Source organism: Muscardinus avellanarius (genome assembly GCF_963383645.1).
Source record: "Muscardinus avellanarius genome assembly, chromosome: 3".
NCBI classification, from domain to species: domain Eukaryota; kingdom Metazoa; phylum Chordata; class Mammalia; order Rodentia; family Gliridae; genus Muscardinus; species Muscardinus avellanarius.
In genome coordinates, this window is record NC_137788.1 from 44438152 (window position 1) to 44582330 (window position 144179).

Sequence of the window (144179 nt, forward strand, 5' to 3'; positions counted from 1 at the left end):
CTCTAAAAGCACACTGGCTGGGTGTGGTAGCCTTCCATATTACCTTATTAGCCAGCCCAGTCATCAGTGAAATTTGACTTTCAGAAATACATCATTTTGGAGAGTTTTTATTTTTTGTTGTTGTTGTTGGTGGTACTAGAGATTAAATTCAGTGGCATGCGTGTGTATACCCTCCCCCTTTTTTATTTTTTTGTTTTGAAACAGGTCTCACTAAGCTGCTCAGAGGCTCACTAAATTGCTTGAGCCTGTGATCCTCCTGTCTCAGCCTCCCAAGTACTGGAATTACAAGAGTGCACCACCATTCCTGGCTAAATTTTTTTTTTTTTTTGGAGGGTATGAAGATGGAACACAGGGGCATTTGACCTCCAAGCTACACTACCTGCCCTATTTTTTATTCTTTATTTTGAAACAGGGTCTCACTAAGTTGCAGAGGGCCTCACTAAGTAGCTGAGGCTGTCTGCGAACCGTGATCCTCCAGTCTCAGCCCCCCGAATGCTGGGATTACAAGCATGCGCCACCACGCCCGGTTCTAAATTTTTTTTTATTACCGTTTTTTTTTTGCAGTACTGGGGACTTGCACATGCTAGGCAAGCGGTCCCTTATTAAGCTACATCCCCATCCCTGGATAAGTGGTTTTACATGAAATGTATTGAGGTGTAAATTATGCATGATAAAATGTTCACCTTTAGCGTATAGCTGATGAGTCTGGACCCTGTGTCTGCTTGTGCAACCATTACAGTCAACATCTTTTCAGCATCACAGAACGTTTCCTCCTGTGCCTTTGCAGGAGCTTCCTCTTCCTGCCCACTTCACTCCCAGAGCGGGAAAACCACCCATCTGCTTTCTCACTCTGTATATAAATTTTGACTGTTCTAAAATTTCATATAAATGTATGTTTGTTTGTTTGTTTATTGCTTGCCTTTTCATTTTTGTGGTTCCAGGAATCAAACCCAGGGTCTCACTCATGCTAGGCAACCACTTTACCACTGTGCTATACCCTCAGCCCTTTGCTTGACTTTTTCTTAATTTTTTTTATTGGTGCATTGTAATCATACTTTTTTTTTTTTTTGCAGTACTGGGGATGGAACCCAGGGACATTGTGCCTCCAAGCTACAATGATTGATTCTTTATTTTGATTCTTTATTTTGAAACAGGGTCTCGCTGAGTTGCAAAGCGCCTCACTAAGTACCTGAGGCCGTCTAAGAACCATTATCCTCTGGTCTCCACCTCCCGAATGCTGGGATTACAGGCGTGCACCACCATGCCCAGCTCTCCGATATTTAATATCATACATTTTCATGTGCCTATTGGCCAGTCATATATCCTCTTTGGGAAAGTATTTATTCACCTTCTTCTTCTTCTTCTTTTTTTTTTTTTTTTTGTACTAAGGATTGAGCCCAGAGACATACTGAGCTATACTCCTATTCCTACTTAGAATTTTTTGTGAGTGTGTGGTACTGAGGATAGAACCCAGGGGCTTTTCTTCCTTCAGAATATACTCCCAGACCTATTTTATACTTTATTTAGGAACAGGGTCTCACTAAGTTGCTGAGAGCTCATTAAGTAGCTGAGGCTGGCTTCGAACCTGTGCGATCCTCCTGTCTCAGCCTTCCAAGCGCTGGGATTACAAGCGTGCGCCACCACGCCCGGCTAACTGCCCCATTTTTAATATCAGGTTTTGCTCTTTACAGAACTATGTGTAGTATGAGACTCTGTATGAGACAAAAAGCCTCTCATCAAGGAAGCTTACCAGTATACTTCAGTTTCCCTTTGGTATCGTAGTAGGGTGAGAGCAATGTCTTTGGTTTCTTGTCTTTTTGTTAAGTGTGAAAAGGTGAACAGTGACAAGGAGACGAGAATGAACTATCTTGGCATTTTCTGGGCTATCATCTTTTTAACTGTGGTAAAACATACATAACAGTTACCATTGTAACCATTTTTAAGAGTACAGTTCAATGGCATTAAATGCACTCATGCTGTCTTACAACCATCACCATCTCCAGAGCTGTGTGTGTGTGTGTGTGTGTGTGTGTATGTGTGTGTGTACTGATGGCAAGTGTACTCTACTGCTGAGTGTGTGTATGTGTGTGTGTGTGTATTGATGGCAAGTGTACTCTACTGCTGAGCGTGGGTGTGTACTGATGGCAAGTGTACTCTACTGCTGAGTGTGTGTGTGTGTACTGATGGCAAGTGTACACTACTGCTGAGCGTGTGTGTGTGTGTGTGTGTGTGTGTGTGTGTGTGTATTGATGGCAAGTGTACTCTACTGCTGAGCTACATCTCCAGTCCTTTTTTATCTTGAGACAGGGTCTATTTTACAGAGACCAGCTTTGAACTTACCATTCTCTGCCTCAGCCTCTCAAGTAGCTGGGGTTACAAGCATACACCACTGTGCCCCCCTCACCAAATTTCATTCATTCATTCATTTTAAATCTTCCCAGTCTCTGCACCTACTAAACTAAGTCCCCATTCCCCAGCCCCTGGCGAGCACCATTCTACTTTCCATCTCTAGGAGTTTGTCTATTTTAGGTACCTATGTAGGAAGAATCATACGGTATGTATCCTTTTGACTCTTGTTTCGCTTTGCATAGTTTTCAGCTACGGTCTCACTACATATTACAACATATTACAATAAACAGGATCTCACTAAGTTGCGGAGGGCCTAAGTAGCTGAGACTGTCCGCAAACTGCGATACTCCAGTCTTAGCCTCCCAAATGCTAGGATTACAAGCGTGTGCCACCACACCTGGCTCTGTGAAATTACTTTTAAGGTCCAGAAATCAAAGCCAGGCATGATGGCACACGCTTGTAATCCCAGCATTTGGGAGGCTGAGAGAGGGGAATCGGAGTTCTAGGATAGCCTCAGCTACTTAGTGAGCCCTCTGCAACTCAGTGAGACCCTGTTTCAAAATAAAAAATAAAATAAATAGGGCTAGGGGTGTAGCTCAAAAGTAAAATGCCCCTGGGTTCCATCCTTAGTACTGCAAAATGAATGAATGGCCGGAATGAATGAATGGCCAGGTGTGGTGGCGCATGCTTGTAATCCCAGCAATTGGGAGGTGGAGACGATTGTGGTTCTCAGCTACTTACTGAGGCCCTCCGCAACTTAGTGAGACCCTGTTTCAAAAAATATAAAGAATAGCCGGGTGTGGTGGTGCACGCTTGTAATCCCCGCGCTTGGGAGGCGGAGACGGGAGAATGAGCAGGTTCGAAGCTGGCTTAAGAGATCCTGTTTCCAAATAAAAATATAAAAATGCCGCAGGTTCTATCCCCAGTACTGCAAAAATAATAAATAAAAAATAACTAAATAAATAAAATATAGGGCTGGGGGTGCAGCTCAGAGGTAGAATGCCCCTAGGTTCCATCTCCAGTACCTAAAAAAAAAAAAAAATAAAAGGATCTGGAAATCAACTCATTAAAGTTTGTGTGTCCATGTATCCCTTACAAAGCCCTTTGGTGCCCCATGCTCAAAACTCCTGTTCCAATGAGTCACGCCTCAGAATGTAAAGAAAGGAAAGTAGTGGAAAAGGCATGAGTTTGGAGTCAGATAGAGTGGTTAGAATATAGCACTTATCACTTCCTTCTCTGAAGTTTCCTTTTCTATAAAATGAGGCTAACACCTATCCCACAGGACCACTGATGGTATTTAAAGAAAATGGATAAAAAGAACCTACCATCGAATTTGGCAAATCATTTGAAAACAGTGTTTTGAGCCGGGCGTGGTGGCGCACGCTTGTAATCCCCGCGCTTGGGAGGCTGAGACAGGAGGATCGCACGGGTTCGAAGCCAGCCTCAGCTACTTAGTGAGGCTCTCAGCAACTTAGTGAGACCCTGTTTCCAAAATAAAATATAAAAAATAGGTCTGGGAGTATAGCCCGGAGGTAGAAAACCTCTGGGTTCCACCCCCAGTACCACCAAAAAAAAAAAAAGACTGGCCCAGAATTTGTGATCCTTCTTTCTAGGCCTCCCAAGTGTGGGGTTTATAGGCACACACCACCACACCCAGCTTCAGCCTTGGCATTTGGATGTGGTGGTAAAAGAGCAGGAATCCTAGGTGAAGACTCCTAGAACAAGCCTTGAAGGTCAGTTTTCTTCCTAAAGTGATCTCACTTCCATTTTCCAGTAACAAAGAGGACACCACAGCACATTTCTTTTTAAAGTTTTATTAAAGTTTAATGGAACAATTAGTATTTTATCTTTTTTTTTTTAACCCCAGTACAAAAATACAGTTGATGACTTGACAAAAATGGCTCCACCTAGGGCTGGAAGGTTTGAGTTTCTCCAACAGTAACAAGGGAAAGCATGCTTCCAGCTGGGGCTCAGTCCACGCACACAGCCAGTCCCACACACACATGCGTGCAAACAGGGCAGCTGGAGCAGGAGAGGAAGGAGGTTGCAGAGATTCAGGAAGAAGCCCAAGATCATCCCCAGGAGGAAAAGAGAAAAAGCAGGCTGGTCTCCTTAAGAGGGGGTAGAAATACTGATTTACATATAGGATTTATTGTTTTCTTTTAAAAAAAATTGCTATTCCAGCAATTTTAACACTGTAGAAAAGATGCTGTTGGTCTCCTTTCACCAACTAGGGGAGAGAAAATGGAAAAAGACCCATGAATTGGGAGGAGTAACCCTCCGAGTGGCTCAAGTTTTGTTTCAAAAGGTTCATTCATTGCATTCAAAGACAAATGGACATTTAGGTGACAGGGAGAAGGAAGCCTGCCACTGCTGCATCCGCAGGCGTGCAGAGCAGCTTCTGTGAGCAGGTCTGCTCGGTGAGAGAGCGCCTCCAGTGCAGGTAGAAGCAGGGCTTCCTGGTCAGTTTCGCTGTCTGGGCGATTCCTCAGTATTCCCTCCCCTGCGGTTTTTCTTCCAGAAAATTAGCGTTGATGGAGGAAGGGGAACATTCCTGTTACAACTCGTCCTCCAGGTGTTTCTCTCTGAAGGCATCACCCGTCAGCCTTTCCTGAGCCTCCTTCATCCCCTGAACAACTGTGGAAGAAAGGAAAGGGGAAAAGTGAGAAACACATCTGCAACAGTGACATCCGACAACAAACGGAGGTTTTTAAATGTCCCATGAGAAATGTAAGAAAAGCACAAGATTGGGAATCAAGATCTAGTTCTGGATTTTAGCCGTGGAACTTCATTGATTCTTTGAATTTGTTTCCTTGTCTATAAAATGAGATCATGTAGCCGTGCATGGTGGCGCACGCTTGTAATTCCAGCATTCAGGAGGTGGAGACTGGTGGATCGCGATTCGTGGACAGCCTCAGCTACTTAGCAAGGCCCTTGGCAACTCAGTGAGAGCCTGTTTCAAAAATAAAAAGACTAAAAAATAGGGCTGGAGGTGTAGCTTGGAGGTGCAATGCCCCTGGGTTCTACCTCCAGTACTGAAACAAACAAACAAAAAAATAAGATCATGTGAAATTTTCAGAGGATTAAAAACTTAAGCTGAATATAGTGGCACACCTTACAACCCCAGTTCTTGGGAGGCTGAGACAGGAGGATCACATGTTCAAGGACATGCGATCAAATAGCAAATAGTGAGACTCTCGTCAACCTAGCAAGACCTTGTTTCAAAATAAAAATGAAATAGGGCTGAGGGTATAGGTAGAATGCCCCTGGGTCAATTATGAGTACCAAAAGAACCAAAAAAACAACAACAAAAACTTAAATGAGAGAATAGACAATAGAAGTTTCACAAACTAGGAAGTCCTACAAAATATTACTAGTTACTTTGGCTTACCCTCTAAGATTAGAGCTGATACCATCCCACACTGTAGGTGTTCATTTGATACTGAGGGAAGAAAGAATACCTTCCTACCACCCCTACTATGTCTTTTGGGTAACTCTTGCATTTATTTCACTTCCTGTAGAGGTTACAGGTTACATTAATGATGACAATGATGATATTGTGTGTATTTTTGTGTGTAAGTGCAGTCTGAGAGGAAATGGTCTCTACTGAAAGACCTAGTCATGTCCACTACCTACACATGGTAGAAGCCAAGTTTTCAGGCAAGAAAGAGAGGGAAAGAGAGAGAAAGGAAGGAAGGAAAGGAAGGAAGGGAAAGAAAAGAAAAAAAGAAAAAGAAAAAAGAGAAACCTAGAAGGCAGGTAGACAGGAGATGACATTTCTTCAGTGTCTCAAGGCACCCCCTCTTGGATCTGCACTTCAGAAAGGGCAGCTGTTTTGGTCCAGGCCCACAGGTGCTGGTTCCACAACAGCAGCCTTGTAAAATGGCAGGCAGGGAGTTGGGTTGAACTAGAGCTTGTAAAACTTGGAAAGCAAATCCGCAAGTTTCTAATATCATGTTATTTGTCTTTTGTCTTGCCTACACCTTTAGTAAAGCCAGATTTGTTTTCTTTTTCTTTTCTTTTCTTTTCTTCTCTCTTTTTTTTTTTTTTTTTGTTATACTGATGATTGAACCCAGGAGCATTCTACCTCCAAGCTACACCCCCGGCCTTAATTTTTATTCTTTATTTTGAAACAGGGTCTTACTGAGTTGCAAAGGGCCTCACTAAGTACCTGAGGCTGGCGGCAAACCTGTGTTCCTCCTGTCTCAGCCTCCCAAGTACTGAGATTACAAGCGTGCGCCACCACGCTCAGCAGTAAAGCAGATTTGAATGTTCCAGTCTCCTGTCAGCTGGGCCAGAGGTAAGTGCAGGAAGAGTCCTGTGTTCACATTTGGATTACGCCAGGGTGAAGATGGTAGTGGTAACCTTCTAAAGGGAAGGTGAATCTTGAGGGCCACGAATTGGGCACCTAAAGCCCAGCTGCCCCTCTCTGTGGGGAAAATCTCCCAATGCCAATCTCTGGGGATCTGCATTTAGTTATAAAAGATGCCATTCTCCTTACCCAGAAGGAGAATTCTTACCCAAGAATAAGAGTCCGAGGCCTCAAAACATAACGTTCTGGCGGCTTGATAATAGGGACATACGGCAACTTAGCAAACAACTTCCTTTTACAGCCCAGGGGACAAAGGGAGGAAGCAGTGACAATGCAGACATGGACTCCACCGTGCCTCTAGATGATCCAGAATCAGAGACCAAAACCGCCGACTGCACAATCTCAGCCTCCCTTCCCCTGCCCATGCTGACGCTGTTCCCTGCCTGAACTTGCTCCTCCCATTCTCCAGCTGAGTAGGTTTCGTTCTCTGGGACTCAGCCCCTCACAGTTTCCTCCAGCAAGCCTTACAGACGCTACATGTCGGGCTGTGACCCCACCCCATCTCCCACTTCCATAGACATACACTCCTCATGCCTGTCCAGAGACAAATTCTTGCATTTTTAGGTCCAGTGAAAGTTCCTCTGGATTCTTACAGAAAAAACAGTATTTGAGCAAAGGAAAAAAAAACCCCTAAATTCTAATTCTAATCCCAACTCTGTGACTTCTTAGCTGTGAGACCACGAGCAAGTGACCACCTCCATGAGTCTCAGCTCTTCGGCTTCCCATGGGTCAAGTCTTCACTGGACTCTTAAGTAGCTAGGGAAGGGCTTGGTTTTATCTTTCTCTGGATCCTGTACAAGATCCAGTCAGAAGCTGGTCACACAGGAGATCCTTAGGGCACAAGCTGCTGTCACAGACCCTGCCTGTGGTTCATCCCAGGCAACCTCCCTCCTTTCTCTCAGCAGAACTGTACCTTGCTCGGCACTGACGTAGAAATACTTGTAGCTGGGGTTCCCATTCTCATTGATGATTTCAGGACGCACCTTGCCACTGGGATCTATTGTAGAGGAAAGGTCATGGGGGTTGCAGGAATTACACCAGTTAGGTATTGTAAGCACCATATAATACACTAAGCCCCTGGGAATAAGACCTACCCATCCCCGCACCCCATTACCCTCCAGTGTTCCACATGTCATCTTGATGAGTTCCATACCATTCCCTGAACACAGCCCCTCCCAAGCCACCCCACGTTTCTGCACTTGCTGTTCCCTCTTTCTGGCATGTTCTTTATCTGTTTGATGATGATGGGGTCATACATTTTTATTTATATCTCCCATAGAATCCAGCTGAATGCTGAACAAAGATTAGCTGGTCATAACTACCTCTTATATAACTGTTCGCGAACTGACATAGGAAAAGTTTTCCTATAGACCTGCAGCCCTGGTACCACAATTCCCCTACTCTCCTGCCCCTGGTTTTTGCTTGCTTTGGACATCCCACTATAGTTTCACTACATAGAGTCAATGTCACACTATGAATCTCCAGATTAATATCTTTCACCTTACCCAGGAAAAGAATTCGTGGAATATAACCTCCATCAGGGCTGAAATCTTCATCCTTGGGTTCCTCTTCATCCTAGTAAGATTAAATGTAAGCCTTACATCAGATTACATCCTCCCTTTCCTCAAAGCCTACCAGTGGATTCTCCTCTTGCTCAGGCCTCTAAGGCCCTACAAGCAGGACACGTCTCCAACTTCATGTTCTACCTTTTCAGTCCTATGTAGCCACATTAACCTGCTCATAGTTGTATTCAATAAACCACATGTGATTTTTTAATTTTTTGTGGTACTGAGGGTGGAACCCAAGGGCTTTTCTACCTCCGGGCTATACTCCCAGACCTATTTTATGCTTTATTTGGAAACAGGCCGAGACATGCTCTTAATCCAGGAATTCAGATTTGTCCTTTCTCTCTACTTGGACACACTTCCCTGTCATCCACAGGGCTTACTTTCTTTATTTTTATTTTTTTCAAACGTTGCCTTTTCAGCCAGGTGTGGTAGCGCATGCCTGTAATCCCAGCATTCGGGAGGCTGAGATCAGAGGATCACAGTTCACAGACAGCCTTAACTACTTAGCAAGGCCCTTCGCAACTCAGTCCCCAATACTACAAAAATAAATAAATAAATAAATAAATGGAAATTGAACCCAGAGACGTTGTACCTAAAAGCTACACACCCAGTCTTTTTTTTTATAACCTCCCAAGTACTGGGATTATAGGCACTTGCTACTGCACTTGGCTTGTTGCCTTTTCTAACCACTTATTTAAAACTGTAAGCCACACTGGGCATGGTGGCACATGCTTGTAATCCCAGCATTCGGGAGGCTGAGACCGGAGGATCACGGTTTGCGGACAGCTTTAGCTACTTAGTGAGGCCCTCTGCAACTCAGTGAGACCCGGTTTCAAAATAAAGAATAAAAAATAGGGCAGGGGCTGTAGCTCGGAGGTAAAATGCCCCTGGGTTCCATCCCCAGACCCACAAAATAAATAAATAAATATACAAATAAATAAATAAAACTGCAAGCATCTATCCCCATTCACCCTTTATTATTATTATTATTATTATTATTATTATTATTATTATTATTTCTCTCTCCTTTGAACGTGGACTGTAATTTACCAGAGGAGTTAACAGGCATGAAAAATCAACAGTAATCTTACAATTTATGGTGCAGTTCTCATTTTAGGTATTAAGTAAGGTTATTTCTTCAAACTGTAATATAACTGCCTTAATGAGCTAATTAACTATTCACTACCTATATAAGCCACCCCATTGCTGCCCCAGTGCTGTTAGTGCCTTAAGAAGATTCACAGCCATATGTTTAAGTAAACATTATTTTTACAGAAATTTACAGCTAGAAGTATCATCACAAACATCCAAGTAACGCCATACTTGAAAAGCATAGTCTAAAAGGGAGGTCACATACCTATTCTTATCACCTACTAGGCCCTATGATTTTGACTAAATCACATACTTTCTTCAGGCCTAAAATATTCTTTCTATAAAATGGGAATAATACCAATAGCCTACAACTCCCATACCTGAGCTCTGATATTTCATGACTCAGGATTTCAAGACCTGAGAAGTGTCTATGAAGCACATAAAGGTGACTCAGGACGAAACGGAGAGGTTGTATATATAAGCTCAGCAGATATTCAGCTGAATAACATTTGCAAGGAACTGTAGTCTCCACATATAGATTATATCTTTAGTAGCTATAAAAAGATGTAAAACATGTCATAATAAAAAACTAAGGATGAAGCCAGGCGTGGTGGCGCACACTTGTAATCCAGCATTCGGGAGGCTGAGACCGAAGGACTGCAGTTCGCGGACAGCCTCAGCTACTTAGTGAGGCCCTCTGCAACGCAGTGAGACCCTGTTTCAAAATAAAGAATAAAAATAGGGCAGGGGGTGTAGCTCGGAGGTAGAATGCCCCTGGGTTCCATCCCCAGACCCGCAAAACAAAACAAAACAAAACAAAACAAAAAACCTAAGGATGAAAGGACCTTAACATTTAGTCATTTTATTTATTTATTGAACCCAGAGGCATTCTACCTCCAATCTACACCCTCAGTTCTATTTTATTTTTTATTTTGAAACAGGGTTTTGCTAAGTTGCTGAGTGAAGTTGCTAAGTTATTGAGGCTTTTTTTTCTTTTCTTTTTTTTTTTTTTTTTTTTGCGGTACTGGGGCCTGGAACTGAGGGGCATTCTACCCCCAGCCCTATTTTATATTCTTTATTTTGAAACAGGGTCCACTGAGTTGGCAAAGAGCCTCACTAAGTAGCTGAGGCTGTCTGCGAACCATGATCCTCAGCCTCCCGAATGCTCGGATTACAAGTGTGCACCACCATGTCCGGCTAGAGGCTGGTCTTGACCCTGCAGTCCTCCTATCTCAGCCTCCCAAGTACTGGGATTACAGGCATGCGCCACCACATCTGGCAATATTTAGACATATTAGTCAAGTTCTCTCCTACTTTCTCCCCAGAGCACATGCTGGGTAGCTTTCTAACATCTTGGATGCAAGCCTTAGTACTGTTGGTCAAGAGGAAAACAAAAGTGAACAGCTCTACTCTGTGTGACTTTTGGCATTACTGATATTAAATTGAAAGCAGGGGAAAAAAATCTTGCAACTATAACAAAAAAAAAAAAAAAAAAAAAAAGAAAGAAAAGAAAAGAAAAACTCTTGAAGTCTTACCTCAAGATTTACCATAACAAAATTATGGGAAAGTTCTGAAATTTCTGTAGATTCTGCAAATTTGGGTTTTAAAGCTGAGAGAGAAAAGAAAATATTTTGGAATGGAAGAAATATCATCATAATACTCAAACCCTAACAAGCACGAGTAGCACTGACTCTCCTTGGTAGTTCTGGCATTTGCTACACTGATTCATAGAACTGAGACTTTTAATTATAAAAAACTAGAATTGGGACACCTAGAATCTGGTCCTGTTTCTGCCACTTATTTGCATAGCTATGTGACCTGGAGTGACTTACTTCATTTCTCTTAAGTTTTTATCTCATTTATAAAGTAAGAGTAATAGGGTGGGGGAAGTATCACTATTTGCTTATAGTTACAGCTCAATAATTTCTACTGAAAAAGAAACAGAGTAACAAAACTCTGACACTAATGTGCATGAATACACATTACACCAATCATTTACATGATTTTTACATGCCTTTCCAACTAGGGTTTTATTAAATGTAGCATACCAAATGAAAGATAAATGTAACTGGGAAAGTGACAAGGTAGTGTAGCAGGAAGAATACATGCCACAAAGCCAAATATCTGGGTTCTGAGTTGGTTCCCGTCTCTTCCAAGAGGACTTTCCTTACCTCTCTGTACATGATTTTAACTTCTTCTAATATTTACTGTCCATATGCCATCTTTTAGCACTTAATCTCATACTCTACACAGCTGTTTTTTAATCACCTCACTCTCTCTAAAGTATTCTGCAAATGTAATTGCAAACTTCATGAAGGAAGGGAACTATGTCGTGTCGTTTTTCAGTATTCCTTAAGTCAATCAGAAGTGCTGTGGCCGAATCAGTGCTAACATTTATTGTGTTAACCTTTGACAACACATTTCAAGTCTGGGTTTTAGATAAGAACTTGTACTTACCTTTGCAAGCTCCACACCAAGACTTATGAATAATCACCATCAGGGGCAATCCACTTAAAAATAAAAGAAAGAAATTATAACCTCATAATTATACTTCTTCAAAGCTATTAAATGACTAGTTGGTAAGACAAAGATTAATATACGAAGATGTTCCTGTGGGCTAGAGATGTAGCTCAGTGACAGAGCATTTGCACTGGGCACTGAGTTCAGTCTCCAGCACCAGAAAATAAACAAAATAAATAAAAACAAACAAAAAAAAATGTTCCTGTGGTACGATTTCAATTGAGAAAATTGCAAAACAATCTAAATACTCAGTAGTAATAGATTCCCACAGTAAAATTACTGGTAAATTCTGACTTCTGTAGATTCTGCAGATTTGTACTTTAAAGCCAGGGCGAGCGGGGCACAATGTTGTACACCTGCAGTCCCAGTACTTGAGAGACTAAGACAGGAAGATTGAAGGTTTTTGGCCCCTTTGTCAAAAATCAATTGGCTGAAAGTGTTCCGTGGACTTGTTTCTGGGTCTTCTATTCTGCTCCATTGGTCTATATATCTGTTCTTTTGCCAGAATCATGCTGTTTTTATTACAATGGCTTTGTAGTATAGTTTAAAGTCAGGTATTGTGATTCCTCCTACGTGGTTTTTGTTGCTGAGAACTACCTTGGCTATTCTGGGCTTTTTGTTATTCCAGATAAATTTAAGGACTGATTTTTCTATGTCTGTGAGGAATGATCTTGGTAGTTTAATGGGCATTGCGTTAAATCTGTAGATCACTTTTGGGAGAATGGCCATTTTAATTCTATTTATTCTGCCAATCCATGAACATGGAAGATCTTTCCATCTTCTAAGATCTTCTTCAATTTCTTTTTTCAGTGTTTTATAATTTTCTTTGTAGAGATCTTTTTACCTCCTTGGTCAAGTTTATTCCTAGGTATTTTGCCAAGACATCCTGCTGCCTCGGCATCTATGTGTTGAGACCCCACTCCACATAGTTATTCGGCAAAAAAGCCCCAAGAAGGAGGTATCGTCTCTGGCCAAAGTACCCCCCACTTTTAGATATCCTTCACTATTATTCCTTTTAACTTTCTACACGAATTGCTCCAGTGATGTGAGATCAGGACTATGAAATCGAGTCCGTGGAAATAAAACTCTCTAATAATTTGTTTAAACGTCCTTGGCTCTGCTCAACAATAATGAGAAACTGGCCAGAATTCAGGTACTGTGATAAGCACCCCAGCTGCAGCAATCACAAATGGCCTCTGACCTAAGTAGCTCAGTTCAAAATAATTATTTACCCTTGAAATCCTGCCTAGAGACAGAGAGAAACCTTGTGTGTAACCTTAAAGAAACAACTTAGCTGCCCAAATACAATAGACCCAAAGAAAAAGACTGTTAACTTTTACCTCAGTGTGAGCATTCCAGGAGATAGAAAAACTGGCCGCATAATTAGAAATAAATATTACAAAATAAAGGACAGACATTTTAAATATATATGTATGAAGGAAAAGAAATACCGTAAGAGTAAGAAAAGCATTTTTGCATGAAAAAGAGCTTATCATAAGAAAGTCCCAACTGGGAAAGAAAGAAATTAGAAAGTTAAAAGCAGACTGCAGAGAGTTTGTGACAGGGAAGTGGATTATTAAAGATAAGTAGACTTTTAATAGGCTTGTTGTCTAAAGAAGAGTGCTCAGCAATTAAGAAAATACATCTGACAATTAGAACTAAGAACCTTGTGGTGTTATTTACGGTATTTTGTCTACCAAACTGTGTTGTGAGTATGCTTAAGCTTTCAGACTTAGAAGATAAGGTACCAACACCTGAAGAAACTCCATCACATCCACCTGAATCACCACATCTCCCCACACTTGCTATATGAACTGAGCCCAAAAGATGGAAAAGTTCCAGGAAAAGTTAAAGAAGATTCCCCGAGAAGCTCCCAAGCCTTGACTATTCTGGGAGGCTGCCACCTGGAACTGCTTATTTACAAGACCTTGGGACCTTGGAGAGGAACAGGAGTTAATTCTTCGAGGGCCAACAGCCAGCTGAAAGACCTCCCCCCTTTTCTCTTAACTTTACTGGGGAAGGGTATAAATTTCTTGGGGTTTTTGTAATAAAGTGTCATTAGCTCAAGAAGCCTTTGTCCACCTCAGGTTCTTTTCCAAAGCGTCGTAACTAAAAACTTAAGGAATTCATAGAGGGGAAAGAACCGCTGCAGATAAGAATCTGCAGAACGCCGCCTGCCTTTTGTCCCATCTTTCTGAGGATTTGACCGGGAACGGACAATAACGACCCGACTGAGATTAGTCTGTGACAGTATTTTATTTTATTTTTTGTGGGAGATCCTGAGTGGAAGTGTTTTCTGAATTTCTTTTTCAGTGGATTTATGGTTGGTATACAGGAAAGCTTCTGATTTTTTAAGATTGATTTTGTATCCAGATACTTTGCTGAATTTGTTGATCAGTTCTATAAGCCTTTTGGTTGAGTCAAAAACATACACTGGAAAAAAGATAGCCTCTTCAACAAATGGTGTTGGCAAAACTGGTTAACCATATGCAGAAAATTGGAAATTAATCCCACTTTTTCACCCTGTACAAAAGTCAACTCACGATGGATCAAAGACTTGGAAATTAAACCAGAGACCTTGAAGCTCCTTGAAGAGGGCATAGGTCCAACACTACAACACATAGGCACAGATAAACATTTCCTCAACAAGACTCCAAAAGCACAACAAATTAAAAGGAGAATCAATACATGGGATTGCATGAAACTGAAGAGCTTCTGTTCAGCAAAGGAAACTATCAAGAACCTCAATCGAGAGCCAACAGAATGGGAGAAGATTTTTGCCACCTATACCACTGATAGAGGACTAATATCTAGAATATACAGAGAACTCAAGAAACTCAACACTAAGAAAACAAAGCATCCAATCCAATAACAAAATGGGCAAGTGAACTAAATAGACACTTCATAAAAGAAGAAATTCAAATGGCCAATAAATGCATGAAAAAATGCTCAACATGTCTGGCAATCAGAGAGATGCAAATCAAAACTACCCTGAGATTTCACCTTACTCCAACTAGAATGGCAATCATTCAAAACACAAACAAAAACAGATACTGGCGAGGATGTGGAGAAGTGGGAACTCTAAGACATTGTTGGTGGGATTGCAAATTAGTGCAACCACTTTGGAAAACAGTATGGAGAATCCTCAGAAGAATGGGAACAAATCTACCATTTGATCCAGCAATACCACTTCTGGGTATCTACCCAAAAGATAGGAAGCCAAACTACCAAACTAATGCATGTGTATCTATGTTCATAGCTGCACAATTCACCATAGCCAAACTATGGAACCAGCCAAGATGTCCATCAACAGATGAATGGATTACTAACTGTGGGATATGTACACAATGGAATTTTACTCAGCCATCAAAAAAACCTCAATTACATCATTTTCAGGGAAATGGATGGAACTGGATGGACATTATGCTAAGTGAGATTAGTCAGTCACAAAAAATAAGAAATCAGATGCTTTCCCTAATATGTGAGAGTTAGGGAGAAATGGGTCATAGGAGGAACTCTTGAAAGAGGAAATCCTATAGAGGAGCAAACAAGACAACCTAAAGGAGGAGAATGGAGGGGGGAAGAGGAAAATCTCTAAAACACACAATGTACTTAAACATATCGAAGTCAATCACTAAGCCAAGCAAGGGAGGGAGGGACGGGGAGGGAATGGGATGGGAATTGGGTAGGGGTTAAATCAGTGATGAGTACATGTTTGTACACACAAGTTTTTTAGCCCAATATGATGTTTGAATATAATGTACCAAAAAAAAATTTTTAAAGGAAAAAAAAAGATTGAAGGTTTGAGGCCAGTCTCAGCAAATTATCAAGACCCTGTTTCAAAATAAAAAGGGATGGGGGAGGGTATAACTCAGAGGTAGAATGAATGCTCCTGAATTTGATCCCCAGTATAAAAAAAAAAAAAAAAAAAAAAGACGGCTAGGGAGAAGAAAGATTGTGAAATAAAAAATATATTTTAAGTGTTATAGTACTTCTAAGTAACTATCATTATATAATAACAAAAATGTAAATAAAAATTTTTGTTGGTGTAATGTTAAATAAAAAACCTCAGATATGAGCTGGGTATGGTGACACAACGCTTATAATTCCAGCATTTGGGAGGCTGAAACAGGAAGATCTGGGTTTGTGGACAGCCTCAGTTACTTAGTGAGGCCCTTTGCAATTCAGTGAGACCCTGTTTCAAAATATAGAATAAAAAATAGAGCTGGGGTGTAGCTCAGAGATAGAATGCCCCTGGTATTTTATCCCCAGTACCACACACACAAAAAAAAAAACCTCAGATATAAAATTACCTACAAACTGAACAAATAAATACAGGGAGAGCCTAAAAGGAAATGTATCATAGCATCAGCATCTAAACATGATGAAGCTATGGATTCTCCCCTATACTTCTATAGCTTCCAGTTTTCCTCCAATATAATTTTTTACCAATATAATTTGTATAACCAGGGAGGGAAAAGTTGTTTGTTTAAAATGAGCAATATGTGGCATGCTTGTAATCCCCGCGCTTGGGAGGCTGAGATAGGAGGATCCACAGGTTCAAAGCCAGCCACCGCTGGCTTAAGAGACCCTGTTTCCAAATAAAATATAAAATAGGTCTGGGAGTGTAGAAGACCCCTGGGTTCCATCCCCAGTACCACCAAAAATAAATAAATAAATAAATAAATAAATAAATAAATAAATAAATAAAATGAGCAATATGAGGCCAGGCATGATGGTGCATGCTTGTAATCCCAGCACTTGGGGGGCTAAGACAGGAGGATTGTGCAGGTTCGAAGCCAGCCTCAGCTACTTAGTGAGGCTCTTGGCAACTTAGTGAGACCCTGTTTCCAAATAAAATATAAAATAGGTCTGGGGGTATAACCCAGAGGTAGAAAGCCTCTGGGTTCCATCCCAGTACCACAAGAATACCTACCTACCTACATACATACATACATACATACATACATACATACATAATAAAATGAGCAATATGCTCTGAGTTTAAAAAATTCATTATATGCCGGGCATGGTGGCTCACGCTTGTAATCCTAGCTTTCGGGAGGCTGAGACCTGAGGATCGTGGTTCGCGGACAGCCTCAGCTACTTAGTGAGGCCCTCTGCAACTCAGTGAGACCCGGTTTCAAAATAAAGAATAAAAATAGGGCAGGGGGTGTAGCTTGGAGGTCAAATGCCACTGGGTTCCATCCCCAGACCCGCAAAAAAAAAAATCATTATAAATAGAGGCACCCCAGTTAAATAATGAACAATGTACCCACCTGAACCAGATCAGTAAAACAGAGCTCTGAAGGCTCAAATGTCAATTAGAAGGGACATGTATAGATAGCCTCTGGCCTTCTCCATCACACAGTCCCCCAAATACCAACACTGTGCCCTGGCTAAGTTATAAGTGCACCTGCCATAGTTAACTCTACCTATGATTTATTCATCTCCTTTTATTATACTTGTCCCTACACCCCCAATATCTGGCATATACAATATTAATAGCAAACACAACATTTACTATATTTAAGCGCACACACACACACACACACACACACACACACAATCTTGACTCCAAAACTAATCTTTTCTCTTTTTTTTTGGGGGGGGGCAGGGTCTCACTAGGTTGCTGAGTCTTGCTACTTGCTGAAGCTGTCCTAACCTGTGATGCTCCTGTCGCAACCTTTCCAAGTACTAGGGTTACAGGTGTATGCACCATGCCCACTTACAAAGGGCATTTCTACCTGAGTTCCACCTCATTCTTTTTTTTTTTTTTTTTTTTTTTGGTGGTACTGGGGTTCCTGGAAGCCCTTCTACCTCCGGGTTACACTCTCAGAGCTATTTTTACATTTTTATTTGGAAACAGGGTCTCCTAAGCCAGCGCGTGCAGCTGGCTTCGAACCTGCGCGATCCTCCTGTCTCTGCCTCCCAAGCATGGGGATTACAAGCATGCACCACCACGCCTGGCCCTTTTAATTATTTTTATTTTGATATACAGTCTTACTGCTCAGTCTTACTAAGTTGCTGAGCATGACCTCAAACGTGTGATCCTCCTGTCTCGGCCTCCCGAGTACTGGGATGATAGGCATGCATCATTGTACCAGGCCCAAACCAATCTTTCTTACCATTACAATCTACTTCAATTAAGAATGGCAATCCATGCCGGGCATGGTGGTGCATGCTTGTAATCCCCACGCTTGGGAGGCAGAGACAGGAGGATTGTGCAGGTTAGAGTCAGTGTTGAGTCAGATGTCTGACTCAAGCCAGGCGTGGTGGTAGCACACGCTTATAACCCCAGCATTTGAGAGGCTGAGATGGGAAGATCACAGTTCACACACAGCCCCAGGTACCTGTTTCAAATAAAATATATAAAAAATATATTTATTTGAGACCCTGTTTCAAATTAAAAAATAGGTCTGGGAGTGTAGCCCGGAAAAAAAAAAAAAAAAGAATGGCAATACAAGCTGGGGATGGTGGTGCACACTTGTAATTCCAGCATTCAGGAGGCTGAGACTGGAGGATCGTAGTCCGCAGACAGCCTCAGCTACTTAATGAGTCCCTCCGCAACTTAGTGAGACCCTGTTTCAAAAATAAAGAATAAAAAATAGGGCTGGGGGTGTAGCTCAGAGGCAGAATCCCCCTGGGTTCTAACCTCAGTACAGCAAAAAAAAGAATGGCAATCCAGAATCCATGGATTTAAACCTAATTCAATCAATAATCAATTAGCTTAAAACTTAATATAAATAAATAAAGGCTGGAAAAGACCTCTGTGATAGCCTAGTTCAAAAATCCATTTCAGCTGGGTGTGGTGAACACTTGTAATCCCCGTGCTTGGGAGGCAGAGACAGGAGGATCGCGCAGGTTCAAAGCCAGCCACGCTGGCATAAGAGACCCTGTTTCCAAAAATAAAATAGGTCTGGGAGTGTAGCCCGGAGGTAGAAGGGCTTCCAGGAAACCCAGTACCACCAAAAAAAAAAAAAAAAAAAAAAAAAAAAATCCATTTCATGTAAGAATCCTCTTAGTGTATTAAAAACAAGAGGTGAGCCAGGCATGGTGGCACCTGCTTGTAATTCCAGTACTTGAGGAGGGTGAGACAGGAGGCTGAGACAAGGAGGATCACAGGTTCGTGGCCAGCTTCAGCAACTTAGTGAGGCCTTTGGCAACTCAGGACCGTTTCAAAATAATGAATAAAAAACAGGGCTGGAGTGTAGCTTGCAGGTAGAATGCTCCTGGGTTCAATCCCCAGTTCTACAAAAAAAAAAAAAAAAAAAAAAAGTGCTCTAAATTACCTAACAAACAAGGAATACACCATCAACAAGGGAAGCCCACCTACTCCTCCTAATAGCTCCATGCCCTTTCAGAGCATGAACATTTTGGAATGTCTGATTCTCTCTTTTCTCCTGGCAAATTTCTATTCCCAGTTCTAGAACAGGAGTTAGTAAACCAAACTAGTCTGCAAGACAAATCCAGCCCATTGCCTGCTTCTATAGGGCCAATGATTTACAAACTTTGTAAAATTCTTTCAATGGTTTAAAAGGAAATCTAAAGGAAAATAAATAGCTTGTGCTATAAAATTTAAATGTAATCCACATTTCAATGTCGAGTTCCAGTATAACTTTTTTTTTTTAGTGGTACTGGGGGTGGAACCCAGAGGCTTTCTACCTCCGGGCTATACTCCCAGACCCATTTTTTATATTTTATTTGGAAACAGGGTCTCACTGAGAGCCTAAGTAGCTGAGGCTGGCTTTGAACCTGTGCGATCCTGTCTCAGCCTCCCAAGCGCGGGGATTACAAGGGTGCGCCACCATGCCCGGCTCCAGTATAACTTTCATGCTCATTTGTCTACAAGTAGCAAGAGATCCCAAGGCCCACAAAGCCTAGAGTATTTATGATTTATAGCATTTACTAGTTTTCTCTTTGTTGGCCATTGTTCTAAAGTGATGGTTCAAATGTTAACTCCTTTGTAAAGCCTTTCCCAAACCTTCTTCCAGCAGCTAGTTAGTGCTCCACTTTGAGTTTCCAAAGCATTTTGTCACATCCTCTGACCAGTCTTTTTCATTCTATCATCTATTATGGTTTTATGTATTTCTCACAAGCAACTTAAGGGCAATGACTATCCAATTAGTCTTTGGAAAATCACAGGCACTGTAAAATAGGTATACTACTTACCATTTGATCAATGAAAACTAACAAAAGAAAAGTTTACATGATATTTGCTTTGAAATATAGAATGATGCACAATAGTTATGGAAGCTATCATAATATAATTATGTCTTTCACTGAGCACTATCAAAATAGTATTTCAGCCAAAGGAATAACTATGCATGTGTACATAAAACAGTTACATTAAGTTAAATGGAGAACATTTAGATTGAGATTCCAGCAATCTTTCAAAAGATTTTATTATATTAAATACTGTCTTCCACAAAATTAAAAGCTTCCCAAGGATAAAAAAAAAAAAAAAAAAAAAACGGATTTATCTGTGAACCCAAGCCCAGAATAGAAACTAGCAAAAAGAAACTCTCAAAAAGAGTTTGTGGTTTCAAAGAAAGGCCGGTGCAGATACAGAATCCTGTCATCTTCGGTTAATGTTCACAGTTGTTTTAAAACAGTTCTCATCCATCCAATCTGCTCACCCACAATTCAGATGGGGAAAATCAATGTTGAGTGATTTCCCGAGTAGAATCCGATCTAAGCAACTTCTGTTCACTTGAACTCTCTCCTCTTATAAATTTTGCCAGCATCCTCCCAGCTAGTTTCTTGTTCTCCCTAGTTTCTGCAAAGAGGCAGTCGGGAAGTTTGAGTGAATCAGTCAAACCCAGCAGCTCTAGTACTATATCAATATGCTTTGCACACTAGACAATTCTTCCCAGAGAATTAAACTGCAGTGGAAGTTACAAAGGGAACCATGGCTTCTCCCACTCCTCTTACTAGTGCAAGCTCTGGCTCAGATACTGAAGAAACATATTGGCCAGTTGAGGCAGGTTCTCATTGTTGGGATGCATTTTAGTATAAGAAATAAACTGGCGACGGAGCCGACTCAGTTCTGCCAAGGTCAAGGGCCTGGTAAACCGAAGGTGCTCTGTGGTGCCAGGAAGTGTTAGCAAATCCCCAGGGACAGCACTCTTCTGGGCTTCCATCAGTCCCGCCAATACTTGGCTTGTAACCTGGTCCAACTGGTGCAGAAAACTGCCTGAGGCTATGGGCTGGGATTGTGTAGACTGATGGGGTGGAGGAGCTCGGTTCTCAAACAAAGCTGCACGAATCTCCGCCAGAGGTAATGCCTCCTCTAAGCCCACGACGGTGAAGAGAGGCCGATCCCAGCGGTTCCTAGAGTCAGGAGCCTCAAAGCGCAGCGATAGGGCCTCCAGAAGTTCGGGAGGGTAAAAGGCACTGCACACACGCTCCGCAGATGTCTCGGATTCTGGAGTCACTCTATCTGATGCCCCGTGTTCCTCTGGCTCCCGTTCCCTAGGTTCTTCGGCCTGGTCTCTCCCATTTACTACAGACCCCGCGGCAGGAGGTCCCCTGAGGTCGCTGGTGCTCGCCACCTCAGGGTCTCCGCCCTCCTCAGCGCGCGGCCTCCAACTCGCACTGACGTTGCGGCTCCGGTTCTCCGCCGCGCCTGGCACCTGCGGTCCTGGGCTCGCACCGCTGGGCCTTACACAGTACACCAGACAGAGCGTCGTGCGCGCCGCCCGCGCTAAGCAGTAGAGCTCGTAGCGGAAGCCCTTGATGTAGTTAAGGGAGTCCAGGATGACCACGTCCTGGCGACGCAGGCGCCGCTCCACAGAGGCTCGCAAGGCTCCCCGCAGCGCCTTCTCCCGGGCAGAGTCGCCGTACACCGCCGGGTCCTCCGCGCCCAGCACCGAAGCGTCATCCACCACGTACACCGCCCGGCCCTCCGCCGCCAGCGCCCCGCGCAGCTCCTCCGCACGCCGGCTCTTGCCGCTGTACGGCAGTCCGCAAAACACCACGAGCGGCATCCTCCCTGGGAGCGGCCATGTGCCGCCGCGCTCCGCCAACTTCCGGGTTGCCAGCGTCTACGGCCTAAACCGGAAGTGCAAGCTGCACTTCCTGCTAGCGCAGACTCTCACATGACCTTATGTTCCCATGGCAACAGCTCTACATCAACTTGGCCCAGGTTTCACAGAAAGAAGCAGACACTAGAATGGCTTAGTTATTTATGATAAATGCTATAGTCGTCAAGAGAATGTGGTCCCTCTGTGATCAAAGACTATGATCATCTTTTTTTTTTTTTTTTTTTTTTGCGGGTCTGGGGTTGGAACCCAGGGACACTCAACCTCCGAGCTACACTCCCTGTCCTATTTTTTATTCTTTATTTTGTTTGTTTTTTTTGGTGGTACTGGGATTCCTGGAAGCCCTTCTACCTCCGGGCTACACTCCCAGACCTATTTTTTTACATTTTATTTGGAAACAGGGTCTCCTAAACCAGTGTGCGCGGCTGGTTTCGAACCTGCGCGATACTCCTGTCTCTGCCTCCCAAGCGCGGGGATTACAAGCGTGCGCCACCACGCCCGGCGTTTATTCTTTATTTTGAAACAGGGTCTCACTGAGTTGCAGAGGGCCTCACTAAGTAGCTGAGGCTGTCCGCGAACCACGATCCTCCGGTCTCAGCCTCCCAAATGCTGGGATTACAAGCGTGCGCCACCACGCCCTGCTACCTCATCTATTTATTAATTAGAATTTAGTGAGCATTAAATACTGCAAATCTATCAGCACCATATTTTAGCATAGAGAAAGCAATTGACATTTGTTTTCTTCACACCTAGTCTAACGCCTGGTGATGATCAGCAAATACTCAGTAACCATTTCAATCACTCAACATCTCCATGGTTGGAGATTCAGAAGTAACATAAAACAGTTCCTCCACAGGAAATCAAGAGTCTAAATGGGAAGAATCAAGTACCTACACTTAAAGTAATACATGCTATAATGGGTAGATATACGTTAGGTTATAAACGAAGAGAAAAAATGGCCAGAGAAATCATTGAAGACTATAGATATACTTTTTTTTTTTTTTTTTTTTTTTTTTTTTGCGCGTCAGGGGATGGAACCCAGAGGCATTTGACCTCCTAGCTACACCCCCTGCCCTATTTTTTTTTATTTTTTATTTTGAAACAGGGTCTCACTAAGTTGCGGAGGGTCTCACTAAGTAGCTGAGGCTGTCCGCCAACTGCGATCCTCCCGTCTCAGCCTCCTGAATACTGGGATTACAAGCGTGTGCTACCATGCCCAGCTCTCATCACTTGATTTTGAACTTGAAAGACTAATAGGAATTTTTCTCTTAGGTTGGGTTACCAGATAAAATACAAGATGCTCAACTAAATTGGAATTTCAGATACATAACGAGAATTTTTTTATTTTTGGTACTGAAGGTTGAACCCAGAAGCATTCTACCTCTGAACTACACCCCTAACCTTATTTTATTTTATTTTAAAACAAGTTCTCACAAAGTTGCAGAGGTCCTTTTTGCCGAGGCTGGCTTGGAACCTGCGACCCTCCCATCTCAATCTCCCAAGTACTGGGACTATAGGCATATATCATCATAACTGGCAAACAAAATAACTTTTTTTTTATAATGGGAATTGAACCTAGAGGCATTCTACCTCCAAGGTATGCACCCCCCTCTGATTTTATTTCTTTATTTGGAAACAGGTCTCATTAGGTTTCTGAGAACCTCCTTACATTGCCAAGGCTGACTTTGAATCTGGGATCCTCCTGTCTCAGCCTCCCAAGTACTGGGATTACAAGCATGGGCCACCATGCCCCACTAAGAAACTTAAGGTTGCATGAGTATGTCCCCAAATTACAAACATATTAAATATTATTTGTTGTTTATCTAAAATTTACTAAGCATCCTTTATTTTTATTTGCTAAATCTGGCGATTCTACTACAAAGAGTTTGAGACCCAGAGCCATGAAAGGTAGGATCTGTTCTAGAAACAGCAAGCACCATAGTTTGATAGATATAGAAGTGCAGGTATGTGTGTGTATAACATAGGAACACATATATGGGAATGGAGTAGCTTGTATCTCTCCAGTATGGTATAGTAGAGAAAATACAAGTCTTGACTGTGCCAGTTACTAGTGGTTTACTGGCAAGTTATTTTATTTTCTGTGTTTTGATTTTCTTTTCTTTAAAATGATAAGTTATGCCGGGCGTGGTGGCGCATGCTTGTAATCCCCGCGCTTGGGAGGCGGAGACAGGAGGATCTCACGGGTTCGAAGCCAGCCTCAGCTACTTAGTGAGGATCTCAGAAATTTAGTGAGACCCTGTTTCCAAATAAAGTATAAAATAGGTCTGGGAGTATAGCCTGGAGGTAGAAGGCCCCTGGGTTCCACCCCCAAGTACCACCAAAAAATAAAATAAAATAAAATAATAAGTTATTTCATAGGTATAGTAAATAAATCAATGCCTGCCCTGCCTTTTCCTCTTCCTTATACCCTAAGTTGTCTATGCATAAAATAAACCTACTTGGGACATGAGACTGTTTGCATGGTAGACAGTATGGTACACTGGTCAAGAGTCAGGCTCTGAAGCCTGGCTCTGTTACTTACTAGCTGTGTGATTTTAGACAAATTACTTAATAGCTCTGTGCCTTCATTTTCTTATCTCTAAAAAGAAGGTAACAATAGCACCCCTCATATAGAGTCTATATAGGGTGTGAGAATTAAATGAGTTAATTCATAGATTTTAGTACCTTGTACACAGTACGTAAGTAGGAAATGTTAGCTAGCATTAGTGTTGTTATCATGCATAGCCCTGCACCTGATATTAATGCTAAGTTGATGGCTAGAAGGAGTTTTACCACCATAAATGACCTAAAACCATGTTCTGTACCTGGCAGCTGCTTCTTTCTTCCCATCTTCCAGTGTCCTCCAGTGAATATGATCCCCAAAACCTGGAAAGAAAAAAATCTTATGAACATTCACACAACAAAGGACACAAACACAAGAAAAAATGTGGCATGCTCATAAAATACGCCCCCCAAAAGTTTTTTCTTTGTTAAGACCCAGGTCTACTAGTTTCTAGGCACATGGAACCATGGACAGTCCCATACCATAAGGGACCATAAGTCCCATAAGGCTTAATTTCCATACCTGTAATATGGAGATAATAACACCTGATTCATAGCTTTTTTTTTCCCCCCCAGTACTGGGGATGGAACCCAGGGTCATTGTACCTCTGAGCTACACCCCCAGCCCTAGTTTTTAGTCTTTTTTCTTTTTCTTTTTCTTTCTTTCTTTCTTTCTTTCTTTCTTTCTTTCTTTTTTTTTTTTTTTTTTTGTACTGAGGATGGAAACCAGGGGAATTCTACCTCCGAGCTATACCTGCAGCCCTATTTCTTATTCTTTATTTTGAAACAGGGTCTCACTAAGTTGTGTAGGGCCTTGCTAAGTAGCTGAGGCTGTTCATAAACCTCAATTCTCCGGTCTCTGACTCCCAAATGCTGGGATTACAAATGTATGCCACCATGCCCGGGTCTGATTCATAGCTTTTAAAGAAATTGAATTAAATAACAAAGTGAAATGTTCTGAAAACTATCATAGAATGTGCCAATAACACTATAAGAAGAAATGCATTTTCCACACAATAAACATAAGTCAGGCCATAATAAATCATACTAGTTGAAATGCAGCTTCAGAGTCAGAAAGACGTGGGACTCAACTCCCCATTGTGTGAATTTTGTGAGTGAAATTAGCTCTCCAAATCCCATTCTCGACATCTGTAAAATCATACCTATCTCTGAGTGTTAGTGTAAGGATTAAATGAGATAATATATTTTAAATTATTATTCTTATTCCCATAATTCACCCAAAGTCTATCTTTCTGCCAGGGATTGAACCTTGGAACATTCTATCCAAGCAAGACCCTGTTTCAAAACAAAAAAAATAAAACGGGCTGGCGGTATACCTCAGAGGTAGAATGCCCCTGGGTTCAATCCCAGTACCAGAGAGAGAGAGAGAGAGAGAGAGAGAGAGAGAGAGAGAGAGAAAGAGAGAAAGAGAATATGACACCTCCCCTTCTCCCCCCAGCCACTCTTTCCCCACTTTTTCTAAAACTGCACACAAGGAGGTGGGTATGCCGAGAGAGCACGCACTCTCCTGGCCAGGTGCTCATAAGCACACTACTTCTGCCTTTCCTCCCCACCCTGGCCTCCATCAGTCTACAGGTCTAAACCTAGAGAGTGTTTCTTTTGATAGATAAATCTTCCCTGACTCCAAAACCAGCCTATTCTTTCCCCACTGCTGCACCTCCAAGGCTGAACTGTCACTCCCAGGGTCAGCCCCTAAGTGCTGGGACTGGATCTGTCCCATTCCTGTTTCCCTGGCCCCTGACATTGAGTGGCTCACACGGCTATAGTTAAGTGCTCTCTAGAATCGCTACTGTGAAAATGTGTCTTATGTAAAGGCTAAATCACATAAAATAATTGATTTTATACCTAGAATGTGCTGGCAATGATAATAATGCTAGCTGCTGTTCATTTATTTTTATTGTTTTTTTTTTTTTTTTTTTTTTTTTGCAGGACTGGGTTTGAACCCAGGGGCATTTTACCTCTGAGGTACACCCCCAGCTCTAGTTTTTATTCTTAATTTGGAAACAGGGTCTAACTAAGTTGCAGAGACCTCACTAAGTAGCTGAGGCTGGTGGTGAACCAGCGATCCTCCTGTCTCTACCTCCCAAGTACTGGGATTATAAGCATGTGCCACCACACCCGGCTGTTCATTTATTTTATTTTATTTTTGCAGGTCTGGGGATGGAACCCAGGGGCATTCGACCTCCGAGCTACTACTCCAGCCCTATTTTTTATTCTTTATTTTGAAATAGGGTCTTACTAAATTGAGGAGGCCTCACTAAGTAGCTGAGGCTGTTTGCGAACAGCAATCCTCTGGTCTCAGCCTCCCAAATGCTGGGATTACAAGCATGCATCACCACGCCCAGCAGTTCATTTATTTATAGATGCTACTTATTAACCACCTTATTTGTGTCCAGCATGCTACATGTGCTAACTGATTTAAATTTGGCCTGAACTTGGGAGGCTAAGACAGGAGGACTGCAGGTTCGCAGCCAGCCTCAGCAACTTAGTGAGGCCCTCTGAAATTTAGGAGAACCTGTTTCAAAATTAAAACACAGCCAGGCGTGGTGGCACACACTTGTAATCCCAGCATTTGGGAAGCTGAGACTGGAGGATCGTGGTTTGCAGACAGCCTCAGCTACTTAGTGAGACCCTCTGCAACTCAGTGAGACCCGGTTTCAAAATAAAGAATTAAAAAAATAGGGCAGAGGGTATAGCTTGGAGGTCGAATACCCCTGGGTTCCATCCCCAGACCCGCAAAAAAAATAAGATAAAATAAAATAAAACAAAAATAAAACACAAAACAAGGCTAGGGGTGTAGCTCAGAGTTAGAATGCCACTGGGTTTCATCCTCAGCACCACACACACACACACCCATACATACACATACATACATATATATATATATATATATATATAGAGAGAGAGAGAGAGAGAGAGAGGACCTTTAATGATAACTTTCTTTCTTCCTATTTTTTGTGGTACTAGAAGTTGAACTCAGAGACATTCTATTTTGAGCTACACCCCAGCCCTTGTTGCGGAAGGACCTTACTAAGTTGCTGGGGCTGTCCTCAAACTTTTGATCTTCCTGTTTCGGCCTTTCAAGTCCTGGGATTATAGGCATGTGCCACCATGCCTGGTTAAAAATGACCTACTTTCATCTTTCTACATTTCAGGTTTTTTCATTAAAATAGACATAAGGGTTGTGCATGATAGCACATGCCTGTAAATTTAGTACTTGAGAAGCTGAGAAAAGAAGATCACAGGTTCAAAGCCAGCCTCTACAACTTAATGAGATCCTGTTTCAAGGCTGGGGGTATAGCTGTGAAGTAGAATGCCCTTGGCTTCAATCCCCAGTACCAATAATAGTAATCATAATAATAACAATAGACATAAAGGCTTGGGGAAATAACTGAGTGGTAGAGCACTTGCCTAGCATGTGCAAAATGCTGGGTTCAATCCCCAGCACTGAAAAAAGGTGTAATAGCTATATCTCATAAGATTATTATGGAATATGAAATAAATATATGAAAATATATATGAAATATATATATGAAAATCTATGTTTAGCATATTGTAAACAACTCATAAATGGTAGCTTTAGCTTTTCAATTGAGACTTCTCAGGCTCAGAGGAGTCACATCAGCCATCCCAGGCCACATTGCTGCTAAATGACCAAGCTGGGATTTAATCTTCAATTTTCTGCCTTTTCAGTTACTATATCCATCTTCCAGACCTTTCTTTCCCAGAAACAAATTCAAAACTAATTTTCATCAGTGCTATACCACAGGAGAATAAAAGCTCCCCAGACCAGCACATGGAGGCAGTAGCCATACAACCATACTATCATCACTTTTCATTCTAAACAGCATGGGCTGCTGGCCAAAAGAAAATGTGTCAGTTGCCTAAGGCCCACAGTTTGATCCTAAAGTGTGAATGACTGAGAATGAAATTGGGAGGATGCCCAGAACTGGAAGGTGCCTAAGGTGATCACTGTCATTCCACCTGCAGTTGTGGGGTGCCCAACCACACAGCCTGAAGGAACATCCACCTACAAAACAATGAAACCCTGCGTAAGACAGGCTTTAGAATGGACTCACTGTAACAACAAAAATCCTTCCACAAACACAGCTAAAATCAGGTGAGGACCATGAGCAACAGGCAAAAAGGAAGGCCAACTCGAAAGCAAACTTTCACTAAGACGTGGCAAAATGGAGATGAACCTGAGACTCGGAAGTGACCCAGTCCTCAAACAGAAAGACCAGAGTGATTCCAGCACCCTGTGGTTTCTTTTTTTCTTTTTCTTTTTCTTTTTTTTTTTTTGGTGGTACTGGGGTTCCTGGAAGCCCTTCTACCTCCGGGCTACACTCCCAGACCTATTTTTACATTTTTTTTATTTGGAAACAGGGTCTCCTAAGCCAGTGCGCGCGGCTGGCTTCGAACCTGCGCGATCCTCCTGTCTCTGCCTCCCAAGCACGGGGATTACAAGCGTGCGCCACCACGCCCGGCCACCCTGTGGTTTCTAAATGAATCACATGCCAAAACTTGCTAGAGGGCAGCATTCCCTTTTTTAGGTCTCCAGCATCATCACCAATACATAGCCATAATGAACTCAAAACTCTAGATGACCAAAAATGTAAGAAAACAAGACATCACAAATAAGAGCAGAGGCAAGAATCAGAGCCCTGAGGACTTCAGATATGAGGATTATTGGCCACAGAATGCAAAAAATATGTATGAAATGTCTAAAGAAATAAAACAGGGACTCACAGTACTGGAGAGCAATATAAAAAATAGACACAGCTGTAAAGGCACCTAATTGAACTTGCAGAAATTAAAAATACAATGAGCCAGGCATGGTGGTGCTCACCTGTAATCCCAGTACTTGGGAGGCTGAAGCAGAAGGATCCCAGGTTCAAGGCCCAGCCTCAGCAACTTAGAAAGACCCTGTTTCCAAATAAAAAATAAAGTAGGACTTAAATATATATTGCTAAGTGAAACACACTGATATGAAAAGGACACATGTGTTCTTATATCCAATTATATTACATTTTAGAAAAATCAAAATTATATAGACAGTAAAAAGAATGCTTTTTACAGGCTGTGTAGCTGGGCACCCTCCAAGGGTTCATGGAGGGAAGAGTGATACCAATAGGTGGGACATAGGGTATTTTTACAGCAATTTTAAACTATTCTGTGTGATACTGTAATGTGGCTACTGAGCACATGCAATGTGGTTAATTCAACTGAGGACCTCCGTTCTTCATTTGCTTAACTTTAATAAGCTTAAATTTAAATAGTCAGTTGGGCATGGTGGTCCACATTTGTAATCCCAGTACTTGGGAGGCTGAAACCAGGATTGCAGGTTTAAAGCCAGCCTCAGAAACTTAGTGAGGCCCTCTGAAACTTAATGAGACCCTGTTTTCAAAGATAAAATTGGGCTGGGGGGTATAGCTCAGAGGTAGAATGCCTCTGGGTTCAATCCCCAGTAACACACACACACACACAATTACAAAGTCACAATCCTAGAGATCAGTTGCCCCAATCCTCTCTTTTTACTGAGGCCTAATCAAGGGCAGACGTCATCCAATAATCCAAGGTAACCACAACCAACATTTAGTTCTTCTAGCCAGGCATGGTGGCACACGCTTGTAATCCCAGCACTTGGAAAGCTGAGGACTGGACAGGTTCGAAGCCAGCCTCAGCTAATTAATGAGGCTCTGAGGAACTTAGTGAGACCTTGTTTCCAAATAAAATATAAAATAGGTCTGAGAGTGTAGCATGGGGGTAGAAAGCCCCTGGCTTCCATTTCCACTATCACACACACACACAAAAAAATTAGGTCTCCTGATTCCTAATTAGCATACTTTCCCAGTATCCCAACACCTCCCAAGCTGATCTATAGCAATATCCCTAAGAGTAAGTCAGTACACTGCCTGTATTAAAGAATTTGTATTAAAAAGTACATTAGAGCCGGGCATGGTGGCACACGCTTGTAATCCCCGCTCTTGGGAGGCGGAGACAGGAGGATAAGAGACCCTGTTTCAAAAATATAAAATAGGTCTGGGAGTGTAGCCTAGAGGTAGAAGGGCTTCCAGGAACCCCCAGTACCACCAAAAAAAAAAAAAAAAAAAAAAAAAGTACATTAGAGTCGGGTGTGGTGGCGCACGCTTATAATCCCCACGCTTGGGAGGTGGAGACAGGAGGATTGCACAGGTTCAAAGCCTGCCTTGCTGGCTTAAGAAACCCTGTTTCCAAATAAAAAATATAAAAATAGGTCTGGGAGTGTAGCCCGGAGGTAGAAGGATACCTTCCCCAGTACCACACACAAAAAAAAGAAAAGTACATTAGAAGCTTTCACAATAGTAATACTACCACCATCATTTTTTTTTGGGGGGGGGCGGGTCTGGGGATAGAACCCAGGGGCATTCGACCTCTGAGCTACACCACCTGCCCTATTATTTATTCTTTATTTTGAAACAGGGTCTCACTAACTTGCAGAGGGCCTCACTAAGTAGTAGCTGAGGTTGTCCGCGAACTGTGATCCTCCAGTCTCAGCCTCCCGAATGCTGGGATTACAAGCATACGCCACCACGCCCAGCTTTACTACCATCATTTATTCTTAGTTTATATGATTATTATAATAAGAAAATTAAGGTGGGTGTGGTGCTACACGCTTATAATCCCAGTACTTGAGAAGCTGAGACAGGAGGATTTCAGGTTCACGGCCAGCCTCAGCAACTTGTGAGGCTCTCTGCAACTTAGTGAGACCCTGTTTCAAAATAAACAATAAAATAGGGCTGGGGGTGTAGCTCAGAGGTATAATGCCTCTGGATTCAATCCCTGGTACCACACACACAAAAAAAGAAAATTAATAATGACTAATAATTATAAAAACACTTAGTAAGCACCAGATATTTTCCTTTTTTTTTTTTTTCAGTACTGGAGATGCAACCCAGGGGCATTGTACCTCCAAGTGACACCCTCCAGCACTATTTTTTATTCTTTATTTGGAAACAGGGTCTCACTGAATTGTAAAGGACCTTACTAAGTAGTAGCTGAGGCTGTCCATGAACCATGATCCTCCTGTCTCAGCCTCCCAAATGCTGGCATTACAAGCGTGTGCCACCATGCCCAGCTTCAGATACTTTCTTAATGCTTTTACATATATTAACTTATTTAATCTTATGAAGTACAAATCTAATTACCCCCTTCCCTTCTTTTTGGTACTGGGGATTGAACTCAGGGGCATTCTACCTCTATGCTATACCTCAAGTCCATTTTATACTTTTTTGTTTTTTAAAAATTTTTTTGGTACTGGGGATTGAACCCAGGGGCATTCCACCTCTGAGCTACACCCCCAGCCCTATTTTATCCCTTATTTTGAAACAGAGTCTCTACATTGTAGAGGACCTCATAAATTGCTAAGGCTAGCAGCAAACCTGTGATCCTCCTGTTTCAGTCTCCCAAGTACTGGGATTACAAACATGTGCCACCATGCCCCGCTTATATTTTATTTTGAAAGAGGGTCTTGCTAGGTTGCTAAGGCTGGCCTTGAAATTGTGATCCTTCTGACTCAGCCTCCCAAGTATTAAGATTACAGGCATATACCAATAGCCAGCTTAATTATCCTCTGTAAGTAGATAATTAAGAGCTGGGACTAGAATGTGGGTTGGATTCAGAGTCTATAGTTACAACCATTCACTGTACCTTACTGCCTCTCTAGCAAAATTGAATGAATAAATGAAGAAGTACATCTTTGCCAAAGCAGAATGAGAATACAAATCTTAGATGTGAAAAAAAATCTTTGTTCCTTTTGTGTCCTGCTCAAAAAGACTTAAACAGGTGCAGTGTTTACTCTGCTACTAAAATCATATACTCTCCAGAACAACCCACACTCACACCCATGCCAGCACGGAACATCTGAAGACAGTCCAGTGTCACCTGCATAGCCACTTACTTTATGCCAGTCTTCTGTAAAGTAAGCCAAAGTCTCCCACACCAGATCTTCCCCAAAAACATATTTACTAAAAAGGAAAAGCAAACATTTCCACCCAACACTTACACCAAAATTTACAAGCTCTTTCTCCTAAAAAGTGTTTTAATGAGTGAAGGCTAAATCCATCAAAAAACGTTTTCCACCCCTCCCGGCAGAGGAAACCTAAATAACCGAAGGTCAAATGTCAGAGCTGGCAGCCAACCCTCTGCAACAGGGAACACTGTACCTGAGCTGAGAGGTGGAATAACATAGTCGCTAATTAATGTCCGCCTGCAATAGACTTGACTTGGAAACCTATTTTAGCCACTACTGTTTTCACAAATGCAAAATATGGTTCACAAAAACACATATCCCACAGGGGTGTTGAGAATGTAAATAGGACACCGGGTGGAAGGTAAACACTTCATAAGTGTTAGTGTTGGATTTTTATTCTAGAGTTGGCCAAGTCATCTTTTTTCTGTTTTAGGCAGGAAAGCAAAAGAACTGCCTCCACTGATGGCTTTCTAGCCTTCTCCCACACAGAGAGGCCAGAGTGGTGCAGTGGTAAGAACACGGGCTCTGGGATTTGTATTCCAGCCAGTCTATTTCCTACCTGTATGGCACCAGTAACTCATTTTAGGTTCTTCATCTGTGAAATGGGGATGATGATAAAAATATGGCCCATCTTCTTGGGTTACAAAGAGGATGAAATGAGTCAATATGTGAAAAATGCACAGGCCAGCACTTGAAAGATAGTATATGTACAGTAAATGTTGGTCATTGTACTTCTTCCCATATGTGACAAATTCTAAATTTTTAGCCCTTAACAATGAAACTATTTTAGAACTCTAGAACACTAACACTGAAAAGGCCTTAAGAAGCATTTCTAGCCAAACTAACATTTAGTAAGTGGTCATCAGGGAATACCAGTGCGGGCTAAATGGGCTGGCCAGGATCAAAACCACAGCTGCCTCTTAATTCCTACGGAGTGCTCACTCCACACCACAGTGCTTGCTCTTCTTAACGAAAACAGTGGGGGTTGTTCAGTCTCTCCTCTGCAAACCACTACGCTACCTTCCGGAAAGACCCAGAGCTACTTAAACATATGGGAAGGAAGCTCTCTCATCAAAACTTTCAGTAAGCCGGGCGTGGTGGCGCACGCTTGTAATCCCAGCATTTGGGAGGCTGAGGCCGGAGGATCACGGTTCGCGGACAGCCTCAGCTACTTAGTGAGGCCCTCTGCAACTCAATGAGACCCGGTTTCAAAATAAAGAATCAAAAATAGGGCAGGGGTGTAGCTCGGAGGTCGAATGCCCCTGGGTTCCATCCCCAGACCCACAAAAAAAAACAAAACAAAAAAACCTTTCAGTAACTATTCCCTCAGATAGCACACCTGCTTACTTGTCTGAAAAAGGACACATGATCATATTTACCATTCATTTCTCTTTCAACAAATATTCCCAACCATGAACAAGAGAGGAATGTTCCTGGTTCCCTATGACAGATAACACCTATCAAATGTGACCTCAACATACTCCCCATTTCAGGTGTAGGTATTAATGTCCCTTCCCCTTTTTTTTTTTTTTAACAGTACTGGGGATGGAACCCAGGGGCATTCTACCTCTGAGCTACACCCCCAGCCCCATTTTTTATTCTTTATTTTGAAACAGGGTCTCACTGAGTTGCAGCGGGCCTCACTAAGTAGCTGAGGCTGTCTGCAAACGACGATCCTCCTGTCTCAGCCTCCCAAATGCTAGGATTACAAGCATGTGCCACCACGCCTGGCTGTACCTTCCTCTTGAACTTGTCCCTACAAAGTCCAGTGGAAGTGACTCCAGGTGACTTGTAAAGCTAGATGATAAAAATACCATAAAAATCACCTTGCTCTCTTGTGACACTCACATTGGGCATCCAGCCGCCATGTAAGAAAGCCCACACTATCCTACGCAGAAAGACCATATGGAGAAGTACCCAACTCAGCTGAGGCCCCAAATATCATGGAAGAGAGACAAGCCTTTCTCCACTGTCCCTCACTCAAATTCCTAACCCATAAGCATCTCAACTGGTTAGTGTCAGAACACACAGCTAAGCCAGGTTTGGTGCATGCCCGTAATACCAGTACTTGGGAGGCTGTGACAGGAGGATCACAGATTCACAACCAGCCTCAGTTACTTAGTGAGGCCCTCTGCAACTTGGGAAGACCGTTTCAAAATAAATAAAAAATAGGGGAGGAAGTGACACACACATATGCACGTGCAATCTCAGGGCTAAATCCCCAAAACTATAACATTATATTGTCTCTTTCAGAACTTAACAATTTTTTTTGGTGGTACTGGGGATGGGACCCTTCTACCTCCAGGCTATACTCCCAGACCTATTTTATATTTTATTTGGAAACAGGGTCTCTTAAGCCAGTGCAGCTGTCTTTGAACCTGAGCTGTCCTCCTGTCTCCGCCTCCCAAGCACGTGCGCCACCACGCCCAGCAGTACTTAACAATTTTATCTTAAATACACAGTAACCTGTTTTACAATGGAATTTTCAGAGTTAAAAAGATTCTGGAGCTGACAAACCTGTAATCCTAGTACTTGGGAGGCTGAGACAGGATGATCTCAGGTTCCAGGCCAGGCTTAGCAACTTAAAAACATCCTAAGCAACTTAGTGAGACCCTGTTTCAATATAAAAAGTAAACTTGGTCTGGGAGTGTAGTTCAGAGGTAGAACATCCATGGGTTAAATCCCCAGTACAGCATAAACCATTTTGGCCAATAGGATTCACTGCACAGCTTATCACTGAGATGAAAACCCATAAGATACCTTCTCAGAAAACCTTTTCCTGGAGCCAGGCATGGTGGCGCACACTTGTAATCCCAGTGCTTGGGAGGCTGAGACAGGAGGATCGCACAGGTTTGAAGCCAGCCTCAGCTACTGAGTGAGGCTCTCAGTAACTTAGACCCTGTTTCCAAATAAAGTATAAAATAGGTCTGGGAGTATAACCCGGAGGTAGAAAAGCCCCTGGGTTCCACCCCCAGTACCACCAAAAAAGAAAAGAAAACCTTTTCCTGACCTTTCTAACTCAGGTAATGCCAGCTCCCTCATCCTCCCCTGGCTTTCTACTTCCTACTCTATCCTGGTTTCATATCCCTAGCTGAAACTGTCTTATTAATTTTTTAATGATCTCTCTCTCTCTCTCTCTCTCTCACACACACACACACACACACACACACACACACACACACTCCATTAGAGCAGGAACCTTCTCTGTCCAGTTCATTGCCACTAGGTCCCTACTGCCTGAGACAGTGCTAAAAATATGGTAGGTGATCAAACATTATTTACTGGAGTGATTGTATTCAGGGCCATTGACTGTCCACTCAATCAAATTACTCACAAAGGAAATATAGGGAGAATAAGAGAACACAAAAATACCAAGATTGCAGCTGAATCATAAATCAATAAAATTAATAAAATGCAAGGTGAGTTGGGATCTATCCACAACTAATCCACTTTGAAAACCACATTAAACCCTGAGTGCTCAAGCTTAGGATAAAGATGTAGAGAACCAAAAAGAACAGAAGGTCATATCTCCTAACTGCCATTCATAACTACTGATCTTTCACTCCTCAAACCAAATTCAGTTCTCAGATTGAGTAAAGCACACCAAAGACAACTGTTTGTGATCCTCTAGCAGTAGACCCGTCCTCCCCCCCCCCCCCCCCCGCCCTCCCCAGGCCGTCCTTTAGACAACTCCCTGGAATGCAGGCGCCGTTTCCCAGAAGCAAGGAGGAGACAGTAACCTAACTCTTCAGAGAAGAGAGGAATCTTCAGATGCAGGGATAAAGTCTCTGCATATACAGGTCCCCAAAGGCACGACTTCTTCCAAGAGGGTTGGTGACCAATTCTGAGGATCTATCAAGAGCCTAGCAATGTGCTTGGGGTCTTAAACATGCTTTTCCTAACTTAAAGACCATTTCTTCCCCCCAACCCAAGAATTAAGAGAAACCTCAAGTACAACGTCCCCATCTTAACGTTCCCCAGACCGGCTATTCCCTACCCCCAGAAATCTTCATACTCCCTAAGAGCTGTTGCAGAAGATAAGAAGAAATCTGGCGTGGCCTAAGAAAAACAACCGGAGGGGAACAGTGCTAGGGCAAGCAGAGGGTTGTACTCTAGCTGGGACCAGAGCTCAGGAAAGATTAAGATAAGAACGCGGTCTGACCCTTTCCAAGCCCAATGTGTCCATCTGAAGAGGTGACGAGGAACAGGAAAATGAAGCCCAGCAAACAGGTGGCGCCGAGCCGAGGACACATCTCCATGAAGCCAGGTGCGCGGGGACACGGGGCTGAGCGGACACCGGGCCCGAGTCCTGGCAGAAGCTCCGCTACGCTCCCCAAGCTCGGCTCAGCCCAATCCCTCGCGTTCCCAGAATTTTTTTTTTTAAACTCTGAAGGAAGTGATGTTAGACGGATGTGGGTGGTGCCTCCAGGGTCTGGTTTGGGATGTAGTGAGTTTAAAGGTGCAGATCACGTACTAGGGTGCGGGAGGCGCTCTGGAGCTTGTTGCTTTCTCTAGGCCCTGGAGACTCAGGCCCTGGGACGGAGCAGGACCGAGACTGTGGGGGCTGGGGAGAGGTTCGGAAGGACCGTTGCTGATTACGCCCGCGAGCCCTCCCCCACACGAACCGCTGCACTTAATATTCAAGACGCAAATTATTGATCAATGAGGTCAGCCTCTCTCAATAGGGGGCGGGTCGCCCATTGGCCTCGAATTCCCTTCCCCTTCCGCAAATAAGAGAGACTGGACAACTAGATTGCATTGTTAGGGTCCTCAGGTCAGACGCTTTGCAGCGTCTCGTTCCTTACAGACACGTACTTTCTCGCTGGACCTTATTTTTTCTTACAACCGCAAATCTTCAATTCAGGGATGATGCAACTAACTGATGCAAGCTCCGAGAAAACCAGACTTGGAGCCTCTTATTGCAAAAGGGACTAGATGGACCAAGGGAAGTAGGGCATAAGTCACTGTACGCATTTAGGGTGTAAAGCTTTTTCGTTTTTTGTTGTGTTTACGAATTTCTTCCCAGTTTTTCACCATGTACTACATAACAAACAGGTCAGAATTTTCCCGTCTTTTGCCCTTGCTCTTAAAGGAGTCCACCTGTGCGTACTTAACGCACAGCGAAAGCCATCCGAACAAAACTCGACACATTAACAAAAAGACTCGCCGCCCTTAGGTTCCGACAAACTGGAAGCGCAGACACAATGGAACGCTCGGGAGGCTGCAAGCCCCAGGATGCAGCGCGGCCCGTGCACCTGCCGCCATAGAAATGTTGGGACGCGCAGAGCAGGCTGGGCTCTGTAGTCGGGCTGAGCGCGGCCAGGATAGGCCGCCCGGACGGAGGGGCGGGGCCGCGAGTCACGTGGTCCCCGCTCCCGCCGCCGCCACCGCCGTCTTTCTCTGTCTCCGCCGAGTCAGCCATCTTGCTCTTGCCGCGTGCTGGTGTTGGAGGACCCTCCCTGCTGCAGGTGAGACCCCCGGCGGTCCCGCCATTCCACGGCCATAGGCCGCTGCGCACGGTCTCCCCCCGCCCTCTTCTTGCGACGCCCGCCGGCCGCCCGGGCTGCCACTTCCGCCGTGGCGCGGCGAGTGGGGGCGGAGGCGGCTGGCTCGGCCTGTCGGTTGCCGGCGGCGCAGCTGGGGGTCGGCACCTGAGGGACGGTCCCCAGCACCAACGCCCCCCGCGGAGGCCAGCGGGCCGCGCTGCTGCCGCCCGTGTCCGGGCCCAGGAGGCGGGCGGACCCCCCTGCCCTGTCCCATTACTCCTCATCATTCACAACAATAATATGAGCTTTGCCTCTTAGACAGATTAGGTGGTGTCATCTCGTTTGATCCTTCCAGTCTACAGAGAGGGAAACTGAGGTCAGCACCCTCCACCCGCGCTCTGAGCCCTCGGGACCGAACCCGATTACTGCGCTCTTCACCTTGGGGTGGCAGTATTTGTTTACAAGTCTGCCTCCTTTTTGAGACACTACCTGGCCCATCCTTTAACCCCATGACCGCCTGACGATTGACCCGCACAGTGTCACATACAGCTAGTGAATGGAGATTTCAACTTCCGTTCCCACGTTCTTTCACCAGACCTTACCAGTCCCCTCGGGAGGTGGTAAAATAGTTACCAATTATTGAGGATCTGCTACAAGCCCTGTCCTGTGCTTGATTATCTAATCTTTAACCCTCAAAGCCACCTTTCCTAATGCAGGAGGAACACAAGTTCGAAGAAGTAAAATACCTTTCAGAAGCCTTCAGTGGTAGACCTTGGGTCTTTTATTTCACAACCCGTGCTTCGAAATGAGATTTCTCTTATAATAAAAAGGTTTATCTCTGTATAAGCATGACATATGGAGAAGTGCCTATCACAATACTTGGAACTTGGGCACTTAATAATACTGATTAGCCTCATTAATTACAGTCTTTCTTGAGTCCTTGAGGAAAGTGCTAAAAGATCCTTGGATAGCCAGAGAAGAACTCATTAATTATTTGGCATTAGGAAGTTACTTCACTATTTTGGTCATAGAAAGGAACTTCTTTCAGGCCATTTTCTGTTAAATTGGAAAGGAGGTAAACTATTTTGTTTATAACTTATGCAGGTATTTGAGATAGCATGTATAAAACAGAATGACAGGAACAATACAGATTGAAGAATAGGGAATTAAACCAGGTAATCTTTGAAATCTGCTTCAGATTTTGAGCTTGACATTTCTCATAGAATGAATCCAGTCCTCTTTGCTACTTGAATTCCATACACCCCATCTTGCTAATAGACAAAGACCCCACTTCCTCCTCCACTACCACCTTGATCTTACAAGCTCCGTAACATGCCTTTCTATGAAATACTCCTTGAGGATAAGATTTCTCAATTCTGTTACCCTAGCTGCCTGTAATGGCTTCTGTTATTTCATGTCTACATTGATTTAAAGAGTTAGTTTTATTATTTTGTTTCAAACAAGTCAGAACTCTCTTGTCTTCTCAACCTCCATCTCTTATCTTGGGAATTATTACTTCAAAATGAAGAGTCCCAAAGCATTTACCCTGTATTTAATTCTAGCACTTTACTTAGCTCCCTTTTGCAAGAAATTCCTTCAGCTCTTTGTTCACTACATCTTCATAGCCACAGTCCTTTGAGAAAGTGAATATTGGTCCTTTTCTGTGGATATTTGAGTATAAAGATTGGGATTTACATTAGCAAACTGAAGTCTGGCAGAACTAATATTGACATACACCTAAGATTTCTTGGTTTGGACTCTAAACACAATTCCTCCCATAAAAGAGTGCTTCTACCTGCTTGAGCATTGTGATATGCTGAACAAAGAGTGAGAAATCATAGATTTTGTTACTTGGGAACTAGACTATAGCCTTAAAGCAGAGATCCATACAGGTTAGTGCGTAAGTTCAGGGTAAGTATAGAATGATTAGTAATTATATAACCTCTGATTTTCTTTTTTCATCTCTAAAAGTATCATTTTTATCTGAATGACAGTCATACAGAGGTTAGAGAATTGGCCAAAAAAAAAAAAAAGGTTTAATAACAGCCATGTCCCTTATTCCCTCCCTCTCATTTCAGTAATGATCTATTGAGCTGCAAAACAAGTTAAACAAGAAATCGGCTTTTACTTGTTTGTATACTATGTAATGTTAAGATCCATTATAAACTTAAGAATGTTGTTTTCCTTCTTACTGAACAAACTAATTCATGACTTTATAATATTCTTAGACTCTTCAAAATCAACATTACCTGTAAAAGGTTAATGTTTAAGAGTCCCTTCCCTTTCAGTTTAGTATAATGTTATTGAAATAGGTTTTTGACATTGTACAGTGAAATATTTTACCCTATATGCAAAAATATTTTGACAAGTGTAACATACTACATCAGCACAAACTATTGAGTGAATTTTGGAATGCTGCAGAAGCACTGAGTGTTGAAATCTAGTTTTGTTTCCCCATTATTAACACATCATCTGACCTTGAATAGAGGACATGACTACATATCTTGAGAGCTAAACAGCCTATTGTTGGATTTCTTCTTTCTCCAGCCTTTAAAATTTTTTTCTCTTTGTGATTTTTATGGTTCTTAAGAAAATACAGAACCTGATTTTTTGAGAAAATCATCTACTTGAAGATTTTGCTAATAATAACTTCTTTTTTTTTCTTTCTTTTTTTTTTTTTTTTTTTTGTGGTACTGGGGATAGAACCCAGGGACTTTCTACTTCCTGGCTGCACTCCCAGACCTATTTTATATTTTATTTGGAAACAGGGTCTCATTAGGTTGCTGAGAGCCTTACTAAGTAGCTGAGGCTGGCTTTGAACCTGCAGGATCCTCCTGTCTCAGCCTCCCAAGTACTGGGATTACAAGCATGGACCACCACGCCTGGCTGCTAATAATTTTCAGTAACAGTTCTCTGCTATAAAAATCTTTGGGAGAAAAAACTGGCTTACCTACAGAGATTTCATAATTGGTTAGATTTTACTGAATGCCAAAGATCTGAATCATGTTTCAAGGAAGGGATCTTCAAATAGGTGACATTGAATCCAATTCTTTTTTCTGTTTGCATATTTAACTCCCTTCCTTCCTTCCTGAAAATAATGGTATTTTCATTTTTATTTTAAAAAATACCTGGTTTATCAAGCTAGAACAAGTTATTGATATTTATTAAAAGTATAAGCCGGGCGTGGTGGTGCACGCTTGTAATCCCAGCATGCTGGAGGCTGAGACTAGAGGATTGCGGTTCGTGGACAGCCTTAGCTACTTAGTGAGGCCCTCCATAACTTAGTGAAATCCCGTTCCAAAATAAAGAATAAAAAATAGGGCAGGGGGTGTAGCTTGGAGGTCGAATGTCCCTGGGTTCTATCCCCAGACCCACAAAAAATATATATATATATATTTATATATACACACAGTATTAATATGATGATGTTAATGCATACTGCAAGCTCGGTGAGCGAAAAGGTACTGTTTGTATAAACAGTTTTTTAAATTTGGTAAAACAGTGACTTTAACAAATTTATTTTTCCCCCCCTAGATTTACCAACAGCATGAATCAAGAAAAGTTAGCCAAACTTCAGGCTCAGGTCCGGATAGGGGGCAAGGTGAGTGTGGCATAAGAAAAACTGATAGGAGAATGTATAATTACCAGATAGTATTATTACTTTGGATTTGTGGTCATTGAAAATATAAAATCATTTTAATAATCAAGATCAAACCACATTCCAATTTTAAAGTAATTAATCTAGATCTAACACAAGTAACTAGAAGACTTCTCTCTCTGATGGTGCAATAGAAATAGCCACCTGTGTTTGAATCCTAACTTTTAACATCTGCTAGTTGTATGACATCAACAAGTTATCCAACCTCATTAAGCTTCTATTTTTTTATCTTCAAAATAGAAATAATCATAAAAAATGCTTCTAAAAATTAGAATAATATTTAGAAAACACGTAACATGGTGTCTGGAACAGGTTAGATGTTTAATAAATGATAGCTGTTATTTTCTGATCAAGGAGCATGCCAGATGTTAGGTTAGTTTATGTTGACTGGTTGTACCTACCGGTACAGTTAGGTTCAGAAGAAATCTAATTGGAAGTCAGATTCAGTGGTGCATGCCAGCAATCCAAAATGCTCAGGAAGCTGAAATGAATGGATCACAAGTTCAAGGCCATCTTAGGGAAAGTAGTGAGACCCTATTTCAAAACTAAAAAAATAGTTTAAAAGGACTGGGGATGTTACTTAGTGGTAAAGCACCACTGGTTCACTTCCTAGTACTGCCAACAAAAAAGTTTAGCCAGAAATATTGGAGCAGACTACATTTTGTTGATTGACAGGTTTTCCTCCCAAATTCCTATCTACTGTTCCATGTTAGTTGTGAATGTGAACATAAGTTTTCTTATTCAATGCACTTTAAAGCCTAAGGAAGTATTAGTTCTAAGCACCAAAACCCTTTGATTTCCTCTCAGCTCTGGCCCCAGGCTCAAGAAGAATATTCTGCCTTTATCATTGCCTGTTGGAGTCTTTGCAAAAAAGGAAAGGGAGAACAGTATTTAACTCAGATCTGGGGAAAGAATAGGTAGAACATCCCTCTATGCCCTTGACTTTGATGCTCATCACAGCTGGGGATGGAAATAGGAAAGGAGGATGGAAAGAAGGAAGGGAAGAAGTGACTAATACTTTTTTTCTTTCATAGTAATACAGGTATATGACTCTGGACTCATGTTAATACATCTATGTAACCATGGTAGTCATTTTGTAGCACCAGGTGTGATGTAATAACACCAGTGTAGCAACTAGGAATAGTCAAGAACCATAGAATATACCTGTAAGGTAGTGATGCAGCATATCACTGTTACATATTTTAAACTAGTGATGGGTACAGTCATTCATTTTTCTACTCTTTATTAAACACCACATGCTACACACATAGTAGATAAACAAGATTTGCCCTTGACACTGCTTGGCTTGGAAGAGAAAGACACGTTCACAATTACAAGAATAGTGAGTGTTAGCATGACGTATGAGGTGCTTTTGCCTTGGGGAGGTTAAAAGGCTTGAATTTAAATGATGAACAAGAACTGGGCATGGAGATACACACTTGTAATCCCAGCCACTTGAGCGTTTCATGCAGGAGGATTACAAGTTCAGGGCCAACCTGGACAATTTTTTAAAAAGTGCTGGGGCCCGGGCATAGTGGCAGACACTTGTAATCCCAGTATTTGGGGAGCTAAGATAGGATCACAGATTCTAGACTAGCTTCAGCAGTTTAGTGAGACTCTAGGCAACCTAGCAAGACCCTTTTTCAAAACAAAAAATGTAAAAAGATTTAGGTATAGGTCATAGAGGTAGAATGCCTCTGGGTTCCATCCCCAGTACCAAAAGGGGAGGGGGAAGGGGTCTGGGGATGTAGCTCAGTGATAGAGTGCTTGTCAAGTATGCAGGAAGCCCAAACTACTAGCTGCAGAAGCCCACACAAAAAAATAAATTTAAAAAAAATAAACTAGGATTTATCACTGGACAGGCAGGTAGGCAAAAGGGTTCATGGGAGGTAGGATAAAAATAATTAGCCAAGCATGCTGGGGCATGTCTGTAATCCCAGTACTTGGAAGGCTGAGACAGGAAGATTTCAAGTTTGATTGAGGTCAGTCTCAGCAACTTAGCGAGATTCTCAGTAACCTATCAAAGACTTTATTTTAAAAACAAAAAAGAATTAAAAATAAAAAGGGCTGGGAAGCTGGGTGTGGGTGCACACGCTTGTAATCTCCGCATGCAGGAGGCTGAGACCAGAGGATCATGGTTCGCAGACAGCCTCAGCTACTTAGGGAGGCCTTCCGCAACTTAGTGAGACCCTCTTTCAAAATAAAGTATAAAAAATAGGGTGAGTGGTATAGCTCAGAATTCAAATGCCCCTGAGTTCCATCCCCAGACCTGGGGGAGAAAAAAAAAGGCTGGGAACATTGCTCAAGAGTTGAAATGTCTTTGGGCTTAAGTCCAGTACCGCATAAAATAAAAGAGAATTGTAATTCTCACATATGCAGCAGCATATAGGGTTTTGAGATGACATAGCACTTAGTGGAATTATATAGTTAGTGGGCAACTGTTGAAGGATTTTAAGTAGGAAATCAGCCATTTGGTAATATGGAAAAATGGAATGAAGTGGAAGTTTAGCATGGACAATAATCAAGAGGCTAATGCCAAATTATGTCGGGCACAAACTGAGGGGTTGGAATTGACATGACTTAATGAATGATAGAATATAGTGGTTGAAGGTCAGAGAGAAGAATCTGGGTTGACCTTCCCAGACTTCTGTTTTTAGAAATGGTATGTGGTGTCGGGCGTGGTGGCGCACACTTGAAATCCCAGCATTTTGGAGGCAGAGACCAGAGGATCGGGGTTTGTGGGCAGCCTAAGTAAAAGGCTTAAAAACTAGGGCTGGGGGTGTAGCGTGGAGGTACTGTGCCCCTGGGTTCCATCCACAGTACTGAAAAAAAAAATAGTATATGGTGGTACCACCAGCTTCAGAACTTAGGAAATAAAGGAAGAATGGATGGGTGGACTGCTAAGACTTTAGACAAGTTGTGTTTGAGGCGCCTGATGATTATTCGAGCAAGGTATACAGCAAGCAACTGAGCTGTCCCTGAACCAGAAATGCTTCACAAATGGCCATCCGTATAAATAGTCATTCTTCAGCAGTTCTCTTCTCTCGTCAGAGTTTCTGAGACTGAAGTCCTTTTTTTTTGTGGTACTGGGGTTCCTGGAAAGCCTTCTACTTCCGAGCTACACTCCCAGACCCATTTTTATATTTTTTCTATTTGGAAACAGGGTCTCTTAAGCCAGGGAGGCTGGCTTCGAACCTGTGCAATCCTGTCTCTGCCTCCCAAGCGCGGGGATTACAAGTGTGCGCCACCGCGCCTGGCTTGAAGTCCCAAATTCTTTTCAGTAAGGCTGAGGACTACTGCAGGAGATATCTAGAGCCTGAATCCCCTATTCCTTTCTTCTTACTCCTAGTTTTGTTTATCCTTCAAAACTTAGGTGGCTTTTGGTGTTTTTTGGCTCTGCTTTAGGTTACGTGTTTTTTAAGCCCAGAAATTGTATCCTGTGGCAGAAGCAGGGAGATAGTAGTAGGGATTGAACCCAGGGGCATTCTACCTCTGAGCTACACCCTTATTCCTTTTTTTTTTTTTTAGTTTGGAAACTGGGTCTCACTAAGTTGCTGAGAGCCTAAGTTGTTGAGGCTGGCGTCAAACTTGCAATCCTCCTGTCTCAGTTTATCAAATACTAGGATCACAGGCATTTCCAGTAGAAAAATATATTTTGAGTTTCAGAGCATCAATACAACAAAAGCACACTTTGTCTCTTTCAGTACATAGTATACTTCTCAATCTGTTTGCTCAGGCCAGAATCCTGGGCTTCATCCTAGATTCCTCTTTTCCTCATACCCCCATCTAATCCACCAGAAGTCTTGTTTACTTTGGTGACAGTCTGCCCCCTCATGGTCCTCCCTGCCACAACCCTCATCTCTCGCAGACTTCTGCAGGAGCCTTCTGACTTCTCATGGTGGTCCATTTTCCACACAGCAACTTTAGTCATAAGTTAACAAATCAGATCAAGTCACCCCAAAGCGCAGAACTTTTCAGTGACTTCCTGGTGCAATTAAAATCCAACTCCTGTCCGTGAAATCCTGGCCACATGATCTGGCCCTTGCCTACCTTTCTGATTTTCTTTTCCATTGTTCACTTTGCTCTAGCGATAATGACCCACTTTCTCTCTAGAAAGGGAAAATTCAATCTTGTTTCATTCTGCATGGATCATTCTTCCCCTAGTGGGTCCTAACTCAGGTCACCTATTCATAGGGGCTTCCCTGGACATTCTAACAAAGGTTATGCTTTGCTCCCATCCAGTCATTCTGAATTACTGTTCTATTTTATTTATTTAGTTTTTGCGGGTCTGGGAATGGAACCCAGGGGTACTCGACCTCTGAGCTACACCCCCTGCCCTATTTTTTATTCTTTATTTTGAAACAGGGTCTAAGTAATGGAGGGCCTCACTAAATAGCTGAGGCTGTCCACGAACCACGATCCTCCTGTCTCAGCCTCCCAAATACTGAGATTACAAGCATACACCACCACGCCCAGCTTGTTTTATTTTTTTATAATATTTATTGACTTTACCTTTTATTGCAGTATATGAACATAAAATAAGAATGTATTCTTTCTTATTCCTAGATTCTCAGACTGTAGAACACCCACATAGTAAGCATTTAACGCTCAGAATGTCTTAATTTCCAGGATTTCAGATCATTTTTAAGGCTTTCATTGGCAGGGGTGGGTAATGGACTATTAAAAAGGCATTCCTTATAATATTTGAAAATTGTTACAAAGTACAATTGTTGGCTCAGTTGTAAAATCTGTTTTAGTAGCCAGCAGTATTTTGAAACAAAATGTTGAAATGATAAAGGCTAGATATTGGATAAGAATAAGAATGGCTAGAACTGACCTTCAAAAATCTGCACTAGGCTGACAATCACAACTCTTAACAGTTTTATTAGTCATAACTAGTTAGTTTTTTATGTGAGTTTTGTTAGATTATTGTGGCGGATAGGAAGATATTGCTATTGTCAGTTGCTAAGCATGCTAAAACCTCTGATTATTTTTTAGGGTACAGCTCGCAGAAAGAAGAAGGTGGTACATAGAACAGCTACAGCTGATGACAAAAAGCTTCAGAGTTCTCTAAAAAAACTGGCTGTGAATAATATTGCTGGTATCGAAGAGGTATGATCACTTTTAAAGCTTAAATTATGTGGGTAAATAGCACAAGCACAAATAAATGTCTGATTTTTTAAATACAAAATATCAGTTTAGAAGGACATTTCATACTGTCACTGAGATGTCTTTGAAGGACTATAGTTGTTGAATTTGCTTTGGGATAAAATCACATGAGTTTTAGTACATAACTAAAGATTTTCACCATACTTTGCAGACTCAAGATACTTGCATATATGACAAAATTATGGAATTGTTCTCAAATTTTTAAGGAAGGTAAGATTTTTTTTGGAGGGGCATTAGGGATTGAATCTAGGGACATTCTACCTTCCCTCTATATCCCTTGCCTCTGCTAAGTTACCAAGGCTGACCTTGAACCTGTAACCCTCCTGTCTCAGCCTCCCAAATACTAGAATTGTAGGCATGCATCACTAAGCCCAACTCAGCTTATTATGTTTTGATGGTTCTACTTTTCTCAAATATGAGAACAAAGATTAATTTAATTTCATTTCGAAAGTTACACAAGAAAAGTATAGTAGCATCAGATACTTGTGATTTGTTACCATGTAGTCTGCCTATGATTCCATTTCTAATAGTAACAGTTTTCACTGCTATAAGTTATTTTAATCATATCATTACTTTGTGTGGTAGTACAGCTTTGGTTTTGGTTTCTTTTGTTTTGTTTGTTTAGGTACTGGGAATGGAACCCAGGGGCATTCTACCTCTGAGCTATACCCCCCAGCCGTTTTTTATTCTTTATTTTGAAACAGGGTCACGCTGAGTTGCAAAGGGCCTAAGTAGCTGAGGCTGTCTGCGAACGTGAGCCTCCTATTTCAGCTTCCCAAATGGGTAGTACAGTTTTTAATAGACTATTAATGCACATGTGCTAAAAATATGAATCAGAAATGATTGGATATAGGGATTACTAATAATAAAAAGCATTAGAATACCAAAGAAAAGATGGTGAAATGGCAAAGTACATCACTGTGCATATATCAAGGAATATGATTGACTTCATTTACATTTGCTTTGTGCTTTTGAATTTGGTATACTGTTAAAATAGTAAAAAATATAAACCATCTGCATCTTTCTTTTTTCAACTTGTGACTATGCATTCTTACTTTTATTATTTTATTTTATTTTATTTTTGTAGTACTGGGATGGAACCCCGAGGCTTTCTACCTCTGGACTATACTCCCAGGGCTATTTTATGCTTTATTTGGAAACAGGGTCTCACTAAGTTGCTGAGAGCCTCACTAAGTAGCTGAGGCCGGCTTCAAACCTGTGCAATCCTCCTGTCTCAGCCTCCCAAGTGCTGGAATTACAAGTGTGCGCCACCACGCCCGGCTTACTTTTATAAAGATTAGAACTTGATTTGCAAGTCTTGAACTTAAGAATTTTGTACACCTTATATTTTTGTTTGAGCTAGTGTGTGTGTGTGTGTGTGTGTGTGTGTGTGTGTGTGTGTGTGTGTGTGTAACTGAGGATGGAATCCAGAGGCATTCTACCTTGAGCAACACCTCCAGCCCTTTTTTTTTTTTTTTTTTTTTTTTTTAATTTTGCAAAGGGCATCACTAAGTAGCTGAGGCTGTCTTCGAACCACAGTCCTCCTGTCTAAGCCTCCCAAATGCTGGAATTACAATTGTGCGCCACCATGCCTGGCTATTGAAAATTTTTATGTATTTTCATTGACCTAAAATTTGAGAAAGATCATTTTCAATCTGGGTAATACTTGAGGAAAAAAAAAATCTAGGCTCCTTTAAACTTCTTTTAAAATTCAGAAATTGGGCTGGGAGTGTAGCTTAGTGAAAGAGTGCTTGCCTAGCGTGTATACCCTAGGTTTGTTCCTAGTACTACCAAAAATAAATAAATGAACACTAAAAATCTGCAAAATGTGGTAAAAAGGAATAAGTTGCAACAATATACATGAACTCTGATCATGTTAAACCTATCCTAACTGTAAATGTTTGTGTAATTCTTTATCTTTGCCTTCCTTTCTGCTTTCTCAACTCCTTAGCCCCATTGACTTTTTTTTTCTTTCTTTTTTCCTGTGGTACTGGAGATGGAACCCAGGGGCTTTCTACCTCCTGGCTATTCCCAGACCTATTTTTTTTTATTTGGAAACAGGGTCTCACTAAGTTGCCGAGAGCCTCACTAAATAGCTGAGGCTGGCTTCGAACCTGTGCGATCTTCCTGTCTCAGCTTCCCAAGCGCTGGGATTACAAGCATGCGCCACCATGCCCGGCCCCATTGATATTTTGAAGCAGATAATTGTCGACAGCAGGCCTGTACCTTATAGGATGTTTAGCAGCATCTCCATCTTCTACTTACTAGATGATAAATGTCTCCAGATAGTGTCAGATGGTCCCTTGGAGACAAAAATTACTCTTTGTAGAGAGGAAAATATATTTGCCTTCCGTGCAGTGTAGATTTAACTATGTAGTCTCTCCAAAGTCATGTTTTTCTAAATGTTTGTTTTTATTTAAATTTGTAAAGCTTTATGGCTCTTATAATTAAGACTTTTAGTGGAGGAGTATAGTTAATTTTATAAATAAGGAACCACTTGGTAATCCTTATTCCCCCTGGGTACTGGGGGTTGAACCCAGGGTCTCCCACATGCTGGGCAAGTTCTACTATAGCTAAATCTCTAGTCCTAGTTAGTAATTTTTTATCTTTTCAAAATACTACCATACTTTAATGCTGTGCTGAGGCCATGGCGTTGTTGTAATTGAAATTGTCACCTGGGTGTGGTGGCACACGCTTGTAATCCCAGCATTTGGGAGGCTGAGACCAGAGGATCGTGGTTCGCGGACAGCCTCAGCTACTTAGTGAGGCCCTTTGCAACTCAGACCCTCTGCAACTCAGTGAGACCCTGTTTCAAATAAAGAATAAAAAATTGGGCAGAGGGTATAGCTCGGAGGTCAAATGCCTCTGTGTTCCATCCCCAGATCCGCAAAAAAAAAAAAAAAAAGAAAAAAGAAATTGTCATAAACAAGCGTGGTGGCACACGCTTGTAATCCCCACGCTTGGGAGGCTGAGACAGGAGGATTGCATAGGTTCGAAGCCAGCCTCAGCTACTTAGGGAGGCTCTCAGCAACTTAGTGAGACCCTGTTTCCAAATAAAATATAAAATAGGGCTGAGATTATAGCCTGGAGGTAGAAAGCCTCTGGGTTCTACCCCCAGTACCACAAAAAAGAAATTGTCATAATAAGCTGGGCATGGTAGCTCACGCTTGTAATCTTAGTACTTGGGAGGCAGAGACATGAGGATCACTGGTCCACCACCAGCCTTAGCTACTTAGGCCCTCTGCAACTTAGTGAGACTCTTTTTCAAAGTAAAGAATTAAAAAAAAAAAAAAATAGGGCTGGGAGTGTAGCCCAGAGGTAGAATGCCCCTGAGTGCAATCCCCAGTACCACATAAAATAAATAATTAAGTGAAGTTGTCATAATAAAGTATATAATGACAGTCAACATTCATTGAACATCTACTGTATGCCAAGCATTTTGCAGAGAACTTACTGAATAGTGATCCATAAAATATTATTCATGGTCTCTGTCCTTTGTTGCTTATAATCTAGCAGGGAAACTATTTAGACAAATAAATATGTACTGTCCATTTCAACTTCACAATATCCTTTTGCATTGATGTTTTTGGTTATAAATGAGAGAACCTAGGTGTAGAGAGATGCCAACACAAGATCACATAGCTAATAAGTGCAGGTTTGAACTGAGTTATATCAAAACCAGAGTTCCTGATGTTCATTAATTTCTTCATTTTTGGTCTTTACAGTTCTACTTTCTTATATTCACTCTTGGCCTTTTCCTCTCCTCCTGTACCCCCTTCCTCTAACACCTTCCTACCAAAGGACAGTGAGAGATTTACCTGTCATATAAGCTGTATTCTTTTTTTTTTCTTTTTTTTTCTTTTTTTTTTGAGGGTCCAGAAATGAAACCCAGGGGCATTTGACCCCTGAGCTGCACCCTCTGTCCTTTTTTTTTTTTTTTTTTTTTTTTTTTGGTGGTACTGGGGGTGGAACCCAGAGGCTTTCTACCTCCAGGCTATACTCCCAGACCTATTTTATATTTTATTTGGAAACAGGGTCTCACTAAGTTGCTGAGAGCCTCACTAAGTAGCTGAGGCTGGCTTCGAACCTGTGCGATCCTCCTGTCTCAGCCTCCCAGACCGATTTTTATACTTTTTTTATTTGGAAACAGGGTCTCTTAAGCCAGCATGGCTGACTTCAAACTTGCACCATCCTCCTGTCTCCACCTCCCAAGCGCAGGGATTGTAAGCATGGGCCACCACGCCTGGCACCTCTGCCCTATTTTTTATTCTTTATTTTGAAACAGGTTTTCACTGAGTTGTGGAGGGACTCACTAAGTAGCTGAGGCTGGCCACGAACCATGATCCTCTAGTGTCAGCCTTCCGAATGCTGGGATTACAAACATGTGCCACCACGCCCAGCTAGCCTGTATTCTTGAATACAGAATTCATTGTCTAGCCATGGTGGATTAAAGAAATCCCTGTCAGTACTTCCAAGGGCATTGCTGTTACTCTTTTTTCAGTTTGTAAAGTATGTGTTATTTCTCCCCAGAATTCTTTCTGATAGCATTTACACAACACTTCTGAAAAGAAAGGTTAGGAGCTGTCTCTTTTTATTTAGGAGGGGAGAAGTGCTAGAGGTGAAACTCAAGACCTCATGGAGCTAGGCAAGTGCTTTACACTGAGCCACACCCCACTTTGTGTGTGTGTGTGGGGGGGGGTTCTGGATTGAACCCAGGAACATTGTACCTCTGAGCTACACCCTTAGCCCTATTTTATTTTTTATTTTGAAATAGGATCTCATTAAGTTACCAAAGGCCTCATTAAGTTGCTAAGGCTAGTTTCAAACCTGTGAACTTTCTGTCTCCACCATACCCAGCCCTGTATTTATTTATTTACTTATTTTTCTTTTTTGTAGTACTGAGGGTAGAACCCAGGGGGCATTCTGACTTCCAAGTTCCACTTCCAGCCCTATTTTTATTATATTTATTTATTTATTTATTTATTTATTTATTTATTTATTTATTTAGTGGTACTGGGGGTGGATCCCAGAGGCTTTCTACCTCCGGGCTATACTCCCAGACCTTTTTAAAAATATTTTATTTGGAAACAGGGTCTCACTAAGTTTCGGAGACCTAACTAAATAGCTGAGGCTGACTGCGAACCTGAGACCCTCCTGTCTCAGCCTCCCAAATTCTGGGATTACAAGCCTGTGCCACCACGCCTAGCTTTGTATTTACTTTTTATCATGCACTTATTATTAAAACCTTTTTATTGGTATTACCACTGGAAATTTTAACTTTATGAGGAGTAATAGCCCCCAAAACATCACACAGAGAATTATTGGTATACAAAAGGCATATTAAGCTCTGTTTTGTTTTGTTTTGTTTTGGTACTGGGGGTTGAACCCAGGGGCATTCTACCTCTGAGCTACACCTCCAGCCCTGTTTTTTGTTCTTTATTTTGAAATAGTGTCTCACTGAGTTGCAAAAGGCCTAAGTAGCTGAGGCTGTCTATGAACTGAGATCCTCTTGTCTCAGCCTCCCAAAAGCGAGCACCACCACACTGGATTAGCATGTTACACTCTTGCTGCTTCCCAGACCCCCCTCCCTCACCCTTTGTGCATTATCTTTCAACCCCCACGGACTACATGTATAGGGAAAATACATGTAAAACTGACAGTACAGTGGTAGGCACAGTGAAGTTTCTGAATATTTGAGCCTAACATGGAAAGTTTTACTTCTTTTACTTCTTTTCTCTTTAAAAATCATTTTTTGAGAACCCAGTATATTTTTACTTTATGTAATCCTTTGCAGATTTAAACTATTTTTGTTTCAGAACATCTTGTATACTATATATAACCTTGCTTGCTCACACACTTTTGGGTTAAAAATGGCTTCTTGTGAGGGAAAAAAAGAAGCTGTGCATTAAATGTGTACATTGAAATGTGTATGATTTTCAGAAACACTAGAATGAAAATCTAGTCTTAGGATAGAAGAAACCCAGTAATTACAAATTTGTTACTTGACTTTTGGATGTTTTGTTTTGTTTTGTTTGTGGCACTGGGGATTGAACCCAGGGGTGTTCTGACCTCTGGGCTACATACTCCCAACCTTGATTTTATTTTTATTGTTTGAAAAAGGATCTTATTAAATTGCTGAGAGTCTCACTAAATTGGTGAGGCTGGCCTTGAACCTGCTGTTCTCTGCCTCTGCTTCCCAAGGAGTGGGATTATTGGCATGTACCACCACCCCCTGCTCCTTGAACTTGTTACAAAGTGCTGAACTCAGGAAGTTACTATCTTTTGGGTTTGGACAGTTTAAGAAAAAGAGATAAAAACTTTTGAAAAGAGAAAACACAAAGGCCATTGTTGTAAAACAATAATAGTACAGTGTTTTCTATGCTTAGACCTCCAGAGCATCAGATGAGTAGGTGGGAAATTAGTGGTGAGTTTCAAACTCATTGAATGCACCTTTACTAAGTAAAATGTTTTTAATACAGTCTTCTTTATTGAATATATTGGCTATTCTATACTTTTAGTAGAAAGCATTACATTTTTCCCACTACAAAACGTTTTTGCAGTACTGGGGATGGAACCCAGGGGCATTCTACCTCTGAGCCACGCCATGAATTGTGAAGGTCCTCACTAAGGCTGGCCACAAACCACGATCCTCCTGTCTCAGCATCCCGAATGCTAGGATTGCAAGCGTGCGCCACCACACCCAGCTTATTTTTTTATTTGGAAATAGGGTCTTGCTAGGTTGCTGCGGTTGGCCTGGAACCTATGATCCTCCTGTCTCAGCCTTCTGGTACTAGGATTACAGGTGTGTGCTATCACACCCAGCTCAGCTGCCTTTAAATGGAAGAAAAAACACATTTTGACATACAGGAGATGTTTGTTTGAAAAAGTTACCTAAGGCAAGGTGCTATTATACATGCCTGTAATCCCAGTACTTGGGAGGCTGAGACAAGAAGATCACAGGTTCCCCGCTATCCTTAGCTACTTAGGCCTTTCAAAACTTAGTGAGAGCCTCTTTCAAAATAGAATAATAAAATAGGACTGGAGATGTAGCTCAGAAGTAGAATGCCTCTGGATTCCATCACTAGTACCACCACACACACAAAAAAAGACCTAAGTGTTAGCTTATTAATTAAATAGTTTTTGTTGGCTTCTTTTTCTTATTCTACGTGTAGATTATATAACTTACATAGACCAAACAGCATAAAATCACTAAAAGAAGTAAAGTCTCCATATGCAAGACATACAACTTACTTTGTGAATTTAACACGTTCCTTATCCCTTCTATTTCCTGAATGGACAGGGAAGGTAGGTGTCTAACTGATATTGCTTAGCAAAACATCACTTGATAGTTTCTTACAGCTTATGCCCAGGAGTCTAATATAACTATTCCCTGTGCTCAGTAGGAAGGAAAGAGTGTTAGGTAGAAATAAAATATTCTGGCCTTTTTGACTTGTAGTATTTCATTCTCTGTATTCTAAAATTAACTTACTCTCCCTTTTCCAGACTTTTCTATTCATCTTCTATACTATCCCATTTAAAACAACCATGAATAAACTTATTTCTATGTCACAATTTGAAATGGAGTTCATGTTTTATTTTTTACACTAAATTCAAATAAAATATTTCAAGCTAGAAAGACCTATGTTAGGATGTGCAATATGGCTTAACTGTGAGCCTCTGCAAAAGAAGCTTGAACAGAAGGAAAATTCATGAATATATTTTTGTGTTTTTGTGTGCGTGGAACTGGGGATTGAATCGGGAATTGTGCCTCTGAGATACAACCCCAGCCCATTTTATTTTTTTATTTTGAAACAGGGTCTTGCTAAGTTACTACATACTGACTTCCTCCTGTCTCACCCCCACCCCCAAATACTGGGATTACAGACATGCAGACATGTGTCACCACACCCACCATATAGTATAGTTTTTTTTACCCATTAGCTTCTTAGTTTGTAGCCACTATGTCACCTTTATATTTGGTTTTGGCCTATTGTCTTTGAGTATGTTGCTTAATCACGAATTCTTGTCTTAAGCCAGGCGGGTACTTGGGAGACTGAGACAGAGGGATCACAGTTCACGGCCAACCTCAGCTACTTAGTGAGGCCCTCTTAGTGAGAACTGGTTTCAAAATAAAGAAAAAAATAGGGCTGTGGATGTAGCTCAAAGGTAGAAAGTGCCTGGGTTCAATTCCAGGTACCGCAATAAATAAATAAATAAACTCATCTTTAGTATTTATTTCTTTAAACATAAAGGATTTAAACTGGGAGACCTCAAGTTTAACAAATGAATATATATAGCCTAAAAATTTTTGGAACAATACGAATTTTAAATCTCTAGTGAGAGCCGGACATGGTGGCGCACGCTTGTAATCCCAGCATTTAGGGGGCTGAGACCGGAGGATTGTGGTTTGCAGACAGCCTTAGCTAGTTAGTGAGGCCCTCTGCAACTCAGTGAGACCCGGTTTCAAAATAAAGAATAAAAAATTGGGCAGGGGGTGTAGCTCAGAGGTCAAATGCCTCTGGGTTCCATCCCCAGACCTGCTCCCCCCAAAAAAAATCTCTAGTGATTTTAATATCTATAAGTCAAAACTGTGTCTTAGCCTGTGGCGATGCATTCTTGTAATCCCAGCACTTGGGAGGCAGGGACAGGAGGTTCATGCAGGTTCAAAGCCAGCCTCAGCTACTTAGTGAGGCTCACAGCACTTAGTGAGACCCTGTTTCCAAGTAAAGTATAAAATAGGTCTGGGAATATAGCCCGGAGCTAGAAAAATCCCTGGGTTCTACCCTCAGTACCACCAAAAGAAAAATTCTCAAATGCCAATATTTGAACCTGTTCACACTTGAAAGTATTGTAGAAACCCTTTTTTTGGGGGGTGGGGTGGCAGTAGCAGTTGAATCCAAGGGCATTCCACCTCTAAACTACACACCCTATTTTATTTGTATTTGGAAGCGGGGTCTTACTAGTTGCTGAGACTGTCCTTGAACCTGTGATCCTCCTGTCTCATCCTTCCAAGTACTGGAATTATAAACATGTGCCACCATACCCAGCTGTAGAAACACTTTTTTTAAGCTATGTGATTTGGGCTTAATTTGGAAAATCGAGTCCTGTCACATCTGTATTTTTTCATACTAAAATTATGTGGTTCTAGAATGGGTCAGAAAACTTAACACTTCACATCCACTGTGTCATTTCCTCCTCAAACCTCCCAGATTTTTAACTACTTTAACACATGGGTTTTCTACAAAAACTAATCACCCTCAGAATTATATAATTTCTAAAGTTAATAGAAATTGTTTTGATGCCTTTTGCCCCTGTGTATGATACACTTAAAAGAACCTTAAATATAGTACTGAGAGGGAAAGGTATAGAACTGAAATAGTGGTTGGTTTGTTGGTTTTGTTTTGTTTTGTTTTCAGAAAAAATATGGTGAAATTATTTGTGGGGTTTAGTTATAATTTTCCAGGAATTTGCCTTTATTTATCTCTGTGTTCCAGTCTTGCCAGGAAGTTAGAAGCCATTTCCCACTGACTGTGGAAAGCACTCAGCACCTCTGCTTGATGTGACAAGGGTAGTTTTTAGATGGTCATGAAATGCTTCTAAAGTCACAAGTTAACTCCTAACTTTTTATAATAAGCATGTTACCACCAAGGTAACCCACCCAGTGGAATCTCATTATTTACACACTTAACTCTAATTCAACTCTACTAAAGAAGAAAAAAGGTAGAAAATACTTGAGGGAGATAAAAGAGCAATTTAAATAGCATGTGAAGCCGGGCGTGGTGGTGCACACTTGTAATCCCAGCATATGGGAGGCTAAGACTCTTCTCTCACCAACACAAGACCCCTGACTCCTCCTAGGGCTGGACCCCGGCAACCTGTCTCCTAAGTAAGGTGGCACCTCACCAACTGTTAATTGCACTGATTTTATTTAACAGTGCAAATTGAGTATGATAATGGGAAATAATTCATTAAGAATCCAGTTCTTGGTTGATAATTCTGTTTTTGTTTTTGTTTTTTTTTAGGAAATGTAGATATGTACTTATAAAAGTCTGAATTTGTAATCTATGTAATAAAATTACTTATTTCAGCCGGGCGTGGTGGCGCACGCTTGTAATCCCAGTGCTTGGGAGGCGGAGACAGGAGGATCGCGCAGGTTCAAAGTCAGCATGCTGGCTTAAGAGACCCTGTTTCCAAATAAAAACCTAAAAAAAAAAAAAAATAGGTCTGGGAGTGTAGCCCGGAGGTAGAAGGGCTTCCAGGAACCCAGTACCGCCAATAAATAAATAAATAAATAAATAAATAAATAAATAAATATTACTTATTTCCTGGCCACCCTAGTAATTTGTTCTACTTCCATGTTATTATACTTTATTACTAGTATATTTCTCCAACCATGTTTACTATTTAGCTAATTAGTAACTTGAGATGGCATACTAAGTAAAAAAAAAAAAAATGATTGTCTAGATTACTTTTTTAAAATATGCTGTTTTTAAGACTGGACGTGGTGGCGCACACTTGTAATCCCAGCATTCAGGAGGCTGAGACCAGAAGATGGTGGTTTGTGGCCAGCCTCAGCTACTTAGCAAGGCCCTTTGCAAACTCAGTGAGACCCTGTTTCAAAATAAAGAAGAAAAAATAAGGCTGGGGGTGTAGCTCTGAGGAAGAATGCCCCTGGGTTCCATCCCCAGTACCACAATAAATAAATAAATAAATAAATAAATAAATAAATAAATAAATAAATAAATAAATAAATGCTGTTTTAGCTGTACCTAGCATGTGAAATATATTTTTTGTTGTTGTACAGGTGAATATGATTAAAGATGATGGGACAGTTATTCATTTCAACAACCCCAAGGTCCAGGCTTCCCTCTCTGCTAACACCTTCGCAATCACTGGTCACGCAGAAGCCAAACCAATCACAGAAATGCTTCCTGGGATATTAAGTCAGCTCGGTGCCGACAGCCTGACAAGCCTTAGAAAGCTAGCTGAACAGTTCCCGCGGCAAGGTAGGCGTTCCCACCTCAGCCAGGGAGCCTGGCGACGCAAAGATTCCTTAATTATGCTTAGTGTGCTCTGCAAGGCAAGAGAAACAGCATCACACCAGTGCTTCAGGAAAATGAGTTTGTTTACCTGGGAGGCTGAGACGGGAGGATCCCAGGTTCAAGAATAGCCTCCACAAGTAGGGAGACTCATCAACCTGTGGAGACCCTGTTTCCAAACAAGAAATAAAATGGAGTAGGGGGTGTAGCTCAGAGGTAAAATACCCTGGGTTCCATTCCCAGTACCACATACAAAAAATTAATGTAATGTGGTATTTAGAGTATTCAGATGCTGTAGATTTTGTTATAAATATGATAACCATAAATTCTGAATTTTCAGAATTAGGCTTCAAATACATCTTGTTGCCTCTAAAAATCAAAGATCTTTTTATTTCAGTGCACACAGTATATAGCTAATATTTATACCAAAAGAAATGGGGAAAAGTCTTGAATATTAATTTGTATTTGGAGAATATGGCCATTGTAATTTATTATAATATATTTTTATTCAAAATGATCTGAATTATTCCATTTTGATTGTAAATTCTAATTTTTGTTGTGCATTACATTGCTAGCTATAACCCTATTTTAAAATAAAGAATAAAACTGGGCGTGGTGGCGCACACTTGTAATCCCAGCATTCAGGAGGCTGAGACCCGAGGATTGTGGTTTGTTGTGAGCCTCAGCTACGTAGTGAAGCCCTCCAAAACTTAGTGAGACCCTGTTACAAAACAAAGAATAAAAAATAGGGCAGGGGGTATAGCTTGGAGGTCAAATGCCCCTGGGTTTCATCCCCAGACCCGCAAATAAATAAATAAATAAAAATAAAGAATAGGCCGGGCGTGGTGGCGCACGCTTGTAATCCCTGCGCTTGGGAGGCGGAGACAGGAGGATCACACAGGTTCGAAGGCAGCCTGGCTGGTTTAAGAGACCCTGTTTCCAAATTTAAAACATATAAAAATAGGTCTGGGAGTTTAGCCCAGAGGTAGGTTTCCAGGAACCCCAGTACCACCAAAAAAAAAAGAATAAAAAAATGGGGCTGGGAGTAGAGTTCAGAAGTAGAATATTCCTGGGTTCCGCCCCCAGTACCGCAAAAAAAAAAAAAAAAAAAAAAAAAACAAGCTATATTTAGTGTGTATCTAAGTAAGTTTAAGTTTTATTTATTTTAAGATTAGTTAAGCAAAAAAAATGGATTTTTTTTTATAGTAGATATTAAACCCGGGAGCACTCTACTACTGAACCATATTCCCAGCCCCTTTTAATTATTTCTTTTTTTTTTTTTTTTAATTTTATTTTATTGGTGCACTGTATTCATACATCATAGTGGGATACAAACTTTTGTAGACATACATGCACACATCGCCCAGTCAGCCCCCACCCGATCCCCACCCCATTCTCTCCCCATCCCTCCCTCCCATGCTTGGCTTAGTGGTTGACATCTAGTATTATAGCAATTTATCCAAAATTAAAAATGATAATCTCACATAACAGTTTCATTTGTCTGATACCAAGCTTTTGATGACTTAAAGATAACATTTCAATATTTCTTTTTGCCTTCTTTCTTACCAGAGAATATTTTTTTCTTTTTTTTAGGTGAAACTATCATATATTTATTTTTCAGAAAAAAATCTATCCTGATATGGAATATGGACTCTAGATACCCAAAACAATCTCGAAGCAAAAACAAAGCTAGAAGATGTATATTTTCTGATTTCAAACCATATAAAGCTACAATAATTGAAACAGTGTAGTACTGTTCTAAAGGCAGATATATAGACCATTGGAGTTAAATACAAGCCTAGAGCTAACTTCTTCCCTATATTGTCAAGTTATTTTTGACAAGGTTTCCATGAAGATTTGGTGGTGGAAATAATAATCTTTTAACTAAATATTGTTGAAAAATAATAATTACATGGAAAAGAATAAAATTGGACCCTTACCTAATCCCACATACAAGTATTAACTCAAACTAGATAAAAGACCTAAATATAAATCTTAAGACTATAAACTTTTAGGAGAAAATCTGGGTCATAAAACCTCACAACATTGAAATTGGCAGTGATTTCTTGGATATGATTTCAATGGCATAGGCAACAGAAGAATATACAAACTCCCTAAAAAATAAAAGAAAATATTGTATATCCAAAGACAATGTAAACAGAATTAAAAGTTACTAATAGAATTGGATAAAATATTTCCAAATGCTATATCTGAAGGTATATTAATATTCCAACTAGAAATCCTAAAAATTAACAACAATAAAGGCAAACAATACAATTTAGAGATAGGTAAAAGACTAACATAAATAATGAATCTCCACAGATAACCAATCTTAGTTGTCTGTTGGATGGAAACTCTTGTTTCTCTGGTTCTGGTGAGTGTTACCTATTTCTTCTTTGTAGTTAATCTCTGAGTATTTTCTCTAGCGCTGGTTTTGAAGACATAAATTCCTTCAGTTTCTGTTTGTCATGGAAGCTTCTTATTTCTCCATCTAATTTGATAGAAAGTTTTGCTGGATAGGAAATTTTTGGCTGGAAGTTGTTTTCTTTCAGAGTTTGGAATATGTTACTCCAAGCCCTTCTGGCTCTCATGACTTGGTTTGGGAAGTCTGGAGTGATTCTAATTGGTTTGCCTCTGAATGTCACTTGGCCCTTTGTTTTTGTTGCCTTTAAGATTCTCTGCTTGGCTTCCACATTGGTCATTTTGACAATTATATGGCGTGGGGATCCTCTTCTCCGATCCTGTCTAAAGGGAGTTCTATAAGTTTCCTGGATCTGTGTATCAACCTCTTGCTCTATATTTGGAAAATTTTCTGCTATTACTTCCTTGAAGAGATTGTTGATCCCTTTGGTTTCACTTTCTTTTCCCTCCTCTATTCCAATTATTCTTAGGTTAGCTCTCTTAAGATGGGCCCATATTTCTTCAATGTCAGATTCCTGCTGTTGGATATCTTTTTCTAGATTAGAAACTATGCATTCATTTTTGGATTGCTCATCTTCTAAGAGTGAGATTCTGTTCTCCATGTGGTCTAATCGGTTGTTTGTGCTTTGAATTGAGGCCTTTACTTCATTAATTGCATCCTTTATCTCTTTTTGGCTCTCTCTGAGTTCTTTTCGAAGCACCTCTATTATTTCTACAGTTATTTTCCTGATTTGATCTTCTAGAAATCTCTGATTTTCTGTTTTATCAGGTTCTGATGTTGTGGGGTTGTGCACATTCATTACTTCAGTGTTATTCCTCTTTCCCATGATTTCGGAGGTTTGTGCCTTCTCTGGGTTCTTCCCTTGGGTCACTATGGCTTCACTTAAGGTGCTCTGGATCTCGAGTCTGTAATATCTCAGACCCTACTACTCCTTTACTGGGTTGTATCACAGAGTCTCCGACCCAGGGAGTCGATAGAGGCTGCTTTAAACTATGGGGGGTGCCAGGTTGCACGCTCTCCTATGGTGTGATATCTCTGCCACCACCACTCCCTCACTGGGTCAAGTCCCAGGAGGCACAATACTGGGATTTCTCCTCTGTGGCCCGCAATTTGACTCACTGTTCTTGAGTACGTGGATGTAGCTGTACTGGACTCGGTGAATTCACTGCTGCTGCCGCCGCCGGTAGCAATATGGCGCCTCTGCCACGCCCTCGGCCATGAGGCTGGCGTATTTTTTCTTCTCTGGTTTTGATTTCCACTCTGAATCCCTGCAGCGTGTGCTGAGCTCAGCCACTGGGAGCTTTAAATGCTGTCTGCGCCGAAAGATCCCGCCTGGCTGTTCCGCATCGGCTCACCTCGGCTTGCTGTAGCCGTCCGCTGAGTTCGCCGCTGCCGCCGGCAGTATGGCGCTGCTGCCGCGTCCTCGGGCGCGTGTGTCTCCTCTGTGGCCCTGAGCTCTGTTCTCAGTCCGCTTTCTCTCTGGAGCCTGGTGGTTTTTTTGTTTTTCTGGTGATGGTGTTTTCTGGCTATGAAAGGCGCTCTTTTTGTGGTAATGGAGATTGGTTGTTAGCGGGACTCTTAAGCCCCGCTTTTCTCGGTCGCCATCTTCCCGGAAGTCTCCCCTTTTAATTATTTCATTATTTATTTTTATTTTCATTTTTTTTTTGGGGGGGTGGAACCCAGGGGCATTCGACCTCCAAGCTATACCCCTGCCCTATTTTTTATTCTTTATTTTGAAACAAGGCCTCACTGAGTTGCAGAGGGCCTCATTAAGTAGCTGAGGCTGTCCGCAAACCACCATCTTTCAGTCTCAGCCTCATGAATGCTGGGATTACAAGCTTGCGCCACCACGACCAGCTTTATTTTTAAATTTTAAATATTTATTTTATTTTTGCAGTGTTGGAAATGGAACCCAGAGGCATTCTACCTCCAAGCTACACCCCCATCCCTCTTTTTTTTCTTTATTTTGAAACAAGGTCTCACTGAGTTACAAAGGGTCTCATTAAGTAGCTGAGGCTGTCCGCAAACCGGGATCCTCCTGTCTCAGCCTCCCAAATGCTGGGATTACAAGCGTGCACCACCACGCCCGGCTTTATTTATTTATTTTGCAGTACTGGGGATGGAACGCAGAGACATTCTACCTCTGAGCTATACCCCTAGCCTTATATTTTATTCTTTATTTTATTTTATTTATTTATTTTTTTTTTTTGGTGGTACTGGGGTTCCTGGAAGCCCTTCTACCTCCGGGCTACACTCCCAGACCTATTTTTACATTTTTTTTATTTGGAAACATGGTCTCCTAAGCCAGTGCGCGCGCGGCTGGCTTCGAACCTGCGCGATCCTCCTGTCTCTGCCTCTCAAGCGCGGGGATTACAAGCGTGCGCCACCACGCCCGGCTATTCTTTATTTTAAACCAGTTGCAGAAGGCCTCCCTAAGTAGCTAAGGTTGGCCTCTAACCTGCAATCCTCCTGTCTCAGCCTCCTGGATACTGGGATTTACACCTAGCCTGGCCTCAAATTTAGTATTCTTTTGCCTCTGTACTCTGGAGTGGCTGGGATTATAGATGTGTACCAACATACCTGGCATGTTTGGATTTTAGATTGACGGTACTTGGCTTTTATTTGAGCAACTGTATGAAATTTAGAAAGAAAAGGATAAACATTACAAATGTTCTCTAAAGATCTTTGTTCTTAATAACTAATATTATAATAAACCTTTTGCAGTGTTGGATAGCAAAGCACCAAAACCAGAAGACATCGATGAAGAAGATGATGATGTTCCAGGTAAGCGATAGTTGTGTAGTGTTGAGAATTTCAGCATCCCATTCATCTCATGTTACTCGCTGCATAGATGACTTTCAGGATTTTGTTGATTGTGAGCTTTGAATTTAAGTTGATTCACAGTGATGCAGATAGGACTTAATAAAACAGAACCTCATGTAGAGCTTAGAATCATTGTCACATAAAGTTCCTCTGTCTGCATTTATTAAATGAAAATCACTGTATTCTAAATTTGCATAGTTATTATTATAACATTTTTGTGGGAATTATAATTGACATATGAAAATGCGATCATGTTAGTAGTTGGCATAGACCAAAAAAGAACATTTCCTTAAGATGTTTTAAGCAGACAAATGAATCATCATCAGATGCCGCCTATTCTGTGTTTTCAGGCTAGTTCTGGCTGCATATTTTCCTTTGGCTTACTTGCTGTTTTGCTTTTTTCAGATCTCGTAGAAAATTTTGATGAGGCATCAAAGAATGAAGCTAACTAAGATCTTTTCTGGTTTTTGGAAGCTGGCATGGACTAGATTTAACAAATCAGCTATGTGGTTCCAAAGTTTTACAGACACAGAGAACATCACCTGTTACTAGTTCAGTAATATAAATATTTTGTATATTAATAATGCTGTTTATTCAGCATTTTTCGGTCATTTGATTTTGCATTTTGCACTTCTTCCCAGATCTATTCTTTTGGTCAACATATGAAGTATTGGTACAGTTTGAGGGTGTATTGGGTTTTGCTTCTTGGTTTTTTGTTTTGTTTTTTGGGGGGAATTTTCGGTGTATGTATGTATATGTATGCGTGTGGGTATGTGTGTGTTCAGTGGAGAGAAAATTGGAAAACAGTTCTATTTATCCTCTTCCTTCCCCCAGTAGAAATAAAACAGATCTTTACATTTGTTATGGTTTTTTCCAATAATGTACAAAATTAATGAAAAATGGATACCTTTGATATCAGATTTGAAGAGATTTTTAACCATTGGAGATTTGCATTTAATTTGCTTGGTTAACTATCATATTTTTCATACATTTCTCTGGGTTTAAAATGTCTAGACATTTGGGAGGCCAAGACAGGAGGATCATAAGTCCAAGACCAGTGTGTGAAAACCTAGCAAAACCCTGTTTCAGAACCTAAAAAAGAAAATAAAAGAGGGCTGGGGAGTATATCTCAGAGGCAGAATGCCCTGGGTTCAACCCCCCAGTACGCCCTCAGAAAAATTTCTAAACATATTTTGTCGCCAGTTTAATACTGGAATAATAATAGGTCACAAATCACATCTTTGGTGTGGTTGCCTTCGACTCACTTAACTAGTCAGACCCACAAGAATGTTTTTTATTAGCTTTCTTCCTAAATGCTTTTTCCCCGTCGTCTTTTGCTCTGTGAATGATCTGGTCAGCCTTTAGTAATACTCTTCCTCATCTTTACCTAGCTGGAGAAGGAGAGTCTCCACAGTGTTAAGTGAGACCTAAACCCTCTTTTGTAAGAATGTGCTCCCTGATCTTCAGGAGCAGCAGCTCTCATTTCAGTTTGTTGCCCCTCAGTATTACAGTTTGGTAGATTTCAAACTGGAATGGCCAGCATGTGCTTGCTCAGTAATTTTATGCCAACCTTATCCTGTATCCCAGCTGTACTCAATAGCAAGTACAAGAATAACACTTTTTCAGCAAAGTTGACATTGGAAATGTCCTTTTGAATGAGAAGCAAATAGGTCATAGACTCAGTGCATAGCACAAATGGGCATTCCCTGAAATGGTACAGCCCCGGGAGGATTTCTTCAACCACTCTCCTACTCTGGGCCGTGAACCTACCTCTGGGTTGGATCTGAAGCTGTTCACAACACCCTCCTGCATGCTTAGAATGAGCTTTGGGGCACACTGGTAAACACAATATTTATTTTGTTTACCTCCTTTCCAAGGACTTGGAGGTAAGTTGCATTCATTTGCTCAAGTTTCCCTCTTGCTATCTGATAAAAGCTTGCATTTTGCATATCAGCATTTGTTATAAGTGATAGTTTAGGATAAGATTTAGAAGAATCTCATTTCCTGACCCATCACCAAACTAACTACAGCTTAACCTTGCAGTATACAAGCTTTTGGTACAACCTAGATGTTTTTATTTGATATCTAAAGTGCAAGACCAATAACATATTAGGAGATCAATAGACATGAAGACAGAGCTCTTGTGTTTTTTCATCCAAACACCTCAATTTATTTTATAAATTTGTTGATTTTTTTCTGTTATGTTTTATATATGACTTAACAAAATAAAATAATAGTACAAAGGAGGAGAATATTTCCTCTTGTGCTTCTCTTATTGTTGTCTACAGAATGCCTTTTGTATTTCTCTTCTACTTCCCATTCCCAAATAAATTGTACTGAAGTCATTTTTTGAAATGTCTTGTCCATTGTTAGGTCAGTAGCCATACATAGATGGCTGCAGTCCAGATCCTGTTCTTCTGACTGCCGTGAAGTGGAGTATATTACGGAGCAGAGGGAGTTAGGGACACAGAGACAGTGTAGCAAGAGCGCAGAATAGAGCACATCTAGATGTCAAGTGACTTGTGTTCTGGCCCAGACTCGTGTTATTTATGTGACCTTGGACAGGTCACCAAAATACTCTGAAATTCCTCTTCAGTCAGCGAGGTGCTTCTAAATAGGAAGTTTCTTTCGCTTGTGTAACTGGATCATTTCTGAAGATTGTGTAGGAGGGAGTTTTATCTTCTGTTCAAAGACATCTGTCAGTACTCATAAAACTGTACTCTTCCTGCTCTTTCTCCATTTTGGTGACATTTCATCAAGAGCATCTCGAGCTGGGATTCCCTTCTGTCCTACTCATAGCAGCTCTTAATGGCTGGCTTCTCCTATGTACAATGAGCCAATATTTCCTTTTATCTTATATTCTCATGCCTTCCCATTCCCTAAATAAAAGCATATTGAAATCCTCAACCCCCCCCCAAAAAAATGTTTCTGCCTTCAGAGTGGATATGCATAGCATAACAGTATGGGTGAAATAGTAAAATACAGAGTTCTTGGCATAAATATTAAGTAGAATATGTACATATAAAGTAGTGGTTTTAAATATGTATTTTTTACTAAAGTATTTTTTTGCCAATATAATTATAGAAGCATCTTCTAAAGTGGGAATTGACTTTAAATTTTTGAAATAATTAAAAAATGTCTATAAAATTGATTTATGGTCTTAATCTTTATGGTTAATCTTGAGTTGTTTTTTTTTTTTTTAAGTTCTTCATCTGTTTTAGAGAAGCCCAAAAAGAATGTTTGGGCCTTGTGTTTATTTTGTCCTTATATTTTTCCTAATAAGTAATGGCTTAAGAATACATGAAATACCTTAACTTGTTAAGTAATTAATATTAATAGGGTTCCACTAAATTCATTTTAAGAACCCTATTGGGTTCTTTTGAAATATCTATATGAGGGCTATATTTAATTTGGTTGTTTTTTTTTTTTGTTGTTGTTGTTGTTTCTTGTGGTACTGAGGGTGAAACTCAGGGGCCTTCTACCTCTGGGCTACACTCCCAGACCTATTTTATATTTTATTTGGAAACAGTCTCACTAAGTTGTTGAAAGCTTCATTAAGTAGCTGAGGCTGGCTTTGAACCTGCAACAATCCTCCTGTCTCAGCCTCCCAAGTGCAGGGATTACAAGCGTGCACCACCATGCCCAGTTTTTTGTTTTTTGTGTGTGATACTGGGGGTGGAACCCAGGGGCTTTCTACCTCCAGGCTATACTCCCAGACTTGTTTTATATTTTATTTGGAAACAGGGTCTCACTAAGTTGCTGAGAGTCTACCTGCTGAGGCTGTGGTCAAAATTGCAATTCTCCTATCTTAGCTTCCAAAGTACTGAGATTACAGATGTGTACCATGATGCCCATCTGAGGATGTTCTTTTGTTTTGTGGGCCTATTTTTTATTCTTTATTTTGAAAGGGTCTCACTAAGTTGCAAGGGCCTCGCTAAGTAGCTGAGGCTGACCACGATCCTCCAGTCTCAGCCTCTTAAATTCTGGCATTACAAGCATGTGCCACCATGCCCAGCTCAAACCCTACTTCTTTAAAAAAAAAAAAGAATATCCTAGCCGGGCATATATGCAAAATCTTTTATAAAGTTAGTAATTGGGTATATCTCAGACAGGATCCCCTTTCTCCCAGGTGTTGAGGATCAAACCCAAGTCTTTTTTTTTTTTTTTTTTTTTCTCGAGTCTGGGGATGGAACCCAGGAGCATTTGACCTCTGAGCTATACCCCCTGCCCTATTTTTATTCTTTATTTTGAAACAGGGTCTCACTAAGTTGTGGAGTGCCTCACTAGTAGCTGAGGCTGTCCGCAAAGCACAATCCTCAGGTCTCAGCCTCCCAAATGCTGGGATTACAAGTGTGTGCCACCACGCCCGGCTAAAAGCAATCTCAGAAATTCAGCAAGACTCACAAACCTAGTGAGACCCTATTTCAAAACAAAAAATAAAAAGGGTTGAAGATGTAGCTTGGAGGTAGAATTTCCCTGGGTTCAATCCCTAGTACCACATTTAAAAAAAAAAAAATTAATCAAAAACTGGTCTAAACTCTTAAAAACTTTTTAATGTTGTGAATGACAAAGAAATCAAAGGGTAAATAGTAAAATACACTAAAAAGCCAAATACATGGTACATGCCCATTATCCCACTGACTCGAGCCTGGGGCAGGAGGATCACAAGTTCAAGGTCAGCCTGGGTAACTTTGTCAGATCTTGCCTCAAAATATACAGGGCTGGTACAACGCACCTGTCAAAGTCCTGTTACACACACACACACACTATACTAAAGAGACTTAATAAACTATATGTAGTCGGGCATGGTAGTGCATGCTTGTAATCCCAGTACTTCAGTACTTGAGAGGCTGAGACAGGAGGATCACAGGTTTGCAGCCAGCCTCAGCAACTTAGTGAAGCCCTCTGTAACTTAGACCCTGTTTCAAAATAAAAGAATAAAATTGGGCTGGGGTTATAGCTCAGAGGTCGAAAGCCCCTGGGTTCCATTTCCAGTAACACACACACACACACACACACACACACACACACACACACACATGAAAACTATATATAACGTGTTTCCCAACAGAATATTGGATCTGGGGTGGGAAGGGAATATAATATGTTAAGTCCCAAATTGTAAAAGGTCTGAGATGTTACTTCACTCACACAGTTTACATACACATACACACACACACATACCACTGCCACCACACGGACATGCTAGACTTCTGAATATGGACCAGGGATAAGATTGGGTTGTTTTTGTTTTTGTTTTTGGTTGGTTTTTTTTTTTTGTTTTTTGTTTTTGTTTTTTTTTTTTTTTCAGGTCTGGGGATGGAACCCAGGGGCATTTGACCTCTGAGCTACAGCCCCTACCCTATTTTTTTTTTTTTTTTTTTTTTTTTTTTTTTTTGGTGGCACTGGGGTTCCTGGAAGCCCTTCTACCTCCGGGCTACACTTCCAGACCTATTTTTACATTTTTATTTGGAAACAGGGTCTCCTAAGCCAGCGCGCGCGGCTGGCTTCGAACCTGCGCAACCTCCTGTCTCTGCCTCCCAAGCGTGGGGATTACAAGCGTGCGCCACCACGCCCGGCCCTTTATTTTTTATTTTGAAACCGGGTCTCACTGAGTTGCAGAGGGCCTCACTAAGTAGCTGAGGCTGTCCACGAACCGCGATCCTCCAGTCTCAGCCTCCCGAATGCTGGGATTACAAGCGTGTACCACCATGGCCGGCTAAGATTGTTTTTAATGACTTAGCTATGTTAGTAGCCAATGCCCCATTTCCTGTAGGGTGACATAACAAGGACCTATGCACACAGTACAGCTTGTCATATATGAAAGAAACCCCCAAATTATGACCCTCAGAGCTCATCCAGGAGGCCGTTAACAGCTGCCCAGCCTTCCTTCCAATCACCCTTAATTGGAGGAAATTATTTCACCAAATCTTAGTTTAAAATGTGGTAGGATAGCCAGGCATGGTGGTGGCGCACACTTGTAATCCCAATACTTGGGAGGCTGAGACAGGAGGATCACAGGTTTGAAGCCAGCCTCAACAACTTAGGCCCTCCACAACTTAGCAAGACCCTGTTTCCAAATGAGAAATAAAATTGGGCTGGAGGTTTAGTTCAGAGGTAAAAATGCCTCTGGGTTCAATCCCCAGTGCCAAAAAACGGGGTTGTTTTTTTATATGATAGAAAAAAGGATTGAACCCAGGGACATTCTACTTTTGAGTTATACCCCCAGCCCTCTTCTTTTATATTTTATTTTATTTTTTGCAGTACTGGAGATGGAACCCAGGGGCATTCTACCTCCTATACCTCCAGCCCAATTTTTTGTTCTTTATTTTGAAACAGGGTCTCACTGAGTTGCAAAGGGCCTCACCTGTTTGCCTCCTGAATTCTGGGATTACAAGTTTGTACCACCATGCCCAGCTTTAATTTTAGTTTTGAAACAGGTTCTCACTAAGTTGTGGAGGGCCTCCCTAACATTGAGGCTGACCTTGAACCTATGATCCTCCTGTCTCAGTCTCCCAAGTACTAGGATTACTGCTTGTGCCACCACGTCCAGCTTTTATCAAAGTTCTTTACAGAAGAATGTCTGCTAATAAATGTAGAAGGAATGATAATCACCATATTTTAATCATATGAGCCTTTTAATAGATGCTAAAATTAGTAGGTGAAAAATTGTATGTGGTGTCTAAGTATATTTTTAAAGATTATTTGTATATTGCAAATAAGTATGTGGGCAGAGAGAGTTTGTCATCATTTTAACCAAATTATCACATAGCATTATTAAGAGTGGGTCATCAAGCCAGGTGTGGTGGAGCACACCTGTAATCCCAGTACTTGGGAGGCTGGGACAAGAAGATTGCAAGTTCAAAGACAGCCTCAGCAAATAGCAAGACTCTCAGCAACCTATCAAGACATTTCAAAAACAAAAGATTAGCCAGCGTGGTGGCCCACACTTGTAATCCCTGCGCTGGGGAGGCAGGGACAAGAGGATCGCGCAGGTTCAAAGCCAGCCTTGCTGGCTTAAGAGACCCTGTTTCCAAATAAAATATAAAATAGGTCTGGGAGTGTAGCCTGGAGGTAGAAGGGTTCCATCCCCAGTACCACCAAAAAAAAGAAAAATAGAAAAAAAAATAGATTAAAAAAAAAAAGAACTGGAGGTATAGTTTGGAGGTAAGATACCCTGGGTTCAATCCTCAGTATCCAAAAGAGAGACAGAGAGGGTCAACCTGACATTATGCCTCCTTGTGTAATGCAACATGCAGGCCACAGTATTTCCTGTGGATTAGTCATGCCAAAAATGTTTAATCTAAAAGTCATCATGGTCAGCTGGCTCCAGTGCACTGGGCTCAGGGCAGATCGTCGTGGCTGAAGGGCATGGCAGAGGAAGGCTGAGCGGTTCACAGCAGTCAGGGAGCACAAAGAGAAAGAGAGGTGAAGGGCAGGGCACAAGAAATTCCCTTGGAGGGCACAACACAATGACCTACTTTCAGCAACTAGACCTCACATCCTGAAGTTTCTACCACCTCAGGCCATAAATCAGTTCCTGAATCATTAACCCCTCAGTGGGTTAATCTACAGAGGAGGGCAGAGGCCTAGTAAGCTTAACATTGCTGCACTGGGTATCAAGTTTCCAATGTCTGAGCCTGCAGATCCAACATCACAGATGGATAGTGAGGCCACTTATAGACAGGTGGGTCACTGAAGGAGAAGCAATTTTATTAGGGAAATCTTGAGTTTAATTTTTTTTTTTTTTTTTTTTTTTTGCAGGTCTGGGGATGGAACACAGAGGCATTTGACCTTTGAGCTACACCCCCTGCCCTATTTTTTATTCTTTATTTTGACACTGGGTCTCACTGAGTTGCAGAGGGCCTCACTAAGTAGCTGAGGCTGGCCACAAACCATGATCCTCCAGTCTCAGCCTCCCGAATGCTGGGATTACAAGCGTGTGCCACCACGCCCGGCTTTTGAGTTTAATTTTTAATGTATTACATTTGAGATGTCTGTGATACATCCAAGTAGAAACTTTGAGCCAACAGTTGGTTATACTAGTCTGAAATTCAGAACATATACAAACAGAAAATACAAAATTGACACAGTCAGAAGACAGTAAAGACACAGATCCAGGGACAGGCATGAGAGCAGAAAGGCTAAGATTGAGCCCTGATGAAACTCCAATATTTGAGGAGGCAAAGAGGGAGGAATTGTCAAAGCAAAGTGAGAAAACGTGATCAGCAAAGTAGAAAAGACCCAAGGGAACTCGGTGTCTCAGAAGGCTAGGTGGTTTGTATATTTCTGAGAGGTCAAGGGAGAAATGACAAATCATGAAAGTTTGTCTGGGTTGTTGGAGAATAGATTTCTCTGAAATACTTCATCTACCCTGGCTTTCATGTTTTGTGATAAACACCTATGTTTTCCTGATAGAAATCCTTGCAGTAATAAGAATTTACACTTACATAAGGACTTTCCCACTCACTAACTCATTTCACACACTTGATCTCACTTAGTCATAGGAGGTTATTATCAGAGAAGGGCTGTCCTTCACCGTTAATATTCCTAGTACGGCAGAAATGGTGGCACCCGCTTGTAATCCCAGTACTTGGGAGGCCAAGACAGGCGGATCACAGGTTCACAGACAGCCTCAGTTACTCAGTGAGGCCTTCTGCAACTTAGTGAGATCTTGTTTCAAAAATAAAGAATAGCCGGGCGTGGTGGCACACGCTTGTAATCCCAGCATTCGGGAGGCTGAGACCTGGAGGATCGCGGTTCGCGGACAGCCTCAGCTACTTAGTGAGGCCCTCTGCAACTCAGTGAGACCCGGTTTCAAAATAAATAATAAAAAATAGGGCAGGGGGTGTAGCTCAGAGGTCAAATGCTCCTGGGTTCCATCCTCAGACCCGCAAAAATAAAATAAAATAAAAAATAAAAAATAAATAAAGAATAGCCAGGCGTGGTGATGCACACTTGTAATCCCCGTACTTGGGAAGCTGAGACAGGAGGATTGTGCAGGTTCAAAGCCAGCCTCAGCTTAGTGAGGCTCCCAGCAACTTAGTGAGACCCTGTTTCCAAATAAAATATAAAATAGATCTGGGAGTATAGCCTGGAGGTAGAAAGCCTCTGGGTTCCACCCCCAGTATCACACACACACACACACACAAAAAAAAAAAGAATAAAAAATAGGGCTGGGGGTATAGCTTGACCACAAAAAAAAAAAAAAAAAACTTAAGCTGAGAAAAAAGTACATACACTCAAGATAAATTGCAGATATATATATATATATATATATATATATATATATATATATATATCCATGTCCAGCCCTTTTTTTTTTTTTTTTTGGTGGTACTGGGGTTCCTGGAAGCCCTTCTACCTCGGGGCTGCACTCCCAGACCATTTTTTTTTTTTAATTTGGAAACAGGGTCTCTTAAACCAGCGAGGCTGGCTCCAAACCAGCACAATCCTCCTGTCTCTGCCTCCCAAGCATGGAGATTACAAGCGTGCGCCACCATGCCCGGCTGGTATTTTTTTTAAATTATTCTTTATTTTAAAACAGGGTCTCACTAAGTTGCACATATGTATGTGATTTATCTGTGTGTGTGTGTGTGTGTGTGTGTGTGTGTCCATTAGTTACTAGAGATTGAACCCAAGGGCATTCTACCTCTGAGTTAAACCCCAGCCCTTTTTATAAAATGTATGTATATATGTATTTAATGGTACTAGAGATTGAACTCAAGGGCATTCTACCTCTGAGCTCCTCTCTACCCCTTTTTATTTTTTATTTTGAAACAAGGTCTCAGTAGGTTGCTAAGAGTCTCACTAAATTGCTGAGGCTGCTTTCAAACCTGTGATCGTCCTGTCTCAGCTGCCCTGCACCACCACATCCGGCTTATTTGATGCTTTTTTAATTCTTTTAATCCCTTAATAACAGCACTTCAATTGTTTCCCATTAGCTAAAGGCCATACTGTGGCATTAAAAATCCTTTACTGCCTGGTCCCAGCCTGTTTCTCTAGTCTCATCAGTGACCTGGTCTTCCAAAATATTTACTTGGCTGGGCGTGGTGTCGCACACTTATAATCCTCGCACTTGGGAGGCAGAGACAAGAGGATCATGCAGGTTCAAAGCCAGCCTCTCTGGCTTAAGAGACCCTGTTTCCAAGTTAAAAAAAATAAAAAATTAAAAAATTAAAATAGGTCTGGGAGTGTATCCCGGAGGTAGAGGGTTTCCAGGAACCCCAGTACCACCAAAAAAAAAAAAAAAAAAAAACTTGTTTCCTTTCATGTCTAATACTTTTATAATTTGTTTTTTTCTGTCTAAAAGGCCCTTTTTTTGTGCTGGTAGTTCCCAAGTAATTGTTCCAGAGTTCCTACCACAGAATGTCACTGCTCTCGGGCAGCTCCTTAACACTTGTCTTTCTTGAACAACAACAACAACACGATAGTCTGATATAATATTTTAGGAATATATATTTAATAATTGGGGGGTTGGGGAGGAGATAGATGACAAATCTCCCAGCCTTCTATAGCCAGGGCCTTATTTTTATAGAAACTTTAGACAAGACATTAGAAAAGTTAATCAAACACAGAAGCTAACAATTGTCATGGTTACAATGAAGAAGATAAGCGAGTCAGGCATGTTACAAGCTTGAAGGAAAGAGGGGGTAGCTATTAGTAGGTGGAGATGACATCAAAGACCACACCATAAAGAGTACCTTGGAATTTGTCCGCTTGTGGACAAATCCCACCCAGGCAAATACCATTGTATTCAAACTGAGCTGGTCCAAGGTAATATCAATGTACTTTCTAAGATGGCCCTTGACACCCAGAGCCATTCCACCTCTGAGCTATACCCCATGTAATTTTTTTTTTATTTTTTGTGATACTGGGGATGGAACCCAGGAGCATTCTACCTCCCAGTGACACATCCAGCCCTATTTTTTTTTTTTTTTTTTTTTTTTTTTGTGGTACTGGGGTTCCTGGAAGCCCTTCTACCTCGGGGCTACACTCCCAGACCCTTTTTTTTTTTTTTAATTTGGAAACAGGGTCTCTTAAGCCAGCAAGGCTGGCTCCGAACCAGATTACAAGTGGAGATTACAAGCGTGCGCCACCACGCCCGGCTGGTATTTTTTTTTAATTACTAAGTTGCAGAGGGCTTCACTAAGTAGCTGAGGCTGTCCACGAACCATGATTCTGCTGTCTCAGCCTCCCAAATGCTGGGATTACAAGTGTGCACCACAATGCCTGGCACCCCAGCCCTTTTAATTTAAAAAAAAAATTTTTTTTTTTTTTTGCAATACTGGGGATGGAACCCAGGGGCATTCTACCTCCAGCCTTTTTTAAAATTCTTTATTCTGAAATAGGGTCTCACTAAATTGCAGAGAACCTCACTAAGTAGCTGAGGCTGGCTGCAAACCTGTGATCCTCCTGTCTCTGCCTCCCAAATACTGGGACTACAAGCATGTACCACCACGTCCGGCTATTTTTAAATTTTGAAACAGGGTCTCACTAGGTTGCTGGGAGTCTCCCTAAGTTTCTGAGACTGTTTTCAAATTTGTGATCCTCCTGTCTTGGACTCCCAAGTACTGGTATTACAGGCTTGCTCCACCATGCCTGGCTTCACCATTATAATTCTTGAAGTTCTTCAATTGGAACACTGGATTGTTCTACTGGAATTCTCAGAATCTATTCTGAGAACCCTAGAGTCTAATAATAGATTCTATATCTCTCTGAGAATACCTGATTTTACTAATGATAGTTTATATTCTGCTATCATTGTGTGGAATTATACACAGAATGAACTATAGATTCTACCCTAGGAGCCCAGTAATTTGTGGTTGGAATGTCAGTTTATATTCTGTGAGTCTCATATTCTCCCATGGTGCCCCCAGACTCCACTGTGAAAGTCTAAGATGCTGCTTTTAGAATTATAGCTCCTCTTTTAGCAAACCCAGTTTCTATTCCCTAAACTGCAGATTCCAACATTCTAATAACTAGGTTCTCTTCTTAGAATCACATATCCTCCTTTCGGAACATACACTCTATTCCCTGAACCCAAGATCCTATTATTAGGGCTTATATTCTACTACTGTATCTTTTTTTTTTTTTTGGTGGTACTGGGGTGGAACCCAGGGGCTTTCTACCTCTGGGCTATACTCCCAAACCTTTTTTATATTTTATTTGGAAACAGGGTCTCACTAAGTTGCTGAAAGCCTCACTAAGTAGCTGAGGCTGGCTTCGAACCTGTGCGATCCTCCTGTCTCAGCCTCCCAAGTGCAGGGATTACAAGCATGCGCCACCACGCCCGGCCTTCTACTACTGTATCTTAAGACTGATAATGGGATCCCAGTTGCCAATCTTGGAATTGAAGACGTGTGTGTGTGTGTGTGTGTGTGTGTGTGTGTGTGTGTGTGTTACTGGAGATTAAACCTAGGGGTGTTCTACCTTTGAGATATACCCCTCGGCCTATTTTACTTTTTTATTTTTATTTTTTATTAGTACTGGGAATAGAACCCAGGGGCATTCTACCTCTGATCTATACCCCCAGCCCAATTTTTTATTCTTTTATTTTTTATTTATTTATTTTTTTTTTTTGCAGGTCTGGGGATGGAACCCAGGGGCATTCGACCTCCGAGCTACACCCCCTGCCCTATTTTTTATTCTTTACTTTTTGTTGTTGTTGTTTTTGTTTTTGCGGATCTGGGGATGTAACCCAGGGGCATTTGACCTCCAAGCTACACCCCCTGCCCTATTTTTTATTCTTTATTTTGAAACCAGGTCTCACTGAGTTCCAGAGGGCTTCACTAAGTAGCTGAGGCTGTCTGCAAACCACGATCCTCCAAGTCTTGGCCTCCTGAGTGCTGGGATTACAAGCATGCGCCACCACGCCCGGCTTTATTCTTTACTTTGAAACAGGGTCTCACTAAGGTCTGGAGGGCCTCACTAAATAGCTGAGGTTGTCCGTGAACCGCGATCCTTCAGTCTCAGCTTCTTGAATGCTGGGATTACAAGCATGCACCACCATGCCCGGCTCAATTTTTTATTCTTTATTTTGAAACCGGGTCTCACTGAGTTGCAGAGGGTCTCACTAAGTAGCTGAGGCTGTCCGCGAACCGTGATCCTCTGGTCTCAGCCTCCCGAATGCTGGGATTACAAGCATGCACCAATGCAGTAAATTAGTGAGATCCTATTTCAAAATAAAATAATATAATAAAATAAAACAAATAGGAGCAGGGTGTGATGGTGTATGCCTATTATTCCAGTACCCAGGAGACTGAGGGAGGAGGATTGCCATGTTCAAAGCCAGCCTTGGCAATTTAGTGAGGCTTACAGCAATTTAGTGAGACCCTGTTTCCAAGTAAAAAAGATAAATAAATAAAATAGTGCTGGAGGTATAGCTCAGAGGTAGAATGCCTCTGTGTCCAATCCCTAGCACTGGAAAAAAAAAAAACTTTTTTTTTTTTTTTTAAGAAAATAGGGATGGTGACACATGCTTGTAATCCCAGCATTTGGGAGGGAGGCTGAGACAGGAGGATCATGGTTCTTGGCCAGCCTCAGCTACTTAGTGAGCCCCTTTGCAACTCAGCGAGACCCAGTTTCAAAATAAAGAATAAAAAATAGGGCTGGGAGTGTAGCTCGGAGGTAGAATGCCCCTGGGTTCCATCCCAGTACTGCAAAAAAAGAAGGAGAGTGTGGCTTAGAAGTAGAATTCCCCTGGGGGACTTAACTCTCAGTATCACAAAAACAAAAGAAAAATTAAAAAGCCCCCAAAGAGCTGGGCGTGGTGGTGCATGCTTGTAATCCCAGCATTCAGGAGGCTGAGACATGAGGATCGCAGAGGTTTAAAGCCAGCCTCAGCTACTTAGTGAGGCCCTCCGCAATTTAGTGAGACCCTGTTTCCAAATAAAGAATTAAAAATAAATAGGGCAAGGGGTGTAGCTTGGAGGTCAAATGCCTCTGGGTTCCAGACCTAGACCCGCAAAAAAAATTAAAAATTAAAAAAAAATTTTTTTAAACCCCACAGTTTTAAGAACTGGGTATATAGCTCAGTGTAGAGTACTTGCCTAGCATATACAAGACCCTGGGTGCTAGCCACAGTAGCACACAAATACATGCACTCTCTCACACACAAAACACCAAAACAAAAATTCAGGTTCTACGCTTAGAAAATAAAATTCTACTATAGGAGCCAGGCATGGTGGTGTACACTTTTAATCCCAGTATTTGGGAGGCTGAGACAAGAGGATCCAGGTTTTCAGAAAGCCTCAGCTACTTAGTGAAGCCCTTTGTAACTCAGTGAGGCCCTGTTTTAAAATAAGGAATAGAAAATAGGGCTGGAGGTGTAGCTCAGAGGTAGAATGTCCCTGAGTTTCATCCCAGGTACCACAAAAAAAAAAAATTCTACCATAAGAACTTGGGTTTTAAGCCGGGCATGGTGGCATACACTTGTAATACCTGCACTTGGGAGGCAGAGACAGGATGATCTCACAGGTTCAAAGCCAGCCTTGCTGGCTTAAGAGACCCTGTTTCCAAAAAAAAAAAAAAAATATATATATATATATATATATATAGATAGATAGATAGATAGATAGATAGATAGAAAGGAAATAGGCAGATAGGGAAAAGGCTTTGGTAGAAAAAAGTTAATTTCCTGAGTTTCCTGAGGGGCGACAAATGCCTGAAACTCCAAAGGCTCAGAGATAAGAAGGCCAGAGCTTCACAAAGCCATCCTGAGTTTCCTAATCAACAAACCCAACGAGCAAGTCTGGCATTCCTGAAAGGAGACCCTTCAAAGAACTTGCAAATGTCCTATGCAAATTCTCCTTGAAATCTCAAAGTCGCCCTAACCACAAACGGACTTGTAAGCGGTCAGGCATCGGCCAGTCAGATGGCAAAAGTGGGGCACTTTCCCGCTCCGGACCCCCTCCCCTTTTGGGGAGCTGTTCTCTCCCTCTCCCTCTCTCCCTCTCTCCCTCTCTCCCTCTCTCCCTCTCCCTCCCCCTCCCTCTCCCCCTCCCCCCTCCCCCTCCCCCTCCCCCCCCCCCCTCTCTCTCTCTCTCTCTCTCTCTCTCTCTCTCTCTCTCTCGCTCTCGCTCTCGCTCTCGCTCTCGCTCTCGCGCTCGCTCGCTCGCAGGTCGTGTTGGCCTTGGGCTACTCTCAAGTATTGTCCTGAAGGCAGCTGCTGGACCCAGAGTTCCAGCCCCTTTGGGGGTGTTCAGCTACCCTTGCCCCATTCCCTGCTGCTTCCAATAAACCTTTTACTCCCCTTCCTGAGGTCTGTGGGTGTCATTCTTCGCTCACCGTAGACAAGAACTCGCCGGGGTTTTCTCTCAAGAAACCCCCGTTTCATATATATATATATATATATATATATATATATATATATATATACACACACATACACATACATATACATACATAGTCTGGGAGTGTAGCCCAGAGGTAGAAGGGTTTCCAGGAAAAAAAAAAAAAAAAAGAACTTGGGTTTTAGCCGGGCATGGTAATGCACACTTGTAATCCCCGTGCTTGGGAGGGTGAGACAGGAGGATCGCATAGGTTTGAAGCCAGCCTCAACTACTTAATGAAGCTCTCAGCAAGCTAGTAATACCTGTTTCCAAATAAAATATAAAATAGGCCTAGGAGTATAGCCCGGAACTCTGGTTCTACTCCCCATAGACCCAAAGGTTCACAGTGGGACTCCAATTATTGGTGCTAAATGGAGCTTCTTTACATTAAATCTAATTTCAGAAGTAAATAAGTTGTTTAGAACTGCAGCTTCTATTTTGTGAGGCCTTTATTCTATCATTGTACATATAGTTTATATTATCAAAACCCCAAATTCTGCTATTGGAACTATATTTTCCATTATGGTAAATCCAGGTTCCATTCATTAGCTCCCAAGATTAACTAATGGAAGTGAGGCATGGTAGAACATACCTGTAGTCCCAGTACTTGGGAGGCTGAGACAGGAGGATCACAGGTTCATGGCAGCATCGGCAACTTATAGTGAGGCCCTCTACAATTTAGTGAGACTCTGTTTCAAAATAAAGAATTAAAGAAAAAATAGGGCTGGTAGTGTAGCTTGGAAGTAGAATGCCCCTGGGTTCAATTCCCAGTACTGAAAAAAAGATTAAAAATAAAAAATTAATGATGATAATAAAATAGGGCTGAGGATATAGAATCTGTAGTTAATTATCACAGTAGCTAAAAGCATTGACTCTGGAGCCAGACTGCTTATGGTCAGATCCCCTCTCTGTGCTTCTCAGCTGTGTGATCTTTGGAAAGTTCCTAAATTTCTCTTTACATCAGCTCCCTTCTCTATAAAATGTGTATTATAATAATAGTACTCACCTAACAGGTTTTTTGGTGAACACTATATGCAATAATAATAATATTAGTACATGTAAGCCAGGTGTGGTAGCACACACCCATAATTCCAGTAATTAATTAAGATGTAAATACTAATTAAGTTAAATTGAACTACTTTTGTGTATGTGTGTGGTACTGGGGATTGAACCCAGAGACATTCTACCTCCAAGCTACATCCCTAGCCCAATTTTTTATTTCTTATTTGGAAACAGGGACTCTTTAGGTTTCTGAGAGCTTTACTAAGTTTCAGAGTCTGGCTTCAAACCTGCGATCCTTCTGTCTCAGCCTCCCAAGTAGTGGGATTACAATTGTATGACACCATGCCTGGCTCATGTTTTGTTCTTATAACCCCTGACTTCTAGCTTCTATCTAGAAGATGCTGAAAAGAATTTGAGAATAACAATTTTTGTGTGTTTGAACCCAGAGGAATTCTACCTCTGAGCTACAGCACCAGCCCCATTTTTTTATCTTTTTTTTTCCAGTACTGGAGATTGAACCCAGGAGCATTCTACCACTGAGCTACACCTATTTTTTATTCTTTATTTTATTTTTTGTGTGTGGGTCTGGGGATGGAACCCAGGGACATTCTACCTCTGAGCTATGGCCCCAGTCCTATTTTTTATTCTTTATTTTGAAACAGGGTCTCACTAAGTTGCAGAGGCACTCACTAAGTAGATGAGGCTGTCCACGAACCATGATCCTACTGATTCAGCCTCCCAAATGCTGGGATTACAAATGTGCAACACCACAGCCGACTGATAATTTGTTTTATGAAGATTCTAGGATTTGGGAAAATTTCCTACTTCCTTTCTTCATTTGTAAAATGGAGATAAAATGCATGTGGTTAATATATATAGAAGAGCTTTGTGAAATTTATATACAAATATTAGCTATTGTAATTATCTCCCTCTTCTCCATCCTCTTTGACCATGACTACTGTGCCACCTGTTGGACATGGCTTGAATTACATGGCTATTTGTCAACAATCTCGAGATTGTTCTTGGCACAATTGAAGACTTTTTGGAGAAAAAATTTCTCTGGTTGGTTTCACTAATTTATAATAAATTATTGGGGGTTTTCTGTAGTACTAGGAATTAAACTCAGGGGCATTCTACCTCTGAGCTACACCCCCAGCCCTATTTTATTTTTTCTTTTGGAACAGGATCTTGCTAAGTTGCTGGGGATATTGCTACTTTGCTGAGGCTGTCCTCAAATCTGCAACCCTTCAAAAATATAACTTAAAATCTTAAGCCATTCAAAAGCTTGATAACAAATTGTATTGACCAATGTTTGTTGGAGAAAATGAGCTAACAGAAATTCGGACCAAATCCTTACCTTTATTTTATATGCTTATTCATTTGACAACTCAAAATACTTGGTGAGCATCTGTTATGCGCTGGTGCTGATTGGAGCACTGAACAAAATAGATAAAAATCCCTGTGCTTAGGAGGTTCCTACTTATTTGGGTGGAGAATAGGGAGATGTGGAAGGAACAACCTATGGATAAAGAGAGAATGATGTGGGAGAAACAAGGATGAACTTCATTCTCATATGTCTCTCTAAATGGAGAATGGAAGGGGCTAGAGACACAGACGTAGAAAGGTGGTAGAGCATCCCTGGATTCAAATATCAGTACTTCAAAAATAATTTAAATTACAAAACATCACATGACTTTTTTTACATTTCTTACAATGTCTGCTGAATGCCTTGAACATATCAGGTGGTTGATAAATGAATACTTTTTTGGCCAAAGACAGCATGTGGAATGTGTAAACAGTAGTGCTGTTCTGGGAGGAAGCAGAGAGATGTTATGAGGTAGGAGACAGGAGAGCAAATGACCAGGTTGCTGCTGCAAGATATAAAACATTCACATCTTAATTGTGCAAATAGTATGAATCATCAGTATTGAGTTGGCAAATATGAAATAATTTAAAGTGAGCCATAGTATACTAAAAAAATAATGAAACACAATAAATACAGTCTAACATGCAAAAAACTAAACAAACCGGGCGTGGTGGCGCACGCTTGTAATCACAGTGCTTGGGAGGTAGAGACAGGAGGATCGTTCAGGTTCGAAGCCAGCCTTGCTGACTTAAGAGACCCTGTTTCCAAATAAAAATATAAAATAGGTCTGGGAGTGTAGCACGGAGGTAGAAGGGCTTCCAGGAACCCAGTACCACCAAAAAACAAAACAAAACAAACAAAAAACTAAACAAAACAAAAAAAACCCTGCACTCCTCCTATCTCAACCTCCCAAACCCTGGGATTACAGACATGGGTTACTGTGCCCAGCAATTATTTGACATTTTTGGTACTAGAGATTTAACCCAGGGACACTCTACCTCTGAGATATACCTCAACCTATTTATTTATTTACTTATTTTTGCGGGGGATGGATCCCAGGGGCATTCTACCTCTGAGCTACACTCCCGACCCTATTTTTTATTCTTTATTTTGGAACAGGGTCTCGTGAGTTGCAAAGGTCCTCACTAAGTAGTGGAGGCGGTCTGAGAATCACGATCCTCCTGTCTCAGCCTCCCAAATGCTGGGATTGCAAGCTGCACCACCGTTTAGGTCAGCTTTATGTTTTTATTTGGAAACAGCGTCTCCCTAAATTGCTGAAGCTGGCCTCAAATCTGCAATCCTGTCTCAGGAGGACTGTGAGATTACAAGCATGTGCCATCATATCTGATTTATAATAAATTAATGAGTTAAAAATTATCTAGTGCTGGGCATGGTGGTGCACACCTGTAATCCCAGGACTTGGGAGGCTAAGACAGGAGGATCATAGGTTCAAAGTCAGCCACAGCAACTTAGTGAGGCTCTCAGCAACTTTGTGAGACCCTGTTCCCAAATAAAAAATTAAAAGGGCTGGGGGTGTAGCTCGAAGGTAGAATAGCCCTGGGTTCCTGTCCCAGAACACCACACACACACACACACACACACACACACACACACACACACCCCTAGTGAACATTTACCCAGTAAAAAGGAACAGGGAGTGGAGGGTGGAGAAATGTTACTATCCACCTTTCAGGTGGTGAGAGACATGCCAGTGTGTCAGGGAACTTAACAGCAGATGACTTTCTAGCTGCTCTTGAGAAAGGAGGATCATTTTGAGAGGGCAATAACACTCCAGGCAGCAAGAAAACATGGACAAAGGTATAGAGCTCTAAACCTGCTTTTGAGAATAGTCCATTGCTCTGAGCAACCAAAGCTTTGGACCCAAGGAAGGAGGTGGTGTCCGTGATTAATGGCCAGTTGTGTGCAAAGCCCTTTTAAACATGTCCTCAATGGAGGCTTTATAGTAAAAAGGTAGGCACTACAAACTTTGATGGCAGCTAGACCTGGATTTAGTCTTAGTTTTTTGTTTGTTTGTTTTGGTGGTACTGGGGGTGGAACCCAGGGGCTTTTCTACCTCCAGGATATACTCCCAAGACCTGTTTTATACTTTATTTGGAAACAGGGTCTCACTAAGTTACTGAGAGCCTCACTAAGTAGCTGAGGCTGGCTTCGAACCTGCATGATCCTCCTGTCTCAGACTCCCAAATGCTGGGATTACAAGTGTGCGCCACCACGCCCGGTGGTTATTTATTTATTTTTTGCAGTACTGAGGATGGAACCCAGGGCCAGTCTACCTCTAAGCTACATCCCCAGCCCTACTTTTTATTTGTTATTTTGAAACAGGGTCTCACTGAGTTGCAAAGGGCCTCACTAAGTAGTAACTAAGGCTGTCCTCGAACCACAGTCCTCCCATCTCAGCCTCCCAAATGCTGGGATTACTAGCATGTACCACCATGCCCAGCATTATTCTTTATTTTAAAACAGGGTCTCACTAAGTTGCAGAGGGCCTCACCAAGTAGGTGAGGCTGGCTGTGAACCTGTGATCCTCCTGTCTCAGCCTCCCAAGTAATGGAATTATAAGCGTGCACCTCCACACCCGGCAGATAGACTCTTATGTTTCTGCAAAAGACCTCCTAAGAGCAGCAGTTATTTGTCCCTCTTATATTCAAAAGCAGTTTCCTTGCACAGAATTTGTTTAATACAGAATACTCCAATGTTAACTTTGGCCTTATCAAAGAGATGACATAGTTCATATGGGCTGGAGTCAGAGGAACTAGTGCCAGCCCCAACTCTGCTTCTCTCATTCTAGGGCACCCTGGAACACCCTATCCCCTTGCTGGATTTTAGGTTTTGGTTTTTTTCATCTGTGAAGTGGGACATTTGTATCCAGTCTGTAAAGACTGGAAGGAGTCTTTACAGGTCAATCTATAGTTACAGGTATTTAAAGGCCAACTATGGGACTCTCCACTGACTGGACTCAAGGAACTTGATGGCCTGAGGGTATGTTAAGTCATAGTTTCCTGATAAAATCTCAGCCACAGGAGTTCCCTGTCTAGACACATCTTTCAAATGGGGAAGACCTCAAGCCTTTCAGATAGGACCTTATCCTGCTAATCACCCTGACACCTACTCTGGGTTCTGAATGTCAGTTTCTCCATCTGGAGGGAAGTAGGATATGGAGGCTGAACCTCTATGAGCCTCTGCTTCCTCATCTATTAAATGCTCACATCACTGGGTAATGTGAGGCTTAAATTAAAAAATATATTTCACAGTATCTAGGATAGTATCTGGCACATATTTCAAATCTGTCCACTTGTAGTTATCCCTGTGTAACTGTGCCAGATGGAGCCCTAAAACTGTAATGGAGCCCCGCCGTTGGGCACCAAATTGTAACGGTGTGAGATGAAGCCATGGGTTCTTGTTCTTAGCTAATTTAGAAAAAAAAGCCAGAACTATACTCCTGTAAGCTTAAGCAACTTTTTATTATTACAAAGGCAGAAAGAAGGAACAGAATTATTAAAGCACTACATCCGAGAGAGAAAGAGAGACAGACAGACATACTGAAAGACAGACAAAGTGGAGTGCCTTGAAAATAAGACACTGAAGTTTTTGGATATAGAACAGTTTTTATAAAGATCTTCCATCTTGCTTAACCAATAGTCTTCCTGACCTGACTAGATGTGGGTTCGCCCATTAGCCTTTTGATATGATTATGAGGATTTACTATCTCATATCCTGCTTGACCAAAAGCCTTTTCCTGAAGGTGTGGGTCTGCTCTCTTCTCCTGTGCAAGCCTAAGCCTTTGTTATGACCAAGATGTGTTACTTGGTTAACACAGTCAGGGGTCACATGGTATCAGCCCCCTTTAACAAAGGGCTGTACCATCCTCCCCATGGCTTGGGGAATTTTATCCTATTTGCTACAAGTTATTATGAAAACTTGTCTTTAAAATATGAAGGCTCTGGGATACAACTCTTTTGTGTACTGAACTTCCCATTGTAGCAGCTGCCTCCCCTCCCTGCCTGGGGGCGTATGCAACACCTAGGCCCTGACTACTTTTTTACATTTTGAAATTAATACCAAAGCAATTTTCCATTACCAGCACATTCCCCATCACCTGGCCACTGCCAATGCCCAGGGCCTAATCTAGGCCACCATCTAGTCTGGCTGAAAGAGCTTCCTGTTTCTGTTTTGAATCTTGTTTCTACAGTTCTACTCCTCTCAGAAGCCAGAGTGGTATTTTATTTTTTGTGGTACTAGAGATTGAACCTGGGAGCATTCTACCTCTGAGCTATATCCCCAGCCTTCTTTTTTTTTTGTGTGTGTGTGTGGTACTAGGGATGGAACCCAGGGGCATTCTACCTCTGAGCTACACCCCCACCCCTATTTTTATTTTTTATTTTGAAACAGGGTCTCACTGAGCTGCAGGGGGCTTCGCTTAGTAGCTGAGGCTGGCCGCAAACCCAGATCCTCTTATCTAAGCCTCCCAAATGCTGGGATTACAAGTGTGCGCCACCATGCTCAGTGTCCAGAGTGATATTTTATTTATTTATTTATTTATTTATTTATTTATTTATTTACTGGCACTGGGGGTGTAACCCAGGGGTTTTCTATCTCTGGGCTAAACTCCCAGACCTATTTTATACTTTATTTGGAAACAGACTCTCACTAAGTTGCTGAGAACCTCACTAAGTCGCTAAGGCTGGCTTCACACCTGTGAGATTCTCCTGTCTCAACCTCCCTAGCACTGGGATTACAAGCTGCACCACCACACCTGGCCATCAGAGTGATATTTTAAATGTAGGTGGTTAAATCAAATCCCTCCTCTGATTGAAAGCCAGCCAAGATTTCCCATTGTCTTAGAGATAAAATCTCAAACCCTTAACATGGGCTCTCAGTCCTCCACTAGTTGGCTTTTGCCTGTCTCTGGCCTCATCTCTTACCACTCATCCTTTGCTTAGGACTCACCAGCCACACTGGCTAGTTTCTTGGGCTCTTCTCCCACACCAGACCGCTGTACACACTGCCTCCTTCCAACTACAACTTGGTTTATAGGTCTCAATGTACATGTCTTTTTTTTTTTTTTTTTTTTCCCGGTGTTACTGAGGGTGGAACCCAGAGGCTTTCTACCTCTGGGCTATACTCCCAGACCTTTTTTTTTTTTTAATTTGGAAACAGGGTCTCACTAAGTAGCTGAGGCTGGCTTCGAACCTGTGCGATCCTCCTGTCTCAGCCTCCCAAGCGCGGTGATTACAAGCATGCGCCACCACGCCCGGCTTGTACATGTCATTTTTTCAAAAAGTGTTACCTGGATCCCCACCCTCTGAGAGTCATTGTCCTTCAAGATCTTCCTTCCTCATTATTCTAAAAATCTCATATTCCAGGATTTACCTGATTTGTAATTGATTCTTTATATGCTTTTCCCAAAATAAACACTTTAAGTGTAGGGAACAAGGCTGTTTTGACATTCCTCTATCCCTACTACCTAGCATAATCTGAAAATGTAGTTATTAGGGAATGTTTATTAAATGAATGAAAGGTAGGTGCTCAGTTTCCTTTCTTTTCTTTTTTTTTTTTTTGAATCCTTTCTTTTCTTTTTTCTTCCTTTACTTTTTGTATTGTCAGAAACACCTAATAAGATACTTTATAGCTAATACAAGTACTGTTTCACTGTCAGGGGCCATTTATCACAGTGGTGCACATTTGTAATCTAGTAATTGGGAGACTGAGACGGCATGGCAGGCTTGAGGACAGCCTTAACAACTTAGTGAGGCCTTCTGCAACACAGTGAGATCCTGCTTCAAAAGAAAAAATAAAATAGGCTGGAATGCCCCTGGCTCTAATCCCTATACAGAGCACACCCCCCCCACACACAACTAAGAGTATTATTTATTTATTTGTTTATTTATTTTGCAGTACTGGGGATGGAACCCAAGAGAAGAGCATTCTACCTCTGAGCTACAACTCCAGGCCTATTTTTTTTTTTTTTATTCTTTATTTTTGAAACAGGGTTTCACTAAGTAGCTGAGGCTCACCATGAACTATGATCCTCCGGTCTCAGCCTCTTGAATGCTGGGATTACAAGCATGTGCCACCACGCCCGGTTTATTTTTAAAATTTATTTATTTATTTATTTATTTATTTATTTAACTTTATTTTTTTGCGGACTGGGGACGGAACCCAGAGGCATTCTAACTCCAAGCTACAACCCCACCCCTATTTTTTATTCTTTATTTTGAAACAGGGACTCACTAAGTCGCAGAGTACCTCACTAAGTAGCTGAGGCTATCTGCGAACCAGGATCCTCCTGCCTCAGCATCCCAAATGCTGGGATTACAGGCATGTGCCACCATGCCTGGCTGGTTATTACATTTATTTATTTATTTATTTATTTATTTATTTATTTATTTTTTGTGGTACTGGGGGTGGCCCCCAGAGGCTTTCTACCTCCAGGCTATACTCCCAGACCTTTTTTATATTTTATTTGGAAACAGGGTCTCACTAAGTTGCTGGAAGCCTCACTGAGTAGCTGAGGCTGGCTTCGAACCCGTGCGATCCTCCTGTCTCAGCCTCCCAAGCGCGGGGATTACAAGCGTGCGCCACCACGCCCGGCTTGGTTATTACCTTTAGAAAAAAGAGATCTGGATTCAAAAACTTGCTCTGACATTTCTGCTGCGTGATCCAAGCTAGCTCCATTAAGCTCTCTGAACTTCTGGCTCTTATTCATTAAATGAAGAGTTTAGTATCAACCTCAAAAGACTCTTAGGAAGATTAAATGAGAATGTATATGAAACTCAGTGCAGTACAGAGAGATATGTTACTTAGTGCAGTGAGACATGTTCTCATACATGATAGACATTTTTGTTATTAATAACTATAATAATAATTCTCAGAATACTCCCAGATCTATAGTATACTTTTGTTCTAAAGAAAAAAAAAAAACTAAACTTATGTTAGCACACCCATATTCCAGTTGTGAAACTGGCTCTGTGCATTGGGTACCCTGTATCTTTAAGCCTTACTTTTCTCATCTATAAAATAGACTTAATAACCCATTCTCTTCTCACCATACAAGGTCATTATGGGGCTCACACAAGGTGGTACACATACAAAGGCCTTGTAAGTTGTAAAGGGTTATATGTAAAATAAAAGGTCTATAATTATTAATCACTGGCTCACCTCCCAAAGAGACTTTGGATAAACAAGATAAGATTGAAATAATGGTTGAGGGAAAGGAGAGAGCTTTGGACTGGAAGCCAAGTTCAAACCTTACTCTCTTGCGGGACCAGGCCTCTGTTTAATACCCAATTAAAGAGAGAAGCTTGGATATCTCTTCAATGCCTCAGGGAGAAGAGTGTAAAGATAGAAGAGAGAAAGTCCAAAAAGAAGACACAGATTGTTTTCCTGCCCTACTGCTGTCTGCCCAGAGAGAGAAGGACCTGGCAGGTCCCTTCCTATGTCCTAATTTTTTGGCTCTTCTTCCCCAGGACAGGTACACAGCCTTGCTGGAACCCTGGAGAGAGGGCTTTTTATTATCAGAGCTGGTGACAACTGTTCCACACATCGTCACTGTCCATCTGCACCCTGGCATGTCATAGAAGGCACATTTTCCTGGATGTGAGGGGAGACAGTATGAAAATGTTGTCTATTAACCATTCACTAGCTGTGACCTTGGCCAAGTCCTGAGTTTCAAGCTCCAAACATGCATAATGGCAAGAAATGCTGGATTCTATAATTTTTTTTTCAGTACTAGAGATTGAACCAAAGATATTCTACCTCCAAGCTACATCCCCAGTCCTTTTTTTTAAATTACTATTATTCTTTATTTTGAGACAAGGTTCCAGAGGGATCACTAAGTAGCTAAGGCTGGCCAGGAACATGCAATCCTCCCATATCAGCCTCCCAAGTACTGGGATTACAAGCATGCGCCACCACGCCCACTCCTTCCTTTTTTTAGTACTGAGGATTGAACCCACAGGTGCTGTACCACTTAGCTACACCCCCAGCCCCTTTATTTTTATATTTTGAGACAGGGTCTCACTAAGTTGCAAGGCTGGCCTCAAGCTTGTAATCTTCCTGTCTTACCCATTCAACTACTATGATTACAGGTGTGCGCCATCATACTGGCTGAAATAAGTTTTCAAATACTGAAAGACTACTCATTTATGTGTTTGTGCTTTTCACAATGTAACAGCAGCAGAAACAAAACAAACTTAATTTTAATCTGCATTATTAACATCATCACTTTCTAAAGTCTAGACAATTAACAAAACAAGCCCTAATATGTAGCATTTGCCAATTTCCGTGGTAAAAATATTCCTGTTTTCTTTTTTTTTTTTTTTTTTTAATTTGGTGGTACTGGGGTTCCTGGAAACCCTTCTGCCTCTCCAGGCTACACTCCCAGACCTATTTTTTAAATTTTTATTTGGAAACAGGGTCTCTTAAGCCAGAGAGGCTGGCTTCGAACCTGCGTGATCCTCCTGTCTCCGCCTCCCAAGTGAGGGGATTATAAGCATGCGCCACCACGCCCGGCTTTCCTGTTTTCTTTTTTCTTGTGGTATTAGGGATTGAACCCAGGGGCATTCTACTTCCGAGCTATGCCCCCCTGGCTCTAGAATCTTGATAAGTTGCAGAGAGCCTTGCTAAATTGCTGAGGCTGGCTTTGAACCTGCGATCTTCCTATCTCACCCTCCCAAGTACTGGGATTATAGGCATGTGCCATCACATCCCACAAATTCCTATTTTCTGTAGCACAAAACTACTGTACCAGAGACCTAAGATCATACCTTGCACTTTTAAGATAGATGGAGTCAGGCACAGTGGCATATACCTAAAATCCCAGTATATGGGAGGCTGAGAGGGGAGTTTCATAGGTTCAAGGTCAGCCTAGGCAACTTGGCGAGACCCTGTTTCAGTATGAAAAATAAAATAGGGTATGACTCTGGGGGAGAGTGCCCCTGGATTCATTTCTTAGCACCATACATTTAGACACACAAAAGATAAATGAATGGTCCCTGTGTTATAAATATTACCAATTTCACAAACGTTAAAAATATATACTTTTTTGGTACTGGGTGTGGTGGTGCACGCTTGTAATCCCAGCACTTGAGAGGCTGAGACAGGAGGATTGCACAGGTTCAAAGCCAGCGTCGGCTACTTAGTGAGGCCCTCAGCAATTTAGTGAGACCCTGTTTCCAAATAAAGTATAAAATATGTCTGAGAGTATAGCCTGGAGGTAGAAAAACCCCTGCATTCCACCCCCAGTACCACACATACACAAAAAAAGTAAAGCTTTTGTAGCCAGGTAAAATGGTGTATACCTGTAATCTCAGTACCTGGGAGCCTGAGACAGGAGGATCAGGTTTGAGGCCAGCCTCAGAAATTTAGCAAGACTCTAAAAAATTTAGTAAGAGCCTATTTCAAACCAAAGGAGAGGGGAGCTAGAGGTATGAAGGCTGGGTGTTCTTTGAGGTAAAACACCCCTGGGTTCAATCCCCAGTACCAAAAAAGTATATATATTTTTAACCTTTGTGAAATTGGTCATATTTATAACACAGGGACCATTCATTTATCTTTTTATTTTGTGGTACTAGGGATGGAACCCAGGGGCTTTTCTACTTCCGGGCTACACTCCCAGACCTATTTTATATTTTATTTGGAAACAGGGTCTCTTAAGCCAGCCGAGGCTGGCTTCCAACCTGCGCCATCCTCCTGTCTCAGCCTCCTAACCATGTTTGAAGTATTTTCCTAGTTTTAATTTTAAGATGATAATTATCAATAAATATAATCCAAATAAGCCAAAAATCTTTGGGGCCCTCTTTAGTTTATGAGTGCAAAGGGAGTCTGAGTCCAAAATGTTTGAGAGTAAGTGCTGTAACTATTCAACTGTTCTCTTATGAATGGACATTTAAGTTGTTTCCAGTATTTTGTAATTACAACATTGCAATGAATAATTTTGTGCATATGAGTTTTTCTATTGTTGTAGATGTATCTTTAGGGTAAATTCTTAAGTGGAACCCCTGAGTCAAAAACTGCTTTTGTTAGGCTGGGCGTGGTGGCACACGCTTGTAACCCTAGCACCCAGGAGGCTGAGACCAGAGGATTCTGGTCCTGAGCAGCCTCAGCTACTTAATGAGGCCCTCTGCAACTCAGTGAGACCCTGTTTCTTTTTTTGTGTGTGTGTGGGTCTGGGGATGGAACCCAGGGGCATTCTACCTCCAAGCTACACCTCCCACCCTATTTTTTATTCTTTATTTTGAAACCGGGTCTCACTGAGTTGCAGAGGACCTCACTAAGTAGCTGAGGCTGTCTGTGAACCGCGATCCTCCAGGTCTCAGCCTCACGAATGCTGGGATTACAAGTGTGCGTCACCACGCCTGGCTAGAGACCCTGTTTCAAAATAAAGAATAAAAATTAGGGCAGGAGGTGTAGCTCAGAGGTCAAATGCCCCTGGTTATATCCCCAGACCCACAAAAACAAAAAAAAAAAAAAAAAAAAAAACTTGTGTTGCCAGGCATGATAGGATTACAAATCCCAGTCCTTGGAACGCTGAGACAGGAGGATCAGAGGTTCGCAGCCAGCCTCAGCTACTTAGTTAAGCCTCTGCAATTTAGTGAGACCCTGTTTCAAAATAAATAAATAAATAAATAATAATAATAATAATAATAATTAACAGGGCTGCGGGTGTAGCTCAGAGGTAGAATGCCCCTGGGTTCAATCCCCAATACTAAAAAAAAAAAAAAAAAAGGCTTGTATGACCAGGCATGGTGGCACATGCTTGTAATCCTAGTATGTGGAAGGCTGAGACAGGAGGATCGAAGGTTTGAGGCCAGCCTCAGCAACTTAGCAAGACCCTGTATAAAAAAAAAAAAAAAAAAAAAAAAAAAGGCTAGTGCCAGGAATGTAGCTTGGAGGTAGAATGACCCTGGGTTCAATCTCCAGTGAGGGAGGATACTCATGTAGTTTTATTAGATATTACCAAATTCCCTTTCCAACAAATTGAGCCTCAGCTGGGCATGGTAGATCATGCCTATAATCCCAGTACTTTAGAGTCTGAGACAGAAAGATTATAGGTTTGAGGCCAACCTCAGAAATTTAGCAAGGCCCTTAACAACTTAATGAGACCCTGTTTTAAAATGAAATGAAATAAAATAAAATAGTGCTAGGGTATAGATTGGAGACCACCACCCCTGGGTTCAATCCTTAGTCACACACACACACACACACACACACACACACACACACACACACACAGAGATTGCTCATTGATATCATTATCCCTTTTCCCTTCTAGCACCCATCTTTCTGTTAAATCTGATAAAATATTTTCAAGACTATATAGTTGGAAAACCTTTGGAACTAGGCAGATCTGGGCTCAAAGCCTGAGTAACTACTGGATATGAACAATAACACTTTTTTTTCTCACCAGTAAAATGAGGCTAGTGTCTCCTTTGCGTACAGAAGAGATTGGCACGTAATTGGTGCTAGTTATTGTTATTTATTATCTGGATCTCTCTGTTCAAGTAGAATGGTGGTCAGGGTTGAACAGCACAGATACCTTGGGGGTGAATAATGGACTGTCCTAATTAGAAACATACAAGAAGCCAAATATAGTGGAGCATGCTTGTAATCCCAGCATTTGGGAGGCTGAGACAGGAGGATCATGATTCGCAGACAGCCTCAACTACTTAGTGAGGCCCTCTTCAACTTAATTGTACTAGTATTGGGAAGCGGTTTCAAAATGTATTAATGTACCAGTATTGGGAAAGATTGCCAATTCTGAAAATATATCATTGTACTAAAGAAAGCCAGGAGTGTCAGGAAGAAGGGCCTTTTTACATTTCTAAAGAAAAGTAAAGAAGGCACGGAGCCAGAGAAAAGGGCCTCTTTACACTTCTAAAGAGAGACAAACTGCCTCAAGGATGGGAGGAAATCCCAGATCCTGGAGAAGCAACTTAACACATCTTGGGAAGGTAACAAAAGGTGTGGAGGTCTGTGGCCCGGAGACAGGGCTTCCCCCCTCTGCCTCCTTGGGGCGGATCCGGCTGGGATGGAGACAGCAGAAAACTGGGCTAGAAATAGAGCAACATATCTACATATCAAAGGACCTGCCACAGACTTGGTCAGGATAAGAACACTCAGCCTGCGGGGGTCTTTTGGTGTATTCACTCAAGCCTGCCCCCCATGCCATTCTGGCATGGGGCTTTAACTGTCTTCTGTATTTCTATCTTTTTAATAAACTTCTTTAAATCTTCAGCAACTGTCCGAGCTATGTATACCTATCCTTAGCTCAGGACAAGAACCTGCGGTTTTTCTGTTTGTGTGGTTGTGTTGGGGGAATTATTTCTCCTCTCACACACCGAACATATTTCACCGTAATATTATTGAGACCCTGTTTCAAAATAAAGAATAAAAAATAGGACTGGAGCGTGTAGCTCAAAGGTAGAATGCCCCTGGGTTCCATCCCCAGTACTTAAAAAAAAAAAAAGAAGAAGAGAAGGAGGAGGAGGAGGAGGAGGAGGAGGAAGTAAAATCAGATTGGAAATGTAGGTTGGAGGTAAAATGCCTCTGGGTTCAATCCCCGGTACCACACACAAAAAAGCACCAAACAGTTCATTAATCCAGTCAGTCAGTCAGTCAGTCAGTCAGTCAGTCAGTCAGTCAGTCAGTCAAAGATTTATTGAACACTACTGTGTACCAGGCACTCTGTTCTGTGGTGATTCAGGTACTGTCTCCCTTTCCAGAGTTTAGACACTACTGGTAGAGGCAGATGAGGTAACAGGCAATTGTGAATTTAAGGGTAAGCACAAATCAGAGGCATCGAACTCAAACTTGTGGTCAGGCAAGACTTTTTAAAGGAAATGACATCTAAGTGTACCTAAAGAATTGCTAGGACTTTGCCAGGTAAATTGGGTGGAGGCAAGGGAAGAGAGTAGATAGGAAAAGAGAGTGTTCCAGGAAATAGGAATAGAATGTGCAGCAACCTGGAGGCAAGAGAACACATGCTACATCTGAAGAGCCATGAGCACAATGTTGGAGGACAAGGTTAGGGAATAATAATAGCTGAGGCAAAGACCAAATCAGGGAAGGCCTTAGACTTCATGGAAGAACTTTGGATTTTATTATATAGGCAGTGAGAAGCCATTAGAGCTTTTCATCTGGTCAATATTATTAACAGATTTGACTTTAGAAAAGATCGACTCTAACTGCTGTGTAGGAAATAGATTAGAGAACACAGATCTAGAGGCAGGGAGGCCACTTATAAGTGTCTGTTGCAAGAATCCAGGCAAAAGTCGAAAGCTGGGTATGATAGTGCAAGCTTGTAATCCCAGTACTTGGGAGGCTGAGACAGGAGGATCGCAGGTTCATGGCCAGCTTCAGCTATTTACTGAGGCCTTCTGCAACTTAGTAAGACCCTGTTTCAAAATAAAGTATAAAAATAGGATTGGAGGTAGAACTCGGAGGTAGAATGCCTCTGGGTTCAATCCCTGGTACTGAAAAAAAAAAGTAATGACAATCTGAATTAAGGTAAAGAGAATAGATATTCAGGTCAGGTCATATCATCAAACTGGGGCCCATGGAAAAGAGGGAGAATTCAAGGATGACACTTGAGTTTCTAGCTTGAGCAACTTGGTGGTGGTCAGTGCCACGAGGCAGGGTGACAGGGAACAGAGGGAGACAAGGGAGGTGGCTCGACGGAAAACATGTTGACCTAGAGGAACTGAGGTTCCCCGAGGCGAATGTACCTGTCCAAGGTGACTGTAAGTGGCAGAGCTAAGATTCCAACCTCAGCTTTACTGACTTCTGGCCTGCTCTAAGGCTCATATGTTTTCAAACAGATTGTGAATTCTGGGTTTGACTCTGGGAAGTGGTTGGTGATCACAGAAGTGTGTGTGAAACTAATAGGTAGCAGCAGGTGGACTCAGTTCTGGGACACACCTGTTTAAGGGGATTCTTATTTTTGGTAGGTCTTGAAAATTAAGGGGAAAGTCTTTGAAAGTTACTCAGCAGGTGGGATGCAGGCTAGCTAGAGGGATGAGGTTCAGATCAGCTGAACAGCTGAGAATGGTTTTATGAACCCAAGGATGAATCAAACACTGAGCCCATTTACTTTACCCACATTGGCTTTAACTCCTGGACTAAAGTAGACCCTCCTTCTTTAGTCTCTCAAGTAGGTGAGACCACAGGTAAATGCTACCACATCTCGCTTGGCCTAAATTTAATTTCTTTTCTTTCTTTTTTTCAACTCTTCTTTCTTTTTTCTTTTCTTTCTTTTTTTTTTTTTGTGTGTGTGGTACTAGGGATGGAACCCAGGGGCTTTCTACCTCTGGGCTACACTCCCAGACCCATTTTATATTTTATTTGGAAACAGGTTCTCACTAAGTTGCTGAGATCCTCACTAAGTACTAAGTAGCTGAAGCTGGCTTTGAACCTGTGTGATCCTCCTGTCTCAGCCTCCCAAGTACTGGGATTACAAGCGGGCACCACCATGCCCAGCTGTCTTTTTCTTTTTTGTGGTACTAAAGATTGAACCTAGGAGAGTTCTACCTCTGAGTTACACCCTCAGCTGTGTTTTTTTTTTTTTTTTTTGAAATAGAATCTCACTAAATTGCTGAGTGTTTTGCTAAATTGCTGAGGCTGGTCTGGAAACTGCAATCTTCTAATCTCAGCCTCCTAAGTACTGAGATTACAGGAACATGACACCATACCCAGCTTGGCCTAAATTAATTAATTAATTAATTAATTAATTTTGCATACTGGGGATGGAATCCAGGGGCATTGTGCCTCCAAGCTACACCCCCAACCCTATTTTTTTCTTTATTTTGAAACAGGGTCTGAGTTGCAAAGGATCTCACTGAGTAGCTGAGGCTGTCCTCAAACCACCATCCTCCTGTCTCAGCCTCCCAAATGCTGGGATTACAAGCGTGCGCCACCATGCTTGGCTAGCTTGGCCTAAATTTTATTTATTTATTTTTCTTGCTGAAGATTTAAAGAAGTTTATTAAAAAGATAGAAATACAGAAGATAGTTACAGCCCCATGTGGCATGGGGGGAGGGTGGTCCGAGCCAATTCACCACCCCCCTTGGCCTAAATTTTAAATGCAAAAAAAAAAAGTTTCTAGAGGTAAGGTTCAACTCATTTGAAGAAACCATTCTTAGAATCCTGGCTTTCTAAAGGATGTATATGTATAAAAATGAAAATAGAAACAGTTCTTCCAGGATGGGAATGAAGAGCCACTGGATAATAGTGAAAATCAATATAAGATTGAGAGTAGGGTGACCAAACCAGTTGACAGCAGGCCAAGGTAGTTTAAAATGAAAAAGAGATTTACTATAAAAGAAAGGAAAACAGAAGAGGCACATTTTAGGAGCAGAGAGCAAACTGGAGGGAGAGCCAAAATGGGCTGAAGTTTTAGTAACAAAAGGACTTTAAGTAGACTACTATGACAGGGAGGTGGCAGTGATGATAAAAGTAGCCTTGATCAGCAACATAATTTGAATAGAAGGGGAGAAAGTGTGAAGCAAGAGGGAACTGGTCCTGGGAACAAATGAATCATCTTCATGTAGTAGCTACACCCTGGATAGCATGATTATTCATAAACAAATGCAGATTTCCTGTGGTGGTAGTGATCAAGGCTTGGAAAGCACAGTGCTAATGTTAGGTTGCCAAACTGATCTAAATTAAAGGGCTCATTTCTTGAGATTGAAAATTCTTAGCAACAGTAATTCATCCTTACAGCACTTTAATTAATATCGCTGAGAGGACCGTTAGGGTATCCAACCGGGGACTGAAAGAATCTGAGGGTCTACTTCCAGCTTCTCCTTAGGTAGGATATACTTCACATGGAAAATGGTGGTAACATAACACCTAATTCATAGAGCTGTGAGGATGAATCACACTCTCCTTCTGAGCCCCAGTTTTTCTTGTTATAAAAAAGGGATAGTGATTTTTTTGGTAATGTGACTCAGAAGTATGTGGTAAAGGCCCACTTAGGATTGTACAGAAACAGTTTTCATTGATGAAAACTGGTAGGTTTTATTTTCTCTAGGTGGCTGCTCAATTATTATTTGAACATTTCCTGGGGATCTTATGTAATTTTCTCATTATGATTTTTATTATTAGGCCATAATTTAAGGGAAGGCAAGACAGCCTTATAATATTTTTATACAGAAAAATATTCTGGTTCTATTTTGCTATCTGCTTAGCAACAGAATGTGAAAGGATCTTGGGCTCTACAGTGGAGGGATGTCCTGTAAATCTTTTAGTAAAATTTAGGGCAATTTCACTCAGGCCTACCTTCTGATAGGAATACATTTACACACAGAGAAAAACAGATGGGCAGAATTTTGAGCCTCAGAAAGACTGAGAGTCAGGGTGCTCTGGAATCGACAAAAATTTGAACACTTATTGAGTACCTTCTATAGGCCAATTCCTCCACCTCCACTCTTCACAACCAGCAAGGGAGACTCCAGAATACGGAGATTCAAAATGTTATATAACTTGTCAGGGTCGTAAAGCTGTACAGGATCGAACTGGAACTGGTAGTATCATGATCTGCCCATAAAGTTCCTGCTCATTCTAGTATTGCACTCTGTGGGGGAAAAATACTGTATTTGGAAAATTTGGGAGCCAGAGGATTTGGAGAATTTCTCTTTTCCTCCTTCCCTTTCTGACAATCTCCTTTCTTTTGTTTTGGGTTCTGACGTTTGCACCCTAGAGGCTGAGTGGGATCAAACACGGGGCATCTGTAAACAATGATTTTGTAACTCCACTAAACATACAATTTCCTTCCTTCTGAGCCTCACCTAGAATTCGCCAGGGGTGGGGGCTGGAGCCGGGGGAGAGTAGAGGTGGGGGGGGGCGTGGAGGGGTTTAATACGAGGACGATTCTTTCCTTACCTGTAAGTTGTTTATGAATTTCAGGATAAACGGTTGACTATTATTCTCTTGCTCAGCATATTCTCCCCCTATTATTTTGGGGGGAGGGGTTGGGGCTACAGCGGTTTGACAGCGGCAGGAAATTTCTGCAATGATACGTACAGTAGATCCCCCAAAAGTTAAGGGCAGAAGCGACCCTCCATCCGCCGTGGGGGGAGCTGGGGTCCGTTTGCGAGGTCGGCGCGGTCACTCTCCGTCCGTCCGTCCGTCCGTCCGGGCGCAGCCTCCCCCCGCTCCCCGCACCCCGCGGCCGGGCGCGGGCCCCGGCGCGGCGCTCACGTCCCCGCCGAGAGGGGCGCGGCGTCGGGGGCGGGCGGGCCCCGCACCAGGCCGCGCTCCTTCGCCTCCCCGCGGCTCGTGCCCGGCGCGGCCGCCGCAGTCCCGGCGCCATAGCGGGCCGCGGGGCGCAGGGGGCGCTGTGGGCTCCGCGGCGCCGCCGGCTGCAGCTCGGCGCTCGTCCCGCCGCAGCCCGAGCCCCCGCCGCCCGCCGCCCGCCGCCCGCGGCGCCCCGGACCCGCCGACCCGCGGCGGCCCGGAGCCCTGCGGCTGCGCGGCCCGGGCCTCACCGCCGCCGCCGCCCGCGAGCAGCGCGAGCTCGGCCGCCGCCCCGGCGGGAGCAGGCTCTCGGCGCGGCCCGGCCCGGCCATGCTGAGGCGGCGGCGGCCGCTGCGCGAGGTGAGTGAGCGCGACCCGGCCCGGCCGCCGCGTCCCCCCGCCGCGTCCCGGGGCCGGTCGGGCGGCTAGGCCCGGGAGCCGCGAGGGGCCGCGGCCCGCTCCGCCCGGGGGCCCGGGGCCCGCGCACGGCCTCGCCGCCGGGAGGGACCGGGCGGGCGCCCTGCCCGGGAGAGCCCTTGCGTCCCTGTGAGGCGGAATCTCACCTGCCGGTCGCCGGCCCTTCCTCCTGACCTTCCCTCTCGCCCCGAGCGTGGTCGGCTGGGGGAGAGCCGCATCCCACCTCGGCGACGCGAAGTTTCCTAGCTAAACGCTCGGAGTTATAAAAATGTATTTCACAAAGATCGGGCTCCCTGACCCCCAGTAAGAGAGGGGGAATATGTCAGTGCTTCAGGCCGTGGTACAAAAATGTTCCACCTGACTAGATCCAGAGGATGGATGGATGGATGGATGGATGGATGGATGGATGGATGGCAAGAGAATTTTAAGTCGTGCCAACTATCCTAATAGCAGGACCCTGATGGGAATGGTATGTATTCTGAATTTTAGAAGTAAAGTTGTTTCTCCGGGAATTGATGTAAAAACATATTAGTGATTGGAGTTTGATGCCCTAAGTTAGATATTTATGGTTTATGATACATATGATTACAGGTTATTCTTATTATCTTTGTGTGTGTGAAGGTTGTAGGATTTATAGGTACTTCTAAGACTTGTAATCGTGAAGAAGATAAGTATCCTTATTGTAGAAAAGTCGGAAGGCATAGAAAGGTCTTGTGTCTGCTTTCAATAAATACTTAATAATTGGGAAAAATCACTTGTAATCTCAAAGATAGTACATTTTGATGGGCATTCAAAATTTAAGTTTTTGTTGTTGTGGTGGTACTAGGGGTAGAACCCAGGGGCTTTCTACCTTCGGGCTATACTCCCAGACCTATTTTCTATTTTATTTGGAAACAGGGTCTCACTAAGTTGCTGAGGCTGGCTTTGAACCTCTGCGATCCTCCTGTCTCAGCCTCCCAAGCCCGGGGATTACAAGCGTGCACCACTGCCTGGCTCTGCGGTGATTTTTAAAGTTGTTATTTCTGTGTATTAGGTTTAAGATTAGCTGACTGATCCATTTTACATCCAGATATTTATATAAAACCCAAGAAAATATTTTTCTAAATCATATTGGGTCCACAGCTAAATTTATCAACTTAAATAGAATTATATGGATAACTACCTAAAAGATGTCATGTTGCCCAGGTTGACAAGTCTTTTTGTCAAACTTTGTTTAAATATTTCAACTGTAAAACATTTACTTGATTAAAAATTTTGTTAGATTAATTTAGTTTTTTAAAAGTCTATTTCATTTCTCAATGTGTTGCTAAAGATCATCATTAGGATCAATTGGGAGCCAGGTGTGGTGCATGCTTGTAATCCCAGTACTTGCGAGGAGAATCACAGGTTTAAAGACAGCCTCAGTAACTTAATGAGTCTCAACAACCTAGGAAGACCGATTCCAAATAAGATCAGGCTAGCAGTGTAGCTTAGAGGTGGCGTGCCTCTGGGTTCAATCCCCAGCACCAAGAAAAAGAAAAAAAGAAAAGAAAAGAATCAGTTGAAAGTGCTGACTCTGATGCAAATTCCTAGACCCTTGAATCAGAATTGTAGGGATAATATAATGGTAGCCTAAAAATCTTAATTATTATTTTTGGGTGCTGTGATCTAAGGCCTCAAACATGCTAGATAAACACTCTACCATTGAGCCCAGGCCCTTTAATTTTTAATTTTTGTGTGTGTGTGTGGGTCTGGGGATGGAACCTAGAGGCGTTTGACCTCCAAGCTACACCCCCTGCCCTATTTTTTTTTTTTATTCTTTATTTAAACTGGGTCTCACTGAGTTGCAGAGGGCCTCACTAATTAGGTAGGTGAGGCTGTCCGCGAACCACGATCCTCCAGTTTCAGCCTCCCAAATGCTGGGATTACAAGCGTGCGCCCCCACACCCGGCTTTCCTTATTTTTTAATTTTTATTTTGAGATGGTTCTCCTTAAGTTGCCCAGATTCAATCTTGTGATTCTCACCACCTCAGCTTCCTGAGTAGCTGAGATTATAGGCATGGGTTACCATGTGTTGGGCAAAAAATCTCATTTTTAATTTTTTTTATCAAGCTTCCCAGTTATTTGTCCTAATAAAGTTTAAGAATCATTAATAAAAGTTAACCTTGCCTAACTGAATGAAAGTGTCAGTTTTCTAGTAAAGATATCAGTCTTAAGTGGCAGTACAATCATTTCTCATAGCAATTGATAATTGTGTTATAATGTTAGAAAGAAAGATGGTATTTTGAGGGACAGCTGATTCAGTTAGCAAACATTGAGAGCCTTCTCTGGTCAGAGGATATCTGGCCACTTATCTTGGCACTTAATGGACCTTGCTGTCATTGTAGAATGTAGATATACTTAACCTCACAAGGCTTTTAGCAGAAATGTATCTGAATAAGCATTGTAATCTGTAAAGATTTTCATAAAATTCTGGCTATTAGTATTAAGTGTGAGGTCCTATCTTAAGTGTTCTGGGAAACACAAAAAACGACCAGGATTTCTTCTGTTAGCAGTTAGCTAATTGTGGAAGCAGGACAGGTTTAACTATTACAAAGCAGGGTCAGAAAAGTGTTGTAATTGAATGGAATGAGCTAGATCTTTGTGTAGGGCTTCTGTTCTCATGCAGTGTCTTGACCTTTTAAGGATTTTGGTAAGGGGTCTGGCTGTTTCCTCATCTTTGCTTTTGGTAACTGTACCTCTCCTAGGGAAGTAGAACAGGTTCCCTGAGAAAACAGTCATCCAAAGCAGTTGGCTCAGTGTCTGTCACATATAAGGTACTCAGAAAAAGTTCCCACCTTGTGGGGAATATGAAAACAAAAAACAGGCCTTGGAATTTCTGTATGACTTAAAACTCGGTAGCTATCATTTTCTTAGAGAATTCTTTTAGAATTCTTTGAAATTTCTGGTTAAAGGCAGTTTTGATCCTAACTCAGCACACATATTTTTTCATTTTATTTTAGCATAGGGTACACTTGTATATTATTCATTTTCAGTTTTACGTTGATCTTTTTTCTTTTTTCCAATATTGGGGATTGAACCCCAGGGCATTTTACCTCCAAGCTACACCCCCTAGCCCTATTTTTTTTTTATTCTATATTTTGAAATAGTCTCACTAAGTCGAGGAGAGCCTCACTAACAGCTGAGGCTGACTGGGGGATCCTCTTGTCTCAGCCTCCCAAGTACAGGGATTATAAGCATGCACCACCATGCAGGCTTATATTGATCTTAATATTACTTGTGTGTGTTAATCAGATTTGCCTTATACAGAATATTATTATTTTTGGTAGTACTGGGGATTGAACCGAAGGGCATTCTACCCTCCAAACCACAGCCAGCCCTATGTGTGTGTGTGTGTGTGGGGGGGGTACTGGGGATGGAAGCCAAGGGCCTTCCTTCTACCTCTGGGCTATCCTCCCAGACCTATTTTATATTTTATTTGGAAACAGGGTCTCACTAAGTTGCTGTGGGCCTCACTAAGTAGCTGAGGCTGACTTCAAACCTGCGTGATCCTCCTGTCTCAGCCTTCTAAGAACTGGGATTAGAAGCATGCACCACCACACCTGGCTTGGAGCATTATTTGTATACATAATGATCATTAGAAAATGCTTAGTTACAGCCGGGCGTGGTGGCGCACGCTTGTAATCACCGCGCTTGGGAGGCAGAGACAGGAGGATCACGTAGGTTCGAAGCCAGTCACGCGCTTCGAAGACCTGGCTTAGGAGACCCTGTTTCCAAATAAAAATGTAAAAATAGGTCTGGGAGTGTAGCCCGGAGGTAGAAGGGCTTCCAGGCACCCCAGTACCACCACCAAAAAAAGAAAATGCTTAGTTACAAGGCCAGAGATGGTGGTGCATGCTTGTAATCCCAGTACTTGGAAGGCTGAAACAGGAGAATTCCAGGTACTTATCCAGGCCTTCTGCAACTTAGTGAGACCCTGTTTCCACATAAGAAATAAATTTGGGCTGGAGGTTTAGCTCAGAGGTAGAAGCTTCTGGGTTCAATCCCCAGTGCCACATATACACACAAAAACAAAATACATAGTTACAGGTATTGATATAAATAGTTCATATTCTTAATTTTTAAAAATAATATCAGTTTATTAAACATTTAACAACTAAAGAGTTTTCAAAATATGGACTTTTCTTTACAGTCTGGTAAATTAGAACTAGATTTTTATAACCTTTCATATGTGAGCTTCAGTCTCAAAATTTACATAACCTTGGACAAGTTTCTTATTCTATAAATTGAGGCTGATAATACCCATTTTATAGAATTATTGTGAGGATTAAATGATATAATGTGTAAATTAGAGCTATTGTTCAGTTCCATTGGTCCTGGTAAATTAGTATTACTGTAAAAGTGGAAAATATATTTCTTTGTTCAAATTTTGAAAGAATTTAAAATATCACCAATTACTTATACAGTTTATTACTAATCAGCATGATCAAGTTTGAAGTATTAAAGATTGCTAAACTAAGGGTGAACCAAGGTGCTAGTAGAATTGGTATTTTAATTTTATCACTAGTAGGATGACTTATACTTTATCATGGTGAATTTTATTTTATTAAATGATTCCAAAATGCTTTGTATAAAATATTTCCTGCTTTACAGATTAAACATCACATTCAAGTGTTTTCCTTTAAATTGTATTTAAGCTGGGCATAGTGACTCACATTTGTAATCCCAGTACTTGGGAGGCTGAAACAGGAGGATCACAGGTTCACAGCCAGCCTCAGCTACTTAGTGAGGCCCTCTGCAACTTAAAAATAGTGCTGGGAGTGTACCTTGGAGGTAGAATGCCCCTGAGTTCAATCCCCAGTACAGAAAAAAAAAAAAAGTGTTTAAATAGCACATTTATAATCCAGGTGTGGTGACTCATGCTTGTAATCTCAGCGTTTGGGAGGCTGAGACAGGAGGATCACAGTTTGCAGACAGCCTCAGCTACTTAATGAGGCTCTTTGCAACTCAGTGACACCCTGTTTCAAGACAAAAAATAAAAAAGGGCTGGGGGTGTAGCTCAGAGGTAGAATGCTCCTGGGTTCAATCTGTGGACACACACACACATTTTTTTTTTTTTTTTTGGTAGTACTGGGGTTCCTGGAAGCCCTTCTATCTCCGGGCTACACTCCCAGACCTATTATATATTTTTTATTTGGAAACAGGGTCTCTTAAGCCAGCGAGGCTGGCTCCGAACCAGCACGATCCTCCTGTCCCCGCCTCCCAAGCGCGGGGATTACAAGTGTGCGCTATCACGCCCTGCCAAAAGTTTTTTTTTTATATTTAGCAATAAATCTGCTTTTCTCCAGTATTTATTATTTGTTGTTTTTCTTTCTGAAGCTATATAGAATAAATGATTACTTCCACTTAATATCTAAAGATGGCAAGCTATCCTCTCCTTTAGCATATGGATTAAAAAGCACAGGCTCTAGAGTTGGGTTCAGACTCTAGAGTTGGGCTCTAGACTGCTTGGGTTCAGATTCTAGTTAAACAACTTTTACTGTGTGGTCTTGGGCAAGTTAATTAACTTCTGTGCCTCAGTTTTCTCACCTTTTTTTGTTTGTTTTTATTTGGTGGTACTGGGGGTGGAACCTAGAGGCTTTCTACCTCCGGGCTATACTCCCAGACCTATTTTCTATTTTATTTGGAAACAGGGTCTCACTAAGTTGCTGAGAGCCTCACTAAGTAGCTGAGGCTGGCTTCAAACCTACGTGATCCTCCTGTCTCAGCCTCCCAAGCGCGGGGATTACAAGTGTGCACCACCACGCCTGGCCTTCTCACCTGTTTATGGGACTAACAATAATGAGTGGGTTAAACAAGGTGATCCTTATAAAAAGCTAATCATGTAACATATTTGCTTAGCTTCCCTGAAAAGCAAACACTGAGATAGATTTGATAGTGTAAAAGATTTTGGAATGCCTATGACAGGAATGGGAGAGGAAATAGAATTGGCTAGGGGGAACCTCAGTCTATGACGCAAATGTGAAAAAAATTTCAGCCAATCTTACAGGGAACTTTAACACACAAATTGTCTATTAGAAAAATACTACATTGGAGCCAGGCATGGTAGCACACGCTTGTAATCCCAGCGTCTGGGAGGCTGAGACTGGAGGATCACGGTTCATGGATAGCCTCAGCTACTTACTTAGTGAGGCCCTTATGCAACTCATTGAGACCCTGTTTCAAAATGAAGAATAAAAAATAGGGCTGGGGGTGTACCTCAGAGGTAGAATGCTCCTGGGTTCCATCCCCAGACCCGCAAAAAAAAAAAAAAAAAAAAAAACTACATTGGGTAGAAGTGACCAGATCCTAGTGCATTCATCATGTCTAGTCACTGGTCAGGGGCTGCCCCTGGTAAGTATGACCTCAATTGGGAAGCTTAGATGACTTCTGAACATGATGCAACTAATCTATCCTCCTTAAATCTGACTGGCAGTTGTATATGTGAGATCCAGGTAAATGCCACTGTCCATTTCCTGTGTTGCACAGTTCCATGTCTCTAACACTCTTATTTGTTCATTCTGTTGCTATTAGCACAGTACCACAGATTGAGTGAGTTATAGAGAAAAGAGGTTTATTTTGGCTCATGGGCCTGTAGGTGCAAGGTGGATGGATCCTAAGTTGGCAGGCAATCACATGGCAGGAGAAGAAGTGTGTGTGTGTTTTCTGGTTTTACTTTTTATAAAGCTACTGGGATTCAGTCACTGGGCCTCCAGTACTAATCACCCTCCCAAAGGCCCCAACTAGCAAACATTGTTAAGTTTCTTCTCTCTTAATATCTCACAGTGGGGATTAAATTTCAACACACCAAGCCATGATGAACGCCATGACCATATCTGACCATAGGAGATACTCTGTAAGCCCTTAGGTAGTGATGCTGGCTCAGGCTGTATTGGCAGGAAAGGCAAGCCCATACTCGTAATAAGTATCTGTCTGTGTGGGATTGGTTGCTGGCCCTTCTGAGATAGATGTGGCACAGTATAGTCAGCTTGCCACTGAGTAGCTTGTTGATCTGCTTGGTGCATAGTGCTGCACTGCAAGCTTGGTGTTGGACTCTGTTGCTCATAGGTGGGCATTCAGAATTGGGCTTGGTAGGTGAGAGTCCACAAGTCCTCCTTTGTATCCATTTCTACTTCTGCCTCAGTGACTTCTTTCATGTCCTCATGGCAGTTCTGGTGTGGCATATGTCAGCTGAGTCATTTTGCCTGCTTGATTGTTCAGTATTTCTTCTGCATCAGATGCTTTCTTGTGGACATAATACGTGAAACAAAAGAATGTCATACTTTCTGTCTACTCGCATCTGTTCATTCATTTGCCTCCACCCGTACGTACCTCTTGCCCCTCATATTACATTTTATTCTCCTTAAAGGCCTCAGACCAGTTGGCCGGTCTGTTTGCCATTGTTCATGGGCCTGTATATGTTCTCACCTCAGGCTACTTACCTTTCTGCATAGATCATAACTGGGTATACCACTCAAAGCTCTGTTAGTAAGACTTTTCTTTTTATTGTCAGGGTCACACTTAAAGTGTGGCTATTATAAAGCTGTTGCTTGTTTTCAGTTACTGGTCACATACTGAACTGATCTATTTATAAGCCGAGCTTTGGCATTTTCTCCTCCTGTGTTGGTTCCACAGGATCGCTAGGATAGCTGTTGATGTGAAATGAGGAAGGGGTGCTGGTATAACTGTGGTGGGCATCGGGGAAGTTTTGCTCTCTGAGTACCTGTAGCTTACTTGTGTTCTTTGGTTCTGCTGTAGTTCAATCCTTTATGTGCCGTTTCCGTCTTCTGATGAGTTGGTATTGAGTTCACCTGGCTTCATGACATGGAGAACCCTAGTGAACTCAGCTCATTATAGAAAGCTCTGGACACATGGTGCCCCATAGTCAAGTATTCTACCTCTTATTAGGACCAAGAAGCATACCATGCTTTTTTTTTTTTTGTGGGTTTGAGGATGGAACCTAGGGGGGGCATTCAACCTCCGAGCTATACCCCCTGTCCTGTTTTTTATTTTCTTTCTTTCTTTTCTCTCTCCTTCTTTCTTTCTTCTTTCTTTCTGTGGTACTGGGAGTGGAACCCAGGGGCTTTTCTTTTTTTTCTTTTTTGGTGGTACTGGGGTTCCTGGAAACCCTTCTACCTCCGGGCTACGCTCCCAGACCTATTTTATATATTATTTTGGAAACAGGGTCTCTTAAGCCAACGAGGCTGGCTTCGAACCAGCGTGATCCTCCTGTCTCTGCCTCCCAAGCGCTGGAATTACAAGCGTGCGCCACCACACTCAGCTTTATTCTTTATTTTGAAACAGGGTCTCACTAAGTTGCAGAGGGCCTCACTAAGGCTGAGACTGTCTTTGAACCGCTATCCTCCAGTCTCAACCTCCCAAATGCTGGGATTGTAAGCATGCACCACCATACCTGGCTCCATGCTTTTTTCTAGAAGCATAGCTTTCCTGCAGAATTCTAGGAGCCTACATTGTAATTCCTTTACTGGGACTTGTTGTTAACTTTATATGACATTTCTCCCCATAACTTGTATCTCCAACAGCTTCCAGTACAGTCTTGAGTTGCTGGAGAGTTGTTTCCCTTTTGTGTCATCTAGTATCTGGGTGCCAGTAGTATGCCTTATATAGAATGTTGCTTCTAGAATCTGAAGACACCTACCAGACATGGATTCCTTTTTTTGAAGTGGGGCATGCAAGATGCAGGAGTTTGCTTTTTGCTTTGGAGATGATGCACTGGCTCGCCCCTGACCATTGGAGTGTGTGTGTGTGTGTGTGTGTGTGTGTGTGTGTTACCAGGAATTAAACACAGGGGTATTCTACCTCCAAGTTACACTTTCAGCCCTATTTTACTATTTATTTATTTATTTATTTATTTATTTTCAGTACTGGGGATGGAACCCAGGGACATTCTACCTCAGAGCTATACCCCGAGAGCTACACCCCTAACCCTATTTTCTATTCTTTATTCTGTTTTTTTTTTTTTTTTTTTGTGGTACTGGGGTTCCTGGAAGCCCTTCTACCTCCGGGCTACACTACCAGACCTATTTTTACATTTTAATTTGAAAACAGGGTCTCTTAAGCCAGCGCGTGCGGCTGACTTCAAACCTGCGTGATCCTCCTGTCTCTGCCTCCCAAGCGCGGGGATTACAAGCGTGCCCCACCATGCCCGGCCCAGACCTATTTTTTTACATTTTATTTTTATTTTTATTTGGAAACAGGGTCTCCTAAGCAGCGCGCGGCTGGCTTCAAACCTGCGCGATCCTCCTGTCTCTGCCTCCCAAGCGTGGGGATTACAAGTGTGCGCCACCACGCCCGGCTATTCTTTATTTTGAAACAGGGTCTCAGTGAGTTGCAAAGAGCCTCACTAAGTAGCTGAGGCTGTCTATTAACTGCTGCGATCCTCTGGTCTCCGCCTTCCGAATGCTGTGATTACAAGCATGCACCACCATGCCTGGCTTACTCTTTATTTTGAAACAGGGTCTCACTAAGTAGCTGAGGCTGGCCGCAAACTAGTGATCCTCCTGTCAGCTTCCCAAGTACTTTGATTACAAGCATGCTTCACCATGCCTGGCTACCACTGGACTCTTAAACCGTCACTGAAATGACAGAACTTTAAATATAGTCAGCCCTCTGTCTGTAGATTCCACACCCACAGATTCAATCAATCATGGATTGAAAATATTTGGAAAAAACTGTATCTACACCATGTACATGTACAGATTTTTTCTTGTCATTTTTCTCTAAACAGTATAACAACTATTTATATAGCATGTACACTGTACTAGTTATCATAAATAATCTAGAATCTGGGTGTGGTGGCACATGTCTATAATCCCAGTACTTGGGAGGCTGAGACAAGAGGATCACAGGTTCACAACCAGCCTCAGCAACTGAATGAGGCCCTCCACAACTTAGACCCTGTTTCAAAATAAAAAATAAAATAGGGCTAGGGGTATAGCTCAGAGGTAGAATGCTCCTGGGTTTAATCCCCAGTACCACACACATACAAACACACACACACACACACACACACACACACACACACAAATAATAATCTAGAGATGATTTAAAGTATAACAGGATGTGTGTAGATTGTATGTAAGTACTGTACTATTTTATATAAAGGATTTGATCATAAATTTTTGTGTTATTGAAGGATAGGCTTCTTGAACCAATCCTCTACTAATACCAATGGTTTGCCATTGTATTTTTTTTTTTTTTTTTGGTGGTACTGAGGGAGGAACCAGGGGCTTTTCTACCTCCGGGTTATACTCCCAGACCTATTTTATACTTTTATTTGGAAATGGTCTCACTAAGTTGCTAAGAGCCTCAGTAAGTAGCTGAGGCTGGCTTCAGACCTGTGCAGTCCTCCTGTCTCAATCTGCCAAGAGCAGGGATTACAAGCGTGTGTCACCACGCCTGGCATAGTTTCTTTTTTTCTCATCCTTTGGAACACATATATCTTACCAGACCTTCAGCATATTAGCCACCTATTGCAAATCAGCATGATGTCATTGATAGAATGGACCAATGTGCTATGCTAAGCCTAATTCTCTTCAGACTGTGTGGATATGTTTATGTCAGTGGGTCTAGATCTGAAAAACTGGCTCAGGTTCAGGAATTGGGCAAAGGGTAGTGGCTTTTTATTTGGGCAGTCACCCTCAGTCACCTCAGCCTTTTGTTTATTTATTCTTACCTTATTTTGATTATATATGTGAAGCAGCGCTGTTGACTATTTTTTTCCAAATAGAACTATATTGTGTTAGATATCTCCACAGTTCCCAGAAGGTTAAACTTATTGGCCGTCTCCTGTCATGTCATTCATTGATGACAACTGAGTCACTAGTTCCTGGTATTTAAATGTTGGCACCTGGTTGTTATTGCTTCAGTGCCCCATTTTCCCTATTGCTATCAATGAGCCAAACTATGTTACAGCTTCTTCTGTTGAAGAGAAATAACACTGAACTTCTTGGTGATTCTAATGCCTCTCAGATAAGTGTATTCCTGATGGCCTTGGTTCCGTGGTCTGACTGCACATAATATATTCATTCTATCATATCCACTTTCCTGAGCCTTTTAATCTCATCCTCTACTTTCTGCCATGCCAGTGCAGACATTTCACCCACACTCATTTTGGGGTATCATTTTTTCCAGGCTTGCAGGAGCTAGTTTATCTCCAGGTCCATGTCACAGTATTAATTCCTGTATCCTGAGACAGCACCCCTTACTACCCCAGTAAACATTACTTTAGTCTAATATTCCTACCTTCTTGATTAAGCACCCTGAAAATCTATCACCCTGGGTATTCCCTGATCCTAGTTTATGCTGGCTAATTCTTACAGGTCCGTGGAGACAAAAAAAAAAAAAAAACAAAAAAAAAACAAAAAACAAAAAACCCTCCTCCTCCAGCGTATCCTTGGCAGGGTTAGCATTAGCTACTGCTATGGCAGCCAGGAGTAGAGATGGGTAGATCCAAAGGGGAGCCTGTATGACTTCTCAGGAGAGAGGCCTTTGAAGTATGTTCCTGCTAGTGGGGAGTGCTAACTCATTCTAAAGACTCTGAAGGCTCCCAGGGGTCTGGAGAATGGTCATCTTTTAGGACAATCATCTTAGATATCCCCCATCCTATCTATGATGCTTTCAGGTTTTCTAAACCAGGGCCTTGATCTTGGCATAACATAGTTATCCTGTGCACATTCTATTGTAATTGAAACAAAGGTCTTTAATGAGTTTGAATTTGCACTTCATGCTTTACTGTTCTTCTACTATAGATGATAAGGCTCTCTTGAGGGCTACCAAAGAGCCTTCTGGCCTTCAGATTTAATTTTCAATTGTTTGTTGGCTTCCCTCTCTAGGAAGTCAACAACATACCAGCTAGCTAAATCCATTGTTCTTGTATGTGTTATGTTTCCCTTATGCTTTCTTTGCTTAGACATCTGAGTCTTATACCAGTCAGAGTTTCTCTCTGGGAACTTTTTTTCTTTTCTTTCAGTACCGGGGATGGAACCCAGGGACATTCTACCTCTGAGCTACACCCCCAGTCTTTTTTTTTATTTCTGAAAGACCTTCTCACTGAGTTGCGAAAGGCTCACTAAGTAGCTGAGGCTGTCTGCTAACCGTGATCCTCCAGTCTCAGTGTGATGCAGAGATGATCATCTCTTGACAACCAGTGAAGATTCTGGAACAGAAACTGTCCATGAGAGGAGTTCTTTACTGTACAGAAATGGCCAGGCTTTAGTGCACAGGCCATGACCAGTCATTGGCTAGGGCTGCCCAGGAAGTGAGTGGCCTTAGCTTGAAAGCCGAGGATGCTGAAGGGACAACAGCTAGAGACTTTCACTAACAAGCGTCTTTGATGAAGGTTGATACAAGTCACACATTTCCATGGCTGCTACAATAATAAGTACTAAGCAAATGTTAATATTATCAGAATGATCCTCTGATTATATTTTCTTAAATTGCTTTTATGCTTTATAACTAAAATCTTTTCTAAATATCTTAATTTTTTATTATTTTCTTTTGAATCTGTCAATATATAATACAAGTTTTTTTTTTTCCTATGGATACCCAGGGGCATTCTACCTCCAAGCTATTTTCTTTCAGTCCTGTTTTTTATTCTTCATTTTAAAACAGGGTCTCACTGAGTTGTAAAGGGCCTCAGTAAATAGTAGCTGAGGCTGTCCTCAAATCACAATCCTCCTGTCTCAGCCTCCCAAATGCTGGGATTATAAGCGTGTGCTGCCATACCTGGCCTGTAATACAAGTTTTTTTTTTTGTTTTTTTTTTTTTTTTTTGGTGGTACTGGGGTTCCTGGAAGCCCTTCTACCTCCGGGCTACATTCCCAGACCTATTATATATATATTTTTTTTTTATTTGGAAACAGGGTCTCTTAAGCCAGTGAGATCCTCCTGTCTCTGCCTCCCAAGCATGGGGATTACAAGCATGCGCCGCCATGCCCAGCACAAGTTTTTACTTAAAACTGAAACAACTATTTCAAGTGTGGCCTGGCATATAGAAGGTGCTCAGTGAATGTTGATTGAAATGAACTATACAACATTGACCAAACTATGGAACCAGCCAAGATGTCCATTAACAGATGAATGGCATACAAAACTATGGGATATGTACACAATGGAATTTTACTCAGCCATAAAAATAAAATTATCTCATTTGCAGAGAAATGGATGGAACTGAAGAACATTATGCCAAGTGAGATTAGGCAGTCACAAAAAGTGAAAATTCAGATGTTCTCTCTAATATGTGGAAGCTAGGGGGAAAATGGGACATAGGAGGGGCTCTAGATGAAGAAAGAGAGCACATAGATGAGAAATAAGGTGACAAGAGGGAAGTGCACTAATGCACATGATGAACAGATCAAGTGAGTCACTAGGCCCAACAGGAGAACAAGGGAAGGGGAAAGAATGGGGTGGGGATTGTGGAAGGGCTAAATGTGTGGTATGTGCCTGTATGCCTCTACCATCCTGTACCTCATAATGATGTATGATTACAGTGTACCAATACTAAAAAAAGAAATGAACTATACAGTTGATTAGTATGGCATTGAACAGGATTCTGAACATTTCCCCCAATAGTATAGTCTGAGATCACATAGCTTATTGCTTGTTTCCTGAGGACTTTTTTCTATAGCAGTTCAGTAGTTTGGGTCTTGTTATTTTAATTAATTAATTAATTAATGTATTTATTTTTATGGTACTAGGGATTGAACCCAAGAGCATTTGCTTCTTAGCTATACCCCCAGCCCTATTTTATTTTTTGAAACAGGGTCTTGTTAGATTGATTAGAGTCTCACTATTTGCTGAGACTGCCCTCAAACCTGACATCCTTCTATCTCAGCCTCCCTGGTACAAGGACTACAGGCATGTGCTACCATGCTTGGCTTAATTTTATTTTAAAACCCTTTAAGTAGCCAGGTGCGGTGGTGCACACTTGTAATCTCAGCATTTGGGAGGCGAAAAGCGGAGGATTGGTTTGTGAACAGCCTCAGCTACTTAACGAGGTCCTTCGCAACTCAGTGAGACCTTCTTTCAAAAAATAAGAAAGAGCTGGGCATGGTGGCGCATGCTTGTAATCCCAGCACTTGGGAGGCTGAGACAGGAGGATAACACAGGTTCGAAGCCAGCCTCAGTGACTTAGACTCTCAGCAACTTAGTGAGACCCTGTTTCCAAATAAAGTATAAAATAGGTCTGGGAGTATAGCCTGGAGGTAGAAAAGCCCCTGGGTTCCACTCCCAGAGTGGAACAATAAATAAATAAATAAATAAATAAGTAAGACTTTAAAAAAAGGGCTGGGGGTATAGTTGGAAGTAGAATGATCCTGGGTTCCATCCTCAGTACTGCAAAAAAAAAAAAAAAGAAAGAAAAAAGAAAAGAAAGAAAAAACCTTTAAGATTGTGTCTTTTATTTGTTTTTGGTGGTACTGGGGATGGAACCCAGGGGCTTTCTACCTCCTGGCTACACTCTCAGACCTATTTTATATTTTATTTGGAAACAGGGCCTCTTAAGCCAGCTAAGGCTGGCTTCGAACCTGCACGATCCTCTTGTCTCAGCCTCCCAAGCGCGGGGATTACAAGTGTGTGCCACCTCGCCCGGCTAGGATTATATCTTTTAAAAACACAAGTATAGACTTCCGGGAAGATGGTGACTGAGAAAAGCAGCATTTACGGGTCCTGCTAAAACTTGATCTCTATTGCCACAAAATCAGCACTTTTCATAACCAGAAAACACTAGCAACAGAGGGGAAAAAAATGTAAACACAAGGGACAGAGAAAAAAAGACTAGAAGAACAACCAGAGACCAGAAAAAAAATCAAGCCCGCAATGCGGCAGCGGAGCCACGCCAGCACCATCTTTCCTCATTGCACCAGGCTCCAGAGAGAAAAGGTAAACAAGGAGCTGAAGTGAGCAGCTATGGATCATTTGGGTATAATTCAGTAGTTCTTTTAGTGCAGAGAACATCTAAAACTCCCAGTGGCCAAGCTCATCACACCTTCCAGGGACTCAGAACAGAGTTCAAAACCAGAAAAGAAATGTGCCAGCCTCACGGCGGAGGGCGTGGCAGGGGCGCCATTTTGCTAGCAGCGCCAGCCTCACGGCTGAGGGTGTGACAGCAGCGCCATTTTACTAGCAGCGCCAGCCTCATGGCCGAGGGTGTGGCAGCAGCGCCATATTGCCAGCAGCTACAGCAAGTTCACCGTGCCCCGCGACAGCTCCTTATTAGCGTGCACAATAACTGTGAGTAAAATTGAGCCCCCTAAAGGAGAAATCCCTGTACTGTACTCCCAGGGATTTGCGCAGCTTTGATAATCTCCTTGGAGATAGTGGCGGCTGAGATTACCACAGAGTGGAGATACAGAGCACCCTAAGTGAAGTCGTAGTGACCCAGCGAAGGCACAAAATTCTGAAATCATGGGAAAGAGGAACAATAGAGCAATGAATGCCCACAACACCATATCATCAGAACCTGATAACACAGAAATTCAGAGATCTCCAGAAGATCAAATCAGGAATATAATGGTAGAAATAATACAGGACCTTCGAAAAGAATTTAGAGAGAGTCTAAAAGAAATAAAGGATGCGATCATTGATGTAAAGCCCTCAATTCAAAGTATAAACAATGGATTAGACTACATGGAGAATAGAATCTCGCTCCTAGAAGAAGATCACTCCAAAAACGAACGCATAATTTATAACTTAGAAAAAAAAATCAGACAGCAGGAATCTGACATTGAAGAAATATGGGCCCATTTTAAGAGAGCTAACCTAAGAATAATTGGAATATAGGAGGGAAAAGAAGGTGAAACTAAAGAGATCAATAATCTCTTTAAGGAAGTAATAGCAGAAAATTTTCCAAACATAGAGCAAGAGGTCAATACACAGGTCCAGGAAACTTATAGAACTCCCTTTAGACAGGATCAGAGAATAGGTTCCCCACGCCACATAATTGTCAAAATGACCAATGTGGAAGCCAAGCAGAGAATCTTAAAGGCAACAAAAACAAAAGGCCAAGTGACATTCAGAGGCAAACCAATTAGAATCACTCCAGACTTCCCAAATCAAGTCATGAAAGCCAGAAGGGCTTGGAGTAACATATTCCAAACTCTGAAAGAAAACAACTTCCAGCCAAAAATTTCCTACCCAGCAAAACTTTCTATCAAATTAGATGGAGAAATAAGCTTCCATGACAAACAGAAACTGAAGGAATTTATGTCTTCAAAACCAGCGCTAGAGAAAATAGATTAACTACAAAGAAGAAATAGGTAATACACACCAGAACCAGAAAAACAAGATTTTCCATCAAGCAGACAACTAAGATTCATTATCTTTGGAAATTCATTATTTATGTTAGTCTCTTACCTATTTCTAAATTGTATTGTTTGCTTTTATTGTTGCTAATTTTTAGGATTTCTATTTGGATTATTAATATACCTTCAGATGTAGCATTTGGAAATATTTTATCCCATTCTGTAAGTAACTTTTAACTCTGTTTACATTGTCCTTGGATGTACAATATTTTTTTATTTTTTAGAAAGTTTGTTTATTCTTTTGTTGCCTGTGCCTTTGAAATCATATTCAAGAAATCACTGTCACTGTCAATTTCAATGTTGTGAAGTTTTATGACCCAGGTTTTCTTCTAAAAGTTTATAGTCTTAAGATTTACATTTAGGTTTTTTATCTACTTTGAGTTAATATTTGTATATGGTATTAGGTAAGGTTCCAATTTTATTCTTTTTCATGTAATTATTATTTTTCAACAATATTTAGTTAAAAGATTATTATTTCCTTCACCAAATGTTCATGGAAACCTTGTCAAAAATAACTTGACCATATATGGAAGAATTTATTTCTAGGCTTTTTATTTTACTCCACTGGTTTATATATCTGCCTTTTTAGCAGTACTACCCTGTTTCAATTATTGTAGCTTTACAAGGTTTGAAATCAGAAAATGTACATCTTCTAGCTTTGTTTTTTTTCGAGATTGTTTTGGGTATTTAGAGTTCATATTTCATGTTAGGATAGATTTTTTTGAAAAATAAATAAATGTATGATAGTTTCACCTTAAAAAAAATCCTCTGGTAAGAAAGAAAACAAAAAGAAATATTTGAAATGTTATCTCTAAGTGATCAAAAGATCACGTCAGACAAATGAATCTGTTATGTGAGATTATCATTGTTAATTTTGGATAAATTGCTATGATATTAAAATAAAAAAACAAAACACAAGTATATAGCTGGGTGTGATGGTGCATGCTTGTAATCCCCGCACTTGGTAGGCTGAGACAGGATTGCACAGGTTCAAAGCCAGCCACCGCTGGCTTACAAGATCCTATTTCCAAATAAAAAATATAAAATAGGTCTGGGAGTGTAGCCTAGAGGTAGAAGGCCCCTGGGTTCCATCCCCAGTACCACAAGTATAAACTGGGTGTGGGGGTGTCACACGTGTAATCTCAGTAGTTGGGAGGCTGAGACAGGTGATCACAGGTTTTGTGCCTAGCCTTAGAAACTTCGTGTGACCCTTGGCAACTTAACAAGACCTTTTTTTTTTTTTTTTTTTTTTGAGGGTCTGGGAATTAAATTAAAACAGGCCTTGTTAACTGGGCATGGTGGTGCATGCTTGTAATCCTAGCATTCGGGAGGCTGAGACTGGAGGATCACGGTTCACGGACAGCCTCAGCTACTTAGTGAGGCCCTCTGCAACTTTGTGAGACCCTGTTTCAAAATAAAGAATAAAAAAAAAAAAAATAGGGCAGGGGGTGTAGCTCGGAGGTAGAGTGCCCTGGGTTCCATCCCCAGGCCTGAAAAAAAAAAAAATTAAAACAGGGTGAGGGTCTAGTTCAGAGGTAGAATGCTACTGGGTTCAATCAATACCCAGTACCAAAAAAAAAAAAAAAAAAAAAGCCGGGTGTGGTGGCGCATGCTGGTAATCCCGGGCTTGGGAGGCGGAGACAGGACAATCACACAGGTTGGAAGCCAGCCGCACTGGCTTAAGAGACCCTGTTTCCAAATAAAAATATTAAATAGGTCTGGGAGTATAGCCCGGAGGTAGAAGGGTTTCCAGGAACCCCAGTACCACCACCACCACCAAAAAAAAAAAAAAGCTGAGGAATCCCCTCCCACAAGTATAAAACCTAGGTATCTATAAAGTATCATATTATATAATATTTAGTTAATTTATTGTCTTAATTTTTTTTTTCGTGCTGGCATTGAACCCAGAGGCCTTCTACCTCCAAGCTACTGCCCCCCTCCAAGCTTATTTTTGTATATATTGCACTGAGGATGGAACTTGTGATCCTCCTGTCTTAGCCTCCTAAGTACTGGGATTACAAGTGTGCACCACCATGCCCAGCTCCTTTTTCATTCTTTATTTGGAAAAAGGGTCTCAATAAATTGTTTAGGGCCTCACTAAGTAGCTAAGGCTGGCCATGAACCTGTGATCCTCCTATCTCAGTCTCCCAAGGATTGGGATTACAAGTGTGTGCTAACATGCTGGGCTTCTTAATTTGATTGTCTTTTTTTTTTTTTTTTTAACACAATAGTGAGGATTGTACTTGGGGTACTTTACCATTGAGCCAATTCCCCATAACTTTTTGTATATTAGTTTGAGTTATATTAGTTTGAGAGAGGTCTCACTAAGTTGCTCAGGCTGGCTTTGAACTTGGAATCCTCCTGTCTCAGCTTCCAAGTTGCTGAGCCTGGCTCACTGTGCCTGGCTTGATTCAGTCTTTTAAATACTGATTATTTGATCCAGCAGATGCAACCATTATACTTTTCTCTATATCACACCACAGATTTCATTATTAGGGCATAAAATGGCCATATTCCAAATATATTGAACAGGATAAGAACAAGAATAAAGGTCTAGGCCATGCCATTAGAAATGTGTCTTCGGATGCAGAGTATTTGTGGTCATTCAGTACTCTCCAGCCTATTAAGAATTAGTCAAGCTGGGCGTGGTGGCACATGCTTGTAATCCCCGTGCTTGGGAGGCTGAGACGGGAGGATTGCACAGGTTCAAAGCCAGCCTCAGCTACTTAGGCTCTCAGCAACTTAGTGAGACCTTGTTTCCAAATAAAATAGAAAATAGGTCTGGGAGTATAGCCCGGAGGTGGAAAGCCCCTGAGTACCACCCCCAGAACCACCAAAAAAAAAAAAAAAAAAAGCCATATTGAAGCCAGGTGTGGTGTGGCATACCCTGTAATTGCATTGCTTGGAAGTCTGAGACAGGAGGATCATAGGTTCAAGGTCAGCCTCAGCAATCTAGGGAGACCCTGTTTCTGAATAAAAAATAAAAAAGGAGTGGGATGTAGCTTGGAGGTAGAACACTCCTGGTTCCATTCCCAGTACCCCCCCCCCAAAAAAAAGGATATTAACCATATTTCTGTATGACTCAAGTTAGTTTCCTTCCTCCTTCTCTTCCCTTCCTTTCCCTTCTCTTCCCTCCCTTCCTCCCTCCCTCCCATGGTACTGGGAATTGAACCAGGGGAATTCTACCTTGAGCTAATGTACTGGGGATGGAACCCAGGGGCATTCTACCTCCGAGCTACATCCCAGCCCTATTTTTTATCCTTTATTTTGAAACAGGGTCTCACTGAGTTGCACAGGGCCTCTAAGTAGCTGAGGCTGTCTGTGAGCCATGATCCCCTTGTCTCGGCCTCCCAAATGCTGGGATTACAAGCGTGCGCCACCATATCCGGCAAAATTTTTTATTCTTCATCATCACCATCATTATTATTATTATTATTATTATTATTATTATTATTATTATTATTATTATTATTTTGGTGGTACTGGGGTTCCTGGAAGCCCTTCTACCTCCGGGCTACACTCCCAGAACTATTTTTACATTTTTATTTGGAAACAGAGTCTCCTAAGCCAGCGCGCGCGGCTGGCTTCGAACCTGCGCGATCCTCCTGTCTCTGCCTCCCAAGCGCAGGGATTACAAGCGTGCGCCACCACGCCCGGCTTTATTCATTATTTTGAAACAGGGTCTCATTAGTTGCCGGGTCGCAGTTGCTGAGGCTGGCCGAGAACCTGTGATCCTCCTGTCTCCCAAGTACTGGGATTACAAGTGTGAAACACCATGCCTGGCTTGCTTCTTTCTTTTCAAAGTGCGTGCTTTTGACTCTTAAATATTAGTAATCAGCTGGGTGATTTGGGGAAAGTCACCCAGCCTTTCAGGACTTGAAATTTCTTTCCAGTAAAATAATATGATTAGCAGAGCATAGTAGTACATGCCTATAATCCCAGTTCTTGGGAGTAATTCCACTTCTTGAGACAGGAGGATCACAGAGTTGAGGCTAACACATGGTAACTTGGTGAGACCCTGTTTCAAAATTAGAAAACAACAACAACAACAACAACAACAACAACAACAACAAAAGAAAACCCAGCCAAGGCCCAGTGGCACGTGCTTGTAATCCCGTACCTGGGAGGCTGAGACAGGAGGATTTCAGGTTCTAAGCCAGCCTTAGCAATTTTGTGAGGCCCTATGCAATTTAGTTTCAAAATAAAAAAATAAAGTAGGGCTTGGGTTTAGCTGTTTCAAAAAAAATAAAATAAAATAGAGCTCAGAGTTCAATTTTAGTATTAAAATAATAATAAAATAATGATGATGATTAACAGAGACAGAGAGTAGACGGTGGTTGTGAGGAACTGGGAAGAGTGGGGAAATGGGGAGTTATTGTTTAATGAGTACAGAGTTTCTTTGGGAAGATGAAGAAGTTCAGGAGATGGGTAGTGATGGTTGTAAACAATGTGAATGTACTTACTGCCACCAAATTGTATACTTGAAAATGTTTAAAATTATATATATATATATATGTATATATATATATTTGTTTATTTGTTTTTTTTTGGTAATGGGGGTGGAACCCAGGGTCTTTCTACTTCTGGGCTATACTCCCAGACCTGATTTATATTTTATTTGGAAACAGGGTCTCACTAAGTTGCTGAGAGCCTCACTGAGTAGCTGAAACTGGCTTTGAACCTGTGCAATCCTCCTTTCTCAGCCTCCCAAGCACAGGGATTACAAGCGTGCACCACCATGCCTGGCAATATATTTTTTTCTTAGGTACATTTTACCACAATAAATAAGTTAAAAATAAGTCCTGGGATATAACTAAGTGGTAGTGTTATAGTCATAAAGGCGCTGAGGGCTCTTTTCAATTCAAATAGATATGTTGAATAGGGAAATTAAAACTAGTATGTTCTTATCAGCATTACCAAGACAACAGGCTAGTAATATATTTCTTAGGCAGTGCAGGGGTTAATAATCTTATTTTTTTTTTTCTCCTGTTGTATCAGCTGTATTAGTTGCCCATCAACTATGGGTGCTTTGAAGCAACACAGGGAGTTTACATTTCCCATACCAAGACCAGGTCACAAAAAACAGGAGGGAAACAGAAGCACTAATTCCAGCCAGTGCAGCTATATGTGACTCAAGGTCCTAGATATCTTTACGACTTGAAAATGTGTCAGGCGAGAGTCACTGTGATCTTGGGGCTTTAAATTGTTTTTGTGTATTTCTAAGGCTGTAAGCACCCACACTGTTTAGGGAGAAGTTAAGTCACAGAATGGATAAGACCATCTAGTGAGAACATGAAGCGTAAGAGAAGTTATGAGAGAGCATGAGACTGTATAAAAATCATGCTTAAGAGACAAGAGCCAGACAGGTTGCAGAGGCATGTAATACCAGTACTTGGGAGGCTTATACTGGACAATCACAGATTCAAGGCCAGACTCAGCAATTTAGCAAGACCCTGTTTCAAAATAAATAATATAGGGTTGGGAGTATAACTCAGAGAGGTAGGATGCCCCTGGTTTGATTCCCAGTAAAACACACACACACACACACACACACACACAAGAAGACACAACGAAGAAAAACAGCTCCAACCGTGAATTTTGTAGAATTGAGGGAGGAAAGCCAGATGTGGTGCATGTTTGTAATCCCAGCATTCGGGAGGCTGAGACAGGACGATCACAGGTTCGCAGCCAGCCTCAGCTACTTAGTGAGGCCCTCTGCAACTTAGACCCTGTTTCAAAATTAAGAATAAAAATAGGGGTGTAGCGTAAAGGTAATATGCACCTGGGCTCAATCTCCAGTACCACACACAAGGAAAAAAAATAAAACAAACGGCTGGGGGTAGAAGGCTCCTGGGTTCAATCCCTAGTAACCCCCTCCCACACATTTTTTAAAAAGAGAGTAGGGATGAAGTGGGGCTTTTAAGAGAATGTCATAGAGTTGTGTCATAAACTTATGCAACTGTCAAGTGACTTAATTTTTACCCTTGGAAATATACTTTTCTAGCCAGCAGTTTTAAATTAGGTCATTTTATGGTTCTATTTGTACTTTTGGCATTTCTTTAATGAAAAGTGTAGATGCCTCCCTGGCATGGTGTTCTTATTATAGTTTGTTAAGGATGGTGTTGGAACAAGTGTTACTTTTGCTCCAGTATTATTGGTAGTATTTAAAGAATAAGATTAAACAGGTCAACATGACATTTGTGTGACATATTACTTAAAAATCTTTTTTAAAAAAGTAATTTTGATGTCAGCCTTTCGGGTTTTTTTTTTGGAGGGGGAAGTTTCTGAATCAAAATTCTTTAGCATAAAAAAATCTTCCTTGATTGTTATTGTTAAGATTGGTAAGAATTGTACTTTCAGAGTGTTTTATCTATGGATTTTCATAACAAAGGGTTAGGGCAGCCAGGCATGGTGGTGCACGCTTATAATCCCAACATTTGGTGAGACCAGAGGATCGTGGTTCGCAGACAGCCTCAGCTACTTAGTGAGGCCCTTTGCAACTCAGTGAGACCTGGTTTCAAAATAAAGAATAAAAAATAGGGCAGGGGGTGTAGCTCGGAGGTTGTAATGTCTCTGGGTTCCATCTCCAGGCTCGCATAAAAAAAAAAAAGGGGTAGGGCAGATCTTTTGCGTGTATGTGGTGTGTGTGTGTGTGTGTGTGTGTGTGTGTGTGTGTGTGTGTGTTGGGGTCCATCCCAGGGTCTAAAGCATGCTAGGCAAGTGCTTTACCTCTGAGCTATATCTCTAGACCTGTGAGCAGGTATTTTTATTATCCTTATTTAGGAGGAAAAAACATGTGGTCTTCCTGTCTCAGTCTCCTGAATAGCTTGGGTTACAGATGTATACCACCACACTCAGTGTACAGTTGATTTTTGTATATTGCTCTTGTTTCTTGAAAACTTACTGAATTTACTGGTGTGTGTGTGTGTGTGTGTGTATTTTTTTGTGGTATTGGGTATTGAACCTAGAGATATTCTACCTTCAAGCTACACCCCATCCCCACTCCCTTTTTGAAACAGTGTCCCACCTGTGATCCTCCTGTCTCAGTCTCCGAAGTACTGGGATTATCGATGTGAGCCACCGCACCCAGCTTGTGTGTGTGTGTGTGTGTGTGTGTGTGTGTGTGTGTGTGTGTATGTATGTATGTATGTGTGTGTGTTGTGTTACTGGGGATTGAACCCAGGGACATTTTACCTACAAGCTCTATTTATCCCAAGCCCTATTTTTATTCTTTATTTTGAAACAAGGTCTTACTAAGTTGTGGAGGGTCTCACCTCAGCTGAGGCTGGCTGCGAATCTGCGATCCTCCTGTTTCAGCCTCCCAAGTACTGGGATACGTGCACACCATGCCCAGCTGTATTTGTGTTTTTATTAACCTCAAAGTCTTTTCTGATCTTTGTTGTGATTTATTTTACTCTTTGACCTTTTTTTTTTTTTTTTTTTTTGTTATGGTACTAGGAATTGAACCCAGGGGCATTCTACCTGCAAGCTAAATCCCCAGCCTTATTTTTTTTATTCTTTATTTTGAAACAGAGTCTCACTGAGTTCCAAAGGACCTCACTAAGTAGCTGAAGCTGTACGTGAACCATGATCCTACTGTCTCAGCCTCCTGAATGCTGGGATCACAAGCGTGTGCCACTATGCCTGGCTCTTTGGCCTTGTTTTAATCAACTTTCTTGTTGTTGTGACCAGAGTATCCAACAAGAACAATTTAGAGGTTTATTGGGGATCATGGTTACAGAGGCTCCAGCCTCTAAGGCTGGCTCTGAAGCATGAATGACAGATTAACATGTAGGGACACTGCTCTCACATCATGGAGGCCAGAAGCAGAGAAATAGAAAAAAATTATCAGTGGATTTTTCCACTAATGTCATTAGAGCCCTTATGATTCAATTATTTCACCTCTGAACATTTTTTGTTTTTATACTTTTATTGGTGCATTATAGTCTCACATCATAAGCCAGGGATGGTGACTCATGCTCAATCTCAGCATTTGGGAGGCTGAGACAAGAGGATCACAGTTTGAGGACAGCCTCAGCTACTTAGGCCCTTTGCAACTCAGTGAGACCCTGTTTCAAAATAAAGAATAAAAAACGGGCATGGTGGCTCACACTTGTAATCCCAGCATTTGGGAGGCTGAGACAGGAGGATCGCAGTTCGCGGACAGCCTCAGCTACTAAGTGAGGCCCTCTTCAACTCAGTGAGACCCTGTTTTAAAATAAAGAATAAAAAATTGGGCAGGGGGTGTAGCTTGGAGGTCAGATGCCTCTGGGTTCCATCCCCAGAGTCGTAAAAAAAAAAAAAAAAAAAAAGGCCATCGATAGTTTCACATCATAATGTATTTCTTTTTGTGTGTGTGTATGTGTGTGTGGTACTGGGGATGGAATCCAGGGGCATTGTACCTCCGAGCTATACCCCGGCACTCTTTTTTAGTCTTTTTTATTTTTGAAACAGGGTCTCACTGAGTTGCAAAGGGCCTCGCTAAGTAGCTGAGGCTGTCCGTGAACTATGATCCTCCAGTCTCTGCCTCCTGAATGCTGGGATTCCAAGCATGGGCCACCGTGCTCAGCCATAATATATTTCAGAGTGATGGTGACATACATGCACACAGCTGTTGGTGCGATTTCCCCTTGCTCCCTCCACATTCCTCCTCCCCCATACAAGATACTGAGATTGATGTAGGTGTTCTCACATCTGTACAACTTCTGAACATTTTTGCATTGTCAGTATATAAGCTTTTCCAGGGGACAGTCTATATCCAAACCATAATAGGCCTGTTGATTATTTAAGAGTACACTGAGCATGGTGGGTGAAATTCCAGTATTTGGGATGCTGAGTCACTCAGTACTGGGCGTAATCCTAGTATTTGGGAGGCTGAAACAGAAGGATTACATGTTTGAAGACAGCCTGGGCAACTTAGGCCCTTTGCAACTTAGACCCTGTTTCTTTTTTTCTTTTTTGGTGGTACTGGAGGTGGAACCCAGAGGCTTTCTACCTCCGGGCTATACTCCCAAACCCATTTTATATTTCATTTGGAAACAGGTTCTCTCTAAGTTGCTGAGAGCCTCACTAAGTAGCTGAGGCTGGCTTCGAACCTGTGCGATCCTCCTGTCTCAGCCTCCCAAGCGCGGGGATTACAAGCGTGCGCCACCACGCCCGACAGTAAGACCCTGTTTCAAAAAATAAATAAAAATAGGGCTGGAAGTGTAGCTCAGAGGTAGACTGCCACTGGATTCATCCCCAGTAACTCCCACCAATATATTAATTTCCATATATTAGGAATTTCTCAAATTTATTTTTATTTATTTCTAGTTTGATTCTGTTGTGGTTAAAAAAATCCATACTTTTAGAAACATCCCTTTAAGTGTTTTGAGACTTGTTTATAGCAGAATATAGGGTCTCACATCCATGTGTACTTGAGATGAATATATATTCTGTTATTGGTTAGAATGTTCTATTAGGTTTTGTTGGTTTAGTCAAGATTTTCTGTTTCCTTGCTAATCATCTGCCTCCGCCCCCATGACCTCCTTCTCTTCCTTCTTCTTTGGATTGAACCTAGGGGCATTCTACCTCTGAGCTTTACCCCAGCCCTATTTGTCTTACTAAGTAGCTGAGGCTGGCTGCTAACCTGCAATCCTCCTATCTCAGCCTCCCAAGTACTGGGATTATAAGTGTGCGTCACCATACCCAGCATCTCTGCCTAGTTCTACCCATTTTTGAAAGTGGAGATTGATGTCTCAAACTATTATTGTCAAGTTATCTATCGCTTCAATTCTGTCAGTTTATATTTCATATTTCTTGGGCCTGTATTGTTAGGTGCTCTAGCTTTAATCTGATATAGAATATGCATTGGATTTTTATGTATGTAAATACTGTTGATGATTGAATAAAACATCATTCCCATCTTATGTAATGTGTCCAGTTAGTGGAATTTTTTTAATATAGTTTAGATGCTTAAGTGATTTTAGAATCTACTAGTAGTAAATTGTCATATGTGTAGATTAAATAAAGAAGCACTTCTGGGAAAGCTTTTCACCTTAATGGGGCAATGATTCATTAAAAAGGTCTATGTGTATGTGAGTCACAGTGAACTGTGGCAGTTTAAACATGACTGAGATAAATTATTTAAGTAATCACTTTGTCAGTCTATTAATTTTTATTGAAATTAAAGTGCAGATGATAATGTTTCTTGACTGAACCTAGAAGAATTGGAGTCAGTACCCGCTATTATTGTACTATTAATAGTAATCTACCTTTTGTACAGCCAAGTCCTAAATCATAACTGGCTTAAGAGAAAGAAGCAAATAGAGAAATAACCATTATGCTATGTTCCATAGATATTATTTCTTTTTACTCCTCACAGCAGTTTTATTTTATTTTTTTTGCGGGTCTGGGGATGGAACACAGAGGCATTCTACCTCTGAGCTACACCCCCTGCCCTATTTTTTATTCTTTATTTTGAAACCGGGTCTCACTGAGTTGCAGAGGACCTCACTAAGTAGCTGAGGCTGTCCGTGAACCGCGATCCTCCAGGTCTCAGCCTCCGGAATGCTGGGATTACAAGTGTGCGTCACCACGCCCGGCTCCTCACAGCAATTTTTCAAGTGGGTGATGATACTTTCTTTACAAATGAGGAAATTGAAATCCAGAGGTTTATGAATTTGGTTAAAGTCACTGATTTGTGCTGTTTTCATTTTCTGTCATTTTTTCACTCAGCAAATATGTCAGGTGTTGGAGATGTAGCCATGACCCAGTTAGACATGACATATGCTCTCATTAAGTGAATTATCTGGTGGAGTCATTTTACCGATAATATCCTTGAGCCACATTTCACAGAGTAGTGATGTATATTTATAGACTATGTTTTAAAATATTTCTATATCCTAATTTAATCTTATAACTTTTACTGCAGTGTTATAACCCAGGTGGGCTAGTATTACTGATATTAGACCCTTTTGAAAAGAGAAACCGAGACTTAGAAATATTAGGTCATATAGTTAGTTTACAGCTGAGCCCACACAAACCCAGATCATCTGGCTCCAAGGGCCTGTACTTTTTCCATTGCACCACATTGTCTCGTTTCACATGAAACTACAAGCCTAGATCAACCAGAGTGATATCCTGGGAGTCAACAGTCTAACAGCACTTTGCAGAGCAGAGCTAGAGTAGGCAGGCATATGAAAAGAGAGGGGAAAATAAGGACACTCGAACCGTTTGTCTAGAGTGCTGAAATGGACGCATTCTTAAATAATGATTTAGAAGAAACACTTTGGAGAGAAAAAATGTTTTAGAGAAACTAAACATGAGCAATATTGCATGGTCACAGTCTTAGCAGCATACAGACAGGCTCAGGACTGTGTGATTCCTGGGGACATTTCTTTTTTCTGAAGCAAAGACTTGAAAGCGACCGTAATTTAAGATGAAGAGACCTAAGTAACACATTCTGTACAAACATATCTGAAGTTGCAAGTCAGAGTGTGGTCTCTTTATAAGAAGAGGATTTCTTGTTTTACATTGTTTACTCCAGCTACTTTCATGCATGTTCAGAGATACTAATCTATTCAGTAAAAATATTTGAAGCCTGGAGTGATGGTACGTACATGCCTGTAATCCCAGTACTTAGAAGGCTGAGACAGAAGGATCACAAGTTTGAGGCCAGTTTCAGCAAAGCAACTTAGGAAGACCCTATTTAAAAAAAAAAAAAAAAAAAAGGAGAAGCCAGGCGTAGTGGTGCAAGCCTGTAATCCCTTTACTTGGGAGGCTGAGACAGAAGGATTGCAAGTAGTAGTGAGACTCTTATCAACCTAGGGAGACCCTGTTTCCAAATAAGAAATAAATCGGGCTGGGAGTGTAGCTCAAAGGTAGAATGCCTCTGGGTTCAACCCCCAGTACCACACATACACACCAAAAAAAAAAAAAAAAAGGAAAAAGAATAAAAGGAGGGCTGGGTCAGGTGTAGTGGTACAGGCTTGTAATCCCAGAACTTGAGAGGCTGAGACAGGAGGATCACAGGTTCTCAGCCACCCTAGCCACTTAGCGAGGTTCTCAGCAACTAATGAGACCCTGTTTCAAAATAAAGAATAAAAAAATAGGACTGAGGACCTAGCTCAAAGGTAAGATTCCCCTGGATTCCATCCCCAATATTGGAAAAAAAAAAACCCACAAAAAAACAGGGCTGGGGGTGTAGCTTGGAGGTAGAATCTCCCTGGGTTCAATCCTCAGTACCTCAAAAACAAAACAAAACAAAATTTTAGTGCTTCTTCTCTGTAAAGCATTTTTAAGCATTATGGGAGTGATGCCAAGGTAAAGATGATACTGTCTTTGCCCACAAGGGCCCTATAACCTAGTAAGGAGATTTCACATTCATTCAAGCATACTTATTCAGTTAGAGTATATTATGTGCTAGACCCTGTATGACATGCTTAGGAGACAAGAATAACTAAATTAGAAACTGCCCTTGAGACTGTACTTATGCTTTCCATTTCTTAGTATTTCCTACCTTTTTCCTCTGAATCTAAGCACTTAACTTTTTATTTTTTTATTTTTATTTTTTTGGTGGTACTGGAGATAGAACCCTTCTACCTCCGGGCTATATTCCCAGACCTATTTTTATATTTTTTATTTGGAAACAGGGTCTCTTAAGCCAGCGAGGCTGGTTTTGAACTTGCGGGATCCTCCTGTCTCTGCCTCCCAAGCATGGGGATTACAAGCGTGCACCACCACACCGGGCAGCACTTAACATTTTAAAGTAGAGAACAGGACCTGAAATCTCTTAAAAATAGTGATCAATACTGCTATCCTTGTGATTTGGCTACAAATAAAACCTAAGTATTGGTCAGAGCTCAGGTGTCATGCTAGAAAATATTTGTATCATATTTAATAGTCAGCTGATTAGAATATATGAAGATTGCAGGGTATGGTGGGGATAGGTTTGTAATCCCAGTACTTAGGAGGCTGAGACAGGAGGATCTCAGTTTCAAAGCCAGCCTCAGCAACTTGTGAGGCCCTCTGCAACTTAGTGAGACCTTTTTCAAAATAAATTAAAAAATCAGGCTAGGTGTGGAGCTCAGAGGTAGAATGCCCCTGGATTCAACACCCAGTAACACACACACACACGATTGACAAACCATTAAGGAAAATACAAACATCCTAACAGATAAAAATAGACAAAGGATTTGAATAGAAGATGACAGAATAGGAAATTTATTTATTTATTTATTTATTTATTTATTTAGGGTCTGGGGATGGAATCCAGGGGCATTCTACCTCCGAGCTACAGACCCCGCCCTATTTTTTATTCTTTATTTTGAAACCGGGTCTCACTGAGTTGCAAAGGGCCTCACTAAGTAGCTGAGGCTGTCCGCGAACCGCAATCTTTCGGTCTCAACCTCCCGAATGCTAGGATTACAAGCATGCGCCACCACGCCCAGCTAGAATAGGAAATTTAAAAAGCTAATATAGTTTTTTAAAAGTTCAGTCTTACTAATTATCAGGGAAATGATGATTCCATAATGAAAAATTTTTTTGTGTGTGTGGGTCTGGGGATGGAACCTGGGGCATTCAACCTCCAAGCTACACCCCCTGCCCTATATTTTTATTCTTTATTTTGAAACAGGTTCTCACTAAGTTACGGAGGGTCTCACTAAGTAGCTGAGGCTGGCGTCAACCGTGATCCTCCAATCTCAGCCTCCCGAATGCTGGGATTACAAGCGTGCACTACCACGCCTGGCATGAAATTGTTTTTCCTCTCCTGGCAGAAACAAAAGTTAGTAATAGCAAGCTTAAATAATACTAAGAAAACTTTTTTTTTCTGTACTTAAAGCAAAATAATCCTCACAACAATTGTATGAGAGAGGTTCTATTGTTTTATTGAAAAGGAACTTGAAGCATGAAAGTGGAGTAACTTGCACAACTTAAGTACTTGCTGAGCTCACATTTGTGAAATAAGCAGTCTTTTTTAGAGCCTGCATTTCTGTGTGTATGGAACTGGTGGTTGAATTCAGTGGCATTTTCTGAGCTACACTCCACACCCCTATTTTATTTTATTTTATTTTTTTGGAAACAGGGTCTGAATTGCTGAGAGCCTAAATTGCTAGGGCTGGCTTTAAATCTGTGGTCTCTCTTTTCTTTTTCTTTCTTTCTTCTTCTTTTTTTTTTTTCTTTTTGGTACTGGGGATGGAACCCAGGGGCTTTCTACTCCTGGGCTACACTCCCAGACCTATTTTATTTAGAAATAATGTATCACTCAGTTGCTGAGAGCCTCACTAAGTAGCTGAGGCTGGTTTTGAACCTGTGTGATCCTCCTTTCTCAGCCTCCCAAGCATTATGATTACAATCACGCACCACCAGGCCCAGCTAATTCTTTATTTTGAAACAGGGTCTCACTGAGCTGCAAAGGGCCTCACTAAGTAGCTGAGGCTCTCTGCGAAACACAATTCTTCTGTCTCAGCCTCCCAAATGCTGGAATTACAAGCATGCACCACCTTGCGGTTTAAAGCCTGCATTCTTAATCACTGTAGCAGTGCCATTTTCTGGTTTGGCTGCCCTTATGCTCTATGCCCAGCCTTTAGAATAGTGCCTAATAAATACACAATACAACATTTAAATATTTGTTTTTAAATACTAAAATTTAATATTAAAATATTTGTTTCAAAATATTAAAATTTTAAAATGAAATGTATTAGGCATATCATTTGAGATGCATTTTTATCAAAAAGCATACACACTAATGACATAGTAATTCCATTTTTTTTTTTTTTTTTTTTTTGTGTGTGTGTGTGTGTGGTACTGGGGATGGAACCCAGGGACCTTCTTACTGGGCTACACTCCCAGACCTGTTTTATATTTTATTTGGAAACAGGGTTTCACTAAAGCTGCTGAGAGCCTGAGTAGCTGAGGCTGGCTTCAAATATGCATAATCTTCCTGTCTCAGCTTCCCAAGTACTGGGATTACAAGTGTGCAACACCACACCTGGCTTCAGTAATTTCTTTCTTTCTTTCTTTTTTGTATTGGGATGAACCCAGGGGTATTCTACCTCTCATATACACTCCCAGCTTTTAAAAATTATTTTAATTTTTAAAATAATTTTTGGTGGCTGGGCGTGGTGGTGCACGCTTGTAATCCCAGCATTCCAGAGGCTGAGACCAGGAGGATCGCAGTTCGTGGACAGCCTCAGCTACTTAGTGAGGCCCTCTGCAACTCAGTGAGACCCGGTTTCAGAATAAAGAATAAAAAAATAGGGGCTGTAGCTCGGAGGTTGAATGCCCCTGAATTCCATCCCCAAACCTGCAATATACATATATATAATTTATTTTTTTTTTCTCTTTTTGGTATTAGAAATTGAATTCTGGGTTATTCATTTTCTACCTACCTCTAAGCTATGCCTCCAGCCCTTTTTTTTTTTTTTTTTTTTAAACAGGATCTTGCTAAATTGTTGAGGGCCTCTGCTAAAATTGCTGAAACTGGCCTGGAAACTGTTATTTTCCTGTCTCAGTCTCCCAAGTACTGGAATTACAGGTATGTGATGCCACATACAGATTTATTTTTTATTTTGAAACAAGTTCTTCTTATGTTGTTGAGTCTGAATTCAAACCTGTGATCCTCCTGTCTCAGCCTCCCAGGGCCTGAGATTACAGGTGTTGACACTGTGCTCAACAGTAATTTCACTTTAAAAAATTTTTGGTGGTACTGAAAATGGAACCCAGGTGCATTCTACTTCCAAGTTATACCCCCAGCCTTATTTTATTCTTTTATTTTGAAACAGGGTCTCACTAAGTTGTAAAGTGCCTGACTAAGTGGCTGAGCCTGGCCGCAGACCTGTGATTCTCCTGTTTCAGCCTTCCAAGTCTTGGAATTACAGGCGTGCATATCATGCCTGGCTAATTACATTTTTCAATGTTTATCTTTAAAAAGAAAGTATACAAGCCAGATATGGTGGCACATGCTTGTAATCCCAGCATTCAGGAGGCTGAGACCAAAGAATGGCAGTTCGCAGCCAGCCTCAGCTACTTAGTGAGGCCCTCTGCAACTTAGACCCTGCTTCAAAATAAATAATAAAAAATAGGGCAGGGAGTGTAGCTCAGAGGTTGAATGCCCCTGGGTTCTATCCCCAGACCCGAAAAAAAAAAAAAAAAGGCATACATATCTACAAGAAAACATGTCCAAGGGTGTTAATGACAACATTCTAGGTAATCATAGAAAAATAGGGAAAAATGTAAGTGGTGATTATTGCTATTTAGTCCACTTTTCCTTTGTGGTGACCAAAACATCTGACATGAACAACATAGAGGAGGAAAGTGTATTTGGCTCAAGGTTTCAGAGGTATAGTCCATAATTGGCCAACTTCAAGGCAGACATCATGGTGGCATGGTGAGGTGGAAGAAAGCTGAGAGCTCATCTCAGTGGTAGCAGGAAGGAGGGAGAGAGAGAAATGGAGGGAGGAAGTGACTTTATTATAAATCTCACAATATCTATGTGTTTATCTTGTGGGAAGGGCGGGCAGTCTGGTTTATTTAGTCCAATTCAAATGCTACTTTCTTCTGGAAACATTATCACAAAATACCAAAAAATTGTTTAATCTGGTTATTCTTTGGCCCAGTTGAGTTGTCATGTAAGATGAACAATCGTAGAGATGTTCTATATCTTAGTAGTGTCTGACTCTGTATTACGTACATACAAATTTGTTTCCATGGTCTTCCTATTCTAGACATGAGAATTAAACATACTCCGTATTTTAGTGCTAGCCTAAATCAGTTGCTGTTCTAGGGATTTCAGTGTCTATGTGTATTTGACACCTGTTATCATGTTTTCTCCTATCTGTTAAGCTGCTCTGCTTTTTGTTTCGTGTGTGCTAGGTAAAAGCAATCACCTTGTTCTTTATAGCTCTTGACTGAGAATTCAGTGTTTTTGAAAGATGCCAGATAGGTGTCCTGGAAATTGAAGCCCTGTGTGACTGTGGGGTAGCAACAATGTCAACTTCCCAGATCCTGTTCTCTCAATGTATTTTGGTCTTGATCTATAGGAATAAAGCTCTCCTCAGAGATTATCTTATTTCTTTTTTTTCTGCTACTGTGAGTGAGAATGTTCATATTCAAAGAGTATCTTTTTAGGATCAAATTAAGCCTCTTCAGAAAGTTGGTCAGGTTACTTTTTTGTTATTCTTTCTCTGTTTCATTGTTCACACTTGAATTGATCATTTAAAACCAATGGTCCCAATGGATTATTAATTGTAACAGACCAGTCTATTCATTGGTTTCATGGTTCAAATCACAATCTGATTTCTATTCTAATTCTTTCACACAAATTGGTTTTTGATGAATAATAGCATTCACTTATTGAGAACTATGTATTAAGTCTGTGCAAGGTGCTTATGTAATAAATTTCATTTAAAATAATTGTTCTTTGTCACTAAAATACCCTGCAGAGTATGTTACACACACACACACACACACACACACACACACACACACACACACACTCTCCTACCTTTGTGTGTGTGTGTGTGGGATTGATACCAGACACTATTTCTGCCTCTGAAATAGGGTCTCAGTACATTGTGGAGGGAGGGCCTTGCTCAGTTTCTAAGGCTGGCCATGAACTTGTGATCTCTTCCTATCTCAGCCTCCCGAGCACTGGGATTACCAGCATGTGCCACCACATCTAACTTTTTTATATAATAACTTTTATATTAACAGAAAGAAGCATGATAATAACATGACTCTTAAAAAGTGGCTAGTAGAGAATCAGGGACATCTCAGATTGAGTTGAGAATGACTGAGTTGAACCTTGGGTAAATGGAAGGGTGTGTGTGTGTGTGTGTGTGTGTGTGTGTGTGTGGTAGTGGGAATTGAACCTGGGAGCATTCTACCTTCAAGCTACACTCCCAGCCCTATTTTTTATTCTTTATCTTGAGATAGGGTCTCAAGTTGTGGAGAGCCTCACTAAGTCTCTGAGGCTGGCCGCAAACCTGAGGTCCTCCTGTTTTAGCCTCCCAAGTCCTGGCATTACAAGCGTGCTCCACCACACCCCTGCTAAATGGGAGTTTTCTTTTTTCTTTCTTTTTTGTTTTCTTTCTTTTTGTGGGTCTAGGGGGGTGGAACCCAGGAGAATTCAACCACTGAGCTACACCCCCTGCCCTATTTTTTATTTTTGAAACAGGGTCTCTCTAAGTTGCAGAGTGCCTCACTATGTAGCTGAGGCTGTCAGCGAACTGTGATCCTCCGGTCTCAGCCTCCCAAATGCTGGGATTACAAGCGTGCGCCACCACAGCCGGCTTAAATGGGAGTTTTCTAAGCAGAATGGTAAGATCATCTCAACATAGGCACATAAGCCCAAAACATGCAGTGATTAGAGAAGCAGTGTTCTCTTATATTCTTACAAGAATTGCTCATAGTTTGCTATGATTCGAGCTCAGGGAAAGAGAAGGGGAACAGGTTGGAGAAGATAGAGAGACCAGTTTCTCAAGGGAGGGAGGGCAGGAGAAGACTGATGTCCTTTTAAACGATGGGAAAGAGAGCCAGGGATTGAAGGAGGGAGAGAATGAGTCCCTCCTCCTTCCTTCTTTTATTCAGGATGTAAGTGGATTGGATAATGCTTACTTATACTGGGAATAGCAAACTGCTTCACTTAGTCCACTAATTCAAATGTTAATCTCATCCAGAAACCCCTTCTACTTCTACACATCTAGAAGTAGAGTTTAACCTGGACATTGCCTGACACATAAAGTTAACTGTTACATTACTGGACTTGCTCTTTACATTAAAAAACAATAAAGCAAATACATACAGGCACACATACAATATTTGACACAGCCTGTTTAAATTTAGTTAGCTAGGCATTGAAGCAAGGGACTTTACTTTTGCATCATTCTCATTTTGACCATGAGACATTTCCTTGTACAGCCTTTAATAGCTATGATTTAGTCCTTTAATAGATGTCTATTTCTTAGCATCAGTACCATCACAGGGCCCTTGGTTTCTCTCAGTTCTTGTCTCCCCAAAAGAAAGATTTCATTTGGGGGGACACAGATAGGATGAGCATAATGAGTTTTATTAGTGAGTTATCTAGGAAAGTCACAGAGCTGGCTAGTCCAGGAGCAGAAAGAAGGAAGAACTGAGTCTGTCCTGTGTGGAGGTTCTTATACTGTACAGAATTCCATCCTTCCTCATGCATAATGATTTGGGGTGGTTACTGCTCAGAGCAGCTTCACTAAATTTGCCGTGTTGGATTTTCTGCTGGTATCTAAAGCTGCAATGTAATGGCTCCAAGTCTCTGATCACAGCTGAGATGTCAGTCCCTATCTCCTCTGAGGGGGCCTTCTCCCTGTCCCGTTTCTTTCTCTGCCTTCGCCTTACCTTTGGCTAACTACCTAACAAGTATATCATAACATCTACATAGATTATAAGTTTTCGAAAACAGAAAAATCTTTCTCCAGTGATTCTATTCTGTGTGTGTGTGTGTGTGTGTGTGTGTGTGTGTGTGTGTGTGTACTGGAATGAAACTCAGGAGACTTCTACCTTCTGGATACACCTCAAACCCTATTACCCTAATTTATTTTTTATTTGGAAATAGGGTCGTGATAAATTGCTGATAGCCTTACTAAGTTGCTGAGGCTGGCCAAAAACTTGTGATCCTTCTGTCTCAGTCTCCCAAATGCAGATTACAAGCGTGCGCCACCACGCCCAGCTATACAGGACATTTTATACTAACTATGTGATAGTCTTAGTTTTATTTTGATTAGTTTCAACTACTAATCTTGATCAAGGCTAAGGAATTTCACATTATCTCTAAGCAGTTATAGAGGAATTTAAATAGGGCTATAAAGCTGTTTGTGGTGCCACACACTTGTAATCTCAGCATTCTGGAGGCTGAGATCGGGAGGATTGCGGTTTGTGGACAGCCTCAGCTACTTAGTGAGGCCCTCCACAACTCAGTGAGATCCTGTTTCAAAATAAAGAATAAAAAATTGGGCAGGGGCTGTAGCTCAGAGGTCGAATGCCTCTGGGTTCCATCCCCAGACCTGCAAAATAAATAAATAAATAAATAAATAAATAAATAAATAAATAAATAAATAATAAATAGGGCTATAAATTAATGGATTTTTTTTGGGGGGGTCTGGCCTCACTAAGTAGCTGAGGCTGTCCACTAACTGCAATCCTCAGGTCTCAGCCTCCCGAATGCTGGGATTACAAATGTGCACCACCACGCCCGGCTTAATGGATATTGTTATATTCATTCAGAAGTCACATTTGAGGAAGCTTTACTGGGGTCTATTGCTTCTACACAGTGGAGGATGATGGAATCCAAAGAGACTCTGGAGGAAAAACAGTTGTTTGGCAATGAAAAACTCAACAGGAAACTTTTGAAGTTTAATTTAAAAATTCTCAATGTATAGGGAAAAAATCTTATCAGGACATTCTTGTGAAGCAGTGGTTTTCTTACCTTTGGAGTGCCAATTACAAAGTAAACGATATTTTTATGAATTAACATAATTAAAATCATTGGTTAGAAAGCGCCTACTGTTGATGTTTCTCTGTACATTGTCCATTGAAGATAAGCATGTGGAAAAATTAACTCTTCCTTACTATGGTTAACTTTTGGCCTTGACAATAGAGTTTTTGTGCTGTTGTCTCCCATGCTGAGCAGATCTTTGAATCTGAAGGTGTTATAATGTATTGTTAAGCCTTATTGCTTTTGTCTGGCTGTGATAGTTTTATATGATGATAATTAGGGCTTATTCTTTTAGCAAATTTAATGAGCAACCTATTTTTTCTTTAGAATCAAGCAGAGCATCTTGAATCAGCAGGACTGTCTGGTGATGCAGCAAGTATCATGAGTAAGCACAGAGAAGTCTGTTCCTTATCATGTGCATAAGGAAGAGGAAAAGGGTAAGAAAACCAGTGTCCTTACTTTTTCTGAGATTGAACTTGAGAAAACAGCTAGGTCTATAGAAATAATGCTGACGTATATGTGCTGCTTGCTTTACTTATAAAATTTTCTCTTTTTAAATCTGCAGTACAGTTTTTCAAAAAGATTTGACTTTAATTCAGAGTAAGAGAGTATTTTTAAATTAATGTTAAATTATGTCATGACATTAATTTCTCTGCCAGCGTTGACTCTTTAAACATCAACCTACTGCTCACTTAATTATAGAAAGGTAATTTCAGCGTGAAATAGAATATCTCAGCATATTGTTAGTAGGAAATGTGATATATTTACCTAATTAATGTCATTTATGTTACTTAGTCATTATATAAGAGCTTACCAAGCTGGGCATGGTGATGCACACTTGTAATCCCCTTACTTGGGAGGCTGAGACTGGAGGATCACAAGTTTGCAGCCAGCCTCAGCAATTTACTGAGGCCCTTCACAACTTTGGGAGACTGAGACTGGATGATCGTGGTTCACGGACAGCCTCAGCTACTTAGTGAGGCCCTCCGCAACTTAGCGAGACCCTCTTTCAGAATAAAAAATAAAACAGAGCTAGGCTGTGGCTCATAGGTAAAATGTCCCTAGGTTTAATTCCCAATATCTCCCCCATACACACAAAAGAACTACACAAAGCTAATTTGAAACTAGTTGGGCGTGGAAGCACATGCCTATAATCCCAGTACTTGGGAGGCTTAAAACAGGAGGATTGCAGGTTTGAAACTAGCCTCAGCAATTTAGGGAGGCTGTCAACAACTTAGCAAGACCCTATCTCGTTGTGTTTGTTTGTTTGTTTGTTTGTTTGTTTGTTTGTTTGTACGGGTCTGGGGATGGAACCCAGGGGCATTCAACCTCTGACTACACCCTCTGCCCTATTTTTTATTCTTTATTTTGAAACAGTCTCACTAAGTTGCGGAGGGCCTCACTACCTAGCTGAGGCTGTCCGTGAACCATGATCATCCGGTCTCAGCCTCCCAAATGCTGGGATTAGCATGCGTCACCACGCCCGGTGCAAGACCCCATTTCAAAAGAAAAAATAAAATAGGGCTGGAGGTATAGCTCAGAGGTAGAATGCCCCTGGGTTAAATCCCTAGCAATACCATTTTATATTCCCTCTACCAAACCATATGTGAGGATTCAGATTTCTCTTCATTCTCATCAAGACTTTTGTATTTTTTCTGCTTCAGCCCTGAAACTGGCCATTTCTTTATTGAATTCTGTTTCTTCTAGAGGAGAATAATATTTAAAAAGTAAATCTGCTGCTAGGTATGCTTATTGCTGCATGGGGTCCAGATGGGGAGATGCTGATCTAAGGTCCTCAAGTGGATAGAAATAGAAAAAAATATATGTATACATACACATTTACACACACATTTCCATCTCTATTTTATGACTTTATTTTGTGTGCGTGTATGTGTGTATGTGGGGTAATGGGGCCCAGGGTCGTTCTACCTCTGAGCTACACACCTTAGCCCTATTTTATTTTAGTTTTTTGAAACAGAGTCCCACTAGGTTGATGAGAGTTTCACTACTTTCTGAAGCTGTCCTTGACCTGCGATCCTCCTATCTCAGCCTCCCAAGTACTAGGGTTATAAGCATATTCAACCCAGCCCAGCTATTTTATGACTTCAGTGCCATAAATTCCACTAGTTTATTAAATTCCACTAGTTCATGTTGATAGCTCACATTTTATTCTATTTTTAGTTTTTGTGACACCAGGGATTGAACCTAGGGGCATTTAACCTCTGAGCTACACCCTATTTTATTTTACTTTTTTTATTTTGAAACAAGGCCTTGCTAACTAGTTGCTGAGGCTGTCCTCAAACCTGCAATTCTCCTGTCTCAGCCTCCTAAGTACTGGGATTCTAAGTGTAAGGCTGCTGATAGCTCATGCTTTTTCATATGTGGTTCTAGGGATTTAACTCAGGGGCACTCTATCTCTGAGCTATACCTCCAGCCTTATTTTTTATTCTTTATTTTGAAACAGGGTTTCCACTAAGTTGCAGAGGGCCCCACTAAGTAGCTGAGACTGGCCATGAACCTGCAATCCTCCTGTCTCAGCCTCCCAAATACTGGGATTAGAAGCATGTGTCACCACGCCTGGTGATAGCTCACATTTTAAACTAACACTACAGGGTTCTCTCTGGTTTTTCTTTTTCACATTTTACCTCCATTCTGTAACAGTCAGAAACCCTGCTGCCAGTGCTCTTTATGTGATCACTTAATTGATATGTAACTAATCTGCCTTCATTGATACATTCTTCCCTTCCCCTGTTCATTATCATGTGCAGGCTCTGATTTACCACACTGGACTGCCCCTCACCGCATCTTAGCACTTCTGTGTGTGGATACCCTTCTCACACAGAGGCCAATTACCCACACCAGAGCATCGCTGTAACACACATGCCTCCTTGTTTCTTGAGGTACTGATACTCCACAGGGGACTGTCCTATTGCCTAAATGACTTTTTTTTTTTTTTAACTCTGCTAGGGTTCTGAGATTCTTAATCACCTCTACAAAAGGTCATCTGCCTTACTGTACTTGGGCTCTGATTTCTCCTTTCATGGATATTCTGCTCATCTTCCATATTTATAGAATTTTTCTTTCCCCCATTGCTAGTTTGAAACCAGGGTCTCTTTTATGTTAGGCAGGTGCTTTACCACTGAGCTATAGTCCTAGCTACATTTGTTCAATTTTTAGCAGCCCCTTTCCCTTTTATTTTATTTTTATTTTTGGTGGTGGTACTGGAGTTCCTAGAAACCCTTATACCTCTGGGCTACACTCCCAGACCTATTTTATATTTTTATTTGGAAACAGGGTCTCTTAAGCCAGCGCGGCTGGCTTCGAACCTGCGTGATCCTCCTGTCTCTGTCTCCCAAGCACGGGGATTACAAGCGTGTGCCACCACGCCCGGCTCTTATTTCCATTTTTAAACCTTTGTATTTTATAGTTGTTTTAGTCAGCTTTTCTTGTTGCTGTGACCAGAATACCTGACAAGAACATTTGGAGGAGGAAAGTTTTATTTGGGCTCACAAACACACCAGGGGTGGTGGCGCGTGCTTGTAATGCCAACATTTGGGAGGCTGAGACAGGAGGATTACAAGTTTGAGGACAGCCTCAGGTACTTAGTGAGGCCCTCTACAACTTAGTGAGACCCTGTTTCAAAATAAAGAATAAAAAATAGGGCTGGGGATATAGCTGAGAGGTAGAACGCCCCGGGGTTCCATCCCTAGACCCGCAAAAAAAAAAAAGAAAAAAAAAAAGAAAAAAAGAAAATTAAGCACAGTTCTGTCGCCTGGATGATATCCCTTATGTTGCTTCATTCTAGTTAAATATACCCCATATATTGACTGTCCAGTACTCCATGGCTTTTTTTCAGTTGTAAACTTTGCAACTCATGAGACCCTGTTTCAAAAAAAAAAAAAAAAAATAGGGCTGGCAGTGTAGCTCGGAGTTCCATGCCCCTGGGTTCCATCCTTAGTACTGAAAAAAAATATTATATATATTCATAGAAAGAACTGAGTGAGGAAGTATAGAGATAAACTGTGTTATATTCCTGGCTGGGAAGACTTAATATCATTCCTACTCTTGAGTGAAGACCAGATTAGGGACTCCAGTTTTTCAGAGTTTTATACTGGCATTCTCTTCCACCCTGCTTCACTGCTACGTCCTGGGGCCCCTGAGGGTGGTGTTTCCCCATTTCCTGGCTGCATGTAGAAGTCGAGTGTGGATCCCTAATCTCTGAGTTATAACCTCTATAAGTTTGTAGCCAATAATTCTCATCTTCCTACAAGCTTTCAAACTCCACATTTATGGGTAGATATCTAGTTTTGTTATTCCTGTGGACGGCTACCCTTTAGTTCCATTTCTCTGTGGCTCCTCCCCAAAATTTTATGGATTCTTCATACTTTTTGCTTTGAGTTTTCCTGTTTAACTCTTTATTTATTTATTTATTTATTTATTTATTTATTTATTTATTTATTTTGGTGCTACTGGGGGTGGAAACCCAGGGGCTTTCCACCTCTGGGCTATACTCCCAGCCCTTTTTTAATATTTTATTTGGAAACAGGGTCTCACAAAGTTGCTGAGAGCCTCACAGAGTTGCTGAGGCTGGCTTCGAATCCATGCGATCCTCCTGTCTCAGCCTCCCAAGCGCAGGGATTGCAAGCGTGCGCCACCACGCCCGGTTCTGTTTAACTCTTTAAAATAATCAGTTTTATCTAGAATTTTTTTTATTCATAGTAGGAAAGATTGCTTACCACCTGTCAACACAAACACTTTTTTTTTTTTGGCAGAGTTGGGGATTGAACCCAGGAACATTCTACCTCTGAGCTGTACCCCCAGCCCTATTTTTCATTCTTCATTTTGAAACTGAGTCTTGCTAAGAACCTACAGTCCTCCTGTTTCAGCCTCCCTAGTACTGGGATTACAAGCATGCACCACCATGCCCGGATTAATTTCAGCATTTTTAACTATTAGTGATGCTAAGTTAGATCATTTGGTTAAGGTGGTGGTCCATGACTACTGTTCTCTTCATTTATAGATGTGTATTTTTTCTTTTGAAATTAATAATTCATCTGTAGAATGATGCTTCGAAACATTATTAAAATTCTCTTCAATAGCTGGGAGGCTGAGATGGAGGATCCTGGTTTGCAGACAGCCTCAGCTACTTAGTGAGGTCCTCCGCAACTTAGTGAGACCCTGTTTCAAAATAAAGAATAAGAAAATAGAGCAGGGGGTATGGCTCAGAGGTCGAATGCCTCTGAGTTCCATCCCCAGACCCCCCAAAAAAATTATCTTCAAAAACCATTAACCTGCCAGGCATGGTGGCGCACACTTGTAATCCCAGTACTTGAGAGGCTGAGACGAGAATCTTGAAGGTTTGAAACCAGTCATAGCTATTTAATGAGGCTCTCAGCAATTTAGTTAGACCCTGTTTCCAAACAAAATATAAAATAGGTCTGGGAGTATAGCCCAGAGGTTGAAGGCCCCTGGGTTTCACCCCCAGTACCACCAAAAAAAGAAAAAGAAAAAAAAAAAAGCACAAAGGAAAAGAAAATCAGGCTGGGGGTGTAGCTCAAAGGTAGAATGCCTCTGAGTTCAATCCCCAGTACCACAAACAAACAAACAAACAACCATTAACCTAATTGTTTAGAAACCATTTTTGTTGCTTGCCGTAATCAGTAATTGGAATTGGAATTCAGTACGACATATTGACCAGCTATTTTTAGATTTTTCATGTATTCATTCCACAAGTATTCACTGAATGGGTACTACGTCAGATTCTGTGCGAATCACTGGGAGTATATGGTGAACACAGTCTGGTGGGTGCCATTGTGCATAATTATAACGGTATAAATATGATTATAAATATGATTATAAATGTTATAAAGGAAAAGGATGAGGTGTTCTGAGATTATAAGGGACCCATCACCTTTCTTGGAGGTTTAGAGAATACTTTCTATGAAGGTAATATTTCAGCAAAAGAACTCAAATAATGATGTACTTAGCTGGGCATGGTAGTGCAAGTAATCCTAGTACTTGGGAGGCTGAGACAAGGAGGATTGCAGGTTTGTAGCCAGCCTCAGCTACTTAGGCCCTCCACAACTTAATGAGACCCTGTTTCAAAATAAAGAATAAAAATTAGTGCTGGGAGTATAGCTCAGAGGTAGAATGCCCCTGGATTCAACCCCTATTAACACACACACACACACACACACACACACACACACACACACACACAGGATGTACTTAAATAACTTCTTGAAATTCTGTAATATTTACTCTGTAGCACGTATCTATTTTATCTAACATCAATCACATAGTACCTGGTGATATATTGTATCTCTTGTGCTGAATTGTTTTTAAAGTCATTTATTATTTGCTGGGGGTCATGGCAAGCGTTTGTAAACCCGGTACTTGAGAGGCTGAGAAAGGAGGATCCAGGGTTCAAGGCCAGCCTCAGCAACTTAGCGAGACCCTTGACAACTTAGTGAGAACCTGTTTTAAAATAAAAAATAAGAGCCAGGTGTGATGGTGCATGCTTTTAGTCCCAGTACTTGGGAGACTGAGACAGGAGGATTGCAGGTTCCTGGCCAGACTGCACAACTTATTGAGTGCCTCTGAAGTTAGTGAGACCCTGAGTGTAGCTCGAGGTAGAATGGCCTTGGGTTTAATTCCCAGGACCAAGTGGAGATGATAGGGAACCAAAGTCCTCATTAGAATTTTGTGAAGGGAAGTAGGCAAAAAAACCCTGTGTGCATGCATGTTTTTGTTTTTTAACACATGGAACATATGTGTGTGTGTGTGTGTGTGTGTGTGTGTGTGTGTGTGTTGCTGAGAATTGAACCCAGGAACATTCTACCTTCAAGCTATGCCCTAGGTAAAGTAGTTGTGTAGTTTAGGAAATAATGACAAGAAAAATGTAAGTATATGTTTAGTGTACATGTAGTTTTTTCCCCCAAAGAATTTTCGTCTGCGGTTGGTTTACTCTACAAATGCAGAACCCACAAATACAGACTGCCATATTTTGATGATTGTCAGCTTACAAGTGTTTAGACTTTATTAACCTAAAAAATAATATATCCAGTGGGACAGGTTTTATTATTTGTCATTGTCTACATAGATGTAGAAGAGATTTTATCTTTGTATACTTTAGATTTATAAGTTATAGTTTAATGACTCAAAGTGTAATATAATTTTGATCTACATTTCAGGTTTAAATAAGTCTCTTACTCAGTGTTCCCTTACTGATGGAGAATTACTTCCAAGCAGAAGCTTACAACCTGGACAAGGTGTTAGATGAATTTGAACAAAACGAAGGTGAGACTTTGCATTGGTGAATCTATTAGGATTTACGATAAGAGTGTGAGGATATAAAAGTAGTATTTTTTTGTGTGTGTGGTGCTGGGGATTGAACCCAGGGATATTCTACCTCTGAGCTATACCCCCAGTCCTACTTTTTATTCTTTATTTTGAAACAGGGTCTCACTGAGTTGCAGAGGGCCTCACTAAGTAGCTGAGGCTGTCCACGAACCGCGATCCTCCTCTCTCAGCCTCCCAAATGCTGGGATTACAAGCATGTGCCACCACACTTGGCTTTATTTTTTATTTTGAAACAGAGTCTCACCAAGTTGCTTAGGGACACACTAAATTACTGAGATTGTCCTCAAATTTGTAATTCTCTAGTCTCAGTTTCCAAAGTATTGGAATTACACATATGCACCACCATGCCTGGACTGTGTTTTCTATTTCTAGAAAAATAAAAATTATTCCATAAGTGGACTGTGATAACACTAGATAGTTAACATTATACCTAGGTATAATGTATAAAAATTTTTTTATAGCTGGGCGTGGTGGCACATGTTTGTAATCCCAGCATTTGGGAGGCTGAGACAGGAGGATCGCAGTTCTCGGACAGCCTCAGCTACTTAGTGAGGCCCTCTGCAACTTAGTGAAACTCTGTTTCAAAATAAAACATAAAAAATAGGGCAAGGGGTGTAACTCAGAAGTAAAATGCCCCTGGGTTCCATCCCCAGACCTGCAAAAGAAAAAAAAAAAAGCGTCGGGCGTGGTGGCGCACGCTTGTAATCCCCGCACTTGGGAGGCGGAGACAGGAGGATCGCGTTGGTTCGGAGTCAGCCACGCAGGCTTAAGAGACCCTGTTTCCAAATAAAAAAGTTAAAAAATAGGTCTGGGAGTGTAGCCCGTGGGAGTGTAGTCTGGAGGTAAAAGGGCTTCCAGGAACCCCAGTACCACCAAAAAAAAAAAAAAAAGAAAAAAAAGAAAGGGAAGTTCATTTTCCTAAATCCCAATTTCTGCCAGCCTCAATTTGGATTTAAGTTTAGAACTTCCTTACTAACTTAGAGGATATTAAACTCAGGTCTTGGTGACTTAGAGGATACTAACCTCATTCTTTATATAATCTGATGGTTTTATGATTTCTTTGTAGTTTCTTTTCATTACTTTCTTATGCTAGTTATTTTCTCAACCCAAACCAATTTTCTAGTTCTCTTAAATTCTTAAGTTGGGGACTATATTTTTTCTTGTTCCTCTACTTACAAATACTTCCATTTCTAAACTTAATAAAACTTTTTGAAGCTTAGTCTAATTCCTTCTCTCTCTGAATTCAAACCCAACTCATTCTGGAAAATACCTTTCTCTTCTGAATTTCTTTTCTTTTCCTATGTAATAGTGTTCAAATACATACACTACTCTGTACTGCTAATTAGGTATTCATATTTATCGTATGCATGTCTTATTTTCACAACTAGATTATTTACTTATGGAGGCATGACCTATCATTTAATCTTCATCTTCCACAAGCCCAATGCTTTTACTATGGTAGATACTCACCATATATTTATTGTGTACTTACTACATAATAGGCACTATGCAGAGTGAGGACTT

The 144179-nt window shown here is 41.5% G+C and overlaps 4 protein-coding genes across 9 annotated transcripts in view; 2 read left to right on the forward strand and 2 right to left on the reverse strand.

Annotated features, from left to right (window-relative positions):
- Positions 1-4906: 4906 nt before the first annotated feature.
- On the reverse strand, positions 4907-36797 carry TXNDC12 (thioredoxin domain containing 12; the record flags this gene model as incomplete). The annotated part of the gene is made up of 7 exons (XM_080690499.1): positions 4907-4986; positions 7635-7718; positions 8227-8296; positions 10917-10990; positions 11839-11891; positions 24770-24830; positions 36701-36797. The coding sequence occupies 7 exons, from the start codon at positions 36795-36797 to the stop codon at positions 4907-4909; spliced, it is 519 nt and encodes a 172-aa protein (XP_080546625.1).
- Positions 20835-21980, reverse strand: KTI12 (KTI12 chromatin associated homolog; the record flags this gene model as incomplete). Its single annotated transcript, XM_080693485.1, has 1 exon — positions 20835-21980. The coding sequence occupies exon 1, from the start codon at positions 21888-21890 to the stop codon at positions 20835-20837; it is 1056 nt and encodes a 351-aa protein (XP_080549611.1). The 5' UTR covers positions 21891-21980.
- A 4765-nt stretch (positions 36798-41562) lies between the features above and the next one.
- Positions 41563-63587, forward strand: BTF3L4 (basic transcription factor 3 like 4; the record flags this gene model as incomplete). 6 transcript variants are annotated; one of them, XM_080691010.1, is made up of 5 exons in its annotated part: positions 41563-41625; positions 46681-46794; positions 57656-57857; positions 63037-63096; positions 63541-63587. In XM_080691010.1, the coding sequence occupies 5 exons, from the start codon at positions 41572-41574 to the stop codon at positions 63585-63587; spliced, it is 477 nt and encodes a 158-aa protein (XP_080547136.1). The 6 variants fall into 6 exon arrangements, with proteins under 6 accessions (XP_080547136.1, XP_080547131.1, XP_080547132.1 ...); XM_080691005.1 differs by having other exon boundaries at positions 41572-41629; positions 46688-46794; XM_080691006.1 differs by having other exon boundaries at positions 41572-41625; positions 57656-57861; positions 63047-63096.
- Positions 63588-142522: 78935 nt separating this feature from the next.
- The window catches only part of ZFYVE9 (zinc finger FYVE-type containing 9), a gene marked incomplete at both ends in the record, with an annotated part of 66824 nt that continues 65167 nt past the window's right edge, over positions 142523-144179 (forward strand). Inside the window, one exon of the mRNA XM_080692245.1 lies at positions 142523-142592. Coding sequence (XP_080548371.1) covers positions 142523-142592 — 70 coding nt within the window. The remainder of the gene's footprint in view (positions 142593-144179) is intronic.